We start from the raw sequence: 124,309 nt of genomic DNA, 5'->3' as shown, positions 1-124,309 counted from the left end.
TTTAGCAATGGCTTGAATGTAACGGATGTTCATTATTATAAAATAAGTTGCGCACTGTAACTTTAAAATAAATTAATAAATGCAGTAAATTGCGACACAGAGATGGCATTATTTCCCCCAAAATATATGTATTGTTAATAAATGATTTATCATTAAAAAGAAATATCAGAAATATCAGAACTGCTCATTCAGCTCTCGGCCTGCAGACTAAGCTCTGGCAGGAGAAGGCGAGACCAGGAAACAAACTCACACTGTTAGCTTCCAAGCCATGTGCAGACAGCACGTTATCAGAATAGAAGTACAGAAAGACCAACGCAGCGTCTAAACGGACCAAAGTGACATCAGCAGGTGAGTTTACATACTGTTTGATGTGATGCAGCTGAGCAGCCAGCAAACATGAGACATTAGCAGTGCACTTTTCCCTGGTGAATGTTTGATCATTCGACAACAAGACATGTTGTGAATCAGTTACATTTCATTCTGTAAAAACTCTGAACAAAGTCTCTAAATAACGACGTTACTAACGGCGTTACTTTTTTCAGTAACGAGTAATCCAATTGATTACTCTTCCCACCTTAGTAACGCCGTTATTGCCAAAAAATGTGGCACGTTACTATAATTGAAGCTGTTTTTTTTCATCAGACCAACTAGATCTCTTTTTTACTGTTACCTTGGTTAGTGGGCAGTGCACGAGACAAGCGTATAAATGCTGACGATTGGCTGAGGTTGAGTAAAATTTCATGGTAAGCCAATCAGAGGTAGAGTTGGGCGGGTGTTCGAAAGCATGCATAGTCGGACACACAACGAACAACACAAGCGAGTCCGTCAACGAGAGACAGACAAACGTGTATATATTTGTTATTTATTTTTGGTATAGTGCTTAACAATCATAATTTTGCCCAGTTGTGGCCTGTTGAGGGGCAATAAATATCAAAAGTTCCAAAACATTTATTGTGTTATTTGTATCGATCCACTATATAAACATAATATCTACATACATGGCATTTGATTGGAGGCTAGTCTCACTTTGTCCCACAGCAACATTAAAATAAAATAGATTTGTGTACATTGTTTCTGTTAATAATGTATTGTATTAAGTGTACATTTCATTATAATATTCAGATTTATCATAAATAATTGAACATGCACATGCATTTTAAGTTCCTTAAAGAGGGGTAGGTGGAGGTGGGGTCACATTTGAGCATTTAAAAATTTACTTGAAAGTCACGCAATAGTTACTTTCTGAAGGAACTAGTTACTTTTATAATTTGTAACTGAGTAACTAATTTAGTTACTTTTTGGAAGAAGTAACTAGTAACTAATTACTTTTTAAAAGTAACTTGCCAAACACTGTTGGTATCATGTTGGTTTCCTTTCCTGAAGATTTATCTGTGTAAAACTACCTTGAACTAATACTTTCCTGTGGAGCCTCTTTCTTATCTATCTACTCTCACGCCATTGAAGTGAATGGAGCAATTGTTAGAAAATGTATATATTCTTGTGTGTCTCAGGCTACATTTACATTGCTACGTTTTGGTTTAAAAACAAATATCTTTTGCTACGTTTACATCTCACATTCACACTGCTCTGGCGTTTCCGAGCCCCTAAACCGGAGACATTTGAAAACACTTTTGACCTGTTTTGGTTTGGAATCTCAGTCTCAACGGCCGCAAACGGAGACGTTTGGCAACACCGAATACTGACACCAACCTTTTGCTGCCTGATTGGGTCTTTGGTGTTTTGTGCCCCCAACGTCTCCTCCCAGGCAGCGCGGCAATGGTTATGTTTAGGGTTAGGGTTAGCTGCCTGGAAGGCGCCGTTGGAGGCAAAAAGCACCATTGAGCGCCCGATTGGGTCATGACGTCTTGTTCTCTGAGACTATTCAATGAATTAATGCAAAGGTCTGGGGCACCTAGTCTGACCAGACAAATCAGCTTTGGCAGCTACGTACATTACAGTTTAATTTACTGTTTAGCTGTAATTTGAGAAAGTTTGTTACCAGGCAGACATTTATTTTCCTGCTTTAAAACGGACCAAGCAGTGCCCCAACTTGCATGTGTTGCTCAGCGCTACGACACACGTTTCGTTGCTCCGATTGGTTGTAGGTCTATTCAATTGTTGCCAGAGACATTTTAGTCCATGCCATTGATAACAAAGAGATTAGTCTATATCCATGACGTTCCACTTCCAGGATTGCTCTCGTTCTGATGGAAATTCCGCCGGATGTTACTGTTTTCGGATGTCCGTTTTCGGATGTCTGTTACCTTCTGCTTTCTTTGTGTTGGGAATTCAAACTCCGGTGGATTTATGAGGGCTATGGTTAACTGCTCCTCAGATCTCTGCAGGGTAAATCCAGACAGCTAGCTAGACCATCTGTCCAATCGACAAAAATCGACAAATCAAACTCGCGGAGTGTAGAAGGACTGCCAGGTAGACAATTAAGTAAAGTAAGTAAAGAAAGACTTCTGATGAAATGCAAAACAGAAGACAGATATTCTGACAGAGGAGTAGATGGAAGGAAAAGGCGGGAGGCAGAGAGACAGGCTGTGACACGAAAAAGGCAGAGAGAGAGAGAGAGAGAGAGAGAGAGAGAGACTGAGCCAGGTACTTGTGGTAAAAGGTCAATGCTCCTGTGATAAGGCATGCTTGGACAGCATGCTCACAGCGAGCGGCCGGGCGCTGTCAACAGGATACCAGTGCACTTCACTGGCCACAGTTCACTCAGCAGAGCACACAAGGACAGGAGCATCACAGTGTAAAGAGCCTTTTATGAAACATCGGCAGGTTGCTGACTGAAAGTTACACAAACATGCAGGGGCATAGCACAAAATACTGAGTCCTGGAGAAGGGCATTCTCTAGGGGCCCCTCCTCGCATCCACAGCTATTCATTCTAGCATCTTTTTGGGCCCTCCTGACATGAGGGCCCTGGGTACTCAGTCTCCTTTCCATCCCTCGTCCGACACCCAAACATGAACAAGGACCTCAAATAAGAAAACCACCATATAAAACAGGGCTGAACAATTAATCGTCACAATTTGAAAGAATGCGATCAGCTTATCGTGAAGAGCGCGATTAAACGAAGGTGAATAGTTAGTTGAATGTTTGGCGTAACATTTGGGTTTAATTTTTTTTATTCCTGTTTTTATTATTATATTCAGGCCTACTGTTTATTAAGATGAAGAGTTGATGAAGAGAAGATAAATGCTGAAACAATGTTACATATCACAGACTGTTTACAGAAATGTCATATTTTTTAGTGGATTCATCATTTATTTGTTATTCCTTTAACATGATGGTAGAAGGCGCAATATGTAGATGCTGCAATTGAACTGAGGCCTTTCGGACATTTCAGTTTACAGGAAAGTACTGATATTTTTTAATGGAATTGTTTTTTTTTATGATTATAACTATAGCTTTTGTGATAAATGTTCTGTTTGACTGTTCAATGTCCCATGCTTGTTAAAAGGAAAACACTTACTGCTGGCAATTCATATCCATGTTCTCATCCCTGCATAAGAATACAGTGCAGTTTTGATGGTGTCTCATGTTACTATGCTCCATGACACGTTTTATCTGTTACACAGTGAATATCGAACTTTAGCTTAACTTTTTTTTTAAATCACATATGGAATCGTAATTGCAATATCTGGCAGAAAAATCGCAATTAGATTTTTTTTCCCCAAATCATTCAGCCCTAATATAAAACAGGCAAGTGGGTAAAATGTTTTACCGTCCCGGAGCAAAAGAGATTATGATATGTGTGTGCACAGGGTTGATAAGGTTGTTTATCACCAATTACAGGATTAGTTTGCATGCTGATATTTCTGACTTTGACAAACTCGGTTTCTCTGGCTTGTATTTGCTGAACGGACAAAAAGTGAACGGACGTTGGCAGTGGAGGGAGACCACAGTGGTACATGTTGACGCAGGACACTTCTGCGACGATGTATTGTGCGTCATAGCTTAATGCAAAAAATAAATACAAAACCGACTGACAAAGCAGAATTGTTGTAAAGTTTAGCAAGCAGAGGCTTATATATATATATATATATATATATATATATATATGTTAGGTTGCAATTTTCTGAGCAGCTTTCTGACCCAAAACACAGAGTAAACACGAGCTTCAGAGAGGCAAGTTTTAAGGTGTCTTTAATGCAAAAAGTCAGTTCTCATGGTTGAATGTGGAGCAGAGAGTAGCAGGGCTGAAGCTGGATGGCTTCAAGGCTGATACTGATCCAAAGAGCAGGCAGGCAGTGATGAGTTTTAAGGCATGGGTCTCCACTCACTGAAAGTGAGATGGCTCAGGGACCCCCTACTTCATATATTGCCTACAATTAAGTTGCATATTAAACTGGGCCTACAATAAAGCCTAAAGCCTCTGTACGTACCTTTTTTGCACAGAATACTAAGCTATTAAAATAATAATTGTTGGCATGAATTTATAAATCATGTTTTAATGTTAAACATTAGATTAGATTGACTTAATCTTATCCCAAGTTGGGAAATTTCAGTGCTACAGCAGCAAAATATAAGACACACTGCATACATACGGAATAGACAAGAAATAATAAATAGGATAGAATACAATAACAACTATTCAAAAATAAAGATATATTAATACAAAGGAAAGAATGTACAAACGTATATTCAAGTGGCGAATACAAATGTACAACCTACTTAAATAGTATTTATAAAGTAAATGTAAAGATGTGGCACAGTGAATCCTCAGGATTAACTATCTGTGGATGGCTGCCTTAGTCACTACCTTACCTACAGTATAGGCTAGTAAGCCTATCATCAGTGGGAGTTTTTACAAATATTTGCTAACAATATGTTGGATTCTTGTTAAGACATTTTTATTTTTGAAAAAACTTATATAACAATAATTTGGTGGTGGTGGTAGGGACAGAACAGAGGAGCAAACACTAGTAGTGCAGGCCACTGTCGTGAGGTGTATAGCACAGAAGTTCGGAGGCGAAGAGGAGTAGGGTCTGAGCAGAAGAGCAGACAGACAATCAAACATGGAAACTAACAGCAAACAGAGTGGAAACTTGACTTAGACTGGAATGTTCTGGCCAGCGCACAGGTAGACAGAATGATCTGGTGAAGATGGTGGGTTCAACCTGGGCTTTCGTACTGTTGAGGTGAGTAGATGATTGGCAGCAGCTGCGCTGCATGAGTGGTAGAGCCACCGCCGATTGGGTGACCCCGCCCCCTGACCTACATGCACAGACAGGGCAATACAGACAGGCACACAGGGGACAGGGGAAAACACACTAGGAACTGGGAGAGACTGCTGCCCCGTAACAAAACAGTGACAGAGCAAGCAGATCATCCTGATAAAACTAAGGTCGAAGCATTGCACTAATATACACTTGAGCTCTTGGATATTTCAGCGTGCCAGACAGATTCTCCTTTTCATTTAAAGCAAAATATTGTAGAATCAGTCAATTGTTTCTGAAGCAACTTGAACTTGTCATCATGCAAACACTGGCTTTGGTTTTGCTGGTTTCAGTGCAAAGTAAATCCTGGTACACTTTACATTTAGCTGACGCTTTTATCCAAAGCAACTTACAGTTGCTACATATGTCAGAGGATGCACACCTCTGGAGCAACTAGGGGTTAAGTGTCTTGCTCAGGGACACATTGATTGATGTATCGCAGTGGGAATTGAACTCAGCTCTTCCACACCAAAGGCATGTGTCATATCCACCGCGCCATCACCACCACACTTAGAGCATTTTTGGCCACGATAGCGCCATGGCTCTGTGGATGGCAAGGTCGAGACTGTTGTTCCCCAAAAAAAGACTTAATAAGTCACTTGTATGAGCAGCAATTATGACCCATATCTACAGTATGTTTTATTGCTATAGGCAGCGCAAATGTCTGTAGTGGCTGTAGTAATTATGACGGGAGCAAAGCAGGAAGTTTAAGAGTGCCAAATTCCGTGTCAGGCGGTAGGGGTGGTGGATGGGTCGGACAAACACAGGGCATTCACCCAGGAGACCGGGGTTTGTGTCCCGTTTACAGAACAACCAGAACTGTGTCATGTGCATAACCAGAAGTGAAGTAGCATAGCAAATGTACAGATTTTTACCCAAACCACAATCTTTTTCTAAACTTAACTAAGGAGTTCTGTTGCCTAGTCCTAACCAAGTAGTTCTGTGCCTCAACATAACCAAACTGCGTAAACAACGTGTTTCAAACCGTTGTTAGCAATGTCAGACTGTCAGTCGGTCAAACCCTGTGACTGAAATATCTCAACATCCACTGGATGGATTCGTGCAAACATCTGTACAGACATTACTGATGGTGATAAGGTTGGCGGGTGTAGTTTGGTAGAAAGAAAATAGTTCCTTCATGAAACTGCTTACAACCAGGTCTGTGGAATATCTTGAGTAACTGGTTCATGGTTTCCGGAAAGAGACATTGCTGTTGGGTTTTTCAAATGTATTTTTTGGGCACTTTGAGCACCACAAGCCGAGATCCATCAAGTTCCATTACATTAGAGAGAAGGCTGACATCTCAATGGCCGATATCTCCAACACTGGGCAACTCACACCTAAACAATCTAGTTTGACAAATAGCACTACAGGTAAGAGGAAACATAAGTATTTTTGATTTTAGGGTGAACTGTCCTATTAAAAGGTAAGACAACACTTAATCCTAAATCTCCACATATATCCCATTTCCCTTGTGAAGTGTAACATCCACAGGCAACTGTCACACCGATCTCCTGCTGTTTGTGAACTTATGGACTGAATCTTTAATGATTGATCCAGCGCCCCAGGATTTACTATGAGATTTCTGGTTCCACTGTTAGCTTAGAGCTGGTAAAGACAGTCTTTTTGCCTGCTGTGACGGAGTTAAGGAGGTCTTTAGAGGTGTGGAATGAATGGATGTTTCAGTAGTGCTTCTTCTTTCATTTTTGTATTGTGTTTTAGTTTCACCGTGACAAAATGTAACCAGAGTCAAAGCTGTGGTTAAATGTTCTGTTTTAAAGAAATATAGAGAAAGGCATCGTTCAGCATTTGAACCCCTCTTTGGGCTTTGATTCATGTGTTTCTGATGATTTTTGCGTGGAAAAGGTTGGTGACCGCCAATATCAAGAGACACAATAAGAGAGCGAGAGAGACAATGTGAGAGAGAGAGAGAGAGAGAGAGAGAGAGAGAGACTTTGTAAACCTGTCCTGCCCTGCTTTGCCTCCACTGTCCCCAAGCCACGCCCATATTCCCTCATGCACATTTTGATTGGTTGGGCTGCCAACAACAGTCTGCTCTCCATCCCCTCTGTTTCCCCCTCCACTCTCTCCCTCTCTCTCTCTCCTTTCCCCTCCCTTTCCCCCCGCTCTCCATGCAGCTCGCCAGTGAATGAATCCAGTCAGACACAAGCTGTTAAACAGTACAGCCTCTCTCTCTCTCTCTCTCTCTCTCTCTCTCTCTCTCTCTCTGTTGCTCTCCTTTATCATACCTCGCTCTCTCTCTCTCTCTCTCTCTCTCTGTCCTTTCCCGTCTCAGAGGCAGACAGTCAGTGGAGCATCGGCACGGGAGCGACACAGGACTGACAGTCAGAGAAGAAGAGGACAGCAAACCTCGCTGACAGCAACACGACATTAGGAACATTTAGGGCAGAGCATCAATTTGGAGTGCGGTTCAAATCAAAGCAGACGCAACAGATTGCCCTCAGTTGCAGTTGTTGCTGCAACTGATGCTCTCCTGGCTGATCCACGCTTTTGGAAATGAAGCAGATTTGCAACAGCTCCTGCAGCTGACGTCTCCTGGCTTTTTGAAAGTCAGTTTTATCTGTGTGAAATAAATGCTTTTGCTCTGTCAAAGCACGAGGAAAAGGCAACACTGAGCAACGGAACCAAAAAAGCTTTGATTCAGCCGGAGAGCAACACGTTTCACGCTGGGCGTCAACATCACCTCGACCACCAGTGTCTCCTCCCATCTTTCTATCCTTCGCCGGGATCTGAAGAAGACCAGGCATCCTAGCTGTGAATGCACAAACAGGCGGTGTGAGGTTGACATGCAGAGAGCAGAGGTCAGGGAGTTTTGCCATCAAACAAAAAGAGCAAGATCAGGTTTTATCAGCGCGAAGATCAGGTAGGACTCGCAGCCAGACAACAAGTCTGTCAGACTATCATCTGCACTTCTGAGGACAACAAGGCATAAACAGGAGGATGTACACCAGCATCTGCCCGAGAACGGAAGCAAAACAAGAATCCAAAAAAGTAGAGCAGGAATGACAGGAAAAGAGAGATTCAACTCGGCCACGCACATCCACAGATAGATGTTCATTTGGAAAGAAAAGCATAAAACAAAGATATCATTGATCAGAACACTAATCCTCCTCAAAAGTGAGCAACCAACAGAGAGATAGCTCACTTCAGAAGGATGTGTTTGCATTCGGTCTGACGTACAGACAAACATCGACATCTTTCTTTGACTTTGACTTCTGCTGCCACTTGCCGCAAGTACGTTGTTGCACCGATTTCCTTCGGTGCGAGCATCTTGGGGGTTCTTGACTGACTCTTCTTTTCGGGGTGAGGTGGATCTGCCGTGGGGGGCAGCTGACAGCGATCCAAGACGCCGCGAGCCGTACTCCGCGTTAAGAATGCCCAGCCTCGCTTGGCCAAGCCGGCCGACCCGGGGCCGACTGCGGGCCTCTACATGGAAAGATCGCAGAGCCGCATCAGCCTGTCGGCGTCCTTCGAGGCCCTCGCCATCTACTTCCCCTGCATGAACTCCTTCGACGAGGATGATGGGGGTGAGTGGTGACACACACACACACACACACACAACCACAATGAGATTGATGGAGCCATACATAAAACATAGGACATGTGTTATTTGTCACTGGAAAACTGATGTTTCCATCCACACGTCAGGCAGTGTGTTATGTTAATCTGTCAGAGGACAGTCTCACTATCCTTTCAACATGTGCATGGTCCTGCAAAAATGTATATCGTTTATGTTTATGTTATATCCAAAATCTCCATTTTTGTTCATGTTATATGTTAAATTGCTAAATGTTGATCCAGTGGTTTGACTTAAGCCACAGTATACACATTGTGCACAATATGTGTAGAAAATAATACTGACATTTATTGCTGAAACAGCTATCTTCTGGAAGGCAAAACAACATGATATTCGTTTAATCATCTAAGAGATATATCAAGCAAACGTGACTCCTAATGTAATGAATTGCTGCTTTTCCCTGTTTTATGCCATTTAAAATGAATATGTTTGTTTTGTGGACTGTTGGTTGGACAAAACATCATGTTGGGCGCTTGGAAATTGTGACAGCCATTTTCCCCTGTTCTGACATTTCATAGAGTAAATTACTAAACTATCATTTGAAAAGATAAAAGACATATTAAATGATATTGAAAAAAAATTGCTAGCTACAGCCCTGGTAACATTTACAATACAGATATGACTGATGTTTGTCTGAATGGCAGATGTCCACTTAGCTGATAATGTTGGCATTTAACCAAATGAAATCCTTCAGTGTGTGTGTGTGTGTGTGTGTGTGTGTGTGTGTGTGTGTGTGTGTGTGTGTGTGTGTGTGTGTGTGTGTGTATGTGTGTGTGTGTGTGTATGTGTATGTGTGTGTCCAATATATGCTGTAGGTGTTGCGTGGTGTCTGCCACACAACACTATCAGTGATTTCTTCTCTGAAATGTCACTCGGAAGCTTTTTGAATAACAAGCGGCCCTTAAAACTCTTCATTTGATGACAGTGGTCATCTCTTACTTTTTGCAGTCACATTAGTTATTTTGTATAGCAGCCTGTAGAAGTCAGCTTAGAAAGGGATGAGATATGAAACATGTCTCCTGAGACAAAGTGACCTGAGCAGACTCTAATGGCTTGACCACAATGTAGTCTGTCTTTACAAATTGCTTTTCAAATATAACCTTCAATAGCGTGTGTCATGCATGTAATTTAAAGAAATTGCACATATTTTATTGTATTTCTTTATCTTTTTATTTCAGCAAAATCCGGGCAAAGATTAGTGTGTGTTGTTTACGTGTGTGCAGACATGTGTGTATGTGTTGTTTACTGCGTGCAGGCCCATGTATGTCTTGTGTTCAGGTGTGTGTGTGTGTGTGTGTGTGTGTGTGTGTGTGTGTGTGTGTGTGTGAGAGAGCGAGCCTGTGCACACCTGTGTGGTTATGTCTGGTTAGCTATGATGAGATTGTCGGTAGGATCAAGTATTTCCTCAAATCGGGTGCATCAGATGATGTAATTCATTTAGCTCTGGAGTGGTATTATTGCTACATTACATTACTGTCATACTAATCCTGTCTGGAAAACTGCAGTACTGGGTTGTTTTTCACATACAAATTGAAGCAAAGGATACAAGTATACTGTATGTTGATAAAGGATCTCCTGAAATAACACAGGTTTTGATAAGAATGTGTGTTTGCATGATTTAACTATTGTGTTAGCTAGTGTTAAGTAGGTCACGGGGTTCCTTACCTTGCACGCTAGCTGGATTCTCGCGATATCACGAGATCCCGTGAAGTAAAGAGAACTACCAGCTTACCGCACCAGTCAGTCTCTGGTGAGGAGCTACTGGCAGCTCCGGGCGTGGTTTAGGTGTGTGTGACCACAGGCCGCGACTGTTCGGTCAAAACAGCAATGGTGGATGTGATAGACAGATGGTTCATCCAATCACCTGCCAGGTATTTTTTTGAAAGTGCCTGCTCTTATTCCAAACTGTTTCCAATAACGGCTTCTCAGAATGTTCTGTGTAACGAACCATCTGGCTCATCAGGTTACAGTGTTCCTTCTTAAAAAAAACAATTAAATACATGGCCACCAAGGTAGGATTGCTAACTGGGGAATGCAGGCAACTTCCCCAGGGCCCTGGAACCCAAGGGGCCTCAAAGGCATAATAACTGCATATCAGTTGATTGTGATTATTTTATAAATTGTTGTAAGGGTTTTGGTGCCACCAGAGTACAATCTCAACTAAGGCATGTTTTTGCATTATCAGCCAGGTTTGTGGAAATGTCTTGCAGAGGGACTTGGTGTCAAAATCTAGCTTTAAGAGCAATATCATTAATACATATTGTAAATTGTGTTTAATCAAATTACTATCACAAATTAAGGATTATTCCAGCATGGAAATACTGGTTGCACTGGATTCGACAGGAACTTGAGGCGACAGGACACACACACACACACTGCAACTCTAGCATGGCTACGAGAGGTATATAGAAAATCATCATCATTAAGTTTATTCTTTACAGCAGGGTTCGTCAATGTTTTTTTAAGTCAAGGACCCCTAAACTGAAAGAGAGACAGAGCACGGACCCCCGACTACATATACTGTATTGTATAAAATGAAGTTGCATATTAAACTGGTCCTACAATAAAGTGTAGGGCGGCCTAAAGCCTTTATACACACCTTTTTAGCGCATATAATACTAAGCTATTAAAATAATTATTGTCAGTTTTAATGTTAAACCTACATGTGGCACAGTGAATCCTCAGGATTAATGACTACCTTACCCATAGGCCAGTAAGCTTATCATCAATGAGGATTTATATTTGCTAAAAACATATGTTGGATTCATGTTAAGACTTTCAAATATTAACATTAACATTGAATATGAAACATTAAATATTAACGCGCTGTTCCTCCTTCACACACCAACACACACACACACACACACACACACACACACACACACACACACACTCATACATCGTATCTCAGGCTCTTACTCATGCTGTTTTCCCACAGCATGGTACGACTCGTCTTGACTCTACTCGCCCTTTTTTTGGGGTATTCAATGGAGCAGGTTGATGAGGTGAGTGGAAGCAAACATAGACCTGTATGAGCGCTCTTGCTCTCACAGATATAGGCCCTCCCATGCTGAGACACAAATTTACACACTTTTAGGATTGTCAGTTCACACACACACACACACACACACACACACACACACACACACACACACACACACACACACAGAGTCATGAAAGCAGTGTGTGAGGTAATCAGAGCAGAGCGGCAGGCCGTGGTTTGTGGCTCTCAGTCTAATTGAACGCTAATATGGCTGCTGATTGTGGCTGACTGCAGATGAATAGAGGCCTGATTGCAGGTTAATTCTCTTCTTTTTCTGTCTTAATGTTTCTCTGTCAAGACTTCACTCTCTCAGCCCCCTTTTCACCCTGCGGTTTATAAATCCTGTTTGCAGGTTAACTCTGTCTTTCCACTTTAAATTGTCTTTTAATCGCTTTGCCTCCCATTTTTTTTTTTACTCTCCCTTTCTTTCCCATCCCCTCGCTCTCTTTCTTTCACTCTCTCACTTCAGTTCAGTTTACTTCAAATATATTTCACTGACAGGACAGGAAGGAAGACTGTTCTCACGGCAGCAGAGCATCAAGTGAAATCATAAAAATAGACAGTAGAACACAGAACTACAGCCTGAACTGTTGTTTATATGTGGAATTGAATTTACTCTTAGCCGCTGATTTTGAAGACCTGGACATTTAACATTCCCACCATATTACCGTTATGTTATATCTTGGTGTTAGAAAATCAAAATGGGCTGTGATGGTGTGGGCATGATGCTCCAGGTACAGGTGAGATGATGCAGGAAGTCCATTTTGAGTAATAGATTAATGAGTTGAAAGGCTTATCGAAACAATGTTCAGTGGTTCATAATGATATGAGGTGGATTTTACATCCTCTGTCTGGACTAGGAGTATGCACTTAATTGGCCCAAACAGTGCGTTGCATGCATGGATTGGCCATCGGGAGTAGCCGGAGATTTCCTGCTGGGCCGGCATATTTGTGCGGGCTGCTTGTGCTGCACGGTCGGAAGCTTTTTCTTTCCTTTTTTCTGATGGACCCACAGAGAGAAGAGAGATCACATGATTGGCCCACTTGTGTGTCTTTTATGTGAGCACTGGCCATTCACGTCCTTGGTCTTTGGCTGACCGGCCCACAGAGAGGAGAGAGATCACATGATTGGCCCACTGGTTGTGGCGGGCTGGTCTAGTTCTCTGCCTGATGGCGCAAGTCTACAGCGTGGAAGGTGTTTGGGTCATGTTTTTGGCCTCCAGTTCCTTATAATTTATTTGCTCAGCTTATATTTACTAAATCTTCTAGCTGAGTGAAAGTAAAAGGCAGGTTTGATTTAAACATGAGTATTGCTAAGTGACAGACGCAACATGATAACATAACCTTTCACTTGTAACTCCATCACATTGACAAATAAGATGTAAGCAGTAATATAGCGAGTAATCGTGGTCTATACACTCAATTGCCACTTTTTTAGGCACACAGTAAACCTCAATGCAAGCTATAACGTGAAATAAATGGAGTGGACAAAATACAGACTTACAGGCATTTAATGTCTGGGTCTCAGGGAGCATTCACATCCTCCTTGGATGGTTTCATTTCCCGAATTAGGAAGTCGTTCTTCAGACTTGGTTGTTTTCATAATAATAGTAATAATTATAATAATAATAATAATAATAATTCATTACATTTATATATAACGCTTTATCATAGACACTTAAAGCCTCAGGGGGAGACTCCTCTCTACCACCAATGTGTAACACCTGGACAAAACGCAGACATGGGTTGCTGTGATGCCACAGTACTCACCATAGGGCCACCCTGCAGCTTTGTGAGCTTTCATTCGTACCCTTCCACCAAGTTTCATGGAAACAGGGCCAGTAGTTTGTCTGTAATCCTGCTGAAAGCTGACAGACAGACAAACCAACACACAAATCGAACCAAACACACAACCTCCTTGGCGCAGGTAGTAAGAACTAAAGAACTAGAAAACAAAATCATACAAAATCTTTTCCAAAGGCAGAAAAAAGTCACGGAAATTATATCATAAAAAACAACAGTTGTAAAACAAATTAAACACATAAATATCGATAAAGTAGAAGGTAGACTGTAAAACTACAGTATATTAAGACCTACATTTTATAGCAGCCATTGTTTGTTGTCTTCTTAATTATTAGACTGTTACTTTTAGCTAGGTGAAACTAACACACTTACAACTAGCTCAAATAAAATAAATAAAATCATTTTGGTTGTGTTCACTGAGTGAGCAGCAATGAATTTACATTGTAGAGATATATGTCAACCTTAAAAGGTAAGTAGTCTTTAAAAGAAAAGGCAGCTAAGGGGATTTACTGTCGCATTGGTAGAAAAGAATAAAACATAAATCCATACTTCTGCCCACACCGCTCTCTCTCTGACCTGAATTACAGATTGGTGTTGTTCCTCTCTTTTCTCTCCTCTCTTCAGATAGTCAGCAGACAAAACACACACACACACACACACACACACACACACACACACACACCCTTATGCATGTGTAATCTAGCAGCTCAGGTGTCAGATTTCACTGCTCTTGGTGAGAGACTGACAGCTGAGCTGATTCTGTTAAACATGAAAAATCAAATGTTCACTCAGCCACTCATCGACTGACATAAAGCAACATCCAACCTCCATTTGTCTTAAAGGAGAAATCCCCCTAAAAGTCATAATGTTTACAGTATTGTAACGCATTCCAGGAGGTACTAACTGTCCCTCAGATGTTCTCGTTGTACATTTCCCAGAAGTCTTCGTGACAATGGCTGTCCACTTCTATGATGAATCTCTTCCTGTATGGTTGCAAAATGGCAACTCTAAAAGTAAGCGTTTGCCATCTCTTTTACATAGTCAATGGTGGAATAAGTACACTGTACAAGTACACTATAAGTAAGAACACTGATACTAGAGTTTACTTTTACTCCAATACAAGTACTGCATTGAAAATGTTACTTATTCTCCTTTCATACAGCAGAGGCACATATGACGCAGTATTTGACCCCTTCATATGAGACAGCTGACAGGTTAATCTCCCGTGCTTGTGGACTCTTGGCCTACTTGAATTCCCAATTTTAAATCATCTGCTAGGATTAATATTTAGTTTAACATGGTTTTCCCACATAAAAAGAAAAAGCTTCAGACTAGGTTCAGACTTGAGGCGGAAGTGGCCCGAAGCGCTGCCTGCTTCCTTTTCATTTTTCCCTTTTTTTTCTATGTAAATAATAATAAAGACCTGCATTCTAGATAACTAGGACTACAGTTGAAAATTAGCCAACTGGCTAACACTGGCACATTTACAGAAATGTTGATTAACATGCATGGTCCTAATAAATACATCTTAAAACCAATTGGGCTGTTCAGACAGGGCGCTCCACAATCTACAATGATAGTTTTCGGCATCCAAATGAAATCAGCTACTAGCAGACGTATCAGAATGTTAAAGGGGCACTATGCAGTTTTGGCCATTTCTGCTCTCACTTTTTGCTCACAGGTTTCTCTATAGAGCTCTCCCTACAGCTTCGGAATAGATATTTGGCAGCTCCTATGTTTACTTGTGTCTGACTCCTCGCTCGGTCAGTCTGCCATTTCCTCTTTCTCTGTTCCTCCGACAATGCTTTCCTAGCTTTTTGCTTCTTTTTTGCCGGCTCAGCCATGACGATAGTGTGAAAAACTCCATCGCTACCTTGTTAGCCGGTTCCTGAAAGGCCGTATGTGTGCAGTGCCGTGAAGCAATTTGTTACATCATTCCCACCATTCCAATGACTTAAGCTAAAAAAAAGTGCATAGTTCCCCTTTAAGTGTAGTTAGCATCTTTTATTTGTTTATGTTGCATGTTAGCCTGTTAGCTTGTAACTGGCAGTGGCTGACAGCTATGACGACGGTGTGCTGTGCGCTGGGGGGTTTCAGGTATCTTTTCTGGCTTTTGCATCTTAGACAGCGATTGGCTTTCGAGTCCGTTAAGTGCCAAATAAAGCTGCGGGTACGTTTGAATCTCAGATTTTAGAGAAGTGGACATCTCCCCCTTCAGTAGAGGAATGTGAAAACACCTCTCTACAAACTTTACACAAATATACGTCAGTAAAGTTAAGATATGACATTTTAGCGGACATAAACAAACAAAAGATATAGATACCGTACTTTAGACCTTTATACTGATAATGACACGTAAAACTACTGTGCACTGAAGAAAATGCCCTGGGAAAGCAAACATACAACATTGCCAAAAGCAATTTTAAAGAAGTAATGGTGTAAGTGTTTTAAGGAGTTTTATTTCCTCTCAGGCTTTTTCTTGTTCATTCTGATCTTTCCATTAATCAGATGGAGAAAAAAATCTCTAATATAGAAACAGAACAGGCTGCTGCTGGTGCTGCTCAGGGAGACTAATTGAGTCTATATTTCTTCGCGTGAGTGTGTGTGCTGCTGTAATTCTTTGCATGTGGGAACCTAATGTTCTCAGAAGAAGAGAAAAAAATTAAAATCTTCCAAAGGGAGGATTCTTTTTTGGCCCCTAACTTTCTTAAATGGCTGATTTAGGACAGCATTCCATTAGGATTAGAACTAGGATAACATGTAAGTTAAAGGTAACGTAATACTCTATAGCTTTACATTTTTACTATGTTTGTTTCTGAGTATACAGTATATCTGTGTGCATGATACAGCAATTAGAGAGTGTCCTAAAGGTTTAGCAGAAGCCAACCTTCCCTCCTAAGAGTCCTGGCTTTTTGTGACTTATATTACAACACTTTCTCATGCCCAATTCGTCAAATACTGATGCTTGGTCAGGAACCCTTGGTGTCACTTTTTAACGCTCTGGGTATCCCTTTGGCGTAATTTTTCAATGTGCATGGTAAAGCTAAGGTAACGAGATGTCGCTCATTGTGGGAGGATCTGGAACATTAGCCTTCAACGAATCAGAGGACGGATGGAAAAATAGCGAAAGGAAGGAAAGATGGATGAGGGAGGGGAGAGAGAGAGCTAGAGAGAGAGAGAGAGAGAGAGAGAGAGAGAGAGAGAGAGAGAGAGATGGGAGGACGGAGGGAAAATGTAAGCAGAGTTAGTTGATGGATGTTGGCACAGAGGTGGACAGAGTAAAGAAAGAAAGGAGGATGAAGAAGGGATGGAAAGTGCCAAGTAGAATATGAAGAGAAAGAAATGAAGAGAAGAAAGCATCAATCATAAGCATGCACGAAGGGGGAGACGGAACGACGGAAAGGAAGAGAGAGAGAGAAGAGCGATAGAGGGGAAAGAACAGCAGTGGGAGGGAAGAAGTAAGAATTGAGAAATAAAAATGGCTCAGGAGGTCTCTTTTTCACTCCCTCGTCTTCTATCTCTCATTCCTCTTGCATCCCCCATCCTTTCCTTCATTGTATCATCGCTACATCCCTCCGTCTTCATTCATGTCAAGTTGCATGGAGGACAAAAGGTGAGACGAAGCAAACACATAGACACACACACACACACACACACACAGAAGCAAATCTTGTAACTCAAAGTCGCAAATGGTTTTTAAAGAAAAAGATGTAGTGTAAAGATTCCTACCCGCAGGAGTTCTGCGAATGTGGCTACAATAATGTATAGGACCAAAATGAGGCAGAAAGATGCATGGAGCCGATGTCAAAGATATGAGTTATAGAGGAGAAAGGGGGAAGGAGAAAGAGGGGAGAACGAAAGGAGAAAGGTCTCTAGTGGGCCACTGAGTTGGAGAGATGACCCAGAAAAGTCAGGAGCACAAAATGGACTGCCAGGAAAGAAGCTCTATTCTATAGGGAGGAGGAGGAGGAGGAGGAGGAGGAGGAGGAGGAGGAGGAGAAGGCTGCAGGTGTTCATTATCCAGTTATCCTGAGCAGTACGGCAGTAGGGAAGGTGTTCTTCAGTGTGTAAGAGTCTGGTGCACCAATATCTGCTGTGGTTGTTGTTTTCAAGGCAGCGTTTCTCAGCAGGATGCAGAAAAGCTGCACCAGGCAGCGGTCCACATCAGCAGCACCACACGTTAGGGAGAGGTTTGATAAATTAGCATTTCATTACCCAGCGTTTTTAATGTTATATGACATCATACATCAGTATGTTCATCTTTACCAAGTGAAGCACTAAAGAGCTCTGGAGGGAAGGAATAATATGTAACCTTTCAGCAGTAAAATGTCTAAAAACAACTAGAGCTATGTTATATATTTTGCTGAGTTGTGTACTTAAATGATCTTATTTTTCTTGACCAAACCCTGCTCACTCTTAAGAGGCGTTCAGACTGAACACAGAGCAGACTTTTCACATAGTGGAAAATGTATTTTATTGTATGTGTTCAGTCAAAACAGAAGAAACAGAGTCACCCTTTAGCGTCTGTATGGGACGCACCGGGCAGAGCAGCAGCTCAGATTACAAAGACAAATACAGAACACCAACGCAGAAAGCACAATCATAAGGAATATAGAAAGACAAGAAAACATTCAGAATTTGAAAATTCTTTGATAAATACATTAGGATAATAGGGATGCAAAAGAAAATAAAATTATGCTGAGCAGTTACAAGTAGAAGTTTGCAGGTTTAAAACCAGGTTTCTAAATTGTCCAAGAGGCACAATTGAGTTGATTTTAAGAAAGTGCTTTAATTTGTTCCAGGAGTCGGGTGCACTAAAACTAAAAGCAGTTATAGATGACGTAGTATGAAGAGCGACAACGGTAGCGAGTAGTATGAAAGACTGAACATCTGTGTAAGGAGGTTGGTTGGGGTGGTGGATGGGTCAAACAACACAGGACTTTCACCCAGGAGAACGGGGTTCATGTCCCGTTCTTGTTCCACGTGTCACTGAAACGTACATTCTGTAACTCCACCCACGATCTTTTCCTGAAACCTAACCGACCCGTTCTTGTGCCGCATGTCAGTTAAATGTATTTCCCGACCCAGAGCGTCACAAAGTGACACCAAGACTAAATATGACGCTGAAGGAGACTTTTTGCGTCAGTAACAAAGGCCAAAGGCAGCTGACCAAGCACGTGCTTACTGACGCGACGGGAGTGAGAATGTGCCCCTCTCACACCTGTGGCCCGCCATCGACAGAATCATTACAGGACGAGGGAGAAAACCCAGGAGAGGGTGGACGGCAGCAGTAGGACACGAGTATAAGGACATTTTCATTTTGTTTTAATCCTCCTGTTGTCCTCGGGTCAAATTTGACCCATTTTCAAAAAGCTTCTACATCAGAAATTTGGGTTTTCTTTCAACCAAATTTAACTTGGATTGTTCCCTACAACGCTCTTCACAAGTAAAAATAAATGCTCAGTTCACTACTTTCATTGAATGTGTTTTTTTGTTTTCAATTTCATAGCATTTGAAAAAAAATAAAAATGATAAAAGAATGTTGATAAAAGTGACATAAATGTCGGAAAAAGATTCAAAAACATGGCAGAAAAACACAACAAAAGCGTCAAAAAAAGCAGAAAGAAATCGACAAAAAAACGTTGGAAATAGTGCCGAAAAAATTGGAAAAAAACCCCACCCATGACCTTTTCCTAAAGACAGTCCCGTTCTTGTTCCGCATGTCAGCTAAACGTACGTCCCGACCCAGAGCGTCAAAAAGTGACTCAACCAAGCGCGTCTAAATATGACGCTTAAGGAGACTTTTTTTGTCAATAACAATATTAACAGTGTTGGTCTCCACCCAACAAAGAACCCCTAAAAACTTTTCAACTACCACTACCTTCCCCCCTTATTCCTGCACTTTACTGGTCACACATCTGCCTGATGATGATGATGAGAACCCATGGAGATCCAAATAGACAGAGACAGAGACATAGGCAGAGTAGACACTAGGAAGAGATGGAGACAAGGATTGAAGGTGGAGGAGGATGCAGGGATGGAAAGAGTCTGAAAAAATGAAGCCCGGTCAGGAGACAGAAGAAGAAGTCTGAATGATTCACTTGTAACAGGCCAGACTGCCCTGACAGGATGCATTGTGCCAGACTGAGTGCAGGAAGTCAAGTTGTCATGTGGGCTTCAAGTGGAGACAAAGCCACACGAGACGAGCTCCGCAACGCCTCTTCAAACATACCATTACATAATGAATGAGAGTGTGATTTCATTCTTAATGCCACAGCCGGTTAACAGCCGGGCTTTGTGTGGTAATGACAGGAAATCACTGAGAGGCAAATTGAATGTGTTGATCCGCTTTGACAGCCACCTCCCATATTCCCTCATGACAGGTGAAATCCTCCCTTTCCTGTTCGGGCAGCTTGTCGATTGTTCTGATACGAATGTCTGTTCGTAAAGAAATAGAAATGTTAGTAAGGAGGAGGGGGGAAAAAAAGACCAGTTTTATCCTTTTTTTTCTCATATGTTCCTCTCACTTTGACCTTCCACTTTCCTCTTCTCTCTCTGCTTCCTGTCTCCGTTCCTTTCAAACCTATCTTCTACACGCCTCTGTTTATTTTCCTCTCCTCTCTTTCTTTTCCTCTCCACTCCTCTTCCATGTCTCTTCTCCCTTTGTCATTCATCTTTTCATTAGCCTCTCTCAGCCTCTTCAGTCTTCGCCTCTCATCACCTCTAATTTTCTGCCTTCACCTCCTGCTCTCTCTTGTCCCTACTCAACTACTGTATTTATCTCTTCTTACACTCGTCTCTCCTTTTCCTTGTCTTCTTCTTCTTCTTCTTCTCCTCCTCTCTCTACAGCCCTTTCCCACTTGACAAAAATGTACGCATTTAAAAAACACAGTATACAGTGTATGCGCTAATTTTGGTGAAAAAAAAGGCTATATGTGTTCTGGGTTGATCTCAAAAATGTCCAAACTCAAAGGAAAGTAGCATCTGGGGTTTTCTTTTCCGTTGCTCCGGACAGCATTGTTATCTGTTACGGTAACATTATACTCAACAAAGTTAGTACTGAGATCCAGGCAAAATGTGGCAAAATAGGCATATATTTTACAGCAGATATTTTGACTTGTTGTATTCAAGTATCAGTATGAGCCGTTTCCATTTCAGTTTTCTCCTAAAAATGAATTGCATGGTGCTGGTAGCCGTCACCTTTGAACAGATCCAGGCTAGCTGTTTCCCTCCGTCTTTATGCAAAGCTAAGCTAACTGGTATTCTATTTAACGGACATGAGAGTGTTGTCATCTAACTCCCAGTCAGAAAATGAGTGTTTTCCAAAATTTGGAACTTTTGCCTCAACCAGATGTTGCTAGTGGCCTAAACCGAACAACCAAACTCAGAAGGGCTGAAAAAGGTGACACATTTTACACATTTACTCCCCCCACCCGGAGAAGAAAATACAGGGAAAACAACATTTTCCCGGTGCTAAAACGATACTTTTAAAACGGTGCATATATATACACTTTGAATGCAGCACGAGGCTGGCGAGGAGAATTTCAAGTGAACGCAACACCTGCCATACGTTCTTCTACAATGAAATACAGACTTTTACACCGTTTAGCTGTCAGCATTTTAAACGTGTTTACACCAGCTGCTAGCCAACGGTAGGTTAATGTTACCTGCTGCCAAGTGTAGTGTTAACTAGCTAACGGTAGGCTAACATTACCTGCTGTCAAGTGTGGTGTTTACTAGCTAACGGTAGGCTAATGTTACCTGCTGCCAAGTGTAGTGTTAACTAGCTAACGGTAGGCTAACGTTACCTGCTGTCAAGTGCAGTGTTTACTTCCGTGACATGTTTAGGTTGCCTCTAACGTCCGTTTTCCGAGCATCAGAGAGAAGCGCAGGCATTTCAGTGGCACCGAAATCCGCGTTGCAATTCAGTCCGGTAGATAACGGTCGTTAAGGGACCGGTGCCGTATTAGCACTGGGTCTCGGACCCTCCCGCCCCACAAAATAAAAACTCTTCGGATCTACACGATTCACGTGGATGACATTTTCCCATTCAAAACGGCGATTTTCGCCGAAAAGCGACTAGTTTGCAGGTATGGAACAACACATGAACTCCAATCTCCAGTGTCAGAGTCCTTTGCTCTGTACGTCCAATCATCGTGCTTAGCCTCCTCCCTATGACATCTGTACAATATAAGGATGATCATACTTCCCTCCAGTATATACATGTAATTTGTAAGGGACAGTGTTGAATTCTAAACACTCTCTCTTAATGCATGCGCCTTTTGCAACCTGATTTCACAGAATTCCGTGAAATGAACACGGCCCCTTAACTCAAAATTTGTGGCAGTTTCACGGAATCGCAAAAAATTTCATGAAATATACACGGATTGCCGAAAAAGTCCGTGATGGGCCCACGAAAGAATTCTGTGAAATGAACATGGCCCCTTAAGTTAAGGAAAAGGTTGTGGGTGGGCTTACGTTTCCATGACACGCGGGACAACAACTGGACGGTTGGGTTTAGGAAAACAATAAACGGATGGGTTTAGGAAACGTGACACGCGGGACACGAACCCCGGTCTCCTGGGTGAAAGTCCTGTGTTGTTTGATCCATCCACCACCCCAACCAACCTCCCTATGCAGATTTTCGGGCTTTCATACTACTCACTACCGTAGTCGCTCCTAATGCTACGTCATCTTCTCATTGACTTTACATTGGCATTGTTTTCCTTGGTGGCCACACGGAATTTTCACACATTCTGTGCCACCACCACGTAATGCGGTGTTAACAGTTCGTGATCATTTCACGGAATTCTGTGAGACCAGGCTGGCTTTTTGATGCCCCAAAATGTGTGCTCCAAGCCGTGACAGCATCAAACACACACCATGGCCCACAACCACACCTTCCCTCCATCACCTGTTTCACCGGCGCAATGCTGCTCAATCACAGAGAGCGAATACAAAACCCTTTAACTTTAATCTTTGTTTATGATCCATATTTTTGTGACAACAAAGGGAGCAATGAAGCTAAACACCTCTTTGGTGTCATGCTGCTAATTAGATTAAGTTGGAAACACAGTGTGTGTAGTTATCTAATGTGATTTCCGGTCTTATTAATGGCTCTAATTGAATCTAGTACTGCTTACATCACACTTCTGAAACCTTCTGAAGAACCTTAAGTCAGCGAAGCGTCAGATGTTTCTCGCCTTTTGCTGCAGTGTCGCTGAATAATTGAACGTGAAGGTGCACATTAGCTCTGATTTCATTTTCTGTGTGATTACTTGATGTGATTATCGTGTAGAAAAGTGCATTAACTCTTGCAATAGAGTTACATGATCTGTAATTACAGCTGCATGCTGCAGACATAATTTCCCTTTCCTTCGGTATGTTCATTAAGGGAATGTGTGGACATACAGAATAAATGTAAAGGTGTCTTTATTGTGAGGCATAAAGCTGTAGGAAGCTTGCCTGAACCAAGGGGCGAGCAGTAAAAGAGGCACTTCTCTCCACATGCGGCACTTTATAGCTGACTGCTGCCTCGTCCAGTCATTATCTGGCAAGATGCTGTTTGTTGCTTGCTGTGCTTATGAGTGTTTGGGGAGCGGTCGTCAGCACGAGATTTGCCATCTTTGCTATGTTTAAAGATGCACGCGCCGATTTTGTTATTGCTATTCAATAGTGTCACCACATTTTCTCTCTGCTCAGCGTTGACAGTTCAAACAGTTCAGTTTAGTTTCAGCAATTACTAAACTGTGATTCTGAAAGGCGCTATAAAAGTGCAAGGTATTGTTGTTGCCCCACTGAAAGTGCAACATATGTTTTTGTTTTAGTGACAAAAACCCTCACGCTTCTGTAGGAGTTACTATAGGGCTACATCCACACTAATGCATTTTTATTTTAAAACGCATAACTTGTGCTATCTTTTTATCTATCTATTATTTATCTTTTTTGCCTAGTGTCTACACCACTCTGGCATTTTCAAAACCCTAAAATTTACTTTTGAAAGCACTGCTGACCCTGTTTGAGTTTGCGTTTTAGTCTGGACGGGCGGAAACACAGACCTTTGGAAACGGTAACGCCTCGACATCAGCCTTGAGTATCGGGGGTTACTTCAACATGGATAAAAAAAAAAATCATCAGATCACAAATGTGTTCTATGTGTTGCATTAGAAGGCACCGACGAACAAATGTATTGTGTTGTTAAATTTGGAGAACTTAAAGACGGAAATTTGCAGTTTAATTTCTTCTTAAATTACTTTTTATTATGCAAATATGCATGTTTGATTGCTTACAAACTCTTCACTCGGTGCAGAATGTGTCTGTTGCATCAGCCAGTCAGAATGTAATTCATCTGTTTGCACCTTGTGACAATTCCACGTGTGACCCTCATGCATGTTAACAAATTGTCTCTGCTTTAATAAGAGCCAATCCATCATCAGAGTGTTTCCTATTTTTAAAATGGTGGGGAATTATTTTAGAGGGACTCCTCCAGTGGAGCTCACCGTGAATTATAAAGAGTCCCAGCTAAAGCAACACACCGTGCTGTCATCTGATACAATAAACATTTTAAACCATAACAGCTGTTAGGCTTTCAGAGTGTATAAAGCACTCAGAGAAAGGGTAGATGAGGCGGATCACCTAAATAAACTTTGAATAGAACTTTGATGGTTATTGCTTGTCGGAGTCGGACTGACTGCCTCCCCGAGTTGGCCAAAAATAGTCCCTCGGAACACATCGAAGTGATGTCGACTGCCGACGGCAGCTGATTGGACGAACGCGTCGCGTCGGTCTGGTTTCTCTGGAAATTCAAAGCCAGACTGTCATGGCGGCTTGTTCAGAATACAATCTCATATTTGACTAAAATAGTTCACAGAAACGTGTTTCTGAAAACATTTTAAGTGAGAAATAGGCCATGCAGTTGCTGAATCTGTCTTCATTTCAGATCGACAAAGGTCAGTTTAAAAGATTTTCGTCAGATTTTGAGAGGCGTTAGTCACGCTAATCCCGCTCGTCATTTCTGGGTGAGCACTCCACCAATCAGATTGGTCATTTGAGCCACCTGCCGGCAGTGCCTGCCTTCCGACCGAGTATGTCAGGTCGGCCAAAATGAAGGCCAACGGCCCCTCCGACGGACGATGCCACGGAACACACCAAACAGACTCGAGTCACCGACCTCGCCAGACTGTCCGACGGCCGATTATCGGGTTGGTGTGTCAGGGGCTCTAGAGAAGGTGTCCTTAAACATGGCCTTTTGTGTCAATATGAAACCATTTCATTTTTATTTAATTTTTTTACTTGGCTTCAGGAGCTCCTTTCTAATTGCATCATGTCTTTGTTGTAGTCGGGTCTTCAGAGTAGTCTTTTCATTTCCAAAAGTCCTTGCTCAGACATTTTCCTAATTTTAAAAAGTCCTTGTTGGAGCCTTAACTTCCATTTTCGACCAGTTATTCCTCCCCGCTGCCCTGCAGACTCAAATACAGACATTGGCAGGAACAAATCACCGGAGTGCCAGCTATAATAGAGGGGGAGAGGACTCTGTTGTGTGTGTGTGTGTGTGTGTGTGTGTGTGTTGTGTGTGCTTTCTTGGTCAAAGATCCAGCCAAGATCATGTGAAATTTATTTCATTGGAAGCACCAACAGAATTGGTCCCCCTTTAAAGTGATTTGCTCTCCCATCAGCAACACGGTCAAACTGTCTAGCCATTGCCCCCACGTAGAAGAGAGAGAATGAGGACACACTATAGCCAAAAGACTGGGGTTTGGATTCAAATAAATGGATTTCATCAAGGTCTTCTCAGAATGTCACTTAGGTTTAGTGTCTGAAACTTCAGGGAGTACAATATAAAGATGTATTTGTTGAGTTCATTTACATAATGTATCGAGCATTAGTCGGATAGGACAACTCTTCAACATATCTGGACTTTATGTGCATTCACTGCAGGTCTGTTACATGTTAAGCCTATCTTAGCATGAAGACTGAACAACAACAAGTCCTCTAAACCAGTGCATCTCAAACTTTTTTCAATAATGTACCCCCTTTGAAATATTTTTTTCAGTGGAGTACCCACTGACCAGCGCAAAACATTTTTGGTAGAAAAAGAAGCCTAAAGGGGTACATTATAGTGCTGCGTTATCAGTGTCTGATTTACTAAACAACAACCTTGTTCCTGAAAAACACTAAAATTCTACATTTTAAATGTTTAGAATCCATCACTAAATTCATTTATTATCATGGTATTATTAATTATTTTAGGAATAATGCATAACTAATCTTTGTTTTAATCAATTCTTTTTTAAACCTTACGTACTCCCTGCAGTACTACAAAGTACCACTAGGGGTACAGTCTATGGCATACCCCCATTTGAGAAACACTGCTCTAAACCATACGATGATATAGGTGGTTTATTGCTACCCTGTAATACGACCCACAGGAGTGTTTCATAAATCAGCTCCCCTAGAAATCTAGACGCACCCTAGCGGCAGTAAATGTAATTTGCAGCCAGGGTTGTCTAGCAACTCTCCGTTGGCTTGCGAGCTGGAAAAACCAAACTCTAGTCAGGCCAATCACATCGTGTATAGAGTCGGTGGGCGGGCTTAACATAATGACGGCAGAGTTGCGACGGTTCCGCGTGAATTCCCTGCTACTAGAAAACAAAGACGATGGCTGCTGCTGCTGGCGAACAGCAGTCTTTTGAATTGGCTTTGGCCGCGACTCTCGAAGACTTGGGGTTAAGCTTTTCTTTGAGAAAAGAACAAAGAACGGCACTGGAGTCATTCTTAAAAAAGGAAGATGTGTTCGGAGTTTTGCCGAAAAGTTTAATCTATCAACTAGCTTCGCTACCTTCTTCGTTGCTCTGCCTGGTTGTAGCGCTATCCTATTGCGTGCAGAGGGAATTCGAAAGACAACCGTTAATCCCGCCCCTCGGATTGAGCCCTGCCAATGGTGAGTTCCCAGACCCAACATCTTCATGTGGGTCCAGCTTGTCAGGCTACATAACCATTGTTAACATTGTGAAACTGTCGCAGTTTGGTTATGTTAAGTCACCAAACTACTTAGTTAAGTTTAGAAAAAAGATCATGGTTTTGGTTCAAATCAAATGTTCCCTCACTTCCTGTTAGGCACATGATGCAGAACGGGACGTAGCTCTGTTTGTTCCGTACACTTTTATTTTTAAGTCTCCTGGGTGGACTTCCTGTTTGTTTGACCCAGTCCACCTGAACTACCTGCCTTGTTAAGAGGAAGTTGGCGATATTGTATTTTGTCACTTTCCTTTCTGCTGTGCTCCTGTCATAATTACTACAGCCACTAGAGGGCGCCGCCACAATAAACGTAAATATGTGTCGTAATTGTTGCTTCAGCGAAGGACTTATGTGGGCGTGTTTTGGAGGAGGACAGTCTCACACTGAAAGGAGAAGGAAACGTTTTGCTTTGTCTTATTTTGAACATTAACATGACTTTTTAAAACCATAACTTTCAAAATAACCTAAACTAAAGGTAGAAAAGTCTGACGCTCTAATAACCTGCTTCATACTGCGTTGTGTTGCCTCACTTCCCATTTCACCACAGTATGCATCGAAAGCTTCTCTGGTTGAGAATTCAGTTTAATGCTGAGTGTGATCTAACTTTGTTATACACAAGCGTTTACAGTAAGTCTTTTGCAAATATCAAGTAGAAGATGAAGCGAAAGAGAAGAAGAGAAGTTTATTTTATGGGGTCTCGTCTGTCTCACAATCTCGGGAAATAGAACTCTGGGAAATAGTTTATCAGTTTGTTGTATTGCTTCTGTGACACAGTACCGGTCTGTTTGGAGGAGCAGAATATGTGATCTTTCCTTTCATCATCGTGCTCTCCACCTCTTGGTTTTTCTCTTTCTATCCGTATCTCTTCTTTCTCTCTCTAGTTCCTGTCGCTCACACTCTGTGTTTGCACCTTGTTGTCTCTCCATCTGCGTATACCACCCTTTCGCCAAATATATCAAATTTGGTTCTACAAATAAAACACATTATATCTCACAATTTCCCGGTGTATTTAAAAAAAGAAGAAGCAAGACACACCAATTTGTATGAAAATGATATACACTGGAGATATGTAAGCCTGTGTGAGTAAATAATGTATTAATATCATGACGTACCAGCGTCCTCATATCCTCCCTGCTGCCAGCACACTGAACACATCCCTGGAGAGGTTTCAGGAAGGGAAGGAGATGGCTGACTGGGGCTCAGCCAACGTCCTCACAGTGTTACAAATTCATGACTGATTCACAATCTGTGGTTACATTTAATCTTTCACTCCTTAAGTGTTTAGCTGACCTAATACAGTGGCTAAAGTAGATTAAAAGTGCATTATAGTGTGTTGCCTTTATCGGTGACCTCCATTAGTGATCGGCAAGAATTGCAAAAATCGAATTACAACTTGGCACTCACGGTGCATCAGCATGTTAAAGTTAATGTTTTCCTAACAATTTTGGTAATCCCCTGACTTTTTCTCCAGTGCCATCATGAGGTTGACATTTGTGGTTTTGAGTCTCAACAACTATTGGATGTCGCCCTCAAGATTCATTGAAAAATAACTTCCGTGATCCTGTGACGTCATCATCATCATCATCATCTAGCTCCTCCATCAGGTCAAAATTCCAATTGATCCAACTAGTGACATTCCCATCAGCATCAGATGTGCTTTGTGTTTAGTGCTACTTAGCTAATGTTAGCATGCTAACACACTATACATTAATCTAAACATGGTTCATGTTAAAAGGGGATCTACAGTGGGGAGAACAAGTATTTGATACACTGCCGATTTTGCAGGTTTTCCTACTTACAAAGCATGTAGAGGTCTGTAATTTTTATCATAGGTACACTTCAACTGTGAGAGACGGAATCTAAAACAAAAATGCAGAAAATCACATTGTATGATTTCTAAATAATTAATTTGCATTTTATTGCATGACATAAGTATTTGATCACTTACCAACCAGTAAGAATTCCAACTCTCACAGACCTGTTAGTTTTTCTTTAAGAAGCCCTCCTGTTCTCCACTCATTACCTGTATTAACTGCACCTGTTTGAACTTGTTACCTGTATAAAAGACACCTGTCCACACACTCAATCAAACAGATTCCAACCTCACCACAATTGTCAAGACCAGAGAGCTGTGTAAGGACATCAGGGATAAAATTGTAGACCTGCACAAGGCTGGGATGGGCTACAGGATAATAGGCAAGCAGCTTGGTGAGAAGGCAACAACTGTTGGCGCAATTATTAGAAAATGGAAGAAGTTCAAGATGACGGTCAATCTCCCTTGGTCTGGGGCTCCATGCAAGATCTCACCTCGTGGGGCATCAATGATCATGAGGAAGGTGAGGGATCAGCCCAGAACTACACGGCAGGACCTGGTCAATGACCTGAAGAGAGCTGGGACCACAGTCTCAAAGAAAACCATTAGTAACACACTACGCCGTCATGGATTAAAATCCTGCAGTGCACGCAAGGTCCCCCTGCTCAAGCCAGCACATGTCCAGGCCCATCTGAAGTTTTCCAATGACCATCTGGATGATCCAGAGGAGGAAAGGGAGAAGGTCATGTTGTCTGATGAGACAAAAATAGAGTTTTTTGGTCTAAACTCCACTCGCTGTGTTTGGAGGAAGAAGAAGGATGAGTACAACCCCAAGAACACTATCCCAACCGTGAAGCATGGAGGTGGAAACATCATTCTTTGGGGATGCTTTTCTGCAAAGGGGACAGGACGACTGCACCGTATTGAGGGGAGGATGGATGGGGCCATGTATCGCGAGATCTTGGCCAACAACCTCCTTCCCTCAGTAAGAGCATTGAAGATGGGTCGTGGCTGGGCTACCCGAAACACACAGCCAGGGCAACAAAGGAGTGGCTCCGTAAGAAGCATCTCAAGGTCCTGGAGTGGCCTAGCCAGTCTCCAGACCTGAACCCAATAGAAAATCTTTGGAGGGAGCTGAAAGTCCATATTGCCCAGCGACAGCCCTGAAACCTGAAGGATCTGGAGAAGGTCTGTATGGAGGAGTGGGCCAAAATCCCTGCTGCAGTGTGTGCAAACCTGGTCAAGAACTACAGGAAATGTATGATCTCTGTAATTGCAAACAAAGGTTTCTGTACCAAATATTAAGTTCTGCTTTTCTGATGTATCAAATACTTGTCATGCAATAAAATGCAAATTAATTACTTAAAAATCATACAATGTGATTTTCTGGATTTTTGTTTTAGATTCCGCCACTCACAGTTGAAGAGTACCTATGATAAAAATTACAGACTTCTACATACTTTGTAAGTGGGAAAACATGCAAAATCGGCAGTGTATCAAATACTTGTTCTCCCCACTGTATTATGCTCATTTTTTAGGTTCATACCTGTATTCTGGGTTTCTACTAGTCTGGCTCAACGGATGTAAATCCCTCACACATTGGATGTCCCTCCCCTTTTGCTATCTCAGCTATCTATTTTGCAAAGGCACCATTGCTGCATCCGGGACTTAGCGCCAGGATGGTTGGGATTCAGAACGGTCAAAATTTCTGAGGGTTTTGCACAACAGGGACTACTTTTACATTCAGTTACCTCATTATTTGAAGCTTCGGCCATGTTTCTTATGAACATCTGAAATTGGAACATTATAGATATGACAGAAAATAAGGTAAAGCATAACAGATCTCCTTTAAAGCTGCTAAACATCAGCATGTTAAAGTTAAATAGTGCAGTATTCAATCATTTGAAGATTTAATTCCTAATGCTCTAATCAGATTACGCTGATCCTGTTAGATGTAATCCAGCTCGACATTTTCATCTCTCTGCACTTATTTCATGGTGTGTGTGTGTGTGTGTGTGTGTGTGTGTGTGTGTGTGTGTGTGTGTGTGTTTTTAAAGCTCACAGCAGGTCAAACTCAGTGCAGGATAAAAGGTCATTAATGAACCAATGATGAATTAAGATGTTTATGACAGAAATGTACAATCAATACATAGGTTTAAGCAGAGTATTGGCAGCTGCTGGCCCGCTCAATAACTCTTCTGCGTCATCAGGAAACTTCATTTACCCTGAGTACCTCCATCCAATTTCCCAGGGACATTTTCTGTGGCCGTAAGGAGGCAAAAGAGATGATGTAAAGGGAATCTATACATGCAAAAGTACACACAAAGACTGTGTTGAAACACTTCCTTTTAACCAGGTAAAGATTTTTTAAAGGTTTTTCTGAAAGCTAGTGCATATAGCAGCACTCCCCAGGTATCATGATTCGTTAATTGGAAATGCTGCGGTTGGTATGTTGCTGCAGTATGCCACATGAAAACAGTATGTCACTGTTATTCTACTGGCAGGTACTGTGTAAAATGGGAAGCTAATGCCATAACAGTACAAAGTGCTACTTATTATCTGTCACAGTTGCAGAACAGGCAGCAGGAGAAGAATCCAAATGCAGACGAAGGGCTGGTGCAGTAAAATAATTGACTAACTAAAGGTTTACAGAGTCCAAAAACAAGCAGCAACTCCAAAAAGTGAAAACACCAGTAGTGTGTCTCAAATCGGATACTTCCGTGAGTGCACTTACATGTAGTACACTGTGCACACACTGTGCAGTGCCTACATTTCGACAGGTTAGTGTTGTCTTAATACACTGATCGGAAATTACTCTTCTTCTTCTTCTGTTTAATGGTAAATTGCAGCTGGGCCGAGCATTACCGCCACCTATTGTCGTCCACCCGGCTTGTTTTCTTACTAACTGACGGCAGTATAGTGGTACATATCAGGGGAAAAAGCATGTATATATTACATTTGTATCGTTTGTGTTTCGCCGTTTCAATAGTAACTGCTACAGCTTCCTCGCCCGCCACTTCAAGTTTAAAAATAAGTTGGTGGTCACGTAGCTTCTGCTCCATAGCAAAGATGGTGGCCGTTGAGTGCAAGTAGTGTCCAGCGATCCACACTCAACATTTTGACCACTGTGAGAGCAGCATCCAGGTACTCAGTGCACTGCATGTGGCCATTTTAAATGAGAACTCCGGCCGATTTTTACCTGAACCTTAATTGCTAGATAGCTCAGAGTACTGTCGATAGGAAAACAAACGACCAAAATCGGTGCTAGCAAACTGGAGTTGCTGTAGCTAATGGTCAAAGCTCCCAGTTAGCTAAAATGCCAGTTGTGGGGGCATAATTCTAAAGAGTGCCTTTGTGCCGCTTAACAGACACAACATGCAATTAAAATTTCTGTGCTTCAAGTTGGCCTTATTAAAGTCTCCTGTGTATATGAACACCGTCGGGGTGGGCCCGCTGCTGTTCATTTCTGGTGTTCAGCAGGAGAGAGAGTGCCATGTTTACATTGGCGTCGGGTGGAATATACACAGCCGTGACGATCACTACTGTTAGCTCTCTTGGTAGAAAAAAAGGCTGGCATCTTATAGATATATACTCGAGGTCAGGGGAACAGTGTTTATCTATAATTGTTCTGTTATTACACCAGTTCTCATGCACGTACATACAGAGCCCCCCTCCTCTGCTCTTACCGGAGTCCTCAGTCCTGTCCCAGCGTAGCAGAGTGCGTCCTGCTAGCTGCATGCTAGCATCAGGTATCCCCGGGTGAAGCCAGGTTTCAGTGATAATCAAAACACAACATAGCGATTTCCAGCGAGTTGCAATTCCAAGTCGTCCATTTTATGTGGTAGTTGGTGGATCAGTTACCCGAAAATAGGTGACTTTGAGCCGGGTACAAAGCACCGCGAGCTACCAGTCGTTTCGGCCGACATTACGGTTAAATTCAGTCCACAAAATATGAGCGTTTTGCCGCGACGAAAGTTAAGATTACGCACCAAAACGACTAGTTAAGATTAGGAAAAAGATTGTGGTTTGGGTTAAAACACTCGAACACGCATTTCCCTGGTGAAGGGCTTTAGTTTTCCCCGGGAAGTGAACTCCGCTCTCTGGCTTGAAAGTTATCTATGTTAACACCCACCCATCCTCCCCGACGACCTCCTTACGCGGCCAGCCGCATTCTTATACAGCAGCCGTCAATGTAGTGAATACAGCAAAAAAAAAAACTTGGAACGCTTACGAATTACAATGCTTAACTTTTCTGAGCTTTTTGAATAAATGGTTCATGACAACAGGCTGTCTTTCAGATGTAGATTGAAAGTATGTACTCTAAACTATGTACTCAAAATAGCAAGTGTAAGTACAGAAGTGTGCGATTTGAGACACAGACTAGGGCACTAATGCTAGGTAAAAGGCTGGGGCACGTTCAAACTCAAAATGGTGTGCACCGTTTTGCAGGTTTCCTGGTTGAACGACATGTAATATATGTTTTCTCTCGTTTGGTGGGTGTGTCTCTCGTTTAGTGGCTGTGTCACAGGTGATACCCAATCAGCAGAGACGTGGCTGTAAACTCGTGGTGATAAAAAGGCAGAGCGCTTGAGCACACAACAGGGTGTCCAATGCACCCACGTTTCAGTTTAATGTGTATGCTGCATTTTACTGCTGTAGGTGTTTAAGGCTGTGCTAATATTAATAATGGTCTACCAGAAATGTTTCATATTCTATGAGATCATCATATGTTGGTAGTGTCGCTGCCCTGTGAGAACCACGTATCTCTAAAAAGTTTTTAAACTTTTCATGGTGTCAGAAAAACAGCCCTGTTTTCAGCTCTGTGACGACGCATTTTCCAGCTGATTCTAGAGGGTTTTTTATTTAGTAATAAAAAAATAAAAAATAAAAGTAATTTATAAGTAGCAGAATCTTCTCAACACATAAAGGAACACTTCATCCTTCATTTTCAAACATTCAATTTCAAAATCATCAAATTTGGGGATGTTTTTTTCCGGACAGAAAGGGAATGAAAAATGCTTGATATTGTTACAATTTGTGACATCTTAAATTTCCATCAATGGATTTTTGTGGCATATAATAATCCCAGTGTTGTTGACGATTGTGCATTTTGGCTGTTAGCATTCTACAATTGGTAAAAATACAATTCCCAGCTAGCATAAATCATCAATCTGTGAATTGTCTTTCCTTTCCTTGCTTGTTAACACAGTCTACTCTTTAAAAATCGTCATTGTAACGTGCAACGTGTGAAGCCGCTTCACTTAAAGTCTTACACCATCCTTGGGCATTGGTGGACATTTTGGTTTTTCATCTCTGTTCCTATATCTTGTCAGTTTGTTTGTGAAGCCTATCTTCTCTGGTTCCAGACTTTAGTAATGAAATAATAAGACAGTAGGAAGAAAAATCCCTTAAATCTTCGACTCCCCTGACCATAAACAGATCCTGATTCATGTGGTGTCTGGACTACTTAATCTATTAATGACATTTGCATCAATCAGCTCATGACTCACACCTTAGTCACATTAGCTTGTAGCTGCAGAGATACTGTGTGTTCCAATACCCATACTACCATGCTATTAAATATGGCAGACAAAATAGGCTTGCTGAGAGGAGGAAAGAAGGAAAGACAAAGACCATTGTAGAATGGAATGTGTTGAGAAAGATGTGCAGATTGAGATGTGTTGTGGGGTTTTTTTTATTTAAGGATGTGGGGAGGTAACTCACCATATGCATAAACAACAAGCACTACTCCAGCCAACATTTGGTGCAGGATTTTTTTTGTGTGTGTGTGTGTGTGTGTGTGTGTGTGTGTGTGTGTGTGTGTGTGTGTGTGTGTTCTAGTTTAACTATATGGGGTCCAAAAACCAAAAAAACCAAAACAGGAATACAGTATACTTGTGGGATCCGGACAGCTTTGTGGGGCCAAAATGCTGGACCCCACAACTTTAAAGGGCTGTTTGAGGGTTAAGATTTGGTTTTAGGATTAAGGTTAGAATTAGGTTATGGTTAGGGTGAGGGTAAGGGTTAAGGATAGGCATTTAGTTGTGATGGTTAAGGTTAGGGTAAGGGGCTAGGGAATGCATTATGTCAATGACGGGTCCCCACAAAGATAGTGAAATGCACTAGGTGTGTGTGTGTGTGTGTGTGTGTGTGTGTGTGTGTGTGTGTGTGTGTGTGTGTTACACAGTGGGAAGTCCTAGCCCTGTCAGTGTTAGTGTGACACACTATAAGATGAACTCCTTACTTTCTCCTAAGGACTCCTTTTCTTTTGAAACCCTTTCTAAAGTTTCAAAACTCTCAACTAGGCTCTATTTTCCCCTCATGTCGTGCTGAGAGTTAGTGACGTATCCCTTCGCCCACCCACCCTCCTGTACCGCCACACTGAGTCTGTCACAAAAACTAATGAAGACAGTCAGGGTAGATCAGCTCCTCTGGGTGACGTAGAGGAAAAAACACATGAAAAAAGATAAAAACATCATGATGCATTTTAGCTTGACCTTATTTCACACACCCAGACTTTGGGAGAATCCTTTGTCGGGGTGCGATACAGAATCATTTGTAGAAGTGTATCTTCCTAAATATCGCTGTACACATATCATTTTCCTAAAGATAGTTTCTGTCATCTCTTATCACGCTTTTTGTTCAAGTGTTTATTTTTCTAATAAGTTCGGTTAATTGATCCCATAAAAACTGGGTGAAATGACATGATCACAGCTGCGAGGGACTCGCGATTGGTCGGGCCTGTGTATGGGCGGGGTTTTGAAACTGCGGCTCCATCTGCCTGATCACTACTGCGCACTGTGCGCAGATTCTGACTCCAAAATTACAAGATGGCGGCGCCCGTATCCGGGATACTTTGGCTTCACTTTGTACAGTGGGAGAAAGTGGAGACGCGTTGCCCATCTTTATATGCAGTCTATGGCTAAAACCTTTTAATCCATCCTGTTCCTGAGTCAAAATGAAGCAACACTGGGCTGGGAAATAGCCAGGCAATGCTTCGCATCCCAAACCTCCCATGGATGAATAAATGGTTAAATAAAATAAAATGGATGTACTGCAATATCCAGTAAGTGAAATTGCTCTGTCGCCATCAGCCCATTACCTACAGAAAGAGAGAGAATCTGGCATAAGGTACCTGTCAGCACAAGATAGAGGAGAAAAAAATGCCTTTCCCATGGTGGTGCTACAGTCTATGACGAGTGATGACTATGGCTGGAGATGAAAAAGAATGAAATTTGAAACCTCTTGGCACCACAAATGACAGGCAAAGCAGAACGTTACGGGCCGGAAGACAGAGTCAGAGCTAATTACTTTATTGGTAGATAAGCATTTTGTAACCTTTCTCCAAATGAATGATTTCTGCTTAGTACACTATGCTATTTTTGAACACCTGGGAGCTACTATACCAATTACAATTGCAGATTTGCACAAGGAAGCCTGGGCTAAAATGCCTTGCTCAAAGACACATGAAAACATATATCAAGCTAAGTGTATGCTTGATGCGTAAACAGTGAGAGCAAGTCTTTTGTTTCAATAATGCCTCTGTCTGACATCTAACAGCCACCATTAGTCCAGAACATGTATGCCACATGCAGGAAAATAATTCAAGTTGTAATACTCTGTAAGTGCCTCGATGTCTGAATAATGGTTTATTAGTATTGGTCGATAATTGTCCCACCCTGGTCTGTTGATTAAGTTATGTTTCCAGTTATCAGTTTTGTTTTGTATTCTCACCTCTCATCTCATTTCAGATACTCAACTTCCTGCCTTGTGCGTTTTCCCGCCTTAGCTGTGTTCAAAACCGTTCCCTCATTCACTCACTCACTATTCCCTGTATAGTGTTTATTAAATAGTGAACTATATACAGTAGGGAACGACCAAACAAGATTTCGTCCACACAGGTATAGCGCCAGTTATTTGTGTACAAACCAAGCACAGAAGAATAGTAAAAGGTTATATATATATATATATATATATATATATATATATATATATATATATATATATATCTTTAAGTTTATATATATCTTTAGTTTCCGCGGGTGCAGCTGCTTCTTCTTGCGTTGCATTGTGGTATATGGGAGTAAAATGTAGGGTACATCATATGTATACTCATAGATTAGCTGTGCATTGTGGGTATTTTATGGCATATGGAGAATTCAAACACCACTACAAAATGGTGAACACACTATATAGTGCACTATTTCCGTATTAGGGAACGGTTTCCAACTAAGCTTGTATGTTCCGCCCTAGTCTATATCCTCAACGTTCCACTTCCAGGATTGATCCGTTGCTGACGGAAATTCAGCCAGATTTCACTCATTTAGGCCGGGTATCCATTGTCTTGGGCTTCCTTTGTGTTGGCATTGTAATCTCCAGGACCATGGTTAACTGCTCCTTAGATCTCTGCAGGGTAAATCCAGACAGCTAGCTAGACTATCTGTCCAATCTGAGTTTTCTGTTGCACGACTAAAACAACTTCCTTCCCGAGGCTGTTTTGCAGCGGCACCGCAGCTTTTCTCGGTGCTTAGCGCCCAAGACGATTGTGATTGGTTTTAAGAATTGCCAATAAACCAGAGCATGTTTTTCTGTCATCCCGGAATGCTGTGTGGACTAGCCAGACCCTCCTCCGCAGCGCCGCGGTGGATGAAGGTCTGGCAAAGCGAGACTAGTTCCGCCCTGATGTGCTCCACCTGTTCATCAGCCCTCATGTCACCTGTCCCTCGTTACTACTCTTGTTACCTTGTGTATTTAGTTTGTGTGCTCCCTTTGTCTCCCATCAGTCATTGTCTACCCAATGTCAAGGTTATCAGGGCCACGTTCAGCCCCAACAAAACGTAGCAAACAGTTTATTCAATGCAGCAGCAATAGTAATCCAGAAACATCAGATATACAGTAATAGGAAAACACTGACAGGGAACATTTCACTGCACAATAAGTACTTTTACTTTTGATACTTAAAGTAAATTATGCTGATACATACTTTTACTTAAGTTGCAGGACTTTTCACGGAGTGGTATTAGTACTTTTACTTAAAGGAGAATTCCGGTTGATTTCAACACGTAGCTATGTTGTTTGTTGTCACGTAGTGCTGTCAGTAGCGAGAAAAACGAAAATAATCGGTATTGCCTACACAACATGTTAAGAGACTTATAGCACGTTTAAAACCTGCCCCGTTTCAGCCGCTTGGATGCGAAATCTAGCAGTAGCATAACTCGCTGTAGGCAACACAGATTATTTTCGTTTTTCTCATCTACTGACAGCACTACATGACAACAAACAACATAGCTACGTGTTGAAATCGACCGGAATTCTCCTTTAAGTAAACAATCTAAATACTCTTCCACCACTGGCACTGTATGGATCTGCACAACAGAAGCTTTAACGTGTGTTTATCTGGTGTAGTATGCAGACATTTGGCTTATTTGAATATTACAAATTCTAGGGGACATTTATGGCAAAGCTGCTTAGAAATCTTAACTCTAGGATGAGTCCTGGGCCTGTATGTGTTTTGAATCATTAAGGCCAGTCACAAGGTAGCCTCTGACCTACCTTGTCTATCAGTCTCTCCGTCTGTCTGTCAGTCAGTCTGTCAGTGTGTTGGCCAGATAAGTTGGCTGAATGGGGGGCAGCTATTCTTGTGTCTGCTCTGCTTTCATTAATATCTCTCTGCTGGGAGACAAACTAATGAGTCCTGGCTCTCTGATTGCTACATCACAACTTTTGTGCGTCACGTCAGACACTTTTTGTGCTACATCACAGTTGGTGCTCTACATCACATGCTGTGAACTACATTCATACAAACACAGTGGGTTATCTTAGCAATGACATTTTTACTTTTTCAATGCACAGAGAACAGATTGGGAGAAATGCTCTAGCTCATATTGAAATATGAGATTATATATACAAATATGTATATATATATATATATATATATATATATATATATATATATATATGAACACCATATATATATATATATATATATATATATATATAGTGTTCACCTTTAGCAACCGTAGCAAGATATTATAATCAATAAATTGATTACTTGCAGCTGTTTGACTTTTATAGGACACTGAGAGGACTAACTGACAGAGTTGTGTGGGTGTGGTGAAATAAAGGGGAGAAATTGGGTTGACAGAAGCATACTTTGCAATTCCTCTGACTTCAGACACAGTGAGCTACCAGATTTTTATTTGGCTGGACTAGACTTAAGATCTCAAACATCTGGAAAGAAATAAACAACAACAGCTGGTCACAGAGGGAACAAATGGTCCAACTTGGCTTTCCAAGCAGATGTTGGCTGTCCAAACATCTGTTTCCTTATACCCCTAAACATTTGTTTCAGGATCATTACCTGTAGCTGGTGTGGACTGCTCACTATTTAAAAAGCCACATGTACACTAAATCAGTTCTCAAAGGCCTTGTCTCGTTTCGTATACGGAAAAAAAAACCTATGCCGTCAGAATAATTTGATATGTGAAGAATTCTACACAATCATAGCAACTTTAAATTCACTGTAAGACATTGAAATAATGGCTCTAAACATGCTTTGCACTAACACCATTTAAGGTTCTAATGACTTTTTTTGGACCACATTTATTTTGGTGTCTGTTTCTATATATAGTTATGTAATGGTTAAGGGCATTTGCCCACTTAAACCATGGTCATTTCCCAAATAACATTTTTTAAGACCATTTATTCATATTTTCATGCGTTTTGCAATCAAAATCTAAAAGGTTTTTCAAACAATAAGTCAGTTTCCCTGGTAACACCTGAGGGTTTGACTAATACCCGGAAAAAAATTATTCCCATCCCATAAGGTTCTTGTGCAATGCAAACGTTGTTCACTGCTCCAGTAAATAGGACAGACCTTAGATACGACCTGGCAACGGGAGATATTTCTATATATTTCTTTTTTTTTACGTTTTTTGGGACTTACCGACTGGCAGAGTGGCTAATACTAGACGCTGGCTGCAGCTAAAAGCACAGAAACAGAAAGAGATGCAAAGAAAAAGAGAAAGCATCTCAGGTCTAAAGATATGTGGAGAGCGAATCGGGATAGAAATGTAGTAAATAAGAATAACTGTCAATCTTCTACATTTTAATCTTTTATCCTGACTGGCTGGTGAGATTGCCTTTCACTCTGCTACACGTAAAGCTTGTTGAATTAGATTGAACTGAAGTGAGATAATATCCCATCAGCGCCATGAAAGGGTGGTCGTGAAGCAGAGTGGCTGATGTGTCTCCAGCCATTATCCACTTGCTATATTAGTTATGTAACTCTACTCAATACACCAAGAGGTGACAGCAGGTTATATACACACAAACACACACAGACAGCAAAGCTAATAGCATGCCTGTGTGTTAAAACGGTTTACCGCATGTTTGGGTTCCAGCCTGGTCTCCGTGGGAACAGCATCCACATCAATGTCAACTGTGTCTTGGACACAAGCTTGAGTCCCATATCACTCCATCGTTGACTCTCTCATTATTCCCATTTAAATAATCATATGGTCATATGGTCATACATATGTAAACAGTCTACACAAGACGCTGCAGTAAGTGCAAAATGTGTTGTGACGTGTTCCAGGAAAAAACCTAAATAGCCAACAGACTAAAGAAGACATCAACAGGTGTTTTGAACTTAAAGTGGCGAACTTTTTGAAGTCAATCGACTCACACAGTTGTGTAGACATCCCAGTATCAATCCACATATTAACTCACGCTTCCTCCCGCTTTTGGTGTTCCTGCGTATGTACTAACCAGCAGCTATCGGGTCGCTGGTGAAAGCCCTCCTGTAGTGTTCTCTGTCCTGCTGTTGTCTCTGTCATGCTGCCTGGCCCTGTATCCAGGGTTAGCTTCTGTTTCTGGGAAAGGGGGCTTTGCTCTCTCCTTTACCTTGTTAAGCTAGGTTAGCCTCCTAGCTTGTGTGCGCTTCTCAAATGTACTTTCAAATCCGTGGGATTTTTCCCTTTAATAAATTGTCCACAAATTTTACCACATTCCACTGACAGGAAATTGCTTTTATATGACACACTCATAATCAAATAGGTGCCGCTTTCATCCGACTTTCAGTACCGCTATGATGCCAGGCGACGACGCGAGGGGCATGGTATATGTTGTGTTCAATTTGACGTGGAATGTCGGGATTTCTGGGTTCCCAGTCGGAAACTATACATGTCTACGGGAAATGTCATGGTTTGAAAGATATAACGTTATTTGCTCTATGAAAGACATAGACAAAGACGAAAACTAAGGACATTTACTCAATAATTTTATTTTATTTTAGTTAGTTTTGTAAACAGACATTACAGTTTTAGTTTAGTTATCGTTTTTTTGTAATGCCTCGTTTTTATTTTTATTTCAGTTAACGACAATGTTTTTTCCGATCTAGTTTTCGTTATTTCGTTCGTTTTTGTTAACGATTATAACCTTGGTTTGTTAACATGATGCTGGGCGTGCCCGCCCCCTGTCACACAAACAAACAAACATCTCCTGACGCAAGTCACGTTTTCAGTGTAGTGTCCGAAATCTCATTTGGTTTCATATATAGTATACTATTTAAAAAACACTATGTAAGGAATAGTGAGTGAGTGAATGAGGAAGCGGTTTCGAACACAGCTTCAGTGTTTAGACACTCAAGTAAAATGGTGGAGGTACAGTTTAGTGCAGGCTGTTCTCATGAACCATATGTTCATATAGCTATGCAAAGTAATGCACTGTATTCCACTTATTTACTGCCGCTGTATAAGAGCGCCAAGATCCGCGTAGAGGAGCTCAGGGTGGTTTGATGGGTCCAAAATAACAGGGCTTTTCAAGTGCTGGAGTTTGTGTCCCAGAAGAAGTCAAGTGGTCTGGTGTTTTAACCCAAACCACAATCCTTTTTTCCAATCTTAACTAGTCATTTTGGTGCCTAAACTTAACTGTCGTCGCTGCAGGACAGTCACCTTTGTTGGCTAAACTCAACTGCAACCGCCGCTGAAACGACCGTTATCTCACGGTGCCCTGTAAAGTCACCTTTTTTCAGCAAAATTTAACTGTAAAGACCGCTAAACTTAACCTTTATGTGTGACCGGTTGTCACGTGACCGGCCAGCAGTCACCATAATTTCATAGGCTATCATACAAAATGTTGTGTATAAGTTTTCGTACGATATCATGAATGCGTTGTATAGTGTACTAAATAGTGAATAGGGTGGGATGTTGGAGACAGGAGACAGTTTTCGCTGTTCCTAGGTGCCACACCGACAACTGTTCACAGACAGACAGACAGACAGAGACGAGGCATAGAAAGAGGACATACACACAATCATGCACTCTCACTCAAGTGTAATATGTTCCCACATGAACATAGCCCACAACTCTTCCTTCACATTCATTGGTGGTATTTCAGGAATTGTGGACTTCTTGTGAAACATCTTAGAACGAAACTAAAGTCTTATAATTATTAAAATAGTTTTTTTTGTTTACTCTTATGGTGGACTCTGCCTAGCGTGAGAGCGATCACTGCCAGCCCCTCTGGATATAAGGTGTATTGCAGCAGTTAATATTGATAATATTTGTGTCACTGTCAAGAGCCGAACTTCTCTTTTTTTAGCTGAGCCTTGGTGTGTTAAGAGACTTTTGAAGACGCTCACTGTCTGCAGACTGTGAAGCATGTCATTCTGTTAATTTATTTTCTACCGTTACGGGGCTCATTGTGAGCTTTTGATGCTGGGGACACAGTGTCTACCAGTTTCATTTGAGTTACTGCAGCATACAAAAATAAGTTTGTTTCATGAGAAGTCTGTGACTTCATGCAGACCTTTGAATGCTGATCCTTGTAAAGATGAGCTGGACTTGTGACTGTTTTACCACAGTGATGCACATTGGGCTGCCGGACTTAGAGTAAAGCAGGGAAAGATTAGGAAGTTTGTTTTACAACAAACCTTTTTTGTGGCTGTTTAGGTAGCTCTCCGGGTCCCACAAGCATTACAAGTGCACCCTGACCCTATTTGCATTGCTTGCAATCCAAGGACTTTGGGTTTATGCCACTCTTAAGCTCACTGGAAATCAATCTGAATGAACGCTGTGAATGCAGGTGTATACTACATGCTGTAAATATCCAAGGCACACCAGGTAGAATGATAATAAGAATAATAATACATTTAATTTATGAAGCGCTTTTCAAGGTACTCAGAGAAACTTGTGTAGTGTATCATGCACATTTAACACAAGCTTGACCTTTGGACTGGGCTGCACTGCCTGTAGTGTTAATGTTTGACAGTGCCGCTGTGCCTACTCACAGTCTAACACAGTAGATAACTGATCATATGGAGCCAGTCATGAAGCAGTAACCCAAATCTGCCAACGTCCCGTCCCATGTGAACTATAGAAATAGCACGGTTCTAGGTCGCTCTTTAATAACTACAGAACTAACTTTATGGCACTCTGTGTGTGTGTGTGTGTGTGTGTGTGTGTGTGTGTGTGTGTGTGTGTGTGTGTGTGTGTGTGTGTGTGACTATGTTTACATGGACATATTATTCCGGTTTTTGCCCTTATTCCAAAAAAGACAATATTCCGACTAAGCTGTTTACATGGCTAATGAATGTGAATATTCCACTAATATTCCCGTTTGCATGCAGCAGTGCAAAATAGGATTTTGCACCGGACTTGTTGGACTGTGCAAACACAGAAAAAAACCTGTTAAAATGCTTATTTGGAATATTCCAACAGAATAAGCTGTTTACATGACCCATATCAAATTCTGAATATTAGTGTGTAGGTAAACGGACTCATTGTCTGGATTTGATCAGTGGTTCGAACACAGTCACGCTAATGCCACTGGAAGTGGAGGAGGGGCAAAAATGCATGTATTTTAGTATTTTAGTTTTTACCTTTCATCCACTAATTCAGTGGATTTTAGCTTTTATTTAGTCAGAAGACTTGCACTGAAATACACTAAGCTCCATTATGTAAATGATTGAATTACCATTTTTTTTAAATAGTGTTTTGTGTGTGTGTCCCTACTATTAAGAGGAAAACAACTTACACGTCCTGTCCTAAAAACAAGGTCAAAAACCTCGTACTAGAGAACTTCATTATAAACTCAACCTCCATCAACACACACGCCCACACAGGACACCTTGCAGCCTGAGAGACGTCCCATAAAGTGTGCCGTGCATCAATTTCCAGGTCTATTTTGCAACAAGATGTATGTCTCTGCTCTGAGGAGGAATCAAGTGCTTTTGTCCTTGGCCTTTTTAAAGCGATTCCTCATCACTGTGTTCGTCCTTCTTCTGACACTGATGGGCTCACAGCAGGACAAAGACATAAACAGCTTCAACTGAACAGATTAGAAACACATGTGGGCATTCTTTTTAATATTTTAGAATTAAAAATGTTTTTTTGTTTTGTTTTGTTATCAAACAATTAGTCTGGATCTACGACGGTTCATTTACCGGATTGTTCCGGCACCGCCGGAAGTTCCGCCGGATGTCCCTCACATTTACCCTTTGTTTGTGTTTTTACGCTCTAAACAAGCAAGCTTACGTTACATGCTGAAAATGGCAAGTTTTGAAGAAAATTTGGTTACTGCAGTAAGGTCGGCCAGCATGGTTTGTTCAGGGAATGATTGTTAAGATTTAGAAAGAATATGTTTACAGCATTTAGTATCTAACTGGGACGTTTTGGAACCGATTGGTGGGGATTGCCTATGGACACAATACACACGGCGATACACTGGTAAGAGCAAATTACGCTATGAATCCAGCAAATTCAAATTTCTCACGTTACTGTATTGCGTGAACAGTTAAGGAGTTTATGTGTGGAGGGGTCAGACCTTCCTCCGCAGCGCTGTGGTGATAGGTCTAGCAATGCGAGATCACCAAACAATCAACTCCCTCAACTGGCTCTAGACTGGCCTGTTTTCTTTGAAAATATTTCATCTACTTTGGTGTATAAAAACCCAGTTTCACATGTGTATAGCAGCTGAATTAATGTGTGTGTGTCTGTCTGTTTTCCTGCAGTGGATACAGAGGGCAGGAAGTTGAAGGGAACCATCCAGAGGAGTACGGAGACGGGTCTGGCTGTAGAGATGCCCAGTCGGACTGTCCGACAGGCCAGCCACGAGTCTATAGAGGACAGCATGAACAGCTACGGCTCAGAGGGGAAGTAAGTCACTCATTACGCAAACATAATCCTGAATCTGACTGAAAAACAATGTAGTCAGTTTAGCCGGATCCAACACATTCTCATACTATTTTTATATATTTTGTATTAGCTGCGACCAGAAGAGCTATAGCTCGCTTAGTCGCTCGGTCGACAGAAATTTCCCATCCCTTTGGCGTCCACAGTTTTCACCCTTGGTGGCTAAAATTTGGCATGAAAGTGTTTCTGAGGTTGTGTGTGTGTGTTAATGCATGAACGTGTGGATGCATTTGTGGATGTGGTCGCAGCTTTTGTGAATTTGCGCTTGTTAATTTGGGCTTTTATTGGAATCCTTATAGTATAAGTATAGAGGCAGAAAGGAAACAAGGGGAGAGAGAGAGAAGGTCAACAAAGGTCTGCAGCCAGAATCCAACCGTGAACGTTGCAGTAATGTTGCTGTTTGCCCTAACCACTCGGGTAGTGTATTTGTTTGTTAGTTTGCAGGAGGTTTCACAAACTGTGAACCACTTTCTGTGAAATTGGGTTACAGTTAACCGTGGGCCCAGGACCAGAATAGAGTTTGTTGTGATTCTGAAACCAGGATATTATTTGATCCCATAGAACTAGGGTTAATTCCCCATAGACTTCTATAGAAACTGACTTATTTTTGTCACTAGTGGAGTCGCCCCCTGCTGGAAAAGAGATAGAATGCAGGTTTAAGGCTCTTCCGCATTGGCTTCACTTTTCGGTCCCGGAAGTTGCAGGTAGTTTAAGACCACATTTAAACGACATTTGGAGGATTCTTTGTCATTTATGGAAATTTTGCACTCAGAAAAGCTATTTTATTTTCTTCCAACTGCTCGAGTGTTTCTATCACCCATCTAACAGAAACACTCGGCAGGGGTGACGGCACAGAGAGAGAGAGAGAGAGAGAGAGAGAGAGAGAGAGAGTATACACTAAATCCCAGTGGAAAAGCGCCTCTGACATCAGCAATACTAGTGTAGTACTTCTGAACATACACACATGGACACATGCAGACCACATGCCAACCTGGCTACCAGCTTGAATTCCTACAGTTACATAACAAGACGAGGCAGACAGACAGACAGACAGATTGGGGCTGGGAAGTTTAAAGACACACAGAGGAGCGAGGAAAACAAGGAGAGTTTGCGACTCAGAGAGAGGTTGATTGCGTTGAGTGTGTTTGCATGCATATTCATTTTCCATTTATATGTGGACCAAGTAGATACTCTCTTTATGAGCTGCTGCATGGAGATGTTGTTCAGCTTGTATCCCAAAGGAAACTGAAATTTCTTTTTGCTAAAATATGACGATGCTGGCTGGTTTATTCTGTAATGTAAAGTCGATATATGGTTCAATGTTGGGTTACTCAAGCAGCATACAGTTGGTGTTAGAATCACCACATACTGTATGCAGCTGTATGGAAAAAAGACGTGATTGAATCTTTAATGTAAATGCCAGATCCACACCAATGCCTTAATCAGATTGAGGCTAAGTATCAGAGAGTCAGATGCAAAAAGAGTGAGAGACGAGAATGAGAAATGGCACCAGGAAGAGAGAGGTGTAATCTGTGTTTTCACAGAGTTTTGGTTCATTTTCTCAAACTCTAAAGTGTTTACTCCTCTCTTGGAAATTATGTTTATATACTTCTAATTTGCAACTGCAAATATGCTTTTTAAAGAAACATAATGGTGCCCAGATTATGTTTTCTATTAACATAATTGGGAAATGTGTTAATTAACATATCTGGCAAGTCACAAATTGTTGATCCTGAATTTATCAGCAAAATGTTCACTGACAATTTCTCATTTTTTTCCCTACAATATCCGCTTACAGCACCTAGAACATCCCAAAACGTTTTTGTGGTTATGTTTATGCATTCGTAGCACTCGGTTAAGGTTAGGGAAAGATCATGGTCTTGGCTGAAGAGGTATTTTTCTGGTTTAAATCCTGCTCTGTGTCCTCGCAGAGCAGCCGAGGTCTACTGAGGTACCGCAGATGGCTTGTAATGCGGATCTATCTTCCTCTTTCTTTGTGTTGGCATTTTAAACTCCTGTGGATTTCTGAGGACTATGGTAGTCTGCTCTTCAGATCTCTGCAGGGTAAATCCAGACAGCTAGCTAGATCTGTCCAATCTGACTTTTCTGTTGCACGACTAAAACAACCTTTAAAACGTACACACGTTCCACCAAAACAAGTTCCTTCCCGATTCTATGTTGCAGCGGCACCGTTGCTCTGTCAAGACGATTGGGATTGGTTTAAAGAAATGCCAATAAACCAGAGCACGTTTTTTTCTCCCATCCCAGAATGCTGTGTGTACTCGCCAGACCCTCCTCCGCAGCGCTGTGGAGGAAAGGCTGGCAATGCAAGACTACACAGACAATAAATGAAGTTATAAGTAACAAACATAATTTGAAGTCAGAAAAGGCAGAGAGAGAGGGGTGCGCCACAAACAGCTTATTCTCCGCGAAGGGACGAGTTTAACATTAACCATACAGTATAACCACTGCTATTTCTCTAGAAGCTTAACTTTCAGTTAATTCCCTGTGACCCTGCACAAGATCAGCGGGTATAGATTATGAATGGATGGATGAAAAAGAAAAGAAAAATAGTTTACTTTAAGCCATGAGTTTTCTGGGAAGCATCAAAGTCATGGCCTTAACGAACGATGTTCTTGCTAAATTCAAAAGTTAGAAAATGTCAGAATAATACTATTGTTACATAATAATTTTATTATCTCGTGGTTCTTTCAGACAGAGGAGCTGAGTGGTTAAAATGCTAATCTGTTTATATGCTCTAAACTACAAGCATAAATACATTAAGAGAAACTACAGTTGAGTCATTAAACTCAGCTGTACCACAACATTATTTAAATCAGCAGCAGCAAACCGCTGCTTTTCCTCCTGTCCATCTGTGTTTCCATCAGCTGTTTGGCTCAGTCTACTGATTGAAAAGCTCTGTGTCTGCGAGCATGAATAAGCATTTTGTTAGCTTACACCGTCCAATCACACTTATGAGCTTATTGATTTGTGGCAATTAAGGACCAGGCAAATGTGTGTGTGTGTGTGTGTGTGTGTGTGTGTGTGTGTGTGTGTGTGTGTGTGTGTGTGTGTGGTGGTTTTTTATTAAACATCTTCTCTGTCTCAGACATGGTCAGTAAATACACTGTTGACATTTGATTGGGTTGTTCAAGGAATGCTGGTTATGATTTTGTTAATCGATATAATGAGTCCCAAAGTGAATTAACCTGATGAACATTAACTGACAACATACTTTATGTGATTTCCCTGTGTTATGATATCAGTCTAGTGTCTTTAGAGAAGTGGGCGTGGTTAGGACACATTTGCGTACACACTGTGAAAAAATGTGGCTATATCACTCAGACCACATCTGAATGCTGTCTGAGTGATTGGACCTCCACGCGTCTTGGCTGCAGTCACACCTGTACTTAGAGCCATCCACTTTTAATCACCCAAGACACATGTTAATGACAGGGTTGAGATTTGCCACTCAAAATTCTTACTTTCAGATTGATGTAGGAAAAACCCTAGATTCTCATTTTTAGCCAGCAACTGTTTGGTTCACCAGCAGAATTTATCAACTGTAGCTAGGTTGCTTATTCTAGTCTGTTAAATCTATAAGTTGCTCCAACTTATTGCTGTGTCTGTCTGTCTTGTTTGAAAATGACATTCTGGCAAAATAAACATAAGTATGTAATGGCTATGTACTGTATGATATCATAATGCATGGTTATGATGCAAATAAGACAAGATAAAATGTGTTGCAGCTACAGCTAGTCCTGGTTAGGGCTGCACGATATAAAGAAAATATGTAATTGCGATTATTTTGACTGATATTGTGATTATCATAGATATTAGACATAGATCTATGATGTGATTATCATAGATATTATTATAGAGATATGATTCACGATATTGGAGGGAACTGTGATTTTCATTGAAAAACAATATTTAAATAAAAAATAAATTGAAATGATTAAAGTGTGATTTTTGCGACGATCTGTACCAAACAAAGATTTGTTTCTTTAGTCTGTAGGATAGGATTTGTAGGCTGGGATGTATCTGCAGCACCACAATACTTCATTCAGAAGGGTTTGACACATATTTTGCCTTTAACAAATATTGCCCCTCCCTGCGATTTGGATATTGCAGCAGTCCATATTGCGATTTCAATAACATTGCAATTAATTGTACAGCCCTGGTCCTGGTATTATTGTACAATAGGTCTATAATAAAGAAAAATAATCATGAGGTTAGACTTTAGCTTTTCTTGCTTTGGATGCTTACTATAACAACCCACACAAAGTCTAAATTTGATTTTTCATTGGTCTAGTTCGTGTTTCCAACTTCATATGTTGATAAGGACCACCTGAATGAAGCAATAATTCCTCACCTTCATTCACTATTAACACATTCAAACCAGGCTTTGACTTCATTTTCATTTACAAAACATAAATGATGATGAACTGTCAGGAAATAATCATAAATGCTGAATGATATAGGACCTTGAATATTTAAAATAATTCCAGTGTGTCATCTGTCTGCAGCCGCGGTTTACATTGAGCATCACATTTCTGCAAAACTGCTGCGTAATCCCCAGATGTGCCTCTCACACACATCAATATTATCATCTAAAGCTCAGGATTTTTATCACCCAGTAATACCCATTCCGCTAATGTTGCTTGACTCATTACATGTCAGCACTACACACACACACACACACACACACACACACACACACACACACACACACACACACACACACACACAGAGGATTTTATCTCATTATTTCTCTAACATCTAATTGTCACAAACTGGGCCACACGGCCACGACAGAAAAGAAAGATGCACATGACAAAGCCAATTTACAAATGATTTATAATAGAAAACTTAAACTGACAGTGTGATGTGTGATCAGTAAGTTCAGTAGTGTCAGTCGTTACATGAGTGGAAGACTGCATGTGCAGTGTTGTACCGTGCAGCAACAAAACCAGAACAGCAACCAAAAGCCATGATGATGTGTCAGAAAGGAGAGAGCACACCTGAGCCCAAGATGCTTTTAAAAGTTCACTGGGAGCCCAGGAGCCCAGGAGTTGCCAGTGTTACTGATGAACCCAGGAGTTGCCAGTCTACTGATGTCCCACCTGGAGTACCTGCAAGAAAGGCAGCCAGCAACAAATGGCAGATATGGAGGAGAGGGTCGCCACACTAATATGTTGATTTATTAATTCCATGTACAAGCATTAGGAGCACACATGCACAGGAGTGGAAACCTGGACCACACAAACATTTAATTATGTAAATAGTCAGAAACACACATGGACATAAGAACACACAATAGCACAAACAAATAAATCTGCATAAATGAATACTACATTTTAAAAATTGACCTGCAATAATTTAATGTTTGCTAACGTTTGCATAAATGACTAATCTAGGCTAAGTGATTTTGTGTGTTGATCATAGCGGAGAGAGACTGCCTTGTAAATTATTTTGTAAGAACAGCTGTGTGAGGTTAATATTAAATGTGAGCCTGTGTGCCTTTGTGTGACGTTGTTGGAACAATCTAGTAAATATTTAAGTACTTTTTTTTTCATTAATTTAACAGTGACGACAACGCTGTTGGGTAATTTAGGTCGCAGTCCTTGTGGAAAGACCTGTTTCCTTAAATGTGCAGCTAAAGTAGTCTCATCAGAGCAGGGATGAATAAAGATTGAAGAGAGAATTAAATATGAAAGAAGTGACAAGGGGGTGGAGATGAAGGTTAACGAGATGAAGAGGAAGAAAAGGGAGAAAAGAAGGGAGCTACCATAATAAATAATAAACAAACTAAAGTTATGTGGTTTCAATTGTCCTGGTCCAGGGTGTTAGACCTTGGCATGGATGTGACTATCTAAGTCCCAAAAAGTGGTACAAATTAGGTGTTCTGGATGTTTGGTGATATAGTAGTCTCGCATTGCCAGACCTTCACGTACGCTCTGCTTTATTGGCATTTCTTTAAACCAATCACAATCGTCTTGGGCGGCGCTAAGCGCCAGACGAAGCCCGGTGCCTCTGCAAAATAACCTCAGGAAGGAACTTGTTTTTGTGGAACATGTGTACGTTCAAAGTTGTTTTAGTCGTGCAACAGAAAACTCAGATTGGACAGATAGTCTAGCAAGCTGTCTGGATTTACCCTGCAGAGATCTGAGGAGCAGTTAACCATAGTCCTCATAAATCCACCAGAGTTTAAAATGCCAACACAAAGAAAGAGGAAGGTAACGGACACGCCCAAAAAGAGTACTGGCAGGTTTCCGGCGGCAACAGAGCAATCCCGGAATTGGAATGTTGTGGATATAGACAAGTGATATAGTAACTTGCGGGGCTTTTGGTTAGCTTTGTAGCTGGGAAACTATAGCTAGCCGCAAACAAACTAGTGCTAGCCAGTCACGACATTCCACCAAGCTAGCTAGATTGCTAAATTAGCGATAAAGTCAATTCAAGAGACGCATTTGTACCACTGGCTCCTGTCTCACAACTGACTGCAAACATGCCTCCTTTGTGTCACAACAACCAGACAATCAATGGAGAACACTTCAGTTGATTAGCCTTGTGGACTTCAGGGCCGTGGGCCAAACCTGAACATAATGTATTGGCATTGGTTGTCGGATTTGTAAAGGAAACGTCCGGTCCAACTCCACATTAATCTGTTTCCTATCTTCGTTGCAATCATCCAGCCCAGTTCCATGACCCGCATGTTAGCCGTTCATTTTTAGACACAGAAGGTGCAGACATAACTCAAAACTTGCAATTTGCAATGGTGGACAGAGTTGGTAACAACTTCAGTAGCAGCTTCTGCTGTAGCTGCTTTTATGTGGCAGTGACTTCCACCTGTTCACCGCTCCCTTTCTTTCAAGGATATACTGTAGCGGCTCTTACACCTCAGGCAGCACTCAGCAAATCCAGCAGCCATTAGCTATAGTCATAAAAAAAATAGTGTGTTGTCACCAGGGGTTAATACATAGACTGTTCAATGTTAGCGGATGGGACATGGACCAAACCAAAAAATCAAACATGGCAAATAATTTTTTCCCAAAGATGGTTTCTGTCATTTAAGGTAGTACTTATCACACTGATCTATGTTCAAGTGTTCATTTTTCTGATAAGTTTGGTTTTTATTAGTTATTTGATGCAATAAAAACCAGGTGAAATGTTTGACAGCTGTGATTGACTCGCAATTGGTCGGGTAGGTATGGGCAGGACTTCGATACGGGGTCTCCACCGCCTAATCACTATATATACTGTGCAGACTCTGGCTCCAAAATTACAAGATGGCGGCACCCGTATCCAGGATATTTTGGCTTCACTTTGTACAGTGGGAGGATGTGGAGACGCATTGTCCATCTTTTTGTACCGTCCATGGTCATCAAAGTGTTGCCAACTCTTTTCCAATGAAAGTAGGTAGTACTAGCTCTAAAAGTCACTAAAGATGCCAGATGATGTCATACACTCATTTCCACATTGGTGACATCATCACGTATCATTTGCTTAATGCTTAGTGGTTGTGTCAGCTAACTGTCTGCTGCTCACGGCCAAAGGGGAGAAGGAGAAAGACCCCGTGCTGTTGGCAGAGAAGCCCTGGACTGTGATTACATGCATTAGCATGCATGGAAATTAATTCTAATATAATATATCTTGCTTTTTCTCTGATGGTTTGAAGTCGCATAATTGTCGCTAGTGGCTTTTTAGCAATAAAGTCGCTAAGATGGTCTAAAAAGTTGCTAAATCTAGCGATAAAAGTTAGCAAAACTGGTTACACAGGGTTATTTGAAATGGTGTGGCCATAGCTTCCTCAATTTTTGACTCCATCAAGATGGTTTACAAATACACTTTCCTTTACTGCAGACATTTAAAGCACAGGTGTGACTCATAGCATTAATGATGGCTTTGTCGTGTAAGAAAGCATGCATAATTTTAATTAATTATATCAATAGTAGAAATTGACGTTAATCCAACTAGCAAACTGATTGTGAGATTGTGTAAGTAAACCACAGCTTGCCATCTAATAAGTGGTTTTGAAATACTTTCCTTACTTAAGATGTTTTCTAAGTGAGGAAAGACTAGTTTCCAATGTCCAAGTTGTCAAAAATGAACTTCATTGTTTCTTCAATTGTTTTTCCTTTTCAGATAATGTATTTCACAAATTAATATATATAACAGAAATTATGTTACAGTATGTCGATAAGACAATAATTTTAACTTGAGCATGTCCAGGGTGTTAGCAGTGCAGTATCATACCCATAGCACCTTTTAGTCTACTTTTTACGTGTTTCCAATATGACATGGAGTTTGCATACTACGCGAAATATTAAAATACTTCTAATAGTAGTTTGACAACATTGTTAATATACTGTATGTTTCCTTTAAAAACTAATACGTGTATGCTTTCACAGAAGTAAAATTTCCTATGCAGGCATTACATTAAGCATGTAGGAATTTCACATTATAGTATTGTTATTTTTTACTGACAGGCCCTGCATAGCTATACAAGTGTTTCAGTTATTCCGGCTGATTAGACTTCTGCTCAGGTTAAAGAAGCTGCTCACAGAAACCAATGCTCTGAGTGTTAACACTCATCTACCATTAGTGGGGGCTGACATCCTGGTTCAGACACAAGTAAAGCATCACATATAGATGATATACATCAGCATCAGAACATGTAGGGTGGATTTGTCCTTGCATCGAACACACACACACACACACACACAAACGCAGTTGTAGTATACCTGGCACTTTGCCACAAAAGCACTCTAAGCTGATTTCTTTGCATACACACACAATAAGGACACACCATTAAAGCAACAGTCTGAGTTTAATTTCAGGGAGCCAATTTGAGAGTTGGGAGTTTAATGCCTACCAATACACTGGAAGACTCTGAAAAGACTTTGAAAAGTCTAAAGTCTGACGACGGGAGCGCGACCCAACTGTAGCAAGACTCTCATGATTCCATTCTGATATTGGAAATTGCTTGAAAAGTTTTTTTGGTCTAGGGTCGGCATAAGTTGAAAAAGGGCTGATCACTTCCTGTTTTTCCCTTCTCCCATCTCCTTATTCCTGCAGGCCGTTTTTGTCCCTTTGCTCTGTTTCTCCTCTCTTGCATTCTGTCATCATCTTCCAGTCTCTGACTCACTTTCTCTACCTAATTAAAGTACAATGAGAACTGCCTGGTCATGTTTAACCATCTGTCTCTTTGTCTGCCTCTTTTACTCTTTCCCTCTCTCTGCAGCCTGAACTACAGTGGCATGTGTCTGGCATCGGATGCACAGTTCAGCGACTTCCTGGATGGGATGGGACCCGCTCAGTTTGTTGGGCGACAAACATTGGCGACAACATCCATGGGTAAGAGAGGTCGTATTTTTGCCATAACCATTTTTCAAAGCTTTTCCCCCTAGCCTCTCAGCAGTTCATCCATGGTAACGAAGATGCAAGACTAAAAAACGTAATCTAACCCTCTTTACTTTCTTATATCAAGTTGAATGATTAAGATTCGAGGGGCATAACTATCACCTTTATTTTGTGAAAAGCCTCTGAAACTCTCCACATAAAAGATGGGTTTGAAAATTGAAAAGAAAAAAGCAGTGTATTTCATCATAAAACTGCACCAAATGATTGCTAAAATCATCTCACATTGGCAAAAAAAAAGTGTCTTACTGCAGAGTTTTTCCTCATCGTCCCTTTACACGTATTCACATCCAAGCCGTATATACTGGATATATATTGTATGCAGCCTGTCCTCCACAGCAGTGATCTACTGTAAGTGGGTCACTTTCCTCACTGGCAGCCAGACAGTGTCCTTGGCCCGCCAACAGTGACACTGACTGGACCAACTCCACTCCAAACCTGCAGTCCAGTCCAACGTTATATAATGTCAGAGAACCCGGAATAACTTGGCCGCCATCTGCGTTCTGTCACTTTCAAAGGAATGCATTTCTCATTTGGGGATATTTAACTGAAAACTGTCATCCAGTGTGACTTCCAGTAAGTGGGAAGTTAGAAGTTACACTTTCTTTACCTGCTCTTTGTCGTTTGGTGCTGTATAAAGCCGGAACAGTGAGTTTATCATAGCTTAGTTGCTAAAAACTGCCATCTGTTGGGGTTAGAAATGAGGTTGATGAGAGCGCTGAGACTGAACTAGGGCTGCACAATATATGTTTTTTTTTGGCGTCATCGCGATATCAGCTGTCGCAATAAACACATCACGAAAGGCTGCGACATACTGCGAAAGACATTCAGAGATGTTTTTGTGTTAGTTGAAAGAAAATATCAGTAGAAAACTGCTATTTAAAATGTAACTGTCATTTTCTTCTTAGTGGTGCTTTTTTATAATCAATTCAATGTTCAATTTGTGCAAAAATAAAATACTGTTGGAAATGCTTTCCTTTCATTTGTTTTAAATGCAGCAAGCAATTTGTGAATATTGAAAGCAACAGAAATGAAGAACTGAGTACACTTTAATATCTGTTAAACGGTATCGCATATTGCATATATTCCTCATATTGTGCAGCCCTAGACTGAATCATGTGTTAAAGATGAAATAAAACAAAAACAAAAAATGAGTTAAAAGATGCTAAAAAGCTAACTGGATTCAATGATAAACTTGTAGCTTGAGGAGGCTGAAGTTCAGAGACCCAAGACTCACATGATGTTTCTTTTTCCGTGTAGTCTCGCATTGCCAGATCTCCACAGCACTGCGTCAGGGCTGGAGTATGGCCTGTCTCAGGGCCGGCCTGTAGCATAGGCAGTATAGGCGGGTGCTAAAGGCGCTATCCATCCATAGAGGCGTTACAGGCACCTCAAAGCCCACACAACAACATAACTACATAGCCTTTATTAGGCCCTATTTTCTGGATTGCCCGGAGACGCAGCATTGTTTCTTTAATACTGAAGACGGAAGATACCACACAGCGCTCTTGTTCAGCACCACAATTTATTGATATTACCAATGTTTCGGTCTCTCTGGACCTACGTCAAGAGTGTATGTTTCCAAAATAAAAACGTCCTGAAAGACATAAAGCTATGCAGTTTCTTTGTGAGTGTATGAACGCAATGATTGGTGGTGGAACTGGCTGTGGTGCAAAGGGGCACCAGCTAAAATCTTGCCTAGAGCACCAAATTTGTCAGGGCCAGCCCTGGTATGGCTGCACCACCTATTTATTCCGGGATCTGCTTTATTTGTATTTCTTTAAACCAATCACATCTGTCCTGGGTGGGGCTAATCCCCGATTGTTGACCGGCTTTATTCCAGAAATGTGCATCTGTTGAGCCAGACTAGTATCCGTGCAATTATCAGTGGTAGAGAAATGCTGACTAAGAAGTCTGTTTTACATTGACATTTATTGAGCAACCAAATACATAGACAATGATCTTCAGTTGGAAAAAAAACTAAGCTCTGTGCTCTCTAGACAATACTCTGACATCTATGACTTGTCTTGTCAGCAGTTATTGCATTTGCCCTTTTCCTGTCCGTCTCAAGAAAAAGTCCCTACAGTCTGTTATAAAACAATTTGCATCACTTCACTTGTGTTTAATGCACTGATGAGTCCAGATATTGTCACTCATTATATTGTAGGCATGGTAAAGTGTTTGGTTCAGAACTAGAGCTGTGCCGATACCAATAACCAGTATCGGAAAAGCATCCGATACTGCCTAAAATGCTTGTATCGGTATCGTAAAGCCTTAGTTTATGCACCGATCCGATTCCACATTTAGCCCAGAAGAAAATCTACTCTAAAGTAGTTTATTTATGTTCTTTTTCTGGTATGACTGACTGTCAAAGTGGATATGTATGACACACTGGTATCAGATCAGTACTCGGTATGGGCCGATAGTGAAGTTCAGGTATCAGAATCAGTATCTGGGTAGCAAAAAATTGTATCAGGCCATCTCTATTCAGAACACCTAAAGATGGAGCTTCAATCTCCGTTGCACCTTCAAAATCCTTGAAACAATTTATTTACATTAAGACAGACATGTGCACTCTTTATAAATGTAACTTTTTTCACATGATGTTACTTGATGCAAACTTTCCTGACACCTCATGAAACGTAATCATGTAAAGACAGAATTTTGAAGAACTTGATTGAACAATGCACACGTTGACCTCCTCCATCCTCAATGCTGAAGTACATCTGTGTTTTTCTCCCATCCAGGTGACGTAGAGATCGGTCTGATGGAGAGGAACGGGGGTCTGGAGGTGGAGGTAGTCCAGGCCAGAGGACTCACTATGAAACCAGGTTCAAAGGGACCTCCAGGTACCACTCTTGTCTGTTGAGTGCTCGATCAAAAGAATCAAAGCTGTGTTTTCTACAGGATGTCACTTTTCCTCAGAAACATCACATGTTCAGAGTCAAAACATAAAATTTGAATCTTTCCGAATCAGAATCAGGATCAGAATCAGAAAAGGATTTATTGCCAAGTAAGTAACACTTAAAGATTTAATGCGTAACTTTTTTATGAACGTCCGTTATATTCAAGCCATTGCCAAATGAGTTGATACAAAGCTAATTAAAGGCCGTTTTACAGTCGCCATAGCCGAGCTGGCGTGCGCCAATGTGACGTCAAAATGACGTAGCAAGTCTCTCTTGTAAACTTACTGGGTTAAGATGAGTTCTTTTATGGCGAATGAAAGGCTTGATCCAACAAAGTAGGTCATTGAATCAAATTGAAGCATTGACGTCAATGCTGCTGCCAGTTCTGCCGTTGTTTACCTTTTTCTTCTTCTTCTAGTCCGTAGAAATAGCAAAGTCGGTAGCCTTTCCTCATTAGCGCCACCTCTGATCAGGAGAAGACTACAACTAGTGTCGTGACCACCACGCGCAAGTATAAACAGTTACGCCGCTCCCATGATGTCACACTGGCGCTCGACAGGTCGGCTACGGCGACTGTAAAACGGCCTTGAGACTATCAGCTCGACACAACTCCGTCTGTATTTCTCAGCATGGCTATGTTCAGAAGATTGGTGTAGTCCGGCAACTTTCGTGCACAGAAACTCAAGTGAAGATAATTACCTCTTCTGAAGAATCCATCATTTTTAATCCTCCGTGTCCTCCTTGGCTACCAGCAACTGCGTGTGGGAGGGGTGGGGGTGCATGATCACGGAAGGTTTGTGTCATGTGGAAGCGCCGACAGAATTGTTGTCATTACTTAGAATTCCTCACGGGGGCGACACAGAAACTACGCACCATAGCTTTAAGAGGAATTTGCCTTGGTAAAAGGTGCATACATAAAAATAAACACATTTAAAGGAAATAAACAATAACTGTAAAAGAAACAATAGCACAAATATATATATATATATATATATATATATATACAATATATATACATATATACAATATAACTGAAACAAGGAATCCAACATATTATTAGCAAATATATAGCCCCACTGCTTACTGGCCTATAGGTAAGGTAGTCACTAGCCATCCACAGATGTGTGCCACATGTATGTTTAATATTAAAACCTTTTAATAGCTTAGTATTCTATGCACAACGAAAGGTATGTATAAAGGCTTTAGGCCGCCCTAAACGTTCTTGTAGGCCTAATTTTATATGCAACTTAATTTTATACAATATACTGTATGTAGTAGGGGGTCCCTGCTCTGTCTCTCTTTCAGTTAAGGGGTCCTTGGTTTAAAAAATGTTGAAGATCCCTGTCTTAGAACATCAAGGTTCGCACATAACATGAATGCACCACAAGACAGCAAATAGCATCAGCTACACACAAACAGAACAGCCTGCAGCGGACATGTTGAATCTAGTGGGATATAGCCTCCAAAAACAGACAAACAAACGCTTGATATGAAAGATGCATGAGTGAAAGAGAGGAAATTGTGTTTTCTGTGTTCAGGGAGTTAACACACACAGCAGAGGGAGATGATCCGCTAAATAAGTAAGATCTACATTTGCCTCTGCTAATGCTGTAGTGAAACACGCAGCATGTTGCTGTGACTTTGAATGCTGCTCTGTAGTATCTGTACGGTAAAAAAAAAGTAGTCTTTCTGAGTGTGTTTTAACAAATGCTCTATCAAGAAATGGTTCGCCAGCTATAATGCCATCAGATTGAAAACAGATCAGCACAGACAGAATATTCTGTGTCACATTGTTCACAGAACTTTATAAACAATGAGGTCATGAATCCAGAAATATCCCCAGTGCAAGCGAGAAATGTTTAACTTAAGCCCTATTCGCACGGGATTAGTATTACCTGGTGACCTCTAGTCATTTGTAATAATGACGGAGGCTGTCTGTGATCTTAATCCCGTGAAAATCAACCATGTCTGATCAGAATTCCCCCGCAAATGATACCATATTTCGCCGAACACCGAGGTCTTGTGATAATATTAGTCCTGTGCGAATCGACATGTCTTTGATTTGGCAGTGTCGTATATCATTTTATCAAAGTTTTTGTTTCCTGTGCACCTTTTTAACCCTCTGTTGTTTGTGTGTTTATTTACAAATAGTCCGATTTTGGAATTTGTTCAAATGTATGACACAATTTGAATATGTTATTAATTGTTATGGTTTATTGACTTACATAACCTTTTAGCTTATAGGTTGTACTGATTTTAGGGATGTGAAGCGTTTGATAATACTTCAAGAAATGACATCACAATAAGCAGAAATACCAATGTAGGCACTGGCGGACCATTTCTATCGCAGAGTTCAAAGGGTTTATATAAATCCAAAGTCTGTGCATTTGTTTTCACATTTTCTATATTCTTTTAAAGGAACCCTGGTGTGTTAGAGACCATTAGCAGCTCATGGACAAGGAGAAACTTGCATGCTGTGAAATCACTCGCACATGTGCACATGCACGCGGGTAACGTGTTATTATTTCACGTTATTAATTCCACTGATACGGGTACGCCAAGAAACACAGCAATACACCATCAAAGGCAGGGGGGAGAATACTGCTAGCAGGAAAAGCAGCTTTCAAACTAGAAAAACCCACTCGGATACGTTTTATGAAATGCATTCAACACGTTTGTTAGACCTCAATGATAAACATAATGTGTTTGGTGAGAAACGCCGATTATTAATGTAAAGTATCCTTTTTTGTGTAATGTGTTTGTAATAGAAGTAGAATGTAAACCCCTCTTCAGGTTTGAAGCCCTCACAAGCCCCCGTCACAGGTGCCATAGTCGCATAGTCTAGTAGTCCACGACGTTCCACTTCCGGGATTGCTCCGTTGCCGCCGGAAATTCCGCCGGATTTCACTCTTTTCAGCCAGATGTCCGTTACTTTCTGCTTTCTTTGTGTTGGAATTCTAAACTCCAGTGGATGTCAGATCTCTGCAGGGTAAATCCAGACAGCTAGCTAGACTATCTGTCCAATCTGAGTTTTCTGTTGCACGACTAAAACAACCTTTGCACGTACACGTTCCACCAAAACAAGTTCCTTCCCGAGGCTTCTGGCGCTTATCGTCGCCTACGACGATTGTGATGAATGCCAAATGCCAAAAACCAGAGCACGCTTTTTTCCCATCCCAGAAAGCTGTGTGGACTAGCCAGACCCTCCTTTGCAGCGCTGTGGAGGAAGGTCTGGCAATGCGAGACTACGGGTGCCATAGTGATTCAGTGACTCTTTTTCTGCACTTGAAAACTACAGCACGCTCCAAGGGTTTTCAGCTTCATACATCATTGCACCTGAAATACATACAGAATCTAAATGTACTTGAAGAGCTGTTAATAAGTTGGCTGCAAAACAATAAATCACCCGAGCACTAAATTCTTGAAGCGAGCAATCAGCTATGATTAATCAGATCAGTTAACCTTTATCTTTTTTTTTACTGTGTTAGTATAGGATAATCCTTTATTGCTCCCCTAATTGGAAATGCAGCGGAAAAGCAGCAGCACAAGACAGAAATGAGTACAGATAGAGAAGTACAAAATAAAATAAAAAATATGAATATATTAATAAATCAAAACAAAAACAAAATAATGATATGTGCCTCTTATAGGAAATAGAAACAGGACTAGCTGTTCTTTTTTTTTTTCATTTTGCAGCATGTTGGATTGCGTAACAACAAACTATTAACTCTGATTGTAGCTCCCCTCTGTGGTTGCATAATATTAAACCAGCCATTGATCCTAATTGCATAAGAAAGAAGAGAAAACGGCATCTGCAAATAAGGAATTACAAAAGACATATGTGGGAAAAACTGTGAGAGAGACACGGATAAAAGAGAAGAGGACAATAAACATAGTATAGCACAAACAAGAGTCGGAGCAGAGAGAAACGAGTGGAGAGCAATTTAGTGTGAATGGAAGAAAAACATGGTAGTGAAAACAGAGATACAGAGGTGGAAGGAAATTTAAAAATAGTATAAAGACCAAGGTGAACCTTGCTCCATATTTCAGTGTGCCAGGGTCTTTAATCTTGTCATATAATGTAACATACAAAGGCTTTGGTGTGTGTGTGTGTGTGTGTGTGTGTGTGTGTGTGTGTGTGTGTGTGTGTGTGTGTGTGTGTGTGTGTGTGTGTGCGCGTGTGTGTGTGCGTGCGTCTGTACAGGTCAGTCAAAATCAGAAGTTTAATCTATTATATAATTTTGGCTTTTGTAACCTGGCAGCAAAGTTTCACTCCAGGGCATACAATTATACACTATATCGTGATATGAGACAAGATATCATCATAGATTTCGGATATTGTAATATCGTTATATGGTAAGTGTTGTCTTTTCCTGGTCCGCAATATCGACATTGAGGTATTTGGTCAATAATATCGGGATATCTGATTTTCTCCATATCGCCCAGCCCTACCTACAAGTACATATGTATAAGTATGCTGTATTTCTTCTTTAAAGCTGTGTGGTGCAGAACTGTAGTACGAAAATGCCGGAAAAAATAAATAAAAAATAGTTTCTGTAGAGAGGGCTGTGCTGTCTCCATGGCGCAGACTCTCGTGATGACAACAATCGTTTGCATGTGTTTGTATAAAGTGTTATTTTTTTTACTTATTCTGATGTTTTCTTGAGGACTTTATTGATTGAGTCCTTTTTTGCACACAGAAAACCAGAGAAACTATTAGTTTCAAATTAGCTTTTTTTGAATGAATACAGGGAAACTCTAGGGAACGATGGGGTTGATGAGCTAGCGCTAACACTAGCGAGCTAATCTGCAAGCAGGTTTACTGCCAACATCCTCACAACCTAAACATCTTTATAGGTTGATTTCCAAAAACTCCCAAAACGACACATACGAACGTTCTATTTACTGATGCACAGTGGCGGTTTAATCATGTCACCACTCTATTTAATGTATGGGGCGCAGTTTTAAAGGGGTGATAGAATGATTATATAGGGTATTTCACACTGTTCCTTAAGGTCTCCTAATAGGGTATGTAACCTTGGTTGGGCTGAAAATGGCCCAAGTGCTATTCTATGGGCCCTTAACTACCCTGTGAATATGGCTGTATTTGGAACATGAGCTTTTCTTCCAAATATGGTATGCTCATGAATATTTAGATGAGCTGCGCGCTGATTGGTTGAGCGAACCACATACACATACATTGGAGACGAGACAGCAGGTCTCATATTTCAGACACTGCAACATTATACATTGTTTGCCTGCTATTTCATTATTAAATTCACTTCTGAGACTTTTTAATGCGAGAAATCAACTATATAAAGCTCAAATATGGGCCTTTTTACGAAAATTGATGGCTAGTTTGATAAGACGTGTCGGACTTCAGGAGCTCCACACAGTCTGACGAGAAAGCAGCAGCCTGCTGGGCTCCATACCCAGGACAAAGACACCGTTTCTGGGTTACTGGACTACCGGGGCTCGGGGCTCTGCGGAGCTGACCAGCTGCCGGCATAACTATCGTATAATTACAGTTTGAATTTCGTCACAGCATGTATAACACAGCTATCCTAAGGTCTTACAAAGCTCTCATTGATAGAGCTCCCCAGCTCACTCGCGGACAAGAGGCGTTTATTTTCCCGATAGTTTGTTTAAATAACTCAACACACATATCCATTATAAGATTAACTGGAACCTGTGGTAAGAGACTGCGGGCGTAACAAGCTTGTTGACCGCGCTCTCACTCCCACACACCGGCCATTTAGCAGGAAGAGGGGATCTGCAGGCCCTGGAGCTCTGTCAGGGCAGCAGCATTTGGTAATCCAGTAACCCAGAAATGGTGACTTTGCGCGGGTATGGAGCACCACGGGCTGCCAGCCGTGACGGAGCTCCATCTAGCTCACAGCAGGCCGGGGTCTGTGAAGGAGGACAGGCCGGGCGGCGAGGCAGCAACACAGGCAGCACCGGCCGCTGAATTCCGACACACAGTCGGACAAAATTTGCAATTAGCCATCAACTTTCGTAAAACGGCCCATATTTGACCTCTACATAGTTGATTTCTCGCATAAAAAAAGTCTCACAAGTGAATTTAGTGATAAAATAGCAGATGAACAATGTATACAATTTCTGAGATCTGCGCGACCTATTCAGAAGACTACCTGATCTCAGATCAGTGGTGTAGCCTATGTAAATGTTTGGGCGTGACAAAGATAGAGACTAGAGCCAAATAAGGAGGAGCCGCCGAGCTGACATCAACTATTAGCTTCGTTGAGATTTGCCCATTTTCAGAGTTTCAAATTGTGAGATTTGTGTCGTTATTCAACTATGACAAGGTAAAATTGGTTTTGCATTCTATCACCCCTTTAAACACGTAGTAAACATTGGGAAACAGAACAGGTTACATATGAGGGAGTTCACGTTTGACTTTTCTGTCTGCTGTCGTTCCAGCGGCCTACATCAAAGTTTACCTCCTGGAGAACGGGATCTGTGTGGCCAAGAAGAAGACCAAGTCAGTGAGGAAGTCTCTGGATCCTCTCTACAACCAGGTCCTGGTCTTCTCTGAAAGCCCACAGGGGAAAGTGGTGCAGGTGAGATACACCATCATGGCCTACTGATTCACAACCCAGACAAACCAGCAAATAGTATTAAATGAAACAGACATTAAACTTGTTTTCAGCTTTTACAGTTTGTTTCATGCTGTTTACTTTCAAAACAACCAAGAGAAGGATAAGATAGCAAATGTATTATAAAAGATGGAAACCGCTTACTAATATCCTTTATTGCCTTGAACCATGAAACCTGACTCAGTGGTACGTTAACACTAGAAGTGCCGGAATTCCATAACTACTAGAATTGCTGTGAGTGGTCAAATTGAAATTCATTCAACTTAACTCATTACAGCCAAATAACAATTAAAAGTATCTTATTTGAACATTTATAACCTAACCTAACCTGGCACTGCCTCCGTTTTGGCGTCCGCTGTGGTGCGCAGCGCTGCTCGGACCGTGCGACGCTATCCTTTTTTTCTCCATAAACTTCGCTCTCAGCTCCTCTGCCAGTTGCTCCATGAACTTCCTCCGGGCAGTTTTACTGCTGGTGGAGAGGATGTGTGCAATGATTCCAGTCAGTTCGAGGATGTATAAATTATATGAACACGTAGACAGCCGGCGGCCATCTACGTGGCTGAGCACCCAGCACTTGCCTTCTGATTCAGAACAGAGTCCATCCACGCCATATTTATTGAAGTAGACTACGTTACCGACTCTGGCTTTGCCTCCGGCCCATCGGTGATGCCCACACTTGTTACTCGAGACCGCTAGTGACGTTTCTCTGACAGAGACGATGATAGTTACTAAGCAACCAAAATGCATCTTCAATTGGAAACCAGCCTTATTACGTGCACAATGACAAAGCTAACGGGCTAATGTTAAGCAGGTTATAATGTGTACCATGTTCACCGTCTTAGTTTACAGTGTTTTATTTGCTAACTAGCACTCAACACAAAGTACAGCTGAGGCTGTTTGGAATATCACTAGGTTTGCAGGTATTTAGTCATAAACCAAAGTACTGAAGAAATGTTTGACCTGACTGCTAGATGAAACATCAGGCGATCAACAAAATTATTGCAATTCACCCTGAGGAGCATATGAATGTGTGTACCAAATTTCATGGCAATCCACCCAATAGTTTTCAAGATATTTCACCCAAAACCCCCGAATGTGAACCTCATTATAGGACTTTGTGCCAATCCAACCGGTAGACGTTGACATACATAGGCTTTCACACAGGAAACAGATGTTCCTGTGCAGGAAATATCACTTTTACTACTTAAAAAAGGTTTTAACCCAAACTACAAACCTTTTTACTAATCTTAACTTTTTGTTTTGGTGCCTAAACTTAACTGTTCAAACATTATCGGTATAATTCAACTATTCAATGACATTCATACTAATTAAACCCATTCCCACTTTTTCAACTATTCTCACTACTTCACCTTCGTCTTACACATTCAATGCAGAGTAGCGTCAGCCTTTCAAAATACAGCATTCACTCCACAATTTCTTCAGAAATTGCATTCTCCAGTTAATATTAATCTTCTGGGGAACATGCATGTCTGTACAAAATGTAATGGCAATCCATCCAATATTTTCTGTGGTGGATGGAGCGACAGCCCGGCATTGCCATCCATAGAGAGATAAAAGTTAATTCATAACACAAATCACATACCAGTCCCCCCACATCGACATCATAAAATAGGAAGAAAAAGAGTTTCACCAGGATCATGCGTATTGATAAGTGTATGTTAGAAAGATCTCTCCCGGCTGTCTTTTCGTGAGTATGTAGAAAATGGTGAGGAGGTGTAGAGGAGACGCAGCAAGAAGAGGCTGGGAGGAAGAGCTTGACATTTACAGTGAGCATCTGACCTGAGGGACCATGGAGGCCGTTTGAGCAGATTTTGTTCTTTCAGTTGTTTGAGCTTCAGCTGCTCTCAGGAACAAATATGCCACAAAAGACCAACTGAGAGCGTCCTTCTCTCCAGGCCGTTCTAGTCTCCTTCCATCATTTTCTTCTCTCTCCTTCAATCTTTATTTCATTCCCTTCTTTCTTACTTTGTGTCGCGTCCTTTATTATATTTTCATGTTAATTAAAGAGCCCCTATTATACGCCTTGTCAGCGTCATATTTGTACACTTAGGGTCTACTAGAATAGGTTAACATGCTTTGATGTTCAGAAAAAACATTTTATGTTTCTCATACTGCCCATTGCTGTAGCTCGTCTGCCTGAAACACTCTTTCTGAGCTCTTGAAAAAGCCCCTGAAAAGCCTTGAAAAAGTCTGCTCTGATGGTCAGCTGGCCCACTCTGATGTGATTGGTCAACCAAATACAAACAAGCCAATGGGCTGTGCTTGCTCAGGCAGCACCTATGGGCAGCACAGATGAAAAACTGGGCTCAATCTCTCAATCAGTGACATCACTAATTGAGGAATTTCAGAATCAGAATCAGAAAGGGTTTTATTGCCAAGTACGTTTTTTAACACATACAAGGAATTTGTTTTGGTGTTGTTGGTGCACGTCACATATTCTTTAGATTGAATATTAAACAATATAAGTATAGGTACAAACAATATAAGTATATGTACACAGTATGTATTAAGTTAAAAATAAAGAATAAATAAAGATATAAATAAAAAATAAAGAGCATTACAGCAGAGAGAGAACAGTGACATGAAGGTGGAGTGTCAGGGTGGTTTCCGGGCCTTGTTAATGGTTGGTGGAGGGGAAAAAGCTGTTCATGTGACGTGAGGTTTTGGTCCTGATGGACCTCACAGGGGAGTGTCTCAAAGAATTTGTGTCCGGGGTGGGAGGCACGCTTCAGAGTCCTGGTGGCGTAAAGGTCCTGGAGCGGTAGCAGATTGCAGCCAATCACCTTCTCTGCTGACCGAATGACACGCTGCAATCTGCCCTTGTCCTTGGCAGTGCTAGCAGCATACCAGATGGTGATGGAGGATGTGAGGATGGACTCAATGATGGCTGTGTAGAAGTGCACCATCATTGTCTTTGGCAGGTTGAATTTCTTCAGCTGCCGCAGGAAGTACATTCTCTGTTGTGCTTTCTTCACGAGGGAGCTGATGTTCAGCTCCCACTTGAGGTCCTGGGAGATGGTAGTTCCCAGGAAGCGGAAAGACTCCACAGTGTCAATTGTGGAGCCACAGAGGGTGATGGGGGCAGGTGGGGCTGGGTTCTTCCTGAAGTCCACAACCATCTCCACTGTCTTTAGAGCGTTGAGCTCTAGATTGTCTTGCTTGCACCAGGTCACCAGGTGGTCAGCCTCCCACCTGTAGGCGGACTCGTCTCCATCAGAGATGAGTCCGATGAGGGAGGTGTCGTCCGCAAACTTCAGAAGCTTGACAGACTGGTGACTGGAGGTGCAGCTGGTGGTGTACAGGGAGAAGAGCAGGGGGGAAAGAACACAGCCCTGAGGGGATCCGGTGCTGATGGTCTGTGAGTCGGAGACGTGTTTCCCCAGCTTCACATGCTGCTTCCTGTCAGACAGGAAGTCAGTGATCTACCTGCAGGTGGAGTCAGGCACGCCTAGCTGGGAGAGTTTCTCCTGTAGCAGAGCCAGGATGGTGTTAAAGGCAGAGCTGAAGTCTACAAACAGGATCCTGGTGTAGGTTCCTGCGGAGTCCAGGTGCCGGAGGATGTAGTGGAGGGCCAGGTTGACTGCATCGTCTACAGACCTGTTGGCTCTGTAGGCAAACTGCAGGGGGTCCAGGAGGGGGTCGGTGATGTCTTTGAGGTGTGAAAGCACAAGGCGCTCAAAGGACTTCATAACCACAGAGGTCAGGGCGACGGGTCTGAAGTCATTAAGTCCTGTGGTCCTTGGCTTCTTGGGGACAAGGATTATGGTTGAGGTGAGGTGTTAAAAATGTCTGTGAACACTGGAGACAGCTGATCAGCGCAGTGCTTCAAGCTGAATGGGGAGACAGCATCCGGTCCAGCAGCTTTCCCGGGGTTCTGTCTCCTAAAGAGTCTGTTGACTTCCCTCTCATGGATGGAGAGAGTCGTCACTGAGGTGCTGGGGTGGAGGGGGGACCTTTATGGAGGGCATTGGCGGGGAGGCCCAGGACCCTGCTGAGGTGGGGGAGGTGGAGGTGAAGCACAGTGGCTGTAGCTGTAGGGAGATGTCGTGGGGGATGGTGTCAGGACTGTCCTTTTGTCTTTTAAATCGACAGTAGAACTCGTTCAGGTCGTTGGCTAGGTGTCGGTCATTGAAGGAGTGGGGGGTTTTAGGCTTATAGGTGGTGATCTGCCTAAGTCCTTTCCAGACAGTCGCAGAGTCATTAGCTGAAAACTGGCGTTGGAGCTTCTCAGAGTACCGTCGTTTAGCCTCCTTCACTGCCTTGCTAAACTTGTACTTCAGCTCTTTAAATCTGTCTTTGTCCCCACTCCTGAACACCTCTTCCTTAGTCAGCCTTAACCTTCTGAGTTTGGCTGTGAACCAGGGTTGCACATAGTGCACTTTTAATTATTCCTTTCTTATATGTTGCTGTATTTGTTCTTTCTTTCCTAATGTAATGGTTAAATAAGGTGTCGTAACACCAACATGCACGTCCGTTATAACCTGTATGTTTGGCAGGTTTCCTCAGTAATCAGCAGGTGGAAACAGCGGTGTGTTTTCAGTGGAGAGGCCTGCAGCTCTGCTGCTCTGGTCGCTGTGTAATTAGCCACTAAACGCCTCCCTCTTAATTATCTGCTGTCTGTGTCGCTGTGTCCTCCGAGTTTCATCAAACTCATTCACAGTTGATAATGAAAATCGCTGAAATCAGCAGTGCTTTACAATTTCTCACTTCCTGATTTAGCAAAGCAGAGCGCTGCGTAAGTGCACATACTAAAAATTCATTCAGAATCCTTCCTCAACTGACTCCATGACTGAGGATGTGTCTCATTCTGCATACTTCCGTCAGTACACTGCTAATGTGCACTGACCACTTACTGCCGTAGTGCCCACTTTCAATGGCTAGTATTGTCCCAAAAGGAACACTTATGTTAAAACACTTACCGGAAATAACGAGCGGTCGGGTCGGGTCGCCGCCTCTCAACATCTGACAAAAATCTTTTAAACTGACCTTTGTCGATCAAAAAAACAGATGAACTGTATGGCCTATTTCCCACTTAAAATGTTTTCAGAAACACGTTTCGGTGAACTATCTTCGTAAAATACGAGATCGTATTCTGAACGAGCCGCCATTGCCAGATGTCACCCACAAACCAATGGGTGACATCACACATGCTCTGTCCATTAATATTAACAGTCTATGGTACGGCTATGCTTACTAAATGGTGTGGTCCGGCGACTTTCGCGCGCAGAAGCTCAAGTGATTCATTTTACGTAACCGCTGAGAAAGGATAACAGCAGCGATTCAGCTTTGGAGACGGAAGAGGACATAAAGATTACAAGATAATTACCTCTTCTGAAGAGTCCATCATGTTTTTTTTAATCCTCCGTGTCCTCCTTGATTTGACAGGGTAATACGCTACTAGCAACTGCGTGGAGGAGGGGTGGGGGTGGTGCGCGATCACCGAAAGCTTGTGTCATGTGGATGCTCCGACAATGTTGTTGTTGTTACTTAGAATTCCTCATGGGGGGCGACAGAAACTACGCACTATAGCTTTAATACTCACTCACTATTCACTATTCCTCCCGTGCAAATAGGACTTTAGATAACAGTCATAGCCAAAACAAATTAAAACACTTAATCACACTTAACAGTACAAAGAAGATCATTTATTAGATTGAAATCAGCTGAATAGCATCAGCTGTAAAAGCTCTGGGATTTCACTTCCGCTGCACATCAGCTGTTTCTTTTTTTTCTGGTGTGATAAATGCACTTTAAATATATGTGTTATCTAATATGTGAAATGGAAAAGTCTGCAAAGCAAACGTAGACAAACATCGTCAAAGGTGAAACTACCCAATGATGATAAATAGACATGAACAGCTTAGACGGGTTGTAAACGGAAGCAGGAGTCATTTGTCAGCACCTTATGTGTCCTTGTTTGAAATTGGAGCTTACACAAGTCAAAGTTCTTTTTTTCGATATTTTGTCTATATTGAGCAACTCACACATACTGTTGGGACAGGTGTGTGTGTTGGTTTTGAAGGTTACAGGTTTGAACATCTGTGTGTTCCGTTACAAGGCTGCTCTGCTCTCATCCTCTCTGACGACTGGCATGTAATCTTTTTTTTTAATTCCATACGCTACTGAGTGTTTGGTTTGGGGTTTTCCGGGGCTAGTGCAAGCTAAATGTCAGCTTATCCTGATTCCTGTGCTCGTCTCTGAGTGCATTTAGATGCAAAAGATCTCCATTGGGTTGTTATTTAAACATGAACTGTTATTCACATAGGCTTTATTTTGGTAATAACCATTGTTGCAAAATGAAGTACATAACAAGAGATTAGAGTTTAAACAAAATAATCTGGCTCCTCTGGCACCACCTACAGCCTGTAGTGTGATTTGCAAAAATCCACCGCTCCCTGTTCAGATGCACCAATCAGGGCCAGGGGGGGGGGGTGTCTAACTGCGTGTCAATCACTGCTCATGCACACGCATTCATTCTCCCTTGTGGGGGGAGGGGCTTAGGAGACCGTTTTGGACTTTAGCAGAAAGGGGGGAGGGACTGAGAAGATTTTGATGTTCAAATTGTTTGGCTAAGTCCTGGATCTTCACAATCCTACCTACAGCACCCTTAACGTGTGACAGCAGTTGATAAATTTTTCAGCTAATGCTGCATTTTTATTCACTATACACATAAATATGATTTTTTTTTCAGACCAGGGAAAAGTAGCAAATCCAGGATTTATTGTACTTTTCTCAAAATGTGTTAGTCTTATTGCTCTCTCCCTTTACTATCATTCTTTATTATTATGTCTCTGTTAACCAGGGGGAGTTTCTGGTGTCGAAAAACTGCGAGTGGCTCAGATAGAGACATGCTGGGCATTTGAAGTAATCTCTCTATCTGATTCTATACTTGAGGGCTCAGTCACACCAGCATTTATAACAGCAACATTTCTGACTGAAATCAATCCATTCAAAGGGGAATCAATAGATTTGCTACTCAAGGCGAGGTGTGCAGTGCTTTTGACACCTGAATTTCCATCATTGATCAATTGCAAGCTGTCTTGTGTTGCACCCTGAAGTACTCATTCAGACACAAAGCTTCCAGCATCAGCTACATTACAGAAGTGTGTTGCAACCTAGTCTTGCATTGCCATTTCTTTATAAACCTGTAAATGGAGGCATTGTTAAGTTGAAACAGGAAATGGCCTTAAACAAACTGTTGCCACAAAGTTGGAAGAACATCTAAAATATGATTGTCTGTGATGGTTCTTAATCATCCAGGTCATAGTTTTCTAAGGAAGGTTCAAATCAAGGGCAGCGGGACTTGGTTTACGGTTCTCAAAGACATTTTGTCTTTCATCCGAGAGACTTCTTTGGTTCTGACTGAACGGTAGGGAAACCCAGCTGTTTAACCTGTGTGGGGTTGTTGTCAAGATGATCGATACTTTGTACTTTAGTACTCCCGGCTGTTTTAAAGATAGCTGTTATGGTCCTTGGAGATACTCATGGCCAAGTCTGAGTGACCGTTGTTGGCATTCTCACATGATGCCAAATGTGAGCGTTTGTTTGGTTTCCTTGGAAGATATGAAAGGACAGCATTGTAATTGGGGGAGAAGTGGTGTCGCAGACCTCCTCCACTGTTCCTCCACGTTTTCTCTGTCCGGGTGTAACTGGATTCCTTGACACCTCTTTCAAACTATCTGTCCTCTTTGTCTAAAATGTGTACCTGGTGGTTCTCAAAAGAGTGTCAGTTCTCAAAATGTAAGTGACCTGCTGAGTCTTGACCCGAGGCGTTGGCACTTCTGGGTTGGGTCATGTGTTTTGTGTAAATACATGTGTATACATGTGCATTACATTGAATTTCATTGTACGCTATAGTATATCCAAGCTACGACAAACAGCCCCAGACCAAAAGTACACTAAAGGACGTTTGACCATATTGTGTATTTTGCAAGAATGTCCAAATTCATTTTGCTGTCCCATTTTCAGAGCACTTACTCTTCCTTTGAATTCAAGTCCATCCATCCATTGTCTGTATTCACTTATTCTCACTTCAATGCAACATGCTGGGTTTTGTTTTTTGTCAAATCCCTTTTTGTCTTTCCATCAGCACCTGCATTGTGTGTGTGTGTGTGTGTGTGTGTGTGTGTGTGTGTGTGTGTGTGTGTGTGTGTGTGTGTGTGTGTGTGTGTGTGTGTGTGTGTGTGTGTGTGTGTGTGTGTGTGTGTGTGTGTGTGTGTGAGTTCCACTCTCTAGAAAGTGGACCAGTAGAGGATCTAGGACACTTTATTTCTCATTGTCCATAATAACACCATTTTCTCTTGTTCTACCAACATTTCTCCTTTTTCCCAAATGTTTCTCTTCTAAGTTGTAGTGTTTAAGGTCAGGATCTAGTTTGGAGAGCTGATCGCGGGCAGACAGAAAGAGATTTCCATTTATTTATTAAAGATGGAGGGATTCGATTGAAGCAGATTTGGCCTCTGGGTCTCTGTAAAAATCACATGCTCAGACATACAAGACTGCCACACGATCAGACTAAAGCACAAAGACAGATATTGATTATTTTGTCCACCGCTTGTCAAGATGTGGAGCCCTGATGTTATCAGTATGTCAGTTGACAGAGGACACATAAAGTACAAACACACACACACACGTTTCTAAGCAGATACCACCATCATCTCCTCCTCTATCCCTTGCTCACTCCCTTACACACACAATCCCTCTTCATTTACTTTAAAGGTCCAGTGTGTAATGTGTTTAGTTGTTTATTATCAAAATCTGTGTTGTCCGTTCACAAACTTGTCCTTTTTCATGAATATTTACCACCACCATCAATTCCAAATATTCCTTTTGGCTTGAAATTTTACATTTGCGTTCACATGAACTGGGGTAGATGCTCCATATTCATGCACCATCTTGAAATACATTAGCCGGTAAGGGACATACAGGACATACTGCTCCGCCTTTCGTGTTTTTGCTGTCACATGATAAACTCACAGGGGCTTCTAATGCTGCTAATGGGTATCGTCGCTTCCTGGCCCCGGGAAGTTTGAAGAAGGAAACATGGAGGACCACACGTATTCAAAATTCAAATTTCAGGAACAGTAGTCTTCTTCTTCGCCCAGAAAAAGAAAAAGGATATTGAAAAGAGCAAGAGACTGGCTTTTTGAAGCGTGAAGGCTACCGTTGCTGTAATACGTAGTTTGAACTGCGTGGTGAGAGAGAGTTAATTGCGATATATGATCTCAATGCTAGATGGGAGAAATTCCTACACATTGCACCTTTAATTGAAACCTCAGCCTGCTCTGTGCCGCTGTAATGGAGAGAGAAACTGTCGAGATCAAGTATTTCTCCCAAAAAGATTTCCGAACTATCTTGATTAACGCTAAATAACAACACCATCTTAACCTTATCATTTTGTCAATATCTCTTTCTGGTCCTCCATTACCTCCAGGATGCTTTCTGTGCCGGATTCAAGCCATGTTTATGCACTAAATAAATTGATTTCTCTTCAGTGGGCTGGAAACATTTAGAACATCTACCTGTAGACAGAATGTTGCTGATCAATACCTTCCATTCAAGATTATGTGATATCCATGACAATATGTGAAGATTAAGATAGATTGAAAATAGACTGTGAAGTACGTTACATTTTTCCACTGTCAGATAAAACTGCATGTTTCCCAGACCACGTACAGTAGGCTTTTGTTGTCACTTACATTGAAATATATAATTATATATAAAATATATGTATTGCAGTTCATCAGTTCAATCATCATTATACTTTTTTGAATTAATTCTGGTGGCAGTAAAGTAAAAAGGGAAAAGAAAACTTAAAGTTCCATATTGTGCTCATTTTCAAGATCATGTCGTATTTTGGGGCTTCTACTAGAACATGTTCTAATGTTCAAAAAACACATTATTTTTCTGAATATACCTGTAGTTACATTGTGTCTGAAATGCTCCGTTTTAGCGCCCGATCTATTCACTTTTTTCAATCATGTCAATGATTATTTTTGTAGCACACTTGGTGTAAAAGCTGTGGATTTTGAAGTCTATTTTCTTAGTGTAAAGACAGGTTTAAAATAAAGCTGAAAGAAAGCTCACTTTTTTCCACTTAGATTATCAAATTTTGCAGGGACATGCAATTAACATTTACATGATATGCATGAGTTATGCATACGAGCCAGTTCCCTTTTTGCATAGAAAAAAATACAAATATGACACATAAGACACTACAGAAAATAACAAAATGAAAGTAGTTAAATAACATGAATCAATTTTGAAGAAAGCACACTTTCTCATTATATGTATATACTTTCATATACTTTCTTCCTCCTAATTTATACCTTGCCACCCTCTTCCACAGGTGATCGTTTGGGGAAACTATGGACGGATGGACCGCAAATGCTTCATGGGCGTAGCTCGAATCCTGTTGGAGGAGTTGGACCTCAGCACAATGGTGATTGGCTGGTACAAGCTCTTCCCTACCTCCTCCATGGTGGACCCAACGATGGCGCCACTCATCCGCCACTCCTCCCAGATGTCCCTGGAGAGCACCATTGGGCCCTGTTGTGAGCGATCCTAAGACTCGAGAAAAATATATAGTTCTGTTGTTGCGACTCAGATGCCATTGCTGTCTCAACCAAATCCTAAGACACATTTTTATATAGCCTGTAGCCCAGTGCCTGGGTCACCCAGGTGGTACTGCCCCTGGAGCAGGTAGGTGTTCAGTATCTTACTTAAGGGCACTTCGACAGGTCTAACCACACTTGGGACTGAACCACTCACCTGATTTGGGAAATGACTTTACTAACTAGTAGGTCATTTTGGCACTCATTGGAAATACTGTACTTTAGTTCTTTTGATATTGTATCAAACTGTTTCCCAAGACTCACGGGAAGCACATTTATTTTGTTGTTGCAACCGACCGCCCCTCAGACTCACAGGAAAATGTTGCTCTCTTCAGATTTCTTTGAGGAGAAAACAAAAACCTACTTAAGGATGATACTTCAAAGGAGGGCTCGGCTGCCGACATTGATCAGATCCTATTGGGACCACAACACACTGCAGGCTCAGCTTTTGCTTCCACTACGCACCTTCACAGCCTACATTCGATTCTCATTCCCAGGACTCCCTGTTGTCTTTCTGCGTCCTCATTAAGGGGCTGGACAGCTCCTGAGTGTTATCTGTCCATCCACAAGTCTGGAGAGAAAGTGAGACTGCCCTCAGACTGTTTGAGACACCAGCCTCCCATTTTGCAGGAGCATGAGGACAGTAGATTGTAGGTGAATGGATCTGTGCACAGCAGGAGTACAGATGACTTTAAAAAAAATAATGATATATATATAGCTATATAGCTATGTATATCCTATTTGTTGTAACCAAACAAGACATCTTGGTTTCAAACACTTTGACTCGAGCTGTTTTTGGTTTTTGTGTCACACATTTGGCCCTTCAATGTTCAGTTCATTTGGTATTATGTGACTGTGAGTGGAGGCATTAATGAAAGTCCCTTTCATCTCCTGGAAGGATCTAGATTTCTACCTGATCTTGGGGATCCATAGTGCTGCTGGGTTTCTATCCTACCAGTTACTACCAGGTTAATTGGTTCCTGAGTGGATTATTTATGGTTTAAAATAAGAACTAGCAGGTACTGAGTTCCCAAAGACCATGCTCCAGTATGACCCAAGGGCCTGCACATTTTCATTACAATCAATCGCGACATTAGCTGATTTTTGTCATCTCTTGTGGAAGGGGATTATCAGATTAATCAGCCAATGTTGTGTTTGGTAGGAAGGAAAACATGCAGCTATGTGGGTTCTTAGACAAAGTGATGTTAGACCCCATTTTACCCGGTTGTTTCATAAATCTGTAGCAAATTGATTGGGTTCAAATTGTTTCCGGCTTATGCGAGCAAGTGCAAATTGATTGAATTTAAATCTGATTGCCTGACTTCGGGAGGTAATTATATTTTAGCCAGATGGGATTAAAGTGTAAAAGTATTTGTGTGTCAACCACAACCCATCTTGGTGCATAACATTCGTTGCCACTGAAGATGCATCCCAAAGTGGAAAAAACGGCAGATCCAGATATCTGGTGTCACACCAAACTAAATTGGATGTTATGCATAGAGTGTAAAAGTAGTGGACATAGCATCCGTGATGTCACCCACTGTTTGTGGACTGCCGTTATGAAGCGTTAAGTTTGGCGATACGGGCTTCGCCATCTTGTTTTTTTGCAACTAGATGTGATGATTTTTGACGAGAGGGTGGAGCTGTAGATGAGGACGCAACCAAGCCAGTATTGTTTAGGGTTTCAATGGCGCTGCGCTAAGCTACACGCTAACCCTTCTGAAGCGAGTCATCCAGTACATCTGCATGTACGGCAGTACAGAAACAAACTTTCCCTCAAGTTACCAGCTAACAGCAGTTGCTAGCTAGCTTGGCAGATCGCTCAACATGACATTTTTAGCTTTAACTTAAACACACAGTGAGAGGGTCAAAGTTTAAGACGTAAAACATGGACAACACCCAAAAACAAGTTCATGGCTGTTTAAATAGGCCCATGGTTAGCATTGCTAAGCCTCTGTCCTGATTGACAGGTCCCCGCCCCTAAATCATCCCCTGTTTTATCGTCTGTTTTAAAATAAATGGGACCATAATTTACAAAATCAACATCATGCTGTATTGAAGAAGACTTGAAACTAGCGATTGCGACCATAAAGTCATTATGAAAATGTTTACTAAGGTAATAAATAAAGTGAGGAGTAGGGTCATTTTCCCAAAGACTTCTATAGAAACAGACTTCTTTTTGAAGCTAGTGGAGTCGCCCCCTGCTGGAAATTAGATAGAATGCAGGTTTAAGGCTCTTCCACATTGGCTTCACTTTTCAGGCCCAGAAGCTTCGTCCATTATTTTTACAGTCTATGATGTTATGCATGCAATATATTGCATTAGATCACGATTAGAATTCACAGCGGCTAATAATGGATGCATGAACCTATCACGTCCAAATGCAATGTGGTTAAACCTTATCAGGATACAATCTAGATACAACTAGCACGAAACAGCCAGGTGTGAATGGGGTCTGAAATAAGGAATGTTTTTTCATCATTTGGTTCAATTCTGTTCTGTATTGTTCTAAAGTTTCACATCCACCTGGTAGTGCAGGTCACATCAAGTGCAGGAGGAGGTATTGCACCTGTGCTGTAGCACTGGCACATGATGCTAATACAACAAAGACAGATGTTTCCAAAAGCATAGAGGTAGCCTGGCTGACAGTATAGGGCTGAGAACGTTGCTGTATATCCCATTTTAATTGTAGTTCGGAATGCTCTTTAGCGTATAGTCTAGAAGTAGATTTTTAAGATTCCTTATCTCTTTTAAAAAAAAAAAAAAAAGCTTTGGCTAACAGTTGTCTAATAACAGTTTCTATTGTGCCAATTTTTACCAGCAAGTGTCTTCTCTTCTTCAATTACCTTGCGGCATGTGCTATTGTGAGGGAGGAACAGAAACAAGCGCTCACAACATCTGACAGCAGTATTCAGGCTGTGCAGAGGAGCGTCCCTTTTATTCTAAATTACAGCCCTAATCCGCAGACAGCCAAGGCACCTGGTGATTAGCCATGCTATAACTCAGTATGGAGAGAGGAAGAGAGGGAGGAAAAGGAAAGAGAGAGGAAGGAAGCATGAAATGTACTTTGCATCATCCAAACAAAGGATCTGTCTGCACTAACGTCAGGTTTTACAGATTTCAAGAAGGGACACAAAAATAGGGTGAATTTAAAGGGAGCATGAGGTGAACTCTGCAGAGAAATTTAAAGTTTATTAAATAACAAAAGAACATGTATTTAATTTGGGCACTTTGTGATTCTTAATGTCTTTTTTTTATGTGTAAATAGTATGGTTGTTAGTGTCTTTTGAAGTGAGCCAAAGTGAATCTATAATAACTTAGTTGATTAATGTTAAGTCTCTGAGGGAGTGAAGGGATATCCTTGCTAGTTACCGTAAGATTGTAGCATTAGCTGGTAGCATCCGCATGACTGATTAAAAATTAATTAGCAGACTACTTTATAAGACTAAGCATGAGCTGTACGCTACACTGAAGGCAGAGTATGTTGGGTTGATACAAACATATGTAGCAATTGAATTCAGATTAAAAGTTTATTTGGGGCTTTTTCCTTTCACAGACAACAAATGTGATCCGTAGTAAGAGACAAAAAACATTTTGTTTTTTTAACTTTGAAGCAAGATTTCAGAACAAAATCAAATTTCTCTTATACTAATCCACTAATATTTCAAATAAACCATACAATCTGGAGTAATTTTAATCTGAAAAAAGTTTGCAAAAGTGGCCTGTCTTTTTGCCAGTAGCAGTGTTGCAGGGATATTAATATTGTATTTATTTAAAAACAAATCAGCTACTTTCTGTAAAGCAATAATCAAAAAACATCCAGTCATTGCAGTTTTTAAGTTGCACAGTGCAAACTGTGGAAAATGGCAAGCGTAGCCAGTGGTTTACCCTGCAGTCAGATTCATCAAGTATAATGTTCAACAAGACAATTTAGGTAATCTTGGGGCATATGTCTTGTATATATCAGGAATTTTGAAACATTCCATAACGTGTTACTGCTCAAGTCATAATGTCCTGTTGTCCAAGAGAAAACTTTAAGCATGCAGGATTTTGGATTGACAAACCCATTGACAATAGCTTGAAAAATCTGAATGCAGGAACCAAAAATCAGTTGTTAAGATTACATTTCATGTCATTTAAACCCAGCACATTCATGTTTTAGTTTTTTTTAACTTACTCCAGGTAGATTGTCATGTGGTCTCTAAGGAAACTATGTCAAATTCAAAAGGAGCTAAAATCTAATACCCCATGTTACATTAAAAGTTTCTGATTTGAAAAATGCGGGATCATTTTTCACAGCCTAAAATGACATTGAGTCTTATGGATTTTGATGTAATGATAACAATGACTGCCTGGTAGAACAAAAAGGTTATAAAAATGTTTTAAAAAAATGAGGTGATATTAGAAAAGTTGATAAATATGTTATGAATATATTTCAAATCAATTAACTCCTCTTACTGTGACCCAAGGAATGTGTTTTTGTCAGTGTTCCTTTGTGCCAAAATGTAAACGTATATTGAGGGCTGATTCCCAATTAAGGACGGGTGAAAGAGAAAGTTTACACTTAGATTTCAGCAACCCATCACCCGCTTCAAATGTTAGCTGACTGAATGGGCGTTATCAGTTGTTATCAGTACCACAGATAGGTATGGCCTTGTTCTACCTCCTAGTTTGCTTAGTAGGCCGTTATTATGTAGGGAGTAGTCTCGCATTGCCAGACCTTCCTCGGGGATATGAGAAAAACGTGCTCTGGCTTGTTGGCATTTCTTTAAACCAATCACAATCGTCTTGGGCGGCGCTACGGAGCCACGGTGCTGCGGCAAAATAGCCTGAAGAAGGAACTTGTTTTGGTGGAAAGTGTACGTTTAAAAGTTGTTTTAGTCGTGCAACAGAAAACTCAGATTGGACAGATAGTCTAGCTAGCTGTCTGGATATACCCTGCAGAGATCTGAGGAGCAATTAACCATAGTCCTCAGAAATCCACAAATCCGGAGTTTAACTTTCCAACGCAAAGAAAGCAGAAGGTATTGGACATCCGGTTGAAAAGCACGTGATCCGGCAGCATTTCCAGCAGCATCGTAGCAATCCCGGAAGTGGAACGTTGTGGATATAGACTATGTAGGGAGTGATGTAGTAGGGAGGATGTCTGCGTGGATGGATGGGTCAAACAAAAGCAAGACTTTCATTTCGTGATGTGGGCGCGGCGGGTCGGATGCGTACATGCTCACTCCCCCAGGAGACCGCTGTTTGTGTTACGTTACAAACATACTTATATTAAAGACTAATTTACAAATACAAATACAGAAGAAATGAACGCCGAGTATGGACGGAAGGCTCCGTCCGTATTCGTATACGTATCTAACGTTGAGCATAAATGAGCCCAAACCATGTTTTCCTAAACCTAACCAAGTAGTTTTGTTTCAATTTATAACGTTATCCACATGTTCAAAATGGCGACCATGTGAACAGATAAAAACGGCCTTCTACACCTACCAGTAGGTGTAGCAGGCCCCTTCTAACCTATATCTATGAGGCTGATAACCACTGATAACAATTCATTCAATCAAGTGATAACATTCGAAACGAAACAAGCAGAGTAGCTACATTCTGGTCTAAAGAAATTACTTTGCGTCCAAGAAGAAAGAGCTCTGTGGCTGAAACATAAGTAATATTGCATGATAATGATTTAGATTTAGTGGAGATAGATCACAAAGAGAGTTAGGAATGTAAAGTTTTAGCGGTAACCATCATAGAAGTTCCCCATCTGTCTACATCTAGCCTGCAGCTGCTGCCTGTAAAACACAAGTGAACAGATATGTTATAAAGCATTAAACACGGTTTACAAAGAGCTCATTGTTCATTGTAGCTTTTGAAAGCTAAAAAAAACATTCCTCTCAAGGGTGGAGCAGCATGGCAACAGTGTTATGGCATGCATACGGTGAATGATGGGTCTTCTATGATGGCTACAGCTGACCCTTGCAAGAAAATGTTCTTCTCCAATTGTTTGGGAGAGAAACAAAATATATGCCCGCATTGCCAGCAGGATTAAGAGTGATTAATGCTTGTTTATTAAAAATTGATTGTGTAATTTTTCTCATCAAAAGCTTCTTGTTCCCCCGTCTAAAACTGTTTGTGACATTTTTGTAACTTTGGAGGCCAACGACTGAGCTAATAGATGGTATAGTTGACATATTCAGCACCAAAAATGTACGTTTTGCATTCACCTATATTTTGATTGTGTCTGCCACATGGATGTTAATTATGTACTACTATCAATTGTAATGTAAGTAGAGGCCTTAAACACACCGATGTACATTTTGTCAGGGCTAAGGACTGAGAATTGTCACAAAGTAAATCAAAACGACGCAAAAAAAGTTTTACAGTGTCACCATTTTAACCCATCACCGAAAGTAATTTAAGTGTCATCCACTGTATAGGAATGATTACCTTTACGTATGTTCCTAATGAATTTCTGATATACTGATATTTCAACTGACTATTTGTGTATTCTCCCCACTCCTTGGTGTGGGCTTAATTCAACAAACTGAGCAACAACAAAAAAAAACATTTTTGCAGAGTAGATACTCAAACATTCTGACCTGTTTCTTAACAAGACCTATTTTCTAAACTTAGAAAAAGTACACTGTTGTTTCTTTATTGAGCTTTCAATGCACATAATGGGACTTTTTAATTGAGTAGAGTCAAATGAAAACAACAAAAGAACATTCTTAATCTAGCCATCTGCACCATCTCTAAGAATTGTACTAGAGTCCAGATGAGGTACTTTTCCACTCTAACGTTTAGGTTGACATTCTGCAAAACCAGACCATTATCCATTAGTACTACTATATCATCTGGCACCATAAGGGGCCATTGCCCAATATATATAGAGAAAGCGCTATAGGGACAGTTGTGTTTCATACAGTATATTGAGCTAAATGCTTGTTCAGCTGTTCAACTTTTAGATGCAAAACAAAGGTAACATGTCGTCTCTGACAATGCAATTCAATGATGGATAGTCTTTTTCTTGATATGGAAACATCTGTAACTTTGAGTGTTTGCATTCCAACCCTCTGGCTATATTTACATGTGCACAATATTGTAACTATTGTAAGTTGTCTGATTTCAAAAACAAAAACAAAAAAAACAGTGGCATTTACATGGTTTGAAGCAGGTGTACCATTGGTTCCAAAAGTATTTTTCCTCACTGTCAATGAACATTTAAACATTCATTTTTAAGGACAACAGAAGATATGTTAAGGCAATCAAAACCCTTTGATTTCCAGGCTTCCTTGGGTTTCCACAGGTTTGGGCCAGTAAAGCCGAGCTGGCTGACTTCTTGTTGCCTCTGTGCACACGAGAAAGGCATGAACATAAGTTACTGATGCAGCTTTTAGAGATTTTAAAATTTAATTTGACCCAAAAGGCTCAAATTCTGAATAACGAGAGCTTTTTTTAACTGCCATTAAACCAGTGCACAACTGAGTAGTTTATTCCCGGAGCAATGCATCGTTTTTGTTATTAAAGCCCCGGTAGCTTATTGCAGGTGAAAAGGTGATTGTAACCTTTTACTTCATTTAGATTGAAGTTATTAGACAACAACAGTGCCTCTGGTTCTCGATGGAATCATGAACCAGAAGCACATTTGCTCCTCTTCAGGTTGTCACTTTTGCGACATTTGCATAAATTGCATAAAGTTTTCTCAACATTGGGCGACTTTTGACTCATGGTAGCCGGTGCCAGGATGTTGTTTTGAGGTAAACTTCACAACAGTTTGCGTCCTGTTGCACCTCCAGTAATTTAGTTAATGTGTATGATTTAAATTACTGTCCTTACTGCAATACAACTACATGTTTGTGCGCATATATGTGTGGTCATTGTTGGTGCAATCTGAGCCAACCTTGATGCAAAATGGCAGAAAAGTTTACCTTTTAAAGTTGTGTTGAGTTCAGGGATGGCATATTTGTTAACCCTGATTATTCGCACAAAGAGTGTGCAGGCAAGGCAGGGAAGTTCCTGTCTGTTTTTGCAGAACATCAACCTAAGAAGTATATCTGGGTAGAATTCCATTTATAATTCGTCCATATCTCTTTCCTTTTCAAGTAATTGGGTTTTACTGATTAGAAATTACGAGAGCACTATTTGTGTCCTTTTCTTTTAGAGTGACAGTGTGTACATATCTAGACACATATCATATCACGTTCTCTCCGGGGTGAAGAGATGGAGGAGTGGGAGGATGAAAGGGTAGATGCAGCTCCTCTGCGGCTGTTACGAAACGGTGGTGGTGGATCCCAAAAGCAATACATCTCCTCCAGTCTGTTGTGCTGCAGAGGCAGCAGTTCCTAAAATGTTTCCCTAAGAGGCCTTCGTTAACCCAAACCTCATAAAAATGTCCCTCTACATGCCATCTGGTAGATCCTCTCATTCAAAGCGTCCCACATTACCACGTGTGAAAACATTTTTAGGTTGGGTAATCCCTGTGGGTCAAAGTGCCACCTCTCACCTATGAGTTCACATTTCAGTCACACATTGTTGGTCATGCATTATTGGTGTCAATTCATTTGGGCTCCAATCCAAAATCTTCTAAATAAATCCTCCTTTTATTTCTGTCATGCCAGTTAATGATACAAAGTCATTTTAAAAAAACAGCATTCACAGCCTTAAATTCTCATCCCTAAACCATCCGAAGGCCCCTAAAATATAAGAAGGTGATGTTTTGGTTTTGGGATGCTAGATGAGATAGTTTTACAGGCCTTCTCATGCTGTCAGGAACATGTGATATGGGCAACTTTTGGAAGCAATGCTGATGGAAAATCAATTTTCCTCAGTGATAAGAATGCATCCAGAAAAGGTTTACTGTGTTTTATTTCCCTCTGGTTAAACACATTAATCTCTTCAGTCTTTGGGTATAGCTTCATTGGAGCGACGACTGACTGACTTGATCACCTCATTTAAGGATCTCAAACTACCATTTACAAGTATATTGTAATTTCTTAAAGTTTTCAGTACTTTTCATCCCATCTTTAGATTTGCGTCACCAAATGATAGCATCAGCTAATGTTAGCAAAGCATTGAGCAGCCATTGCCCATCTGCGTTGCTTTCCATTTGTTGCTCGTGTATTACTGCCTTGAGGACCTGAATGTTATCAGAAGAGTGGCAAAGTGGTGTAACTATAGTTTTATTCACCGCACTGTCATTTGCAGATTCTTTGGCTAACTGTTATATTGTTGAGTAAATGCACAATTTGGTGTATTGTTGTTCTATTCCAGCTGTCAATAAAATAGTTTAACTCCATCATTAGATGCTTTGATTGTTTTTATTCATGTGTATGTTCTATTAATGTTGGTAATGGTGTGTACAGGCACTGACACACCAAGGCGACCGTTGCTCACCGTCGGCCCAACTTGGACCGACGGGGAGCGACCGTCGCCCTAGTTTGTGCGGTGTGTCCCACACCGTCGCCACACGTCCGCCTTCGTCTGCCATTTTTGGGCCTAAATAACCTGCAAATCTCTTGTGGGAACAAATGAGAGGGGAAGCAAGTAAAGACACAGAGGAAGAGAAGGAAAACACAATAATAAGAAGTGTTGTGAAACAATCCGGTCGCGTTTGTTTTGTGGTTCGAATCCTATCATCTACAAGCAGTGGCGAGCTCGGAGAACAAAGTGACACGAAGCAGGGTTCAGTTCACAATGTTCTAAAGGTTTAGTGATAGGAAATAGGATGGGATAGATAGGAAAACAGTGTTGCAATTTAGGATACAAATAAAACGGCTTTCTTCCGACTTCTCACAGAAAGGAATGTGGAATGTAAAATTATTCACAACAAGAAGGATGGAGGAAGAGAATGAGATTGGGAGCTGGAGAGGGAAGCAGAGGAGAGGAGGGATTCATTTTGTCTGACAGTCAGCGGCTAAGGACGACCAAGTATGAAGCTTTAGTCTGTCTGTCTAGATGGAATACTCTCTGTCTCTACGTCCCTCGCTTTTTACCCCAGCTACGCTCCTTTCTACCTCTTTCTCTAGCTCCCTTTTTCTCTTGTAGTATCTCTATTGCTCTCTTTCAATCTTTCTCCCAACATCACTCAGTATTTCTCCCTCCCTCCTTCCCTCTGTCTTTCTCTCTGGCAGATGTCCAGACTCCCTGGCGACCAAACTGATCAGCTTGTATTAAGGTCTCTCTCTCTCACACACACACAGACACACACACACACACACACACACACACACACACACACACATGCACACACACACACACACACACACACACACACACACGCAGACAAAGCAATTGCGTGACAGCAATGCAGGTCACACTAATCACACACACACACACACACACACACACACACACACACACACACACACTGAGGTAAAGGAGTGACTTGCATGCACATGCGCAGACTGACAGACAACCACATCACACACTCACTCACACATGCAAGTGCTAGCATGATGTGCATACACAAAGACCCAAAGACTAATTCACACACTAAAATTGGATGAACCAGCAGGAGGCCCTCAGATGGTGCAAATGCAAATTGAGACATAAATCATTTTTCTCCACGGGGAAAATTACAATTCCAAACAACAGCATGTTTCACCTCAGTAAAACACAGACACCCCGGGAAAGAGTTCCCGCCTCCCCTCTTTTACCTATTTTTTCCTCTACTACTCCCTCTTTCTTGGTTCCAATTTTGTATCTTAGTAATTTGTAGGGGAAATTTACTATAGCATATGAAGTCTCAATAACAGTTATATAGTTACATAGTTAAATCCGCCTTGTAATTGATTGCTATGAAGCGCAACGAAGAAGACCCATGCCCTAGCCCTACCTCAAGGATTTCCCCCTAAATTAGGCCCTATGTTACCTCATGTCTATTAAATCCCCCCCCCATCAGAATTAGGCCCTATGTTCCCTCAGCGCGCATACCTGGAAGTTAGGTTGTTTGGATTTTTAAAGACTATAGTGTCAAACATGAAGTAGATTCTGGTGCAAAATGACCTTATCTTTAAAACAGGGGGTAAGAGTCTTAAAAATGAGTAAGAATCGTTTAAATGAAATCCTTATGGTTACACACAATGCATTCTTGGGAAAAAAAATGTAAATGTAATTTGAATAAAAACTAAACACTTTAAGCAACGGAAAACTTGAAGACATATGAGTGAAAGATAATGTAGTTATATCATTTGTCCAGTTGTGATCGTGCCGCATTGTCAATAGCAAACATCTGGACCATCCCAACTGTCCCAAATAGCCCCTAAAATCCCTCACCGCTCCTCTTCTCCACTCCTTTTCTTCCATTGCCTCTTCCAATGGGACACCACGGTAGTAGAGGGGGATGTAGTGATGGTGGAAGGTGAGGAGGAAAAATTAAAAAGCTCTGTGATTTGCTAACAGTGTGTGGACTGACAGCAGCGGAGTCCACAAGGGCTTAAGACTGTCTCACTGCAGTATCAGCAAGTGCTTAAGGGCTCTGGCATGAACTTCTGGAGACTTCGCCAAGGATTTTTAGCAAGCGTGTAACCCTGTAGACTGTTCACAGTGAATAGCCCATAATTCATTGCAACAGTGTCATCTGTAAATAAGGACTCCGGGGAAGCATCCAAGAAACACCAAAACCACCAAGTTAAAACCACCAAGTTGGGTTGTTTGTGAAGAGGGGGTTTGTGGCTTGTGGCTGCCTTATTGATCTTAATTAAATGTGCTTTCACAGCTGACCTGTTTGATGCGGTTCAAACTAATTATTGCATTGCATTTGTCCCTCTAGTTGCAATTCCTTTGAGCCAGTGTGAAAGCTGTTAGCAGACCAAACAACTGCATCAAGACCATTTCATAACATCTTGGTACTGTTCCAAACAAACTATAGTGTAGTTTGTTTGTAGTGTAAAAGAAACATACTAGTCACTGGATTTTGTGGTAGTATATATGATTTTAGTAGAATGTAAAGGCTAAACTACTCTGAAATCAGCTGGGGACCTGCTATTTTAATGCGTCTAGACTTGGTTGTTACTAGTTAAGCGGTCAGTATACTTTCCAAGTTTGCTAAAACTTGTAACGGTAACTGGTAAGTAGATCAAACAAGTCTTTACCCTTATAGGGCTACGAGGACTCACTGTACACTGTAAAAACAAATCTTAAAAAAAACGTCTGGCAGAACAGTTGCCAAACACTTACCGTCAAATGACCTTACATTATTTACATTATTTTACAGGAAAATTCTTTTTTTAAATACAGAAATTTCCTGTGAATATTTTCTTTATTTTTACAGTCTAAATATTGTAGAATTAAAACAAGTTCTTGTTATAAAACATTTCTAGAATGTTAAACAAATGTATAAATCTTTATCAAAACTAAGAAATATTGCAAAATACCTTAAAATTACATAATTTAAATGAAAACTGCTGTTTTCATACGGTTTTCTTTGGTAAATTCACAAGATTATCCAATCCATCCACAAGAATTCCCTGTTAAAGTACAGATTTCTGGATGTAAAACACAAAAATCATGTCAAATGACTTTCAAATACCCTCCTTTAGGCGTTTATTTTATGATTATCCAATCTATTTACGGTAAATTCCTGTTTAATACCGTTTTTTTACTGTACAAAAAAGAGAAGATAATGGGATAATACCTTCCAGAAACATTGTAATAATAGTCAGTACTTTATATAAACAATATTTGAGAGCATTTACAAGCAACTCTCCAATATATCTACATACTTTAACCATTAATGTATGTTGTTTACTTTTAATAGACATTCATTTAGTTATAAAAGGCAACTCTCCAATATATCTACATACCTTTACCATTAATGTACGTTGTTTACTTTAAATAAACATTCATTTATAGTTATAAAAGACAACTCTCCAATATATTTACATACGTTTACCATTAATATATGAGGTTTACTTTATATAAACATAATTTTTTTAGTTATAAAAAGCAAATATCCAATATATACACATAGTTTTACCATTATTGTATAGGTGTTCATTTATATAAACATTATTTGACAGTAATAACAAGCAACTATCCAATATATCTACAGACTGTACCTCATTATTGTATGGGGTTTTACTTTATATAAACTGTTCTTTATAGTAATTATAAGCAACTATCCAATATATACATACTTTTACTATTAATATATGAGTTTACTTTATATAAACATTGTTTTATAGTAATTTAAAAGCAACTCTCCAATATATCTACATACCTTTACTATTAATATATGAGGTTACTTTATATAAACATTGTTTTATAGTAATTTAAAAGCAACTATCTGGTATATCCACAGACTTTTCCTCATTGAAGTAGGGGGTTTACTTTATATAAAAAAATGTTGACAGTAATAACAAGCAACTCTCCATTATATGCACATACATGTTTATTTTATATAAACTTTATTTGACAGTAATAACAAGCAACACCAATATATCTACAGACTTTTCTTATAAGTGCATGGGATTTACTTCATAACCATTATTTGACAGTAATTACTATTACTATCCTATATATGTTCACAACTTCCTCATTAGTAAATGGGGTTTTGGATGTACAAAAACCAAAAGGGCTATGTAAAAGTGTATTTGCATCAACTACTTTTACACGCAATAAATATATACATTTTTCTGCTGACATTTTACAGCATTGTCCAATCCATTCACTGCAGATCCCTATATGATATTTTAAGATGTATCATAACCAGAAAGTATCATACAATGACCATTTACTGCTTGTTTTACAAAGAAATGTACTATTTAAACAGTGCTATCCTTAAAGTTCACATATGAATAAACTTATGGGAGCAAAAATTGTCTGGTACATTGCATTATAGCAAAAGGGGAACTATGGGCAATTTGGGAATTCATACATGTGTGTTCAAAATGTCAGTGAACATGAAAAACTCTCTCCGAAAACCAAAAACTCAAATTTGTGAATATCATTTGATATGATGTCTGGAGCTTTTCCAAAAACAATGAATTGAGATCGATTTTATAGATGACACTGAGAACACCCAGGGGGATGTTAGGAGGTAACGGGTAGGTGTTTCAGAAATGAAACGCTAACCTCATTTGGGTTTTTTTATATTCTCATACCTGCAAACTCAGAAGGGCTGAAAAAGGAGAAGAAAATACAGGGAAAACAACAATTTTATATATATATATATATATATATATATATAGACATACATATATATATATATATAGACATACATATATATATATATACTTTGAATGCAGCACGAGGCTGGCGAGGCGAATTTCAAATGAACGCAACATCTGTCATATGTTCCTCTCCAGTGAAATACAGACACACTTTTACACTGCTTAGCTGTCAGCATTTTAAACATGTTTACACCAGCTGCTAGTCAACGGTAGGTTAACGTTACCTGCTGCCAAGTGTAGTATTAACTAGCTAACGGTAGGCTAACATTACCTGCTGTCAAGTGTAGTGTTTACTAGCTAACGGTAGGCTAACGTTACCTGCTGTCAAGTGCAGTGTTTACTTTCGTGACATGCGGCAATGTTTAGGTTGCCTCTAACGTCCGTTTTCCGAGCATCAGAGAGAAGCGCAGGCATTTCAGTGGCACCGAAATCCGCATTGCAATTCAGTCCGGTAGATAACGGTCGTTAAGGGACCGGTGCCGTATTAGCACCGGGTCTCGGACCCTCCACAAAATAAAAACTCTTCGGATCTACACAATTCACGTGGATGACATTTTCCCATTCAAAACGCCGATTTTCGCTGAAGAGTGACTAGTTTGCAGGTATGATTCTACAAAATTAGTTTCACATTCATTGTCTATGAAGCAGCTTAGTAACCTGATGACATCATAGTTTCAGTCTTACTTATTTATGGTTTGTGGCTTTGCGGGAGAGTAGCTCTTAATCAAAAATATCAGAGGTGAGATTAAAGGCCGTTACACACCAGGGACGTTTTTTCCATGCGATTATTTCGCATGTCAATATATTTTTTCGACTGTTGTTTTTGTCACAAGTAGTGTTTACTTATGAGGCTCACCAAACAACAACACGGAGGCTGCTGTCCGAACTACAGACTGTATGTCAGCAAACTTTATTACTCCTTTCAACCTTTACAAAGGCAGCACATGCCAGAAACATTATTTCCATTTTTACCATAGACAGTAGATAAGAATGGACCAACAGATCCCGTTGCTCTGGACGGAGACCAGTGAAGGCTATTAGAAGCACTTTTCCGGTGATGGCTGAGCGTTACTGCGCAGCCTCCAACTGAGAGAGATGACGTAAATGTGCCGTGAGCAACCTGTCTGAAAGTTGTAAGTCTTCTGGTAGCTGTGCCAAGAGAAATCTCAATCATTCTGAATATTGCAGAGATGGAGAGCGTAGGTATATGTAAGGAGATAACATAGGCACAGGCTAATTATTGCTAACTAAAATGCTAGTTAACATTAGTAATTACACTTAAACAGCTAATGTGAGACGAAACTGCCTGCGCGCTTCTCCTGTACTATACGGTAATTCCTCTACTATGTGACAGTAAATCGCGTGGTTATGACACAATCGTTAGCCTATTTTTACAAAAACGTCTGCTACAGAGCCATAACGTGAGGTACACGGTAATGGATCCTTTTATACATTGTCGTGTTTCTTTAGAAATAAACAATGGACAAATAGAGTCTTTAAACGCTTCAGATGTAAAGTTATTCGCTGTCAAAGTGGCGCCAAAATGAATGGCAGTGCTAACGGGAGGTGATGGCTTATTAGCATCAAAATGGCGCCATATGAGGTTCGCGGTCCGAGGAGAAGCTTACCCCCTTGGTTTTTACCTTTCACAATAAGCCCGAGACATATACACAGGTTTCCTGTTTACAAACATTACAGGGTGCGTGCGCATACCAGGGACAGAAAGCCAGATTGGTGAGCTGGTCCGCTACTGCAACAACCTTAAGTATTGAAGCTTTCCTTATTGTTTGTATATAACTGCTGACTCAATAAAACGTGATTTTAGTTGGATCTGTTTGTCGGTCTTTAATTTTGAGGTGTTACTGTGATATATATGTATGGCTATAATTTTAGGTCATTTTAGGCTAATGTAATAGCCAATGTTAGCAGCAGGGTTACCCCTGAGTGTACCCCTATGGTTGGTTTATGCCTTAAAATAATGGCCAGGATTTCCAGGAAAAGGTACGATATGTGTGTCTCCATTTCAAAACATCACTGCAGGTTGACTGGTTTTAGCAGCAGAGGTTGATTGTGGGCGAGATGGCGACAACACTGTCGTGGTTAGCTCGCCAAAACCCTACTGCCACTGTCTCTGCATGAATGGAGCCATGATACTACGATTTACCATGGTAACAACCACAAACAAACTGGTGGGCGGAAATACTCATGCACACATACAGCGAGTTTGAACATGTATTTAGTTAAAAAAGCAACACAGTGACTGCTGCAAAAGAGAAAATTTGCGTGGGAGAAAATTGCTGCTAGAGTAAATGCGTTAGTTCCAATATAGTGTATATCATATTTAATCACAAGTATAATATTACTGGTGAAATGGTATTGAACCTATAATCTATAAAAGTCCTAAGCCTACTAATCCCATTCTGAGGCTGCAGCACCATCATTAACATAATTATAATTCATAATCTTTTATTTCAAAGGGTTTACATCATTCACCTGCAATACTGTGGAACATCTTTTTAATGGTTCTTACTGGTTTGTGTCCAGGGAACACTACAAAAACATTTAAAAAATGTTTCAGAGTGAGTTACACTCTTCTGACTAATATGCTCCGCATCACCAATGTTGTAAAGAAAACTGCCGTTTGCAAAAAAATTATGTGTGACACAAAGAATGTGCTGGGATGTAGAGCATGTCCACAAAGGGTGACGTTAGTGATATGAGGACGGATAAGGTTAGGTAGGCTACATAACTGATTGACTGGGAAGAAAAATGATACCGCTCAAATAGAAGGTTATCTAAAAAATAAAATATCAGGGTTTCAATATCATCTCCAGACGTATGTTTAACTCCCTGCGAAGTAATACAGCTTCTTCATCAACGGGATCGTCGACAAAAGGAAATGCCATGTTCAAGAAAAAAACGTTTATAAACCAACCCTGTTTTTTTTATTCATGCAGATCACAAACTGAGCTAAAATGCGCCTGATTAAGACTGATAAATGAATGATGAAATGAAAGAGCGCTGTGTCAGAGGGAGGAGACTGAAAGAAGAAAACCTGCTCCCGACCAGATTAGGTTCACAGAGTCCGAGGTTAAGTTACCTCTCTTTCTGAAACGGAAAACACAGAATTACCCTCATCTCAGGGTTAGCAAACTCAGTTTTCACTAAACCTGCTTTCTTAAATGGACCCCAGATGTCATTCGGTACCTCCTTCAGCTGTATGTTGGTTTGTGAACTCCTTTGCTGCCTCCTTCTTAGCCTCTGCTGGGCTCCCTCTTGGTCTTCTGGCTCTTGGCTTGCTCTGGGCTATCCTTTTCTCAGCCAGCTGATGCACGAGTCTTCAACTTCACCCAGGCTATTCAGACCGTAAAGCAGGTTCTCAGGTTGGCTGTGGGAGAGCTGTCTGGTCTGTTGATCCTTGTCAAACTGAACACAGAATGAGAGCCATAACATGGGTGAGAAAGATGTGGTAAGGTACAGATGATAACGTGTGATACTGTATGGTGAACATCTATTTACTTTAGCTTTCTTTATCTCCTTGATCTTCTTATCTTGGTATCCTCCTTTCTTCCATCTTGACTAAACAGGGATTAAAGAATTTAAAATTTAAAGATTTGAAAATTACTGTAACAGTACTATACATAGATTTATTTGTGGAGGCTTCCCAGCATTGACCACCAGGTTTTTATTTATTTAGATTTACAGCAAAAATGAAACACAAAAAATAAAAATACATATTTAATTACAGACTGAGTGCAATTGTCTGGAGGGAGAAACACTTATAAATAGAGCAGGTAGCCTATATCTTATTTCTGAGTTTGTTCAATTCCCTGTCCATTTATTTTTGTGTGGAAAGCGAGAATGGAAATATTCTCTCTGGAAACACAGAATGATAATGTTAAGTTGGACACAATGGCTCATGAGTGAAAATAAAGATCACGTTCAAATTAAGATGTTGTGGTCCACAAAGCAGATGCTCCGTTTCATGTCATGTTGTAACTTGTTACACTTGTAAATCTTAAATGAAGCAGGGGTAAATTGATAATTACAACGTGTGGTTCACTGTTCATAAAGTAGAACAAACGTAAAGTTAGTCAGCTGAGATAGCTTATTGAAGTTTCCTCAATTACCAGTATTAGTACCCAGCTAATCAAGCTGACCTGCTAAACTGTCTACTTATAACCTTACGTTACTTAGCAAGTTAACGTTACTAAGTTAACTGCCACCTGTCTTTGTCAGGTCCGTGTTTGCACGAGGAAATAGGACTTAAGTTAAACATGGAACGTTGAGGTTACTAAATAACGTTAGTGTTAGTCAACTTACAAATATAATGTAGCTAGCTAGTTAACTGTTATATATTTAGCTAGCTAGCTGACATTATGATTGGTGCATGGTTCACATTCAAGGCTAAAGTTACATAAGGACAGTCAATGTAGGCACATAAACGGAAAATGCTAACGTTATCCCTGCTGACATTTTTTAAATTGTGAAACGTATGCAAGTGTTATCTTAACTCGTGTCCAGTACATATCTCGTGAGGAAACTGCATGTAAATAAAAAGAAAAGTATTACTTTACCTTAAGTGAAAGCTGAATGTGAATCATCTTGGAAAAGTCCAGTGACTACTGCGTTTCATTGGTTATTATCCACACTGTCTCTGCATCGAGATGAGTTTGACGTTAGCACAGCCCCCCCCAATATCATTGGTCAAGATCGTCTCTGCCCGGCATGATTCATCCAATGATTGGGCAACATTCAATTATTTGAATCTGTGCGCACTTTCTTGATATCTGAAGCACATAGAGCTCAACAGTCCCGCCCCTCCTCTGAGAGACCTTGGGTTCCGGAAGTAAATTTCCCATTCATTTCTCCCATTGACGTCTGGGAAAATCCGTATATAAAGAGTTTTAGACCATGCCTTAGGCTAGCCAGGTGGGACGTGACTCATAAGCATACAACATATCATTTTGAGTAAAAAAACGAACAGAAAATCCCAAAAAAGTCAAAGGTACAAGACTGTGTACACATCGTCATCTCAGAGCGAAGGAACTACTCATCCCATAAACCACCGCGCGCCACTGAACAAAGGAAGCTAACGTTAGTTTATCTAACAGCTAATTCAGCTAACCGCTAGCTGAGACAGCATGTAATAACTTTAAAAGACCCTCAAAATAAAACCTGAAAATAACCGTGAACATATATAACGGCTGTTACGTCAGCTGTAGACGGCTTTACCCAGTGTTAAGTTTGAGTTAACGTTATTTTACACTGAATCAAGCTGTCAGCTAGTGGTTAGCCGAATTAGCTGTTAGCTAAACTAACGTTAGCTTCCCGGCAGAGGCTAACGTCAGAAGCGTGGGAACAGATCGTGATTCGTGCAGTGTCGTAAATCCTCGTGACGGATCGTGCAGGCAGCAGAGATCGGATACAGACACCCCCCCTCCTCACCAGCATGAGTTCCATGAGAGTCATCACTGTGGGATTGTGGGATTGTTCAGGATTGTGGGTAATGAAGTACTTATCCAAGACATCGCGAATAAAAGACATTTATCTGTAAACAAGGTTAGTGCCCCATGATTTTTGGCATCTATATGAGCATATACAATCGCTTAGTCATGTACGCAAGCTGGTTTTAAGTCTACCATCGACACTTACGATTTTATGTGGGTGGGACTGTTGAGCTCTATAGACTAAAGAGACAATTTCTGTTTACATTTCTGTTTTTTCAACCATTTTAAGGTCTTACATCGCTTCACGCCCAGATTATCAATGTTCACGTTGATGCTAGAAGCCTTGGTTGAACTGTTGAGCCCTAGCATCCCTTCCCTGTCTTTCACACATTGCATGTATTCCTAAATTAAAAAATATATATATATAGCACACCAATATAAAGCTTTATTCATACTGTGTCCTCCCTGTCTTTATTCACCGTATATTACCTCAGCCCACGAAAAACTATTTGTTCCCTTTGACCTGTAGAAATTGGGGAGAGGCAAAATGATTTGAGGGAGCAGTAGACTGCACAATGACCTTGCATTTTGTTGAACACTGTGACTCACTTTGGGTCTTAATATTAAGAGAAAATTGTTTTAACAACAATTTTAACTTCATAAGGAAAAGAACATGTATGCTACATATTCTATTTGAAGTACACCAAATACATAAAAAAAGAGGTCTGTCCCGCATGCATATTAGTTTCTGACTGTGGGGAATTGGGAAAAACAGTAAAAACTTCCCCAAATTTCTGAATTGCTTATTTTCATGACATTCACTGAGCCTTGCCTAAAACAGTTTGGAGCTTGTATTGGAAGACTCCAACGTTTTTAAAGTGGATTAACAGACTTTTATGAAAAGCCTACTCCTTCAGTTTTGAAATGAAATCACAGATAATTTCTCAAATAAGCATAATGTTGCAGATATCCATACTGTTTGGCATGACTTTCATAGGAGGGGACACACTTTCCTATCAACGCAGGGTTGAATTAAACTGTATGAGGGTTGGAACTAGCGGAACAAGTTAGGTTAGGTGGTGTGCAAGTTAGGCAAGCACGTACATACTGTATTCGAGGTACTGGTGTGCATTAATATTGATTTTCCACCCCTTATAAAAGTGTAGCACAGCTGTGGCACAGGCAATCCATTTAACTTATTAATGTTACACCTAAATGAAACACACATTGCCCAATATGTGCATCAATGCCTGTGTAACCATTGCAAGACAATGGAAATTGTAGTGTAATTTCAGAGGCAGGGGTGGTCAGATCACCGAGGTCTTGGTGAGGCATTTAAGGTACCGGACATGCATGAATATTCATTCTACCCCACATAAGAGGGAAGCTCATGCTCTGAGCTGTTTGCATGACATAGACAGGAACAAACATCAAAAGCCAGAGTGGACACAGTATAAGACATCACCGCCGACATCAGCAAAGTAAGCAGTCAATGGAAAAAGATGTTGGGCCATGACCAATTCGCCAGACCAAAACATGATTATATAGTGATGAGCATATCACAGACTTGGACTAAAATAGACATCATGTACATCTAAGGCTTGTAGTTTAGGTTGACTCTTGTCTCTTATGCATTCCCATAACTGAAGCTATGGCTTTGTTTCCACAAATATTTAGGTGAAAGAATGTTTATTTTTACAAAGACAGATCTAAATACAGCATCTTTGTCTTTATTGGCCCCAGTGGTGATTTGATGCAGTACAGCTTTTCAAGCTTGTGTGCTGCCAAGTTGTTTTACTATTTGTATTACCATAAATATGCTTGGAAAATATTACAGTAGTGTAGTTTCTAATATAATTACATTGATCCAACTATAATTGAGAACAATTGCTTGTGGGTTTTTGCTGTGGAGTTGTTGAGGCCATGCAGTGAGGGTCCATGTCAGCCTCATTCAATGCATTAAATGGGTATGGCTGGTCCTACCTGTCTCAGTACATCTGTTAACAGCTCTTCAAATAACTGCAAAGCTAAATATTGCTAGAATTTAGTAGACTTGCATTAAGAGATACTGGACATGATGATGTTTGACAGCGATTAAAACACTAACACACAGTATATATGAGACCACATTGAATAACCTAAAATGGACCCTACATTATACCAATATTTACCCTCTGAAGAGTCTCTGATGCATATATTGGATAGTTAATTGTAAATATTGTCAAATGTTTTTTACAAAGTAAACATACAGTACATTAATGGGATAAGTCTGTAGATATATTGAATAGTTGCTTTTAATCACTATAAAGTATTGTTTGTATAAAGTAAACGTGATTTATTAATGATTAAAGTACAGTATATTAGATAGTTTCTTTTTAACACTATACAATATTGTTTATATAAAGTAAACCCTTATACATTTACGGGGAAAAGCCTGTAGACATATTGAAGATGGTTCTGCAAGTTATTATCACATGTTGTTTTTTTGTACAGTAGAAAACCAGTATTAAACAGGAATTTACTGTAAATTGATTGCATAATCATGTAAAATAAATGCCTAAAGCTTTTAATATACTATTAATGGGCTGTCAAATAGGGTCATTTTACATTAATTTGACATGATTTTTGTGTGTTTTACATCCAGAAATCTGTACTTTAACAGGGAGTTCTTGTGGATGGATTGAATAATCTTGTGAATTTACCAAAGAAAACCGTATGAAAACAGCAGTTTTCATTTAAATTATGTAATTTTAAGGTATTTTGCAATATTTTTCAGTGTTTGTACAGATTTATACATTTGTTTAACATTCTAAATATGTTTTTTGATTACAATTCTTTTTAATTCTACAGTAGTTGGACTGTGAAAATACAGAAAATGTACAGTAGATATCTGTATTTTAAAAAGAAATTCTTTGTAGAATAACATAAGGTTTTTTACTGTCATTTGACGGTAAGTGTTTGGCAACTTTTGCTGCAAGACTTTTTACCGTTTTTTCACGATTGCTTTTTAACGTTTCTTTACATTAAATGTAAGGTTTAACTGTAAAAAACCAGAAAGATGCCTCAATTTTACACACCGTAAAATTATTAACATAAAATTAACATTTTTTTGTGTCTTTTTACATAAAATTCAGTGTAATTTAACTTTCAAGACCATTAAGCAATGTAATTATCCTGTTAAACAACTATATTATCTTATTATATCAATTTACAGACTAAAACCTTAATTTAATGGGTTTCTTTGTAAATAAAAGTATTTTTCTGTATTTTTATGGCATTAACACTTAATGTAGAACAAACGGAAAAAATCCGTAAAATTATACAGTGAATTCCAGTGAAATAACTTTTTTTACAGTGTAGGCTATTACGGACACTTGACCTTTTCCCACAACTTCTTTAAAAAAATAATTCTAAGTTATTGGTAATATTGGTATATATATATATATATATATACTTATACTGTAAGTCATCTTTTTCACCTCCTCTTTCGCCTCTAACCAGCCTCCAGTTTCCAGAGCCAATGTTTATGAGAAATCAATGTGAGTTTCCAATTAGCGTTGGGAAATTGGCAGGCAGAGGGGTGAGGCTTAAGATTGCAGGTTTTAAAACATCATCACCTGCCAGGAAAATGACAGAAACACTCTTAATGTCTCATAGAATATTGTTGCGTTATTGTAAGTAGAAATGTCCAGCCATCCGGTATACTGTGAGCGTAATAAGGACACTGCGTGTTTCTACTGACAGTTTTTTCAAGATTCCTCCCAAACAATTTGCCCAAAATCTGTCAACCAAACTTTGGTATTCATACAGATAAACCAACCAGGCGTATCTTTTCGCGCCGTTGAAGGTAAGTGTTCCTGAAGAAAATATGAATGTTTTGATCTGTACTTATTTTGTGTGGAGAACAAAAAGGAATGTTACATGACTTGGATGTGTTACAGTATTCTTTTGTTAGTTTTTACAGCCCATTCCAACTGTAAGATTGCTTATGTGTTGGGCTTTAGAGAATCTGAATATGTTAAACTTGCTGATGAAATAACCCAGAATCAGAATCAGAATCAGAAAAGGATTTATTGTAAGTAATACTTACAAGGAATTTTCCTCGGTGGGTGGTGCATACATAAAGATAAACAGACACGTTGAAGATGAATGTATTATTTATTTATGTCTTGTTGACATTTGCTTAGTAGCTCAGTATTCCACACTAACCTGTTTAATAAAGGAAAACAGGATATCAGAATTGAAATTTTTTTCTTTAGGTGTACTCTGACCACAGCACAAATGACAACATTTCACAGTCTCGATAGTAAATGGATGTTGACATGTGTGTTTATGTATATGTACAGTACAATAATCTCTATCTGTGCATGATACACCACTCTTCTGTAAGAAGACTCACAGACTTTCACTTTGAAAAAAGAAAATGTTCAACATTTTGAACACCTCTAAGTTTAATTTTACACAATATCAACAGTAAATGTCCTAAATGTTAAGTTAGGGTTAGTGCCCGACAAGGTGTCTATTGCGGCGGAGGCAACCGTCCTCTTCTGGCATCACTGTCGTCCATTTATTATCTGATAATGGACACCTCGAAGGGCATAAACCCACTTATACCATGGTCACTTGTCAGATGACATTTTTTTAAGACCATTCATTTATATTTTCATGCATTTTGTAGTCAAAATCAATTTATATTGTCAAACAATAAGTCCATTTACTTGGTAGCACCTGAGAGTTTTACCAATACCTGGAACAATCCTTCCCATCCAATAAGGTTCTTATGCATCCAAACTGCTCCAGTAAATAGGACGGACTGTAGATCCGACTTGGCAACAATAGACATTTCTAGTCCACTCGGCTCATAGAAGCCCGTTGGCTCAGAGAGCAACGAGCCAGACGTTAGCCAGCTAACGCTATGCTAGCAAGATTAAAAGTCAATAACGGTTGACAATCAGTAAATATAATCTGACAGTATGTTTAACAACAAGACTAGCTAGCTATCCAGCCAAATCAATATCAAGACTTTTACAAACAAATGATCCACCATGTGTACTGTACTACTGTATATAGTATACTGAGAATTAAACAGCGAAAGGGATGAAAGATGATGGCTGTTGCATTAAAGGACTACACTCAGTGTTGGAAAAAAAGATATTTAGATTTCCATTTAATTTAGCACATTCATTTACAACAGTAAACTTTCAGTTTCATCAGAACTCCTAAGTAGGTGTCCTATATCACTTTAGAAATAGACACCCTGCAGCCAATCAGAATCAAGTATTCACCCAGACCATGGTATAAAATTAGGTAAATTCCATTTCAATATACAATCATTTATGTCAAAACCATCACACGATACACTCAAGAGACTAGACTTTTTCTAAACATAAATTAACAGTTAAAGTTGCAATAGACAGTTTTTTTTGCTTTAACTAAATAATGAAGTTAATGTTGATTGCACAATGTAATGGCTATAGAATAACGACACCATCTGAGTTTAGATTGGTTGTTGCTATGAGCCTCGCTTTCACATTTCTGTCCGCCTCTGGGTAAGATCTCCTGAGAAAATAGAGGCTTGATTTATGTCAAAAATAAGAGCATAGCACTTGAGTTGCGCCTATTATGAAGGTAATAAAATAATAACACGGAGGCTTCGTAGTCTAAACCAAGGCTTCTGTATGGACTACACCGGGCATGTACATACACATTTTGTAACCCCAACCATGATCTATTCCTAAACCTAACTGTCCCGTTCTTGTTCCGCATGTCAGTAAATTTAACTTTTTTAACCCCACCCAAATTTGTTTCCCTAACCCTAACTAAATGATTTTACCCTGCACGTTGAAAAATGTCCAAATCAGTCCCGACCCAGAGCGTCAAAAATTGACGCCAAGAGTCCCGACCAAGTGCGTAGAAAAATGTCTCACTGTGTCTGACTGAGGCACTAAAAGAGATTTTTTGCGCCAGTAAAATCACCGAAGGCAGCTGACAAAGCGTCACTTATTTGTCGCGCTGGGAGTGAGAATGTGTTGGCATGACAGGCATTGTGGTAGATGGTTGCATGTAGGAGCATAGTTTGCCAGACGAGCATGGTTAGCATGCTAAAGATAGCTTCCCTTCATCGGATGACCTGTCAGGTATCTGAGACGAACTAATGAGTCTGGAGTCTGTGAGAAACCATATGTGTGTGTGTGTGTGTGTGTGTGTGTGTGTGTGTGTGTGTGTGTGTGTGTGTGTGTGTGTGTCTTTTTGTGGCCTCCCTGTGTACACTCCCTGTGTAAACTTTTAGATTTTGTCTTCCATGTTTTTTTTGTGTAATATCTTTAATCATACTGTTTTTTTCTGTCTCTTGCAAACGTTCCTCCCTTTTTCTTGTGTATATGATGTAGCATTGCGGTTAGCGTTGATAGCATTATTTCTCTTGACAAGCTGATGTGGGCGATGTGCAGGTGGGTTTGCATGTGTTTGTTAATGTTCATAAGACATTACATCGGTCCTCAGTCCCTCACTGTAATGATGACACCATCGTCCTGTCCTTTCCACAGCATCTCCCCTTCAAAGTCCAGCATCTTGTGTTTTCGGCAGCGCAGCAAGATGCCCACCACCTTATCTGAGATCTTCACGTAGCGGTCAAAGAGCCGGCCAAAAGTAATGATGATCCTCCCCTCTTTATCCTTAAACCCCATGTCTCTGATAATCCACACCAGCTCCTCCATCTCCCTGTGGATGTGTTTCTGGGCCCTGTCGCCCCTCTCTGCTGTCTTGGAGCCGTCTTTGGGTCGTCCATAGCCGGAGTCGCCCTTGCGGAGGCGATTGGCCATGGCATACTCGTAGTCAAACTCCTCGCTGAAGGGGTTGAGCTTCTGGCCCTCCATGTGCTGCTCAGACCACTGCTGCCAGCGGCTTTTGATGTCACTCGCAGTGGAAATCTTAATCTGGAGATAAAAGAGGGTTGTTAGGTTCAGACTGTAAAAGAGCATCTGATAATTTCCATATGGACAAATGAGCAAAGCAAAAGGATCTTCATTACAGAGGCACATTAACAGTTTTACAGTGTACTAGTGTTATTGTACTAGTATATTTAGTTGCAGCACTGTGTTGCCGATGTGTGGAGAAGGAACTTCGTTGACACTGTTCTTGATTATAAAAGGTTTATTACATCAAGGATTTCAGCATCATGACGGATCCTGCAGAACCCAGAGAGTACAAAGCCAATATGCACTCTGTCTTGCTTCAGCAAGAACATGGCTTATAAGGGGTACGTTTAAGTAACATGTTAGATAAAGTAAATAGATGTGAGTTGGCAAGTAAAGGTCTGAGTCCCTTTGAGGTCAGAGTCTTTTTGGGGGGCTCCAACACTACACATAAAATCATTGATCCCACTCAGCCCCCAATCACAGAATCACATAAAACATCCTCTTCAACACATCACTCCACTGAGAGGAAAATCATTAAACTTACTTCACTAACACAGTGCTCATTATGTCTCAGCACATTTGAGCTTTATACAAACTTTAAACTTATAGGCTCTTCAGATACTACACACTAGTCACAGTGCAACCCATTCTCATGAACGGGTTCGTATGATATCCTACAAAATCGTTGGCCTGTCCAATGACAGTTAAGTTAAGCGGTCTTTACAGTTAAATTTAGCCGAGAAAAGGTTACTGTGAGGTGCCAATCGTTTCAGTGGCCGTTGCCCAACTTTCCCCCCCTCACCTCCATCGGTATTTTCCTCAGCTTGCCAGGCCTTCAGATCAGTGTCACCATATCTCTTTGGTATTTGCTCTCTGAAAGGTGAAGACTTGTCATGGTGGGACCTTTTACAAAACTCTGTGAACCTTTAATGCTTCTGATCACTCTTTTTTTTCTCTATTTTGCCTCCATCTTTGGTTCTTGGTATTTGTAACTGTGGCGTTTCCAAAGATCAGCTATCAATCAAACCGTGTGGCTAGGCATGTGACCAGTGGTGGCAAAGTACTGTACTCAAATACAATCTGAGGCATCTACTTCAGTACATTTCAGAGGAAAATATCATACTTTGTATTCCACTCCATGTATCCGACAACTATAATGACTTCTTTAGATTAAAATGTTTATTCAATAACTTGATGAAGATTGATTGGTTTGTTTAATGATCTGGTATAATTTAAGACTGCACAAATAATTTCTAAAGCAAAAAAAATAACTGCAGCCTGGAAACATATAGTCTATATCCACGACGTTCCAGGATTGCTCCGTTGCTGATGGAAATTCCGCCGTATATCACTCATTTCTGCCGGATATGCGTTGCCTTGGGCTTCCTTTGTGTTGGCATTTTAAGCTCCGGTGGATTTATGAGGACTATGGTTAACCTTTTCTCAGATCTCTGCAGGGTAAATCCAGACAACTAGATAGACTATCTGGCCAATCTGAGTTTTCTGTTGGACGACTAAAACAACTTTTGTACTTACACATGTTCCACGAAAACAAGTTCCTTCCTGAGGCTATTTTGCAGATGCGGTATTGCTCCATACGGCGCATAGTGCCGCCCAAGACGGTTGGTTTAAAGAAATGCCAATAAACCAGAGCACATTTTTCTCCCATCCTGGAATGCTGTGTGGACTAGCCAGACCCTCCTTGGCAGCGCTGTGGAGGAAGGTCTGGCAATGCGAGACTAAGAAGCACACAACTGTTCACGGATAGAGAGGGCGGTTATAGCTTAAAAGGGGAATTAAATTAGAAACAGCAACATGCTCGGACCAATCTCAAAAAGATGTGTAGGTTTTGTAGAATGGTCTTGAAGAAACGTTTAAACAAAGTATAAATACTGTAAAATGCAATTTTAAATATATTTACAAAAAATATAATTTTGAAAGTTCCAGAAGTGAGGAAGGAGATCTCACTGATTTCAATGGTGTTTTTTTTTTTTTTTGTTCTTTTCTTTTTTCTTAATAGCTTGATAGAGTATGATGTTAGAGTAGTATTTTCGTTGTTTTTTTTAAATTGTCTGTTTAGTTTATCTTATTGGATTATGCAATTGTCTATGGTAGTTACTAGGGGTAGGACTTGACATTCCTAGGCTTCTTCCTATCCCTTTTGGGTCTAGTGTGTGTTATGTTAAAATGATTTGCCATTATTAATTTTTTTTGTTATTCTTTTATTCATTTAGGTTTGAAATCAATGAATAAAAATACTTAAGTACACATTGTTACTGATACTTATGTGCATTCGCTTATGTTAAATTAGAGAAGTATTTATTGATTATTATTAAAATGTTTAAATAATTCGCCATTTTTACTTTTGTTACATTTTGAAGGCAGGACTTGTAATAGTAGTAGAGTATTTTACATTACGGTACAGTATTGTATACTTTAACTTAAAGCTGTCAAATCAATATTTTCATATAAACGCCAAAAGACTGAGTGGTGACCACACACCCAATTCAGAGCCTTTTACTCTCTTTTAGCTCATGTTATGCACCTTTACTGTTTTGGTTCAGTCCTGGATATTTTTGTAATGTGTAACCAAGAAGATGGTGGAGACCAAACTAGAGCTGTTTTTTGTTTGCTTGCCAACATATCTTAAAGACTGCCGGCCAAGAAATCTGCTCCACCATTAAACCGACCTCTCTCTTTGTTCACATGTTATTATTTAACTTTCATTAAACCAGTTAAAGTCAGGTGGAATTTACATTACATGAACATTGCCAACTCATCTAAAGATGAATAAAATGAAAGACATAGAATGTCTTTACACTCTGAGGGTTTCTGAATTTTCTCTGAAGTATTCTTGTCCCAGTGTCTGCATCTCATGTTACTGCCTCTCTCGCCCATGCCCCTTCACCTCAAACCCCCCCCTCCCTGGCAGTTCCACCTGAAGGTCAGTTTGGAAAACATGTTGCAGAGCATGACTATATTCATTTACATATATTCCATTGCGCTGCGGTCCAGCTTGTGTTTTCATGAGTTGGCCTGGCTCCCTGCATAGTGACCCCTTAAACAAGTCAAAGGGGCCTCCTGCTGGCTCCTTTGCCTTTTATGGGAGATATTTTTGTATTGGAGTTATGCAACTGTTATGCTGTTTGCTGTCCATGAGGGAGTTAGATTTCTTCAGGTGACATCAAAGGCACCTCTGCTTGAACCTGTTTGTTCACGCTGTGTGACTTAAATTTAGGGTATTTGACTTCCACTGTGTGTTTGAATTCGGGACAGGAGAAATCTTTATTGTGGTTGTAGAGAAAGCAGGCTGGAGAAACTCATAAGTGTCTGCGTATGTCTAATACTTGAAAGAAATTATTAAAGGGCAATAATACAACTCTAATCTGCTCATATTAGATCTCATATAACCCTGCCATTAACAACACTGAAATGTTTCTCTCGCAACCCTTTATTGGCGCTTACCCACTGCTAGTACCAGCTCTGCTCGACTCGACTCGACCGCGACACACACACAGAACGTCGAAGGTGTGTCTTTTTTGACTCTCGGCAGAAGACAAATTCTGTTTCAAAAGAAGCTGGAGGCAGCAAAAAAAACACCGCTGGCTAAACTATTTCAAAATGGCGGATTTGTTCAGCACACCCCCGTCTGTCGCTAGCAATGATGACACAGTGATTAGTGATGATTTTCTCCGACCAATCAGTAGTCTGCAGGTCTTCACGTAACCTTTTGGTATCGCCTCAGCTCGCTTGGAACCTCGACGAAGGTGGTACTAAAAAAAGTACCTGTTAGCAGGTACCAGGTACTTTTTTTCATAACAGAAAAACAAAAAAGGCGGGTAGAGTTGAGTCGAGCAGGTGCCATGTAATGGAAAAACGCCATAAAACCTCACGCCTCTGCAGTCAGCCTCATTAACAAGGCCCCGGACCACCAGTGACACTGACAACTAATCCGTTGTTTTGGTCTTAGTCAACTAAGATTTCTTCAGTCTTATTTCATGCTTTTTTTCATGCTGAATGACTTATTTCCAAGAAACTTATGAGCACATATCTGGTAAAGACAATCATGCTTTTGCATGATTCTTTGTGGAGAAACTCGGTTTTACAGCTCTGTCGATTAAATCAACTAATCATTTAGTCGACGCATTGCATAAGTGTTAGTCGACTAAGAGTTTGTTTAATCGAGGACAGCCCTATACTCGTTTCATTTAAAGGTGATTTAAAGCAACATTGACATATTATCACCTTGTAAAGATGTTTACCAACAATTGCCTAGCAGCCATGGAACTATATTATCATCCATTTGGAGTCATGTTTCTGGCTACCTGATATTAACTCTCCTCTTAGCTTTTGCTTGGTCTTTAGTGGCTAAAGTCTCCACTATGTTCACCAGGTAATTTGGTACTGGGCAGGCACATTTGTTTTATCAGAGGTTTTTGCTGAAAACAGCTGTATCCCATTGCTGAGAACTGGGTTGATTAGAGCACAGAAACAAACCAATAGGATGAAAAGAGGCTAAAAAGCTCTGTATAGCTGAGAAGTTAGGTTATAATTCTCTGTGGGTTGATCACTGCAAGTGGCACCTTGCACATTAGACACAATTATTGGATCCATTGTTAATATACAGTTATTAATTGTTTGGCAGGGTTAGGGTTTAAACTTTAGGGATGTACCGATAAAAAAAATTTGGTTTGTTTATGCCAGCAGCTAAATTGACAAGGAAGATCTCCCTTTAGCGTCTGTACGGAACACACCGGGCAGAGCAGCAGCTTGACCGCGGCGCTGTAAGATGAAGTAGTATTAAGAGCGATAACGGTAGGGAGGAGTATGAAAAAGTGAAAATCCACGTAAGGAGTTTGGTTGGGTTGGTGGATGGGTCAACCAACACAGGACTTTCACCCAGGAGACCGGGATTCATGTACCGTTCTTGTTCCGCGTGTCACTGAAATGTACATTCTGTAACCATCTTTTCCTAAACCTAACTGTCCCGTTCTTCTGCCGCATGTCAGTTAAACCTACGTCCTGACCCAGAGCGTCTAAATATGACGCCAAAGGAGGTTTTTTGCATCAGTAACAAACACCAAAGGCACCTGACCAAGCGTCGCTTTTTGATTCACTGTGTGCACTGAGTGAGAATGTGTTGGCACACAGCATCAGACCGATACTGACATCGGTATCAGTGCATCCCTATTAAACTTTTTCCCATCCATTTATTATCCTTGTAATTCTACCCACTCTACCTTGGGCCTGTTGGTCTGTTTCTTGGGCTGGATGTCACCATGCTCATTTTTTGCTTCGCTGTTGTCGCTGAGCCCGACCTCCTCTCCCAGCCCGCTGTCCTCTGTGTCAACACTGCTGCTCCTTGACCCCAGCTTCTTCTCCTGCTGGAGCAAAAGCTTCCTGTCTTGGATGACTCCACCCGCTCCTCCTCCTGCGCTCTGTAGCGCCCTCATCTGGCGCCGGCGCGTCGGTGACTCGTTGCCCAGGAACGGCTTGCACTCCTCAGGACCCGACTCCATCCTGCCTCGGATGGCGTTGACCAAATCGCTGCTGCTGCACTCGCTGCGTTTTGGCTGCACAGACTTGGTCACTGAACCAGTCCGAATCTTACTCCCACTGGTGTTGGCGCCATCAGCAGTGAATACTCGCGGGGTGACGGTAAGTTTGACCTCATGGTTACGCTGTTTTTTGTCTACCTCTTCAACAGATGAAGGCATCCAGCCACTCGGGATGGCGTCCTGCTTGTCGGAGTGTTCACTGGCCCAGCCCTGCCAGCTCTTGGCCAGGTTGGCCACCATAGCGGCGCATTTTATCTTCCGTACTGCCCGTTTGAAAGCCTGAGGCTCCTGTGGTGAAACTGTGGTGGTCCCACCACTACTCATTGTCACAGGATACCAGAAGGGACGTTTTCCAGAAAGTTTTAATCTTTCTTGTCTTGTTTTTTTTTTTTTATTCTGTAGAAATGTACTCTGCTGTTGGAAAATTCAAACAAAACCTTGCAGGATGTGTTGTGGCAATTACTGGAGGTAGCGTGTGTCTTCTGTTTCCAGTCTTGGAAACTCTTTGAATTTTTCAAAAAAAGGCTCTGTTTGTGTTCTGGTAAAAATTCTAGTTGAGTCAATAGAAAAAAATCCCTTTTGCCTGAGCAAATAGTCAGCTTCTGTTGGTTCCAAAATTCCAACAAAAATTTTAGAACCCGCTCACTAGTAAAGATAAACTTGCTGGATGATCATGGACAGAAATCCGTTTGCCTCAACCTTTATAGCCGGTGTGGATCTTCACAGCAAGATCGGGAGCTGTCAGTCGGTCAGTGGGTGAGCTGCTGTTGTGAAGAGTGCAATGGCTTTGGCCTTAATCCCCTGCTGAGGCCCCTCTGGCTCCACACCGGCCTTTAAATAGGGAAGGGTCATAAAGGAAGTGATGTTGCACGGTGTCCTCTTGAGACAGGAAAATCCAGTGTCAACATTCTTTACTGACACATACCCCCCTCCTCCACACACACACACACACACACACACACACACACACACATACACAGTGACTGAGGAGTGGAATTTCTCCCAATGGGATCCAGGGAACAGGTGCCCAGTGTTTTATAGCGATTGGGTGGTTTCTGTCCTCACACACAAATACGCTGAAACACAAACAGGCCTCCGCTCTGAGTCAGCCTGTTATACATGGGGGCAGTGGTGGAAGACGTATTCAGATCCTTTACTTAAGTAAAAGTACTAATACTATAAAAAAAATAAAATAAAACAAAAATACTCTGTTACATATAAATGTCCTGCATTGAAAATGTTACATAAGTAAAAGTATGTAAGTATCAACAGGAAAATGTACTTAAAGTATTAAAAGTAAAAGTACTCAATGCAGAGAAATCCTCACATTTTAGAAACTGGAAACAAAACAGTTCTGTCAATCAACTAAGTGTTTAATGGTTTAATCATTTCAGCTGGACTTGTCGGTGGTTATATTGTTGGGTAGTTTAATTTATAATAAAGCATCGTATTTTTTAAACTACATGTGTTTTGTGCGCAAAAATCTTAATTTGTAAAGTAACTAGTAACTAAAGCTGTCAGATTAATGTAGTGGAGTAAAAAGTAAAAAGTTTCATGAAAATAAAAGACTTAAGTAAAGTACTTCATATTTGTGCTTAAGTACAGTACTTGAGTAAATGTACTTAGTTACATTCCACCACTGCATGGAGGACCCGTGTGCGCGTGTGGATGTGTTCATTGTGTGTATATAGAACTGTTTTCATTTGAATACTCAACTTTCCTTTATGGCTCAACAAATTATGCTTTGATGTGTGTGTGAATTCCTAAACTGTGGGTCACATATGCATCTGGAGTATGTGTCTGAGTTTGTCTGCATGTCTGTTCATGTGTAGCTGGAACTTTTTCTGTCTCTGTGTGTAATTGTGAATATGTGAGTGCAAAATTTGGCTTATGACTCTGGCTAGGACTCTATATTTAACAGAAGTGACTCCATAATGACTTCAAATGTAACTTACTCACTTGTTCTCAGCCCGCATCTGATGTTTTTTATGACAGTTGTTATTGTTTTTTAATTATTTATATTGCTTGTTTGACTGTATAGTGTTTAATTAGAGTCATGGTCTGTTATACGCCGTCTATGTGGTTACAGTTAGTCTGAGTTTGAGTTTTTATTTCCGTGTCATGCCAAGCATTTGGCCCATACCGTAATAGCTATTAATCAAACATTGAAACAGTATTAGATGCATCTTCCGGTAACTTTCAAATAACATATGTATGTGCAAAATCTCAAATAATTTGTACACTGAAAAAACTTAAATAAAAGCTACGGCCCTTTAACCTAATAACGGGCTTATTTTCTTATCTTCCAGGGTTTCTCAAAGTGACTTGCTAATTTAAAGCTATAGTGCCCAACTATATTATATAAATGAAAGTCTGTTACATTCAAGCCATCTTCAGCTTTGAGTTGGCGTTCTAAACTCCGGTGGATTTATGAGGACTATGGTTAACTGCTCCTCAGATCTCTGCAGCGTAAATCCAGACAGCTAGCTAGACTCCGATTGGACTATCTGTCCAATCGGAGTTTTCTTAAGGTACACATGATCCACCAAAACAAGTTGCTTCCTGGGGTTATTTTGCAGCGGCACTGCCCATGACAATTGTGATTGATTTAAAGAAATGCCAATAAACCAGAGCATGTTTTTCTCCCATCCCGTAATGCTGTGCCGACTTGCCAGACCCTCCTCCGAAGCACTGTGGAGGAAGGTTTGGCAATGCGAGACTAATACAAAGCTAATTAAGACTATCAGCTCTACAAAACTCTCTCTTTATTTCTAAGTATGGCCATGTTTACAAAATGGTGTAGTCCGGCGACTTTTGCGTGCAGAAACTCGAGTGAAGAGTCTATCGTGTTTTTTAATGTCCGTGTCCTCCCTGGCTACTAGCAACTTTGTGGAGGAGGGGTGGGGGTGGTGTGCGATCACGGAAGGTTTGTGTCATGTGGATGCAATGACAGTGTAGTTGTCATTACTTCGACAGTACAGGACTGTGTAGAGCACAAAACAAGACCGTCGTAATTTTTAAATCAATTCTTTAAGCCGAAAATACTTACATTTATGGATCTCTCTGGTCGACCGGGCAGCCATGTTCCTTGTTGCGCAATGAATCTGGATACCCCTTGCTGTTCAAGTAAGCTTGCGTCCTTACTTGGCGTTAAGGGGTATATAGCCCTTCTGCCTTAGCCCTACCCCTCGACCAAAATGATTATTGGGACTGCACTTACTCTCACGGGAGCGCGCAAAACTAAGGGGTAGGGGTAAGGGGAAGGGTTAAGACAGAGAAATGAGACGCATTGCTACATTGCTTATTTACACAACAGTCCCGCATTTCTCTGCCTTGGATGGACTCCATGCATGTCTACAGTGTTAACTAAACATTAGCAGCGAATTTCGTTTGATATCAGTGTATAACACTACTTGCTTTGGAGACATTGATACATGCTTTACATATACTGTCCTGTATCACACACAGGGACGCCGGAGGAAACCCAGCAGCTGATCCACTTTCTGGGCTGAAAACGAGCAGAGGTTTCTGCGTTCATGTTGTAGCCATTCATTATTGTATTGGTACTGTATTATTGTAAACGTGTAATTCATTCCTGTTCATGCACCTGTACATTGTTGTTGGTTATGATACAGGACACTAATGAAAGAAATGGGGTATGGAGGGAAAGGTTACTGGCCAACAGGCATCAGACTGGGGTCTGGAATTTCAGAATAGCTGTGGTCTTTTGTTTGTTTGTGGTCTTGTGTGTCTTTTTTTAGTTTTATACATTTGAGTGCCATTTTTTATATGTGTGTGACATGTAAGTTATGGTTCTAATAGTTGTAATAGTTGTAATAATGTTTACTTTATTGGGCAATAAAGACAGCTTTTTGTTAACAAAGAAAGTGTTTCTGAACATCAATGACATTCAAAACAGTGATAACTGAAACAGATATACAACACACCATGCAGTGTGCATACAAATATTTATTGCAAACAGACCTAATTATCTATGATGATGTAACCAAGTGGCGTCTCATTTCATAGGGGTATGTTTTCACCCTTACCCCTTAACCCTCGTTTTTTGAGGGCCAAGGGCTAGGGGTAAACTAAGGGGTAGGGGTAAGGGGTAGGGGTAAGATAGAGAAATGGGATTCAGCCCAAATGCCCCAGCAGTAGCACGGGAGAGGAGAGACAGAAGAGCTGCATCGTCTATAGTGAGGTAATCTCGGTCTAATGTTAGACTACATTGCAAAAATATCACCATGCATTCATAACCTCTTGATTCAGTGAGAGTGAGCGCAAAACATCGGAAAGTATTTTTTTGTGACATTACTTTATTTACATTTTGACAATAAGAAAAATCTTAGCAAACATCGGTCTCCTCGGCTGTAAACCGCTCCTGGCGTGTGCCCATGGATGTATTAAGAGCGTGCACCTAGCAAATCCGCCATTATAATAGCAATTTGCCATGGGACAAGCAGGCCTGCTTTTAAAGGGAATGTGAGATAACGCTCTGATTGGTTTATTGCATGTTACGCCCAAACCACACCTATGAGTAATGTAGGTACTTCAGACCAACCCATTTTAGATTTGCGTCAGAGATTCAAGTCAAGAGTCATTTATCCCGCCGGTATAATAGCAACAGCGCCCGAGATCCGCCCACAAAGCTACTTGCGTTTTGCGTTTGATACTTGCGTTTCAGATCGTTAAAGTAGGGCCCTAAGTCTGACTATTTAATCCAGTAGTCTCCCTGATACCAACTTTTGAAGAAAAGGGACAAGGAAAACCTTTATAAAGTCACATATAATAAGTAAAATTAATATATATAGTTCTAAGAGACATTAGGTGGGCTTTTACTGCCTTGTGATATAAAATGAGCATAACTTTACATAATGTTTGGAACAATCAGATTTTTTTGTTTCATTGATCTCAATTCTGTGCCAAGCTCTAACATTTTCAGTATGAAATGTGTAAGTCTGACAGCTTCTTTATGTTTATCTGAAATGAGTCTGTTGACATTTATAATGAATAAAGAAGCTACTTTGCTACAAACTAATGAATCTATTTTATTTTCAGTACATATTCCCCAATGATTTACTCTTGTTTGGCTTGTTATAATATGTAAATTGTGATGTAAGTTTATCCTTGGAAAAGCTTATTAGTGACAGTCATTATAATCAACACAGGGGAAAGTGTATCAATAAAAGCAACGTTACTGTAGATTGAGTGACAGAATGACTGAGAGATTTATTGTGCAATTAAATGAGCATATCCAGTTATTAGTGTTCATTACACAGAATTAAATGAGACATTTCAACACAGAAATCTCAGCTTGCTCCAATGGTTCTAATTCTTTTCTATCCATGCTTTAATTCTTTGTTATTGCTGCTGTCGGCCTTATGCATGTATACCTCTTACACCACCTTATGCCACCTCACCATTTTTATCATGCTCGACCTCACTGCAGCCTTCGACACCATCAACCACTCCATCCTCCTGTCCCGACTGGAAACCTACTGCAACATCAGTGGCACCGCGCTCTCCTGGCTCCGTTCCTATCTCACCAACAGACAACAGTTCATACACATCAACAACTGCACCTCCTCCGTTGCTCCTCTGGCACAAGGTGTCCCCCAAGGTTCGGTGCTTGGTCCTCTACTTTTCATCCTTTACATCCTGCCACTTGGAAATATCATACGCAAACATGGTCTTGACTTCCACTGTCCAGATCTACATTTCTACCAAATCCATCACCACACTGCCTCACCGATATTCAAACCTGGATGCAAACCAACTTCCTCCAACTCAACTAGAATAAATCTGACTTGATGCTCATCGGCCCGAACCTTGGGTGACAAAGCTTTCACCATTGCAAACCCCTCCCTCTGGAACTCCCTACCCATACACATCCGTGACTGTACTGACCGGGACACATTCAAAACACTAATCAAAACACACCTCTTCAGATTAGCTTTCCACATACAATAGTCTTACATTTCTCACCTGATAGTTATTGGTTTTATTGTTTTTAATTGTTTTTAATATGCCATTTTATTGCTTATCTGTTTTTAATGTGCTATATGTGCTGGTTTTACTGTAAAGGGTCCATGTAAAGCGCTATATAAATACAATGTATTATTATTATTATTATTATTATTATTATTATTATTATTATAAATTAGAGCAGAAACGTGTTCATAACTGTTTCAAAAGCCAAAACACATGAAGAAGCATTTTAGTTTGGAGTTGATCATGACATTTAGTTGAACTTGTTGCATCACAATCATACACAAAATGCAACGTAAAGACAAAATATTGGTCAATCTGATAAACCAAAGCATGATTATTACAGTAAAATGTTGAGTATGATACTGTTTGTGAGATTGAATAATATGTTTCAGTCCTGCTAAAACATTTGTATCTGTGTCACAGCCAAACAAAGCCGAATGAGTCTTCTTAGTGTCTAGTGTGCAGACTGAAATAACTGGGGCCCAAGCCCTAGCCAGCTCAGGTTTCTGGCATGTGTGTGTGTGTGTGTGTGTGTGTGTGTGTGTGTGTGTGTGTGTGTGTGTGTGTGTGTGTGTGTGTGTGTGTGTGTGTGTGTGTGTGTGTGCTTAAAGTTCCCAGCCTCATGCCAGCAGCTGCCTCACATGCACGCTCCCACCACTCGCTGTGCACGGCAGGCTTGCACAGAAATAGACATGCCTGGCACTTGAAAGCAATGAGATAGGTGTGATCGCGGTGTGTAATGATACAAGTATTTATACATGACTTAATCAGAGGAAAAGTGCTTTTTATACTGTATGTGAACTGTGAGTCACCAGCTGAATAATAATGTTGATCCATGTAGGATCACTCTTTGTGTTTCTTCACCTGCAGCGTAGAGCAGGTTCTGCTGCAGAGCAGTAAGCTGGCAGGGAGTCTGTGTTTATTTTATATTTTGGTAACAAAGTAAAGCAGACAAACCCAACGAAATGGTCAAATAAGAATAATGATATTAAATAAATAATTTGAAATAGAAAATGAAAATAAACACAACCATCTTCCAACCGTCTTCACCAGTAAAGATAACCATGCACACTAGGGCTGCATAATATATGTTTTTTTTTATTGTCATTGTGATATCAACTGGCACAATAATCAGATCACGAAAGACAGAGATTTTTTGTATCAGTAGAAAACTGCATATTATTAGTGGTGCCTTTTAAATTTAATTCAATGTTCAATTTGTTCAATAACAAGATGTTGGAAATGATTTACTTTCATGTGTTTAAAATTCAACAAGCAATTAGTTGTATTTTAGCAGAAAACTGAACAACAGAAATGCAGAACTTATCTGCTTATTTATCACACATAATATCGTTATCACGATATTCAACGTTATCACATATCAAATATTTTCCTCATATCATGCTGCCCTAATGCACACCTACATCTGTCATAGTGGTGTTTGTTTTACATTTTCCTGTCCCCCCCCATTTGTTTAATTGTCTAAGTTTTGTCTTCTTTTCTATAGTTTTTTTAATTGATAATGATATGATAATCACTTGTATGCGGGCTGCAAAGTTCCCATCTATGGAAAATGAATTTACAGTACAGTTTGGTCATTAAACAAATAATTTTAAAGTCTTTGTTACAATGAAATGTGTTTCTGTTGATGGAATCTCACAAAGCCAGGCCTCCATCTGGTCAGACTCATGATGATAAGCTGTTGGTTTACTGGAAGGAGTAACACGCTATAAAATGCATGACAAAGCAAACTATAGAACTATCAATCATTCTTTGGTGTTGCCGTGAACTGAAGTTTTCAGAGATTGATGGATCTAATGTAGTTGGGTTTGCTCGGCATTAATGAAAAAAAATTTCGAGGCGGGAAGAGATTTATGAGCTGGACTCAAACATGTGATGTGGAATAGTACAAGCATGTGAAAGCCCTCTGCAGACATTAAGATAAGGCTCCTTAAAAGGACTCTCCCGGATAATGCAACAATCGTACAGGTTTTCAAAATCTGCATAGGGAGGGGGTCTGGGTGGACGGATGGGTCCCTCAACATAGGACTTTCAAGCGGGGGATCGGGGTTTGTGTCCTGGAGGACGTTACGGGAAAAACACAATATTCTCACCCAGGAAGCGGATGCTCCTGTCCCGGGAGTATTCAGGGGACCAGTGTTTTTTCCAAACCACAAACTCTTTTCATCCCACCAAGCGCTAATGCTACCAATGCGTTAGCTGAACTTTACGGAGCTATCAGTGAGCTCCAAAGACCACATCCGGATGGACTATTTATTGTTGCTGGTGATTTCAACCACGCAAATCTCAAGAAAGTTCTTATATTCTACCTTCACCTCACGGTGAACCTAACTTATAACAATCAGTGCTCTGTTACAAGTCTACTTATGCCCTGTCTTTAGTTGTCTGTTGTCTGTCCTGTCCCTTGTTGTCTTAAATGCTCTACTTTAAGTAGTAATTGCACTTTATGTATAGTCTATAAGGTGTGTGCACTAAATGTAACCTGTCTCATATGCCATTTTTATGTAATATTTTTATAAAATGTTGTTTTTATATATTTTAAATGTGTAACACCACTTGAGCCACGGTATTTCACTATATACAGTGTATATGGTTAAAATGACAATAAAACCCACTTGACTTGACTTGACTGCCCTCTGTAACCGGTAGGCGTGGCTTGGAAGCAAGTGCATTCTGGAAGTTGTTGTCTTTCATCCACATGAGCCAAAAATACATTTTCTGGCTTTTCTCGGTCTAGAAGGCACCAACTTCTAAAATTATTTCACATTTCTACTACATAAATGACCCAATTTAAATACATATTCATCTTTCCAGCGGTGAAATATCCCTTTAACTTTCACATAGGCCTAAGGTGACCGCTTGCCGTGATTTTGTAAGATATCATACAAATTGTTGTGCATAAACATTTTTACAATATCATACGTACCCGTTGATGAGAGTATGTTGGGAGCAGATCCTTTTTCATGGAGCCCACCATGTTGCACGAACGGACAAAACAAACACTGGCTCTTGAGAGGCCTTCCACTATGCCACTAAATCCTACATACTGCTCCTGTTCTAGTTTTCTCAACACACACATCTTCAGCTTTCTCCTGCCTTTAGCAGCGCATATCACAGAATTTTGACTTTTACTTTCAGAACCAGAGCTACCTGAAATAGCTCTTTCCACTTTGCAGCTCTATTACCTGCACATATGCTCCTCTTAAATTGACTTATATTTCTCACAAGCATAGTACTGGGCCTTTTTTGTTTTTGTTTTAACTCACTGGCTGTAACCAGATGTGTAGATAATATTGAGGACATTTAAAAGTGGGGGTTTCAGGTAAAGTACATGGGGTAGTTACCATTCAATAATTAAAACCACATGGACCATGGATTCCCTTATCTTTTTTCTCAAAATATTTAAACTTGAACTTTTAGCCCTAAATAATACTACGATGACAAAACAAAATACTTTGGAATAATAAGAACAAACTTAAAATTAAAAAATGTTACTTCCCCATTGGAATTTAATTTCTGGCAGACGTCCATGTGAGGAAACAATTACAGAAAATATCATTTAGCTTAGCGTGAACATTCAGGAGTGATGGTGTCATTTCCCTGTTTGCTGCACCATTAAATCAATATTACAAAGAACAGAACACTGAGGTCAATTACCCTAAAGTGTTTTTCACTCACAAAACAGCAATCTGAGTCGCAACACATTTGCACACAGATCAGTTTTGTTTGTTTTTTCCCTGTGCATGTATCTCTCGTGCATAGTGAGTATATTTGTGTCTAATTGGAGGATGTCTTTTTCTGTGTGTGCTGACGCCATTGCTGCAGGAAGGCGAGCCAGAAGTGAGATCTCATTACTGGTTGGTTCGAAGTGCCAGTCCTGGCAGAGAGAGAAACACACTGCAACTGCACAGCCTATGACACACACATGCTCACACACATTTGTCTACACTTGTGAACGCCCACAGTGGCATTATACATTCCCTAACACATAATTGTAACCTAATAAACACAGCTACATGGTTAGCTCTACCGCTACCAATAACCTAAACCTAGTTATATTAACACCGAAACTTACTCTAACTGTCAATTAAGGTAACTTCTTAAAAAAATGTCCATGCTTTTCTTTTCCTATTTTTTTTTTTTTTGTAATCAAATGTTTATTTCGAAATTGAAAAATAGAATACAAATTCTACAAACTTTTATTTTTTTAAATGCACAAGTAGTAGTCTACAAAGACAGAAAACAGACAGAGGAAACATCACAATACAATTTCCATGATTTTAAAGTCTAAAACTGTAATTTGTTCCTCACAACATAAAAGCGTTGGAAAAATGTAGAAACACAGGCCTGAACTCATACATGCATACAGAGAGTACAGGTTACCACACACACACACACACACACACACACACACACACACACACAAACGTCTGATCAGGGCCCAAGTTTCACAGCGAGAAGACAGATTGGAGTCAGTGTGAGAGGAGAATGTTTCTCTGGCTACCCGTGACAACGATGACATCATTGCGCAGCCATGGCGATGATCAATGTGTTCTGATCCATCCCTGGTGAAAAGAGCAACTGCCCTTGGCTATGGATCCTCTTCCGTCTGGATCAGCAGAGGAAACTGTTATGCAAAAACAACACACTTAAAACTTATTTTTGAGTCGGCACTTCACTGTGTGGTAATGCTGTTGCAAGTATTTTATTTTGAAATTCTGCTAGAACTCTGCCTCCCAGCATATTTTAAAAATCTAACAGAGGAGTGGGGGCCAACTAGGGATGTATTAAGGAGAACTAGGTTCTAAAGATGGCGTCCCGTTCAGTCCTATGAAAGTTTCTCACCAGGCGCATTTGACAAAGAAGCCTCTGCAGGCTTCCTCATGCTGCCATGTTTTTGGGCCCATGGAGCATGTGCAGAGTCATTTTCCAGCCGAGCCGGTTGACAGCACTCTCCTGAGACTCCCGCTGGCCAAGCTGGCTGACTTCCTGTTGGCTCCCTGCACACATTAAAGGGATAAAATAATAGGCTCCTCTTTAAGTCGACGTTGATGATGGCTTCTAGCTGAAACACATTCGTTTTTTGCTCACATTAAATAAAAAGAGTACTCATCTGTGAGTGCCAGCATTTTGTTTTCTTTGATCCTTGCCACTGCTGTGCATCCAATACACCGTTTGAGATTTGGAGCGGTGCAGGCTACTGTCCTTAGACTTTCCAAATGTTATTGGACTGAATGGATCAAATTCTGAATTCTAGATGAGATCAAGGCGGTCGGGAACAACACGGAATCCCAACGTACCCAGTGGGATTCCTGACGTCAGTCCGACTGGCGGTGAGATGTTGCTGTTCCTAATGTTAGATTTGGTTTAACTAGCAAAGCAACACAGGACAGGAAATAAACACAGCAGAGACGTCAGATAGGTCGGACCTCTGTGTTTAACTATACATCTTCAAACGTTATAGTTAGGGCTGAAAATGACAACAGAAATAAACAAGTTTTACAGATTTCACATATCTCCACATTTCAAATCAACGGCCAGTTGTCTGCACGGAGGGGATTTTTGTGTTAGCGCGACATACTGGTGATTTGGTCTGGGGTTCCGAGGACTTCATCGTTCCACACAATTACCTTGATGCCTGCAAACGGACATGGAAATTCCCCTCAGCTGTTCCATGCGATGAAGCTATGGTTGACCTATGTGATATGATCATGTAAGAGTCAGAACATATCACAAGTTCAAGAGTTTTACATGACAACTTACAGTACAGTATTTGTATTTCATTTTATATCAAGGCCTAGAGATAGCACATCGTAAAGAAAGACAACAACGTTAGGTTTTATATTGGTAAATTGGTTACACTTTACTTGAAGGTATCTACATAAGCGTGACATGACACTGTCATGAACATGTCATAAACATTATAAACAAGTCATAAACGTTTATGACATAACGCTTCTGTCATTAAGTGTCATTCGGTTTTTGTCATGACAAGTTAGGGTTAGGGTTAGGGTTCATGTGTTCGTGACAGTGTCATGACACTCTTATGTAGATACCTTCAAGTAAAGTGTTACCGGTAAATCTCATGCCAGTGGTATTGCATCTCCCTTTTAGTGTCAGTGGTGTCATGAAGACATTGAATGAATTTACAATCATTTTTCCTTTTCAAACTTTTGGCTTCACTTATATGTTTGTGTGTGCTGGAATTTGGACTGGCTCTGTTTAACGTATGCAGGCAGGGTATACAGTAGTGTTAGTGTGCAAAGAGTGGTGTTACCAAAACACTGTTCAACAACAGTTTTAATTTCAACAGTTATTAGGTTAGAATGGCATCCAATACAAAGGAAACTAGCTGTTTGCAACAGATCCATATGCATATCCTGAACCAAAAAAAATATGAAATTAACTTGACATTGACAATTATAATACTGGTATGGACATACTTCATCATTAAGCGATTAAGAACTGAACTGAGCTGCCTACATACCAAAATTACTGAATTTTGAAAGTCAGTGTTAAAGTGAACTTAGTGCTTAAAACAGTAGTTAAATATGAACTAACAAATATACATGTCAGCATTTTGAATGGCCATTTAATTCCCTCTATATCTGTATATTTGGAAAGAAGAGGGGTAGCGGTCTGTTGAGTTAAATTAACCTATAAAAACTGTGCAGTGAGCAGCAAACATAACTTATTTATCTCTTTAAATCTTTCTATCAACTGTCAGTGTGCAGCAACAGAAGTACAAGCTGGACAAATAGTCCATGCTTAATGTTTGGTGTTTGCATTATTTTGAGTTTGTGTAGAGGAAGAAGGAAGTAGTTGGATGCTGTAGCACTTCTCGGCTGTTTTTTTATTTATTTTTTATTTCTATTTTTGCCATTATGCAGGAGAACAGAGAGAAGGGACGGGGAAGTGGGACTGCAGCAGATCAGAGCATGAAGCTCCGTTCACAGCCGCACCGTCGCCCAGGCAAGAGCCAGCCTGAGCCAGAAATAAACCTGACAGGCGTTCTTTAGTTCTGCACTCCTCGCTCTGTTCCCTCTTAACTGTGAATATGACACAGCTGAGTCACACTGTGTCGTGTGTTTGTGACACAGAGAGAGAGAGAGAGAGAGAGAGAGAGAGAGAGAGAGAGAGAGAGAGAGATTGGTAATGTGCAGTTCATTTGTGTGTGTGTGTGTGTGTGTGTGTGTGTGTGTGTGTGTGTGTGTGTGTGTGTGTGTGTGTGTGTGTGTGTGTGTGTGAATGTCTTTAAGGTGTGTGTTCACACGCGTGTCTACAGAAAAACCTAATAGGATCAATCAACTTCAATCTTATGTCTTGACAATACACCAACGCACATCTCCTCTTTGAAGTGTGTGTGTGTGTGTGTGTGTGTGTGTGTGTGTGTGTGTGTGTGTGTGTGTGTGTGTGTGTGTGTGTGTGTGTGGCTTGTCTGGGCTAAGTAAAGCGGATTATAGCGGTTTGCTATCTCGCCATTGTCATCTCTAATACAATCTAACCACTGATGCGATTGAACAAAAAACACAGATAGTGATTTGTGTGACACATGTATTCACATGTTATTAAACAAGAGTATCTGTATGCTGTGCTGATGCTTTAAAGGTAATAGGAAACTCTTCTATTACATTTAAAGCATCAGCACAGCACACTGATACTCTTGTTCTACTATTTCTTAAAGGTCCCATATTCTGCTCATTTTCAGCATCCACCACCAAAACCTGTGTCCTTATGTGGATATTGGGTCTTTCATACTAGAGGATGGAGACCCGAACCGAGCCTGTCAGGACCCGATGGTACCCGACGGGCCGGGCAGGGTTCGGACAGATATTTAGAAATTATGTTCGGGTTCCGGATTTGCACTCTATTTCATACTACTCGCTACCGTTGACGCTCTTCATACTACGTCATCTTACAGCGACGCGGTCGAGCTGCTGCTCATCTCCGGTGCGTTCCATAGAGACGCTTAGGGGTGCATTGTGTGTTGGTATCTGACATTGAGAGCCACTGTGTGAGCCACAGCGTCAGTATTTTAGGAGTTTGGAGTGAGAACGGGTTGCACAAACACCAACATATTTGTGTTGATAGCACAACTGCGCTGTTTCGTCGTGTAATGAAGTTAGTAAAGTGAAATTCACAACAGTGTGCCAACAGTCATTTTTTCTTCCATTTCCTCTCTTTTGTCGTCGCTCCGTCCATTCCTCTCTCCAACTCTTTTCTTCCCCCCCCCTCTTGCTGTTGTGATAACAAGAAAATGAGTCTGCACTCTTATAATGGAGATTAATTAGTGATTAGAAATTAGAAACAGTATTGCCAACATTTGTCACTTTTCAGCTTTTCTCTCTCATTCCTTCCCTCCTTCCGTTGCTATAATCAACCCAATAAGTGAGTCTGTAATGGTGGAAGATATTTGATGACACGCAGTGTTGTAGCAGACTTGCTGTAAGTGCAGCAGTGCAGTCAAATCCAAACCCATTAGATAATGGAGGTAATATTGGGATGGAGCAGATAATGCCGTCCTCAGCTCAACTTTCTTTACACAATGTGGAACATATGGATTTGATTCATTTCCCGGACACTCGGTTTTAATTGGCTAAAAGGCATCAACAGTATTTCAATGTTATTACGACTATTTAAAATATCTTACCATTGCATATCCTTTGAAAAACTGACAGAAATGAGTAAAAAGCAAGAAGGACTGCTAACTCATCGTCTCACACAGCTGAGTCCAACCCATTTCTCTTGAATTGTAATGAGACTGTGTTGGCCTAATGCAGGACAAACGCAGGACAAATGCACAAGGGAGGTAGTCTGCAGTGGCACATACTGTATATGCAGGTTACATGCATGCCAGATAGTAACAACTGCTCTTGGTCTAACAAGCTGCGTAATAAATGATCCCTTCATTCTGCAGCAAGCTCCACTGCACAGAAAAAATATTGCTGCTGTCAAATATAGGTTTAATATATTCATCATGTGCAGCTACCACAGTCACGTGCAGCCTCTTATTCTTTGGTGCTTATTGGTCACCATCTCTTAGTATTAATGAGTAGCTCATGTCAGAAACAAACAAAATGATGTCTCCTGGATCATTGCTCTTCCTCATTGACTACGATTACATGCACATACTGTAATATTCAGGTTATTCCAAAAAAGACAATTCTGACTAAGTTGTTTGACATGGCTAATGAAAGTGAATATTCCACTAATATTCCCCTTTACATGTAGCCGTGCAAACCAGGATTGTTTACCAGCGGTGACGGACTTGTTGGACCGTGCGAACACAGCGTCCCTCTTTCATTCAGCTTCTTGAAAAGGTCGGCATTGCCATGTTTGCGCACATCCAAAAACCTGTTGATAGCCAAGTCTTTGATAATGTTTAAAAGTAGCTGTGTTTCTTTTGTGGAAAATTTCATGTTGAAAATGTCTTTATTAGGAGTAACCCCTTGAGATGGCATCTCGTTTTCGAGGGGTCCTTAACAATAAATAAATAAACAGTACAATCATAATTAGACACAATAAAAAGAAAACAGACATAAAAAAAACAAGTAAAAAACAACAACAACAAACAAACAAAAACAGACGTCATAATCAGTCAGTCATAATGAAGTTTGAGGCAAAATAAGAATGAAAATGAAACTGGATATTCATATTAGAAGAAGTGATATCATGGTATCGTAGAGGATTATGGAGAGGTACAGTTGGTACTGTAATAGGAAAACAGGACATTTTTAAAGGAGTGGAGAGATAGACTGGATCGAATGTTTACAGGTAAAACTCTTTTGGGCATGCATCTCTACCGACTCACTTCAACTGTTGGCTGGTTGGTTTGTGTACAGCAACCATAGCAATGCACAGAGCTGACTGTAAGCCGTAAACTGGCCTTAAACTGTTGCAAACTCCGGTAAAAACCCTGTGTAAATGCACACCAATATTCCACTATTATTCCCCAATTTGACAATATTCGGAATTTGATACAGGTCCACATTCCAAATAAGGCATTTTTCTGAAGACGTGGGATATTCCGGTATTTGGGTTTTAGAGGTATTCTTTGGACATGTATACAGCACATTCGGAATATGCGTCTCAATCGGGTTTTTTACCACAGTTTACGCCCAGTCTACGGCCTCTTGCCTGTTTACGGCTTATGGTCAGCTCTGTGCGTTGCTATGGTCGTTGTACACAAACCAACTAGCCAACAGTTTGCAAGGCTGCAGACTCGATAAAAAGGATAACTTTTAAACATTATCAAGGACTTGGATATCAACAGGTTTTTGGATATGTGCACACATGGCTACGACCGACCTTTAAAGAAGTTGGTTGAAGGAGTGAAAAGAGGGACGCTGTGTTGGCACAGTCCAACATGTCTGCCGCCGCTGGAAAACTTTGAAAAAAATCATATTTTGCACGGCTTCATTTAACAAGCAATTATACATATACATTTTTTACGAGGCAGAAACCTCTTATCTCCATATTTCATCATTTACATTTTTTCATAAATCAATGCTATTGGTCATCCTTTATGTCTGTCTGTGGTTTTTACAAATATGTAAACAGTGACGAGGTGATTTCGTCTGACTTTGTCTGAGAAAAAATTCTCAATGAAATATTTTCAAATTAGCCTTTTTTCATTTCCTGAAAAACAACGGTTTTGGACATGGTTTTTTATTGCTGTCTTCAGATGGGAAAAGTGTGTTTTAGAAGCACTGTGTCTCTTTCTATGGATGTATATGGATGACAATGTGGGTCGGTCGGTCCACCGCTTTGGTCTAGACCGAAATGTCTTAACGACTATTTGCTGGACTGTTATGAAAGTTTGTACAGACATGCATGGATCCCAGAGAATGAATATTAATATATCTAATAAGGCAAAAACATGTGAAACACCTGTGGTGGACCATGACTGTGTACGTTTTTTTTTGGGATGTGAAAGGTCCTTGCAACTGTCATGTTCCTGGAAGGGATATTGGTATAGGAGCCCATCCACCTGCATCATCATTGTTCAATAAACTAAACACACACTTGTTTATATGTACAGAACCATGGGCGGAGCGAGGGGGCGGCTTTTGGTGCTACAGCCCCAAATGTTTTCTCAAAAGCCCCGAATCTTTTAGTGTTTTAAAATAATAAATTCCACCTTGGGTCATTTCCCCTCAGTCTCTCTGACTGGACCGGCAAATCAATGGAGCAAAAGTTCATTTACTGGGGAAATATCGCCATTCATTCTGTGAACTCATTCTGTGAACTTCAAGATTATTAATGCTTTTCACATCAAATTCCTACCCTATCTACATTATATAACTTAGAAATACTTACATCAGACAATGTTAACCACTTTTTAGGTGGCAGGAATGAAAATCATCAACATGTGTTGTGTTCTGAAGACAGTGGAAGAACAATTAAATACAAAAAGGATGACGGCTCTACAGGATGACTTTTTTTCCTTGGCAACTATCATGTTTTTCCCAAATGATGTAGAGATTTTAAGGCATTTTTTAATCAAATGGCTTGAAAACTAGTGCACATAGCTGCCATAAATAGAGCATGCCTCTAGGTTTGAGCTGAGCCCTGAATATTTACAACGTCTGGCTCCGCCCCTGTACAGAACCAAATCTAAATGTGGTATCACACAGAGGTAACAATGTACCTGTACATGCACATAGAAAAGACATGATATGTGTTTCAAAAGGTGAGAAGGTGATGAGTGATTTATACATAATGTTTTCTCTATGTTGAAGCTCTGTGATGAATGAAGGTGTTAGCAGAGCCGTTGCTCCATAGAGACACACTGCTGGTGTCTATTAGTTTTCAGTGTGTCATCCTCCTGGCCAATACGAAATACTGATTGGTCTCTGCTGTGAGGAGATGCTCCACCAGCTGACACACTTATACTGTATATAGTTATTAGTCTGGATAACGAGC

At 40.6% G+C, this 124,309-nt stretch overlaps 2 protein-coding genes across 5 annotated transcripts; one reads left to right on the top strand and one right to left on the bottom strand.

Annotated features, from left to right (window-relative positions):
* The first annotated feature begins 8,677 nt into the window (after positions 1–8,677).
* rims4 (regulating synaptic membrane exocytosis 4) lies at positions 8,678–74,227 on the top strand. 4 transcript variants are annotated; one of them, XM_078247536.1, is made up of 7 exons: positions 8,678–8,774; positions 41,268–41,273; positions 44,522–44,657; positions 53,941–54,053; positions 56,864–56,965; positions 63,464–63,603; positions 74,009–74,227. In XM_078247536.1, the coding sequence occupies exons 1-7, from the start codon at positions 8,678–8,680 to the stop codon at positions 74,225–74,227; spliced, it is 813 nt and encodes a 270-aa protein (XP_078103662.1). The 4 variants fall into 4 exon arrangements, with proteins under 4 accessions (XP_078103662.1, XP_078103663.1, XP_078103664.1 ...); XM_078247537.1 differs by lacking the exon at positions 41,268–41,273 and adding an exon at positions 39,808–39,817 and having other exon boundaries at positions 44,529–44,657; XM_078247538.1 differs by lacking the exon at positions 41,268–41,273.
* A 26,164-nt stretch (positions 74,228–100,391) lies between these two features.
* On the bottom strand, positions 100,392–106,693 carry abraa (actin binding Rho activating protein a). Its single transcript, XM_078247534.1, has 2 exons — positions 106,052–106,693; positions 100,392–100,829 (listed from the first exon to the last, which is right to left on the bottom strand). Exons 1-2 carry the CDS (start codon positions 106,691–106,693, stop codon positions 100,392–100,394), a joined length of 1,080 nt encoding a protein of 359 aa, XP_078103660.1.
* Positions 106,694–124,309: the final 17,616 nt, after the last annotated feature.

This window comes from Sander vitreus, chromosome 4 (genome assembly GCF_031162955.1).
Source record: "Sander vitreus isolate 19-12246 chromosome 4, sanVit1, whole genome shotgun sequence".
In the NCBI taxonomy this organism is placed as follows: Eukaryota; Metazoa; Chordata; class Actinopteri; order Perciformes; family Percidae; genus Sander; species Sander vitreus.
Note: the sequence above shows the minus strand (reverse complement) of the source record. Positions and strands in the feature narration are given on the sequence as shown.

Excerpts from the sequence above, each read along its gene's own strand:
- rims4 (XM_078247535.1), top strand. The coding sequence starts at position 8,678 with ATGGAAAGATCGCAGAGCCGCATCAGCCTGTCGGCGTCCTTCGAGGCC. Across the intron at positions 8,775-44,512 it reads CTTCGACGAGGATGATGGGG|TGGATACAGAGGGCAGGAAG; the intron begins GTGAGTGGTGAC and ends GTTTTCCTGCAG. Across the intron at positions 44,658-53,940 it reads AGCTACGGCTCAGAGGGGAA|CCTGAACTACAGTGGCATGT; the intron begins GTAAGTCACTCA and ends CTCTCTCTGCAG.
- abraa (XM_078247534.1), bottom strand. The coding sequence starts at position 106,693 with ATGAGTAGTGGTGGGACCACCACAGTTTCACCACAGGAGCCTCAGGCT. Across the intron at positions 100,830-106,051 it reads AACAGACCAACAGGCCCAAG|ATTAAGATTTCCACTGCGAG; the intron begins GTAGAGTGGGTA and ends TTTTATCTCCAG.